General features: G+C 38.3%; 7 protein-coding genes across 9 annotated transcripts; 3 read left to right on the top strand and 4 right to left on the bottom strand.

Moving 5' to 3' along the window:
- Window positions 1–15244: 15244 nt before the first annotated feature.
- Window positions 15245–53214, bottom strand: galt (galactose-1-phosphate uridylyltransferase). Its single transcript, XM_026174224.2, has 11 exons — window positions 53025–53214; window positions 48734–48903; window positions 48359–48434; window positions 48122–48170; window positions 41670–41799; window positions 41048–41104; window positions 35312–35434; window positions 27171–27303; window positions 24451–24534; window positions 16015–16169; window positions 15245–15594 (listed from the first exon to the last, which is right to left on the bottom strand). The coding sequence occupies exons 1-11, from the start codon at window positions 53059–53061 to the stop codon at window positions 15544–15546; spliced, it is 1065 nt and encodes a 354-aa protein (XP_026030009.1). The 5' UTR covers window positions 53062–53214; the 3' UTR covers window positions 15245–15543.
- A 288-nt stretch (window positions 53215–53502) lies between these two features.
- Window positions 53503–58889, top strand: sigmar1 (sigma non-opioid intracellular receptor 1). Its single transcript, XM_026174226.2, has 5 exons — window positions 53503–53748; window positions 53877–53928; window positions 54331–54479; window positions 55910–56002; window positions 56829–58889. Exons 1-5 carry the CDS (start codon window positions 53604–53606, stop codon window positions 57056–57058), a joined length of 669 nt encoding a protein of 222 aa, XP_026030011.1. The 5' UTR covers window positions 53503–53603; the 3' UTR covers window positions 57059–58889.
- Window positions 58890–63075: 4186 nt separating this feature from the next.
- Window positions 63076–69876, top strand: LOC113025945 (katanin p60 subunit A-like 2). The gene is made up of 16 exons (XM_026174223.2): window positions 63076–63236; window positions 64735–64805; window positions 65142–65308; window positions 65429–65465; window positions 65909–65999; window positions 66089–66187; window positions 66493–66558; window positions 66751–66828; window positions 67178–67276; window positions 67711–67774; window positions 67851–67969; window positions 68076–68167; window positions 68247–68357; window positions 68694–68856; window positions 68997–69099; window positions 69182–69876. Exons 1-16 carry the CDS (start codon window positions 63186–63188, stop codon window positions 69319–69321), a joined length of 1551 nt encoding a protein of 516 aa, XP_026030008.1. The 5' UTR covers window positions 63076–63185; the 3' UTR covers window positions 69322–69876.
- Window positions 69877–79117: 9241 nt separating this feature from the next.
- LOC145430059 (katanin p60 ATPase-containing subunit A-like 2) lies at window positions 79118–82011 on the top strand. Its single transcript, XM_080304411.1, has 8 exons — window positions 79118–79411; window positions 79846–79909; window positions 79986–80104; window positions 80211–80302; window positions 80382–80492; window positions 80829–80991; window positions 81132–81234; window positions 81317–82011. Exons 1-8 carry the CDS (start codon window positions 79133–79135, stop codon window positions 81454–81456), a joined length of 1071 nt encoding a protein of 356 aa, XP_080160537.1. The 5' UTR covers window positions 79118–79132; the 3' UTR covers window positions 81457–82011.
- A 14768-nt stretch (window positions 82012–96779) lies between these two features.
- hdhd2 (haloacid dehalogenase-like hydrolase domain containing 2) lies at window positions 96780–101210 on the bottom strand. 2 transcript variants are annotated; one of them, XM_026174222.2, is made up of 9 exons: window positions 101074–101210; window positions 99416–99525; window positions 99060–99162; window positions 98669–98774; window positions 98295–98379; window positions 97868–98033; window positions 97629–97679; window positions 97263–97326; window positions 96780–97114 (listed from the first exon to the last, which is right to left on the bottom strand). In XM_026174222.2, exons 2-9 carry the CDS (start codon window positions 99514–99516, stop codon window positions 97011–97013), a joined length of 780 nt encoding a protein of 259 aa, XP_026030007.1. In that variant the 5' UTR covers window positions 99517–99525; window positions 101074–101210; the 3' UTR covers window positions 96780–97010. The 2 variants fall into 2 exon arrangements, with proteins under 2 accessions (XP_026030007.1, XP_026030006.1); XM_026174221.2 differs by having other exon boundaries at window positions 101107–101176.
- Window positions 101211–104718: 3508 nt separating this feature from the next.
- Window positions 104719–107194, bottom strand: ier3ip1 (immediate early response 3 interacting protein 1). The gene is made up of 3 exons (XM_026176964.2): window positions 107030–107194; window positions 106605–106706; window positions 104719–105457 (listed from the first exon to the last, which is right to left on the bottom strand). The coding sequence occupies exons 1-3, from the start codon at window positions 107118–107120 to the stop codon at window positions 105402–105404; spliced, it is 249 nt and encodes an 82-aa protein (XP_026032749.1). The 5' UTR covers window positions 107121–107194; the 3' UTR covers window positions 104719–105401.
- Window positions 107195–108865: 1671 nt separating this feature from the next.
- skor2 (SKI family transcriptional corepressor 2) lies at window positions 108866–119138 on the bottom strand. Of its 2 annotated transcripts, XM_026174218.2 has the most exons (9): window positions 118893–119138; window positions 115190–117198; window positions 114609–114672; window positions 113803–113880; window positions 111338–111403; window positions 111094–111192; window positions 110764–110831; window positions 109740–109803; window positions 108866–109425 (listed from the first exon to the last, which is right to left on the bottom strand). In XM_026174218.2, exons 2-8 carry the CDS (start codon window positions 117170–117172, stop codon window positions 109747–109749), a joined length of 2415 nt encoding a protein of 804 aa, XP_026030003.1. In that variant the 5' UTR covers window positions 117173–117198; window positions 118893–119138; the 3' UTR covers window positions 108866–109425; window positions 109740–109746. The 2 variants fall into 2 exon arrangements, with proteins under 2 accessions (XP_026030003.1, XP_080160538.1); XM_080304412.1 differs by lacking the exon at window positions 118893–119138 and having other exon boundaries at window positions 115190–117685.
- Between the last annotated feature and the right edge of the window lie 315 nt (window positions 119139–119453).

The following is a 119453-nucleotide window of genomic DNA, read 5'->3' as shown; positions in this document are numbered from 1 at the left end:
TGCTAATAAGAGGTATCTGTCAGCTGCCAGGAGCCCCACTTCAGATTTGATCATACACACCTGCAAACTTAGTACAACAGCTCCACAATACTGGTGGGCCATGAAGGAAAAGAATGACATCGGTGCTAGAATTTCAAAACAACAGCAGCTAGACTGCTAAAGCTTTTAGCCTAGTCTGTCCAAAGGACATTGTTCCAAAAGTCTTGTTGTTTGTTCAGATGCAACTTTGCATACCTAAGCCATGCTGTTTTTTCCTGGCAACCCTTCCAAACAAGCCACACTTGTTCAGTCGTTTTCTAATTGCACTGTCACGAACTTCAGCATTGAATATGCATTGAATGAGGACTGTAGGATCTGAGATGTTTTTTTGTCTGTTTGTTTTCCAGTTTTTGTAAGCAATGCATAGTCTGACCTTAGGATGGAAAGGTTAGCAACTGTTTTCCACTTGCGAATAGTCTTTCTCAATGTAGAATAATGAGCTTCAAGACCAGTGGTGATGTCTTTCCTCCTTGGCAGTGTTATTGACCAGCATGTTTTTATATAGGTGGTCACACTAGCAGGACTATGTATGCACATATCTGTAAAGTAACACGTTTTTTTTTTTAAGGTTTTTTAAAGATACTTAACATGGTCCTGTGCTGTGTACAGAAGATCAAACTGAGAAATGTTATTTCAACTAAAAGTTCCACTTATCAGTTTTTGGTAGGCTATATGAAGTTACTCTAAATAATATTTTGATATTTTTAATATTTTAAATATTATTGTAAATTTTACTGTAAATTTGTAAATTGGTATCAGCATCAGTAGCTACTGTAAATGAGTAATTCTTGAAAATACCAGGTAAAAACTGATTTGTATGATTTACATTGTTGTAAGACATGTACACTCATAGCACATTCTGTGAAGTGCCATTACTGTGAAGTTAAAGTAAATGGGGTAACTTGTGGGTACTATATTACAATGTGCATAGCTTTTAATTGTCCTTCTTTCTGAGCTATTATTATCACTATGTATTAGATTAATTCAGTCAAATAATAAATATTTTACAAAGCGTTGCTTATATCTTATATAGAGCACTTTAACAGTTTATAGTAATATTCTCTTACTTTGAGAATATTAATACAGATCTTACTGGGTTTCTGGTGTGCATTATTCCTCAGCTCTACCAAAGGCACCTTTAAAATTGCCTATGAAATCTATGGAAGATTGTGGTTACCAGCAGTTGGTGGTTGATTATCTTGGACATCAGGGTGGTAATATCCCGGCTTCAAAATCCCTTAACCGCTACTGTAAAGATTGAGCGTTTTAGGGCTGACAGCTCGATATTTGGAATTTATTCCAGAAAAAAGGTGGTGATAAACTCAAAAGTTGCTTCTGTCATCTGAAAGACAAAGAGCTTATCATAGATAGATGTAAGCAGATCTCAAAACTTTCCAGTTTTGAGTTGACATTAGTGTCTCCAGTCACATTGACATATAACTCTCACACTATATGTCATGGGCCATCCGCTATATCATGTAAATCCAGACATATCATATAAAAAAATAAAACACAGATGTATTTGTTGAGCTTTAAAAGCTTTAAAAAAAAAACTAATGCATAGATAGACAGATAGATAGATAGATAGATAGATAGAAGTGCAGCACAGCTGCACTTGAATAACTGAACTTACCGTACAAAATATTACAAAATGGGAAATGTGGCTTTTAAACACTCTCACTAACCATATTAGTTTTGCAGCAGGATACCTGTGTTTCCTCTGTGTTTTTCTTGTTCTTTAAATCCATGTGTAGCATGTGCAGTAAGTGGTTTGCAGTCATGCTTTCTTAGGTGAACAGTTTTATTAGATAAAACCCATTTTCCCACAGACTGAGAAATATAGTAACAAGCTCTCTAGAGGTCTATAAAAGTGGAACCGGGGCATCAGGTGACAGAGTATGGGCTGCTTTTATATACTGTAAGTGATTCTTCCTCAGTGTTTTAAACAAAAATCTAAAGGAATACTGCTGAAGACCAAATCAAAGAGGTCCACAGTGTGTTTACATGTGTTGTACCAGAAGGAATAACATTAACAGTTTCTCTGTGGGGGGGAAATCATTTTTATTGATGTTAATCAGTTTTATTAAGCTATTCTTTTATTTCTGTTGAAATGTTCAATCTTACTGCCAAGATTAAATTACATGTAAACTCAAGTGCTAATTTTTACAGCATTGTCAACAGATGGCTGGTCTATGATTGGATTATATTGTCAAAGAGAAAATTCAGACATGCACTGCATGGAGATTTAGAGTGCTGTGCCAGGCAATATTACTTAGTATTTCTGTGCTATGTGCCATGTACAGTATCACTACTACCAAGCATGCCTATTATCTGTGGACATTTTCCCTGGCACAGTCCACTATTGATATGAAAAAAGATATACAGGCTGCCATTTTTTTTTTCAGCTGTCTGGGATAAATGTTAGCTAGCGGTGTCATATACAGTCCACAAAGATACAATGTGAAGTCTGGTGTGAGACACTACTGAACAGACTAAAGGTCATGTTTGTCTGTTTTGGTTTTTCAACCACTTTTTACTGATATATAAAAACGTGTTTTTTACAAGGCATCTAAATTTTAATTTCTGTTTGGACTTTGCACAGCACTTAACCTCCAACAAAGGTGAAGTTGCAATGTGAAACCATAAAAATATGCAGTAAAATATCAGTAATGTAAAACTGTAGCCTGTTTATTTATTTATTTTTCTTTTAGCTCATTCAGCATTTAGGTGATATTTGTCATTTTACAGGCAATAACCTGTTAACTGTGCTGGATGCATTGGATGTGGGGGTTATGTCTGTGATTGTACCGTGAAACATGTACAAAATTGTATCTGTGCAATGAATATGATGTACTTAAGGATATGATTAATGCATGCATCAAAGTTGAGTCCAGTAACTTCTTTTGAAGTCAGATCAGTCTAACAAACTATTCACATTAAGGATTAATTCACTGGCCATTGCTTAGTTGTTTTTTGTTTTTCTTTTGTCATTTGTATGATTTTTTATTTTTTTTTGCTTCATTTTGGCCACTGAAAGGAACATATTTATGAACTTATTTTTGCTTCCATGAAATTGTATCTAGAACACCAAACTCCAGCCCTATATTACATAACACGCTTGCACATATGCAAATAGGGCTGTGCGATATGACCAAAATCTCATATCCCGATATAAGACATCTATTGTCCGATAACGTTATAAATCACAAAAATGTAACATTTTCTGTAAATTCTGTGAATCTCGGCCAGCTCGACTTGCATGAAGTGTTTCCAGCTGTGCGTCATGTAGCTGGAGTCGAGTGCTTTAACCGATGCATGAAACTATATATTTTTAGACATAAGTTGTAACGGCCTCCGTTTTCTTTTTGAGTATTTATTACATGGCGTGCTGCGGGGAAAAGCCTGTTCTAACATTTGAGTCTAAGATTTATTTTTTTAGCACCTGACGGCTCTTTTTTGCTTCTCATCCGTAAATACTGCATACTATTTCATGTGATTCAGTTTATTTTGAAAAGTCTCAACAGGTTCTTGAGTTTTATTGTGAAAGGTTTATGTGGAAAATAAACAAGCGAACAGCGATGGTTTTACCGTCGTTGTTGCTAACCACAATGCATAAAAACAGGCGCTTGTCTGTCCGAAGTATAACCACTACAGTGACCATCAAAACAATGAAAAAATATTACTGGAAACGTTTATTTTGCGACACCACGAAACAAACGATAGCGTAAAATGAAACGGTAGATGTTTTTATATCGTCATCCGATATATATCGTTATATCAAACAGCCGTATATGCAAACTTTCCCAAGTAACAATGATTTACAGTTTGAAATCTTAGCAAATTCTCTCTTTATGCATGTTGTTCTCAGCCTCTGGCTTTTTGGTGAGACCATAAATAGGCTCAAAGAATGAGCCAGATGAAGATCATGATCAGTTATGAACAACATACGGTGACTTAAACTACTTAGCTACTGTAATGCTTCAATTTTCCTCACCTCTGACTCAGTGAGGTTGTTTTTGTGAACCTTATCTTATGGCTTTTTCCAGTTGGCTTGTGATTGATTGGTAACAGCCTGATGGAGTTCAGTAGTTAGTTACAAGCTGCTGGCAGGCCAGATGGCTGCTAACTGGCTGTTGGCTGACTCTCTGTGCAGCCATCAGCTACTGTCTGACTATGTGGCTAGTTACCTGCTGTTGCCAGGCTGCTGTGGACGCAGACTTGCTCCTAGAACATTGATTGGCTTGTTCTTCTGTTGAGGGATTGTACTGGTTGTGCAAAAGTCAGAGTCAGACCCTGGAAAATAAGTTGTTTCATGGCCACCTCTGCACACTAACTTGTTGGGATTGTGTCAATACAAAATATAGAAACTATGTTCACTCAAGGCTCATTTTTAACAAAAAAAATAATTACATTCAGGTGTCATAGCATTAAGTTACATTTGATGAGAAGCAGAAAAATAATAGTAGAGATAAACTGCAGACATGAAGGCAACATTATCATAACTTTTACTACAAGATTGATGAGGACACTCTAAATTATCCTGTAGATGTTTACTAAATATCTCCATTAATTTCCCATGGTAACACACACAGTAAACATAGGAATTTTTATTATTAAATAATTCAGCAAATCATATTCTGAATGAGCTGCTGTGCATTTGTGGCAAAAAAGTAGCTGTTGCAGTGCTGATGTTAATGTTTGATAAGCCAGAAACATTAACATAAAGAAGTCCAATCCAGACTTCAGAGGTTGAAAATGTTAACATTAACTGTATCTATTGACCACAGTCTATCTGTTGTAATTACTGCAGAGTACAGGACATGGTTACCTCAGTTTTCAGTATATTTGTGATCATATCCATCCAATGGGCAATGACAATGACACCAGAAAACAAACAGAAGAGTGCTGGGGCAGAGAGATTGGACTTGAGCCAGCTAAAGTAGCAGCAGCATCCACGGCAACTAGAGCAGCACCTGGCTGAATCACTGGAAGCTGCAGCTTCACTCTGTCGGGCAACTTAGTTTCTCTTCTGTGAAGTGAAATCACAATTTGGCTAAGGATAACTTGCATACTCAGAGTAGTCTTTAGGTTTTAAGGCAAGTACACACTCAAAGTCTGCCAGTAGTCAGTGATATGAAGCGAGCAGATGAAGATGCTGTGGATCTGGATTCCAACAACAGTTTGCATATGAAATGTGCTTGAAAAAGAAGGGCCTGGTCAATGCTGAGGCAGATGATGCTAAAAATCATTTGGCAGTCATTTTTTCCTTGATGTGTCACAGAGCCATCGTCTGGTCAAAACGTCAGTTGATCTAAGGCTTTTTTGGGTTATGATCAAACAAACCTAATCACATTTTAATCAGACTCAGCTTTGCTTTATTTTCAGCAAATGGAAATGTTTTCAAATACTATTAAGATGTGAAAATGTTAACTATTATACATTATTAGTGTCAGAATTTAGCTTAAATAATTATCTGCTAGCATGCAGAAGGTTGGTGTAACAGAAAAGGATGCAAGACATGAGATGGAGGCAGATGATCCACTGTGGCGACCCCTAAATGGAGAAGCTGAAAGGAAGAAAAAAAAAGCTGAAAGCATGAAAAGAACTGGCAATTTACAACAATGGTAAAATGTTATTGTAAAAGTGTGTGTGCGTGCATCTTTGTGGCAGCATTGGATGTTTCTAATGCTGCAGCTGTGTTGATGCTTTGTTCGGAGGCGAATGCACAGGCATACACAGTCCCCAAGGTCTGCCACTCTGTCCTGTACTAATCACTGATGTCTATTCACCCTCTTTGTTGCTGTAGTTCCCTTTCTGTCCTTCTTCCTGCTCTTCCTTCTCTGTTCTCCTAATTTTCTTTTTAGTTTCCGTCCCTTTGTTCTTCTGTCTGTTCTCCTCCACATTCTCTGGCATATAAAGCTTCACCTTGTTGTAATTGCCTGCTCTGTTTTCTCTGTTTGGGGGGGGGGCTCACATATGGACCATCTTTCAAACAGCCTCTAAATAAAGTACACAAAGTTGTATCTGTTTCTTCTTCATACTATACTATAATAAGTATAATATTTACTATATATTAAGATATATAAATCTCTTACATTTTAAATAAATGTCCTTCATACCTGCAGGTAGATCAGTTATTGCATTACTTTCATTTTTTTTTTTTCTTAAATACACTCAAAAAACAATCAGAATTAGTCCTGTAAAGCTTTTAGATGAAATATACTTGCCTCTCCTCCAATTAGTGTCACCCTGTACTGGTGTTGGTCTGTCTAGACAGAAAACAACAATTATTTGATTTTAATGCAAGTCACACGAGAATTTGACATTTAATGCTGTTGTATAAAGCAGAAATAGGTAGTTCTATTAAAATCAGTAATTGGCGACATAATGTCCCACATTCTGAATTTGACTGGGATCACTGGAATATCAAAATACCGGCAATAAACAGGGGTGTTAAATTGTTTCAGGGTGAATCTTCTTCACTTTTTCACTTCACAAGACCATCATACTTCATCTCTCTATCTTGTACATCTCTGATAAGTTATGAAAAATAATAACATTAGGAAGGTATCAAGGTGAAGATCACCATGTGCACAGATGTGTTTTTCTCTCTAACACCATCTGTGGCTGTGTGAAAATACTGTGTTGACATTATTCAGCAGGTCAAATGTTTGCCTAATATCCCAGGCTAGATGTTAGGTGGAAACATGCTTCACTACACTTCAAAGATTAAAGTGTGAGCAACATAGAGACACAGGACAGCCCATCCTCCTACAATGTAAGAAGGTCAGATCTTTTCACAAACTTTCCAGAGCTGATAGTGAGAACTGATTTGTATTTAGGAAGTAAATCAGCCCCCTAGAGAGGCTTAAATTAGATTTCAGTAACTCGCTTTGGTAATAAAACAAACTCTACAAGACAATAAACGAGACAATAAACAACATGGAGTGGCCAGTGAGATAACATCCACAAACTGTAGCAGCAGTGGGCAACACAGGTCAACAAGTATTTGTTTAACAGTGCTTGAAACACCAGGATAAAATACTTAGTTTGTTTTGTTTTCTTGTAGCTCAGAGGCACAGAGGCGGATACAAGAAGTCATACAGCGTTCAATATTTCCTATCTTGATTTAACTAGAGCTCAGGTTATTACTTGCAGCCTCTCAGTGTGTTTGTGTTTCATTATCTATTAAAGTAACTTTTTTGTAGGATCTGATGTTGGAGGAGGCATATCTGCCTCCTCTTTAGATCTAACCAACCCTCCATTGCCCACCTCCTACCCCCCTAGTGGTATATGTTTTTGCCATATCTCACAGGTGTTTGTTTGTTTTTTTTGTTTTATCTATCGTTCCAGTTTTATTTATCACTTCGTCGATCAATTTGTTCTTAATAATGCCACATTGTTTTTTCTGCTTCATGTTTTGGGGTCCCTAGAGATGGTCAGAAAGTCTGTGTACATTAGTCCTTATTCTACCCACATATTTAAAGTGAGTGTAAAGATTTAGGAATATAGTAGTGGATTAATCCAGTTAATCTTGCAAACACACAAATGAACTTTATAATCCAACGCCCATCTCTATGGCTTTATGAAGTGGAGTTAAGGGAGACTGGGTCTGTGCTGAGCTGCAGCAGCTAATATTCAGTTTCTGAAATCCATCTGCTTGTTAATTCTCATGGCAGCTATGAAACTCCTCCAGAGCCAAGTGGGGCTATTGATCGTATCTGTTTCTCTTGTCAATGTTAAAATAAAAAAACCAACAATAACACAAACAGCTGCTTAGTCAGCTCTCATACAGATGAATTATCTATGTGTGTGGGAGGAAAGGACAAAGGCAAGTATAAAGAAAAGGAGGATAAAAGGATGAAGGTGATGATCAAGGAAAATGAAAGAAAGAAAGTGAAAAGTCTAAAGTTAGGGAAGAAAAAGCAAAACTAACTGGAAAGAGAACAAATGAGACTTGTGACTTTTATAACACCACCCACAATAACCTTTAATAATAAGGCTATAGTATATCGTTGACATCCATCCATCCATTTCGTTCCACTTATCAAATTCAGGGTCCAAGGGGGTACTAGAGCCTATCCCAGATGCCAGTGGGCGAAAGGCAGAGTACTCCTAGATCCTTGACGCAACTGTTGTTGTGATTATTTGGTGCTATATAAATTAAACTTAATTGAACTGAACAGGCCACCAGTCTATTACAAAGCTAACACTGTGGAAGGAAGCCGGAGCACCCAGAGAGAACCCATGCAGACGCGACGTGAACATGCAAACTCCAGCCAGAAGTGCTCAGGAGTGGACTCTGGACTTTCTTCCTATGAGGCAACAGTGCTAATGTTGCCCCGTATTGTGGTCATATATTAAAAAAAATCAATATATGAATAAGTAAAATAAAAATTAAAACGCTATGTAACACCTTTAGATTCAGCCTAAAAAGTAATTAATGGTGTTTTCCAGTAGTTTACTATTGTGAATGCAACCAAAGGCTGAATCATCATCAGTTTGTAAAATAAAATGCAAAGTAACTGGGTGCAGGTAGCTCACCAAATGCCAAAAAAGCTAATGCAGAGCCTGTAATTGGAATCTTCTCCAAGGCCTCTTGGTGTATCTTCTTCTTCCCTGTTTTCCTATCTTCTCTCCACTGTCCAATAAAGCTAAAAAATAAAGTGCAAGTGCACTCACTGGTTACTTTATTAGGTGCAACTGTTCAAGTGCTTGTTAATTCATATATATAATCAGCCAAATGGCCATATTTAGGCATATAGACAGGGGAAAGCTAAAGTTTAAACCAAACAAGAAAGGTGATGTAACCCACTAAACACTGGATGTCGGATAGACGTGCAGATCAGACCGTTGGGTCCGCTGGTCCACGACCAATTCTGTATATCTATACAATGTCTATACAATTTGGACTGCCCAAAATTACTTCGTGCAATGGAAAGTCCTTTTGAATGTGGCATGGTTGTTAAGGGGGTTTGTCTGAGTACTTCAGACACTTTTGATCATTTGGGATTTTCCTACACAGTCAGTCAGAGCCAGTTTTCTGGGGAAAATAACACCTTGTTGAGGTCAGAGGAGAATGGACAGATTGCTGATAGGAAGGCTACAGCAACTTAAATAACCTCTTGTTACAAGCAAGAATGTGGAAGAGCATCTCTGAATGCACAACATGTCAAACCTTTAAGCAGATGGGCTGCAGTCTGTGAAGGTTCTCAGTCATCCAGGTAGTCTAAGGCAGCGGTCTCCAACCCCCGGGCCACGGACCGGTACCGGGTGTGAAATGTATGGTTTTCAGGGTTTTTAGCGTTATTTTGTTATCGTTTTTATCGTTAATTCAGTTTTCCTCTGTCTTTTCACGTGTGTTATGAATAAATCGTATTTTTTTCTGTACCGGTACTAGTTTTATTTTGTTGTATTTATCCACGACACCTTAAAAGCCGGTCCGTGAAAATGTTGTCAGGCATCAACCGGTCCGTGGCGCAAAAAAAGTTGGGGACCGCTGGTCTAAGGAGTCAAAGGAGCTTGGATTGGAAAGAAAAACGTCTGGACTTCTTTAAGTTGCTTGAAGACGTTTCACCTCTCATCTGAGAAACTTCTTCAGTTCTAGGGTCAAATGGTGGAGTGCCCTCCCAAGAGGGCCATGGACCCCCTAATGATCCTCTACCTAATCAGACGAGCCAAGGTGTTAAAATGGGTGTAGGTCACAATCAGCCAAAGCCCCACCCTATCATGTGATTTCCTGAGGTTGGGCTACAGCAGCAGAAGACCACACTGGGTATCATCCAGAGTTATAACAACATTTTTCCATTCAAAAAGTCTCAGATCTAATCTGAGATAAGCAGCTGTGATCTCGCTACGTGCTTCCAAACCAGCATTTCATCTCGGAGAAAGCTATCCAAGAGAAGTAAAGCAAGTGTGTAAGTTCATCTCTGAATGTTCGTAAAGCATTTCCACATTAAGCTTAACAACCAATATATGGAGCGACTGCTTCTTCTCTCTCCCTCCCTCTCCTGTTGCTACTTCAATCATGAAACTGATCAACGATCAGCTGATTGACTTTTCTGTCACAACTCCCGTCTCTCTTGTTTGTTTGTTTTATTTATTTATGTACTTTTGTACACTGATTCTGCTGCATCTTTTCAAAGCAGTGTTTTCATTGTCACACTAAAAACTCCCTGCATGCTGTAGAAGCCATCACTTTTTGTTCATTTTCATTATGGCAGCTCTGCATGGCTCCGGGACCCAACTGTGAAAGTTTTCAGCTCTGTTCGAATTCTGTTGCTGGTCTGATCTATGTATTTATTTCATTTAGTTAATCGTTTATTTATTTATTCATTTCTGTATTTTTAAGACCTCTAAGGCAGAGATAAGTCACTGTATGTCTGAAAAACTTTGACAGAGCAGAATTAGCTAGAATTATTAATTCAGAATTATTAATTCAGAATTAATATTAAGAAACTTAAATGAGATGGACACACAACAGTCTTTCTGTTGTGATCTTTCCCATGTTTCTTTTCATCATATTTATTCAAATAGCATTTTTTTTAACACTGCAAATCTTAGGCAATAAATAAAGAAGAACTGCATGGGTTTAGGAACCGTGAGAGTTCTCAGCTTTGTTGTTGACCTGATTTAAAATTAAGCTTTAAGGAACAATAAATAAATAAATAAAGGTGAAAATACAATGAAAAATGTAATTATAAGAAATTCCTTTTCAGTTAACAGACATGTCCCTTATGTCTTGACTTTCCTTTATCTAAAACAAAAGCTTCTCGGTAGTGCAGTAAGGGCGACCTTTTAATACATCTGTAATACAGAAATATGCACAACAAAAGACTCAACAAAGTGATGAAAAGCATGAAAAAGAGGATCCATATTTATCCAAGGTGCCCAAGTTTGACCACTTTCCCAGCTTTGTCAAAACTGCTAAAACCAAAGTCCATTTTGTCTTTGAGAGATTTATCTTTTATTCTTGTAGTTTATGGGTGCAAAAGACTACCACGTTTTATCATTTGTCTCCTCTGGCACTGCAGGAGCTTTAAAAAAGGATAACTAACAAGTGTCACTGATGTTAATTCTCAAAATTAATTTGCACGGTCAGTCAGAAACGCCACAAGCTGCTGCTGCTGCCACAAGCCGCAAGAATAAAAAGCTGTGCAAAGGCATCAACAAATAATTTCCACATGACTTAAGTTCAACTCATACAACTACCAGTGAATCAAAAAACAGTGTAGACCCCCCCCCTCCCTCCCATCAGTGGTGATACATACTGTAGTACTATCATTTTGGTTTAATAACCTTTACATTGTACTCCTTGAGCTCCACAACCCAGCTGAGACCATGTTAGCAACAAGCATCCCACAGGAACGTAGAAACTGCTTGCAGAAACATCACTCCAAATGAATCCCAGTGTTTGCTGGTCATGCAGGAAACTGTTTGTTATAATGAAAGCACATTTATAAGGCAATAATATGTCAGAGCTGTGCTGAGCTAAGTGCAAAGGAAACACAGCTGATGTGGTCAGGCACAGATGAGTGGGAGGGTGACATGTCAGAGCCCCATAAAAGAAAAAAAGGGACTCAGACTATAAAATGGAACAAATTGCAGGAACATCCTGCAATATAACAAAATCAAATTCAATAGCCAATAAAAATGAACAACCTTATGTAACAATAAATTGAAATTGTGATATTTTTTTTAGGCTGCGGCCTGTGGGAAGTGAATTTTTAGTTTTATTTTTTCAAAATCTAATTAAGTGACTCTGCGGTGTCCTCAGAAACTGTTGCCACAACCTCCTCCTCATCCTTCATATGTTTTGTGTGTGTGTGCTCTCCTCCTTACCTTTCTATCCCCCTGCATCCCCTTCTTCTGTTTCATCTCAGGATCTACAGCACCCAGTGAGGTGACAGATTAGCAGGTGAGAGACCTGCTCACGCTGCCCTCTAATTGGAGTCTGCTGAGCTGTTAGCGATGTCTGGATTTATTTCACTCTCTCTGGTCAGCCAGCAGATGAGTGGGGAGTGGGTTCCAAATTCTTCAATAAAATCTTTTGAAATAAACTCTTTTGCCAACCTGAATTTGCATCCTAAATTGACTGGTGCTTTAGCCAAAGGAAAGCGGGATCACATTAGAATGCCAAATATGATAGCTGGATCTGTTCACGAGCTCTTTTTGTTGGACTATCAACCTGTGACCAGTTGCACACACATTTTTTATTTCCATGAGATGAATTTTGTTGAGTTGGTGACCCCTTTAGTGCTAACGGCTTGACATTTTTGTAATTTTCCTAAAAATCTGGTAAAGACATGCACCCGATTGACTGCAAGCATCACAAACTTGACATGCATGTGACGAATAAAGAACCTTGAACCTTAAACCAAATCAACACAGTTCTGTGTAAACTATGAATGCCGTTTCACTGTATTCTACTTGGAAGTCATGCACATCTTCCTGATATCACATCCAGTCTTTTAATCAATAATTATTTTGCCTACTGCTTAATTTTTTAAAAACACACAAAATTGTTGATACAACAGGGCCATGCAAATTACAGCCTACTAACCAGATTTCGTTTGGCATCAATAGCTAGCACTGGGAGAACAATTCTCTACCAGAACGACTGCAAAAGACAAGCGACAACAATTTGGCACAGAAGCCAACCTATCCTCTTTCCTCTGCCAGTAAGGAGATTCACAAGGGTAAGACACAAACACAGACTCCTCTTTGTGTGTGGAGATAGAAAATATATATTGTCAACAAACACACACACACACTCAGAGAGTCTCAAAGGAGTGATGAAAGAGATGAGAAGGGGATCCATGGTGAGCCTGGAGGACTGGATAAATATTGACCTGAATGAATGAGGCCTGTCACAGTACATAAAAAGGGTTATACACTCACACACAAGCTCACCAGCAACCATGACTCCAAAGAACCTCTCTGTTTATAAACTACACCTACATCTCTACTGCTCAACCATAAAATTTAAGAAAACCTGGAATCGACATTAATATTTATAGAAAAACTGAAGCTGAGGTTGAGTGGAAGCAGTACAAATAATGAAAGTGATGTGTGTCTGTAGCTGATATTGCTTATTTGACATTGCGTGTGCAAATATAGCCAATGTTTTTGTGCATGCCTGAAATCCACTTCTATGCTTGATTGAGGGGGAAGTAGCTGCTGTATGGATGGAAAGAAAAGCTGATGGAAAGATGATTTTATTTTATCTAATTGACACTGACATTGCTGGATTCATGTTTGATGTTTCCTCTTAAATGCAACAGCATATTCCGGCTGCCAGCCTACAGACAAAAATGCTGCACAGTGTGTGGAAAAGGAGATAAGTAACTCATTAACATAACATTAACAGGTTATGATGTCCTTAAAGGTACCACTCTGGTAATGTGTGATGATATTTGCTTTTGCTTCACTCAGCCATGATGAAAACAGTTGCACATCATCAGTTTTTCTTAGCAGCAAGTGACAGGAAGTCACTTGTTGACTGCTGACAAGTGGGGGAAGGAAGGAAAACTGTTTTGAAGCAAGTTTATTTACTCCTGTGTTGATGCTTTAAAGTGTATGTTTGTGTTTCTGTAGCCAAATTTGGATTCCAGCAGGCTTTGAGAACTCTTGGCTAATGTTCCCCTATGTGTTTAGTACAACGTGTGCTCACCTAGGTACATGGTACATTCTAATTAAAGTAAATGAGTTTGAGGAGCTTAAAAAACAAAGGAAAACAGCGATCCACCATGTGTTGCAGTTTGCTGTGCTTCTGCAGGTTTTAAATGTTTGTGCAACTTGTTAAGCAAGTATGACCCCTTTTGTCTTGCTTTGAAAGATTCATTCTGTCAAACCATATTTTTCTTGGATTTTCATGCTGTTACAGTTTCATGCTGTTGGATTTTCATAGTTGCTGTCGAGGAATACAACATGATTGCATGCTAAGTTTTAGTGAAACTGATACATTTGCTAAAGTGACTTTAAACAGATAAAGAATTGTTTTATCTATGATGCTAAATATCTTAATTAAAATATACTGATTTTCCACCACACTAGTTTAATATCTAATCAGTTCTAAGCACCAGATAACACCTAAAAAGATTTACATTTACTAGGGAAAAACAATTATTTAAACTCCTATGAGTACCGGCAATGCTTTCTGACACTGTTGGGTTCAACCTCTTGTGGATTTGCAGGCACAGACAAACTCCGCTTGCTTACTGCATAATGAAGGGGGAACGCGGCATGATCATGAAACAACACTTTCCCCAGAACACAGCATGTGGCAATTTGTGTGGTTTTCTGCTAATTATCAGCTATTTGGCTCTGTTTTAAGGCAACGCTGATTATCCCAATAAAAAGAAACGTGTTTAGGAAGTAAAGATGAGCAAGTCCCGTTGTGACACTGCAGTAATTTTTTAAGAAGCTGAATAATGAATGTCTGCAATGGGAATTATCGTGTGCAGCACTATGGTATGAATACAAATACCCTGCTCTAATGTTCTGTAGCTACACACTGTGCCATTCATTTTTCTCCACAACTGAAAAAGACCTACAGCCCCCATTTTCAATCAATCATTAATAATAAAACGGGATCAAAGAAGGACTTTAGCAAAGTCATACTCACTGTTGATAAATTCTCTAAGGAGAATGGCAATGTTCACTACTGTAAAGGTTTTGGCTACATCAAAACCAGAAAAAGAGACTGGGAAGGTAATGGTTTTTAACTAAAGCCTTGTCATAGTCTCAGCCTAAACCAAATCACCCCCCTTACTTTTTAAACAACAGTACCATCTACTGTTATCATAGTGAGAGCACACCTCATTTAACATGTGAAGAGTACAGTACTTACTGTTGTGTTTCATTCAGTAGCAGGTAGAACATTTTATTTCACGAGTCCTCTAATAGCTCAATGGAAATTTGTCCCACATCACCACTGACCATAGATTTAGTATCAGAAAAAAGGATAACTTTTCAGTGTTGAATGTTAAGACGTTATGATTTGAAAAAATAAAAATAATAATTATAATGAAAATAAGAGTAGCACAGTCTTAGACCTAGCCCAGTTTTTCAATACTACTAACAAAACACTGTGTTTGGTTATATTGGAAATGCCTTTGTGGCTGAACACTTTCCAAAATAACCAAACAAATGTTTGTAAGTATTTAACAGAAGGGATGTGAGGAAGGGGAGAATACTGTTTGGAGAGGTTTCACACACATTTTATTTAAAGTCCTTTATTACAGTCAGAAATCCAGTACCAAATTTTGTGCATATGTACTGAAAATAGAAAATATTCACATATTCCTTTGATCGGTGCATGTAGAAAAAGCTTTCGGCCCTGTGTCGGAAATGGTACTTAAACATGTAACTCTGAGACGGGGTTTTTGTCTCTTGCAAATGCCTTTTGTTTTTTTTAAATAACAAATCTTTTAAATACACCTCTTCCAACCTTCACACAGTTTGTTACAATTCAGTGCCTTTCTTGCTCTGGTTTTCATGGATCTATCTGGTTTTATAGTGCTCTTCTGGCAGGTTTCTTAGCTTCTCGGCAGCCTAGGGCAACAAACACAAAGTTATTATGCAGTTTGACATAGTTTTTATGCGATTTTATGGAGTTCTATGCATTTTCAAAGCAACAGCATGAATCAGTGGAATCCTGTACTCATGTTTTTTCTTCTTTTGATTTAAAGACATTAGCTTTTTATCTCCAAAATTAATATTTCTAAACATTTGTAAATCAAAAATTAAGGTGTCAGTCCCATATTAGCAGTCACAACTTTGACTTTTAATTGAATATCATTCAGTTTATGATGCTGAGCTTCTCCTTGCAGTAGTTACTCACTATAGGAAGCTTTGAGTAAAAAATAGTTACTATGACATTTGACTGTAGTCTGGATAAGCTCAATGGAGATGAGAAAAATCAAAAGTTCATGTTCTCTGCTCGGTATGAACGCATGTGCATAAATGTATCACCTGTTCAGGGGTGAGATCTCTTTGCTCCTGGGCAAGCATCTCATAACCCACCATAAACTTCTTAACTGTTGCTGAACGCAGCAGAGGTGGGTAGTAGTGAGCATGAAGCTGCCAATGGGAGTTATCTTCTTTTAAATATGGGCCAGTAGGCGCTCCTGGAAAAAAAGAAGACAGAAGAGAATCTTGAGTTGCATTGTGTGAAATGAATGGACCCCGCGCAGCCTCAGGTGGGAGCTCAGCTTTTCAGCTGCTTCTCCACTCCAGACTCAGCTCCCCTCTCGAGCCCCTGCATCACTGAAATAGGGAAAAACTGATTACAGAGTGGCAGCAGCTGCCCTGCCAACCACAGTGGCACTGACCCTCGAGCCCACTGCACCACCCCTCCACAGCAGCGGAGCCAGAGACCACACCCCTGCTACAGATTGAGACTACAGATTATTCAGAAAGATTAAGGTTGATAATGTTCAACTTTTTCCACAACCCTAGAGACCCGAGACTTTCTATATATGCATACTGATGCTTTCATATTGATAGGTCCACAGATCCTGAAGAACCTTGTGTAGGATCAATCTGAAGAATAAGAATAAAAGCTACAAATGGGAGCTGAGTTTTCAGTGACAATATAATGTTAAACTGTTGGTCTGTTGTGGTGAAATTGTTTATGCTCGTTTCTGTGAGAGCCAGTCTGGTCTAGCAGTGGCATGGAAAATCAAGAAGGCAAATCAAAGTACAAAAAGGATGCCTATGCTAAGCAGCCATGAAAAATATATCTGACATATCACATCAAGGGCTTGGTGGAAGAGTCATGAATGCCTGCTCCTTCATATTTTCATGTTAAGACACCATGTTTCAAGTCTAAGAACTGTAATTTTCAAAGGACAGTATGACACTGCATGTTAAAATACATTCACTGGCCTCTTTGTTATGTACAACTTGTTAGTAGGGGTTGGACCCCCTCCCTTCAGGACTGCCTCTGTGGCACTGATTCCACACGATCCTCAAGTATTTTGGTCCGTTATGTGAATGTCTGAGTCCAGGACGTACCAAAAGTACTGCATTGGTTTCAGATTTGGTGACTGTGGAGGCCATGTGAGTACACTGAACTCATTGTTGTTGTCATAAAAACCAGTAACGATGAGCTTTGTGACATGATGTGTTATTGAAAGCAGTCTATCAACACCAACAGCCTGAACAATTGATACAAGATGGGTGGATCTATGCTTTCATGTTGTTCATACCAAATTCCTAAGACCCTAATATACAAATGCTGCAGCAAAAATCGAGACTCATTTGACCAGTGACCATTTTTCCAATTTCCCACCATCTAATTTAATGAGCCTGTGCAAAATGTAGCATTAGTGTTCTGTTCTTAGCCGACCGGATGAGCAGCCAGTTTGGTCATTTCATTTGGCGTTTTTGTTTAGATATTTTCTCTATTTCATACCATTCTCTGTAACCTCTAGAGATGGTTGTGTGGAAAAATCCCAGGAGATCATGAGTTTCTGAAACAGACCACCAGTGGATCATGTGTACCGTATTATTTATTTCCTCAGTGTGCCTGTGAAACTACGAAACAAATAAATACACAAGCACACTCACAAATTGACAAGAGCACAATCAAGAACACTAAAAGGTAAAAATATGCACAGCCAGCTCACAACAAGCTTAACAATCAGTTAACTAACATGGTAAATTAAAGAATAACCCATGATGTAGTGTAACAGAAACAAAAACTTCCCTCCAACTTGGGCTTTTGTGAGGACATGCTTTCTGATTTAAAGAAAAAAGTGTGCAAATGTGCCTCCTGTTGCTGTTCAGCTGGCTTGAGATCTGGTGACTCACAAAAGCAATAGCCTGTAATTACCATAACTTTCATGATCATTCAATCATTTGCACTCATCATGTTTGTCTGCCATTTAATTCTGCCTTTTGCCTTTAATTTGCTACCATCCGCATATGTAAATTCATAAAACTTGCAGAAAATTCCAAAAACATTTGGGTTATTACATCGAGTCTCTAAATCCCCTAAGTGCCAAGACCAACAATACATACTCACTGATTTATGAGTGAAGCATTTAAATAATTTTTTGTATCTTACTGCAAGCTAATTAAGTGATCAGGGAAGAAAAAAATGCAGTGGCACATATCTTTGCAAAAGAAGTATGAAATATCCCTTGGGACATTGTATTCGCAAGGAAAGCTTCTCCTTTTGAGTGAGTTTCCTGACAACGGGGTCTGATCAGACACAGATACAGATGACAGGAGGGCGACATAAAGAAAACTAATGGATGGGGGAGAAAAAAAAGGAGGAACAAAGAAAAGCCTGAAGCAGTCAGATAAAGAATGAATAGAGACAGATGTTCCTATTAGAAGACAATTACCTAGTTTTAAATCGTCTTTGGGTGTGTTTGCTCTGCTGGCATGCGTTTCAGTATATTACTGGGTGCATTATTTCACAGTTAACAAAGTTACAGATATTCCTGGATATGGGGCCACAAATCAGAACAGTTAGCAGTGTAATTTTCAAAGACAAGCAATAACACTATATATCTGACAGATGTTTTACGACTACCATACATCACTGTTACCCTGCATACTGTGTCTGCCTCAATCTGTGTTCAAGTCCTTTACTCAGCCTGGTAATATTGTCTGTGATGCGCTGCACATCTCTCTGCAAGCCTCCTGAAGGAACAGAAAGGTAGTTTAATATAATGTATTATTTCCCAGGTGAATCAAACAGAATCCACCCAGTCCTCCATCTTTCTGTGTCACCACTCTGACACTAATAAGCCCAGCACTAAATAATAAGAGCTGGCTTCTGCCAAATTAACTAAAATAAAGAAACAGCTATAAACTGATATACTGTAAGCTATGTGCTGTATATATAGAGTGAGAGGTCAGTGTGTTTAAAGTAAACAAAGTTTAAAGTAAAGTTGTTGCCTACGGGACTAGAAAGCTTGGGGTCAGTGATTTAACTATATGTTTAAAATCATATAATGCTTAAAATAATCCACCAAAGAACTGCACAAACATGGGGGGGGGGGGGGGGGGAGTCCAGGTTTAAATTCAATTGAAATGTCATTGATCTGAAATGAGCTGTCTATTTTAAATATGTGTAAACTGAAGCAATTTTGCATAGAACAAAAGTTAAAAGTATGCTGATGTGAATGCCATGTGGAAAAAAGTACAATGCACCATGTTGATAAAGCATTCATAACTCTCTGAAATCTTTCAAGAGATACAAAACATAGCAGGAAACAGGCAGGCATTTAATCCCCTAATTGTCTGCAAGTACAGAATATGTAAATAAAAACCTGGCTATAGGTTTTTGGCTAAGTGCACACTACAAAACCGAACAAAATATGTATTAGCTTAATATTCTAATATTTAAAGGCCTAATTTTGAAATACTGTGTCTTAATTGTTAAACTGAGACAACTCTCCAATGTATCAAAGTCATTCTGTTTGCTAAAAAATAAAGGTGCAGCTACTGAGTCCCTGCTTACAACCTTCAACACATTGCTTTAACTTGACCTGAGTCTTTTAGACTCTAAGAAATGAAACAGACTAGAAGATTAAAGTCAAAACTTAACACAAGATCTGTGGGATCTTTCACCATAGGCAACTTTAGAGTGCTTCAAAGATTTGATATCAAATAAAATAAAAAGAAGAAAGTGATTCGATGACTGTGTCCTCTGGTGCCCTCTGTCCTTTTCACCACACTGCAGTTTGGGTGGGAGTGTTTCATCTCGCCTTTTAAAACTATCTTTCATGTGGGCTGCCTTGTTCCTAGTGACCTCCTTTAGAAAAAAATGATAGCATGACAACTCAGGTGGTAGGTCTTAAAAATACAGGATTTCATTTTCTGAAACTGATCTGTCAAGAGATATTTATGGACCAAAACCTTGTGTTTATTATTTCCAGTCAGATTGCTATCAAACCCTTCCCTGGTCTGAGGATGCTAATGGAAGAAGACACAAGTCACAACAAAAATTAAAAAAAATGGGGAATTACAACAGACCAAATAGCAGTAGAGTTGACCTTTAAGCTAAATGATAAATTTAGCATACTGATATGCTCACAAGGACAATGCTAACTTTATAATTTCATGTATTGAGAAAGGAAAACTGATGTCTGACAGGTACTGTGTCTCAGTATTAATTTAATGTGTTACTTGGTTACTTACTAAATGCAAAGACCAGATGAGACTGATGGGAATACAGTAGTTTTGGTCATCATTAATAAAATATTGATTTTGCCTTCTTACATACAGTCAGTGAGCAGTGAGATTTCCTTTCAGTAAAACAACTCACAGGGCACAGGTGCTGCAAGGATTGAACCAACAACCTTTAGCTTATACAAGGATCACTCTGTCCACTCAGCCATGATAGCACTACAGTCCTTTCTGCCATTCATCACCTCATCGCATCACTGCACTCTGCTAACCTCTGCCCCAGCTTGAACACAATGCAAGGACATTTCTGTGGCTTGACTCACAGTATGTAATGTATTTCCTTTACTTTCTAAAGCACAGGTTACTATCAGCCAGTACATTCACGAAGCACCTCTGTAAAAAGCAGAGAACTTTCTGGATAAAGTTTGAAATCTTGCTTTTGTGTACAAGTTGCTTCTTCACCTCAGAAAACTTATTTTGGGCTGATATTTGATATCCAATATAAATTGCAAAAGTGATATTTTTCTACAGTTCCCACAAGTTTATTTGCTTTTTCACTTTGCTGTTCTTTCATTTCCCTTATGAGTTATAAATTACGGGGAGGTACAAGAAAAATGGGCGCAGCATTGAAATACATGACGGCAAATAAACATTTGTTAAACTGAAAATACAAAAGAGCAGCAAAACATTTAGAAGAGGCACCTGCAGCATTTTATAAATATGTAAATTTATTTCATCACAAAGGCAAAACGTGTCTTCAGTTCCATGCCAAACCACTGTTATATATTCAATTCGCAATGACTTGTAACTCAACAACAAATTCAGCTTTCCTCAGAGGATATGACTTGATCGGTTCAACCTGAAATGTAAATTCAAATACCTTTTCTGACTTCACGCATTTTTTTCTTTTCTTTTTTTTAGCAAAAAATGCTATAAAGACATTACATGGATGAAAAAATAAATAAATAAGTAATGGGCCTCCTACACCTAAAGGGGCTTTTATGATATCTCATTCTAAGTCTATTGATTTGACTGCTTCCACTCTTTTGGGAAGGAATTACACAATATTTTAGAGTATGTTTATGGGAATCTTTGCCCATTCATCCAGGAAAACAACTGATGAGGTCAGTCACTGCAAGCGAGATCCTACCGTCCAACAACAATCTCTGTTCCAATTTATCCCAAAGGTGTTCTGTGTGGTTAAGGTCAGGGCTCTTTGTAAGCCAGCAAAGTTCTTTCTCACCAAAGACATTCAACCATGTTTCATCCAAATTTGGAAGCACAGAATTGTCTAAAATTGTAAACTAAAGTTTAGAGATTTACCTTCACTGGAATTTAGGAGCACAGCCCAACCCAGAACATAAAAAAAAACAAAAAACCCAAACAAAATAGCATCCCTCCTCTGCCAAACGTTATAGCTGACACAAGGGTTGCTTAGTCAAGGATTGTCGTGATTATTTTTGATCAATATTGAGATCATGATTATTTGTCATGACTATTCATTGATTTTACTGACAGAATTTGTTCATTGCATCTGTAAACAGAACACTATTTTCACATCTTCAGTGGATCTTTTTGATTTGGATGGATTGTTAATGCTGGACAATTTATATTAGCAGCAGCTGCTTTGCTTTTCTTGGCCTTCAAGCATTAGTTATACTGTAGTTTTGTCATTTGTGTTTCCAGGCAGTTGTGTAACTTTGCAGTGAACTCTTTGCATATGATTCGCTCTTGGTTAACATCACTTTTGCTCAATCCAAAGCACTTATAAATAATGGATGTTGATCCACTTCAAGGGAAAGTTCTTAAACTTCTGCTGTGGCAGACATTTGAACTTTGTTGTACATCTTTTTCTTTTTAATGTATTGTTACTTTTCTAGACTGGTGCAGGAAACTTCAAGCTGCATGGCACAGAAAAAAACTGGCTGGTATACTCAGGGAAATATTCAGGCAGTGAATATTTAGAGGACACTTTATTTGCTTTTGCTTCATGTTCTGTTGGTGGAGTGGGCAATTTAAACATCACTCGATCATCGTCATTTAATTGTAAGAAGCCAAAATCATGATTAAGATTAAAACTGCAGCCCTAGATGCACAATTAATCCAAAGAGAACACTTCGACCCATATCCAATTATGGTATGACAGTGTGAACAGCACAAATCCGACATTTTCAAGTCCGATCTGGGTCACTTTCATATGTGGTACTGAATCCGATACATATCTGATGTTTTAGAAAGTGTCTGCTGTTTGAACGGTCATGTCGCATTAAATCCGTCTTTTACGTCACTGACACAAAACAGACACCAATTATCAGCGCCGGAGAAGCGCCCGAGAAGACATCGTTAACGCTTCCTGGCCATCCGGTGTAGAGGAACATTTTATTTGTACTGTATAATCTGCAGATTCTGACAGAAATCTGCATCCTTTGAAGCATGGCTCCTCTCTAAAACAGCAATAAGGATCATTATTACTCCATATGTAAATAACAAAATAACTTTATAACTTAAGGCAAAATTGGGAAACGTAAAGTCTGAAACAGTCAAATAATACTGTTTGGTCTGGGTCTAAACAGAGCGCGTTGTGTGTGATGTCTTCTTTTGCGCATGCGGGCCGCTTTGAGGGTTCACACTAGAGCGCGTTTGCTGTCACAATTTATTTGTAGTGTGAATGAGCAGACAAAAAAAATGGATTTGATCAAAAAATCGGAATTAAGCATTAAGACCTGCAGTGTGAACGTAGCCTAAGATCTCCTGTTTTACATAAGAGACAAAAAGGTTGTATCTTTTGTAGAAGTTTTAAAAATGTAAATATTTCAATGTGTCTGAGTGCACACTAAAGTGGTAACACAGTAAGTGGCTGATGTCAAAGCTGAGACTTTATCAACCAATTTATTACGGCAGAGATGATGCAATTGCAGCAAGAGCTATCTAAACATCAGAAAACGTGTGTTGCACCTTAACGAACATATATCTTTCCAGTGACATTGGACGAGCTGATCAATATTCATATGTTCATTTTGTGTTGTGTATGATGAAGTGCCTTTGCAAAATTATGCTGGGGAGAAAAGACCGATCAAGGAGATAGGTGGAAGACTGGGGATGAGAAGTCCTCTGCATGTTAATTATGCCGATCTGCCATTATTAAAAAGCATGTCACAGGGTGAACGTTGACTTAATGGAGAAAGGGTGGCACAAATAATTAAATATAACAAGAGGTGGAGAAAAGCAATTGAAAGCTCAAAGAAAAACCAGAGGATGTAAGGAAAAAGGCAAGAAGTGGCATCTTTAATCTTGTGTTGCAGAAAATATAATGCATATGAGGTCAAAGTGGGGTGGATTTTCAGTATTAAAAATCTGCGGGGCTGTCAAAAACATAAGGTGTGACAGAATTTTAATCACCCTCCTTCCATATGACTTCTCATTGGTGCCAATTTGGTGTGGTATGAGAAATCATTTAAATACTGACTATGAAAACACTTGAAAACACACATTTTTATAGATTATTCTATAATAACTGCACTAGCTGATCACTCAGATTCAGTCAAATCATGCAAAATTGATTAGATGGAACTTTACAGTATAAACTGATAATGACCCAAAGCACAGTGCAAAAGCGAACAAAGAGGTTCTCAAGGAAAAGGAATTGGACATCCTTCAACGGCCAAGTCACTCACCTGATCTCAACCAATAGAGCATGCACTTCAGTTGCTAAAGACAAAACCAAAGAACTAGAGATGGACAAAGCAAAAGCCAAGTGATTGCAGTAAAGGCCTAGCAAAGCATCTCAAAGGAGAAAATGCATCATTTGGGGTTCTAGATGTCAGGCAGTAACTGAATGCAAAGTAGTGAAAACCTCCTAATATTTAAAATTGTTAGTTTGTTCAGTTAATTTTGAAAATGAGGCATTGCATAAAAATGGCTATAATTGCTGAACAGTTAAGGCAATACGTTTAGTAAACCTCTTGATTTAAAACTGAGAGTCTGCACTTCAATCACACCTTGATTGACTGATTTAAAATCCACTGTGACAGTTCACAGAAGAAAAGATATACAATCTGTGTCATTTTATATTATTATATGGATATATTACAATATTTTGTAGTAGTCTACATGTGATACATCCATCTATTTATTTAAACTAAAAGTATCTTGAAAGTTTTCTGCCACCTGTCTCTCATATTTCTTTCACTCTCTTAAAATATCATAAAAATATGACTGTTTCTTTTTAATTCCCCCCCCCGACCATGCCACTTTTTGTCTTACCATGCCAGCCCATGGAGTATGGAAAAGAGACTTCGAACAGATTGTCATATTTGGTCAGTAGTCGCTTCATAATGGCAGCCAGACCTGACAAACAGTAACACAGACATAGATATAATGACTAAAGGCAAATAGTGTGGGAAATAGGGAGCATGAACACATTTACATATACTTATATACCTGTGCGCATAGTTAAAAATTAACTACATGAGGAAGGGAAGCTGAAGCAAGGGTGTAAGAGTGAAAAAAAAAACTTTAAATGTGAAATGAGAAACAAATGCAAGCAAAAAAACTTTGAACTGAAAAATTTAAAAATAAAAAAATCAGTATTTTGGAGGGAAACTGGAATATAAAAGAAAAAAGTCCAGAATTATTAGTATACAAACAATTACACACACACACACACACACACACACACACACAAACACACACACGACAGATAAATAAAAAAATATTCAAAGTAATCTGTCACAATTAATCAGTAGTTTCACTTCTAATATCTAAAATATGATCTCTTCTTTAATTTTATCTTTATCTATCTTTATCTTTGAGAGCTAAAATATTTGTAACACACAGTTCAAAAACATTCTGTCATTGGCTTACAGTGGGGCAAAAAAGTATTTAGTCAGCCACCGATTGTGCAAGTTCCCCCACTTAAAATGATGACAGAGGTCAGTAATTTGCACCAGAGGTACACTTCAACTGTGAGAGACAGAATGTGAAAAAAAAAAAATCCATGAATCCACATGGTAGGATTTGTAAAGAATTTATTCGTAAATCAGGGTGGAAAATAAGTATTTGGTCAATAACAAAAATACAACTCAATAATTTGTAACATAACCTTTGTTGGCAATAACAGAGGTCAAACGTTTACTATAGGTCTTTACCAGGTTTGCACACACAGTAGCTGGTATTTTGGCCCATTCCTCCATGCAGATCTTCTCGAGAGCAGTGATGTTTTGGGGCTGTCGCCGAGCAACACGGACTTTCAACTCCCGCCACAGATTTTCTATGGGGTCGAGGTCTGGAGATTGGCTAGGCCACTCCAGGACTTTCAAATGCTTCTTACGGAGCCACTCCTTTGTTGCCCGGGCGGTGTGTTTTGGATCATTGTCATGTTGGGAGACCCAGCCTCGTTTCATCTTCAAAGTTCTCACTGATGGAAGGAGGTTTTGGCTCAAAATCTCACGATACATGGCCCCATTCATTCTGTCCTTAACACGGATCAGTCGTCCTGTCCCCTTGGCAGAAAAACAGCCCCATAGCATGATGTTTCCACCCCCATGCTTCACAGTAGGTATGGTGTTCTTGGGATGCAACTCAGTATTCTTCTTCCTCCAAACACGACGAGTTGAGTTTATACCAAAAAGTTCTACTTTGGTTCCATCTGACCACATGACATTCTCCCAATCCTCTGCTGTATCATCCATGTGCTCTCTGGCAAACTTCAGACGGGCCTGGACATGCACTGGCTTCAGCAGCGGAACACGTCTGGCACTGCGGGATTTGATTCCCTGCCGTTGTAGTGTGTTACTGATGGTGACCTTTGTTACTTTGGTCCCAGCTCTCTGCAGGTCATTCACCAGGTCCCCCCGTGTGGTTCTGGGATCTTTGCTCACCGTTCTCATGATCGTTTTGACCCCACGGGATGAGATCTTGCATGGAGCCCCAGATCGAGGGAGATTATCAGTGGTCTTGTATGTCTTCCATTTTCTGATGATTGCTCCCACAGTTGATTTTTTCACACCAAGCTGCTTGCCTATTGTAGATTCACTCTTCCCAGTCTGGTGCAGGTCTACAATACTTTTCCTGGTGTACTTCGAAACCTCTTTGGTCTTGGCCATGGCGGAGTTTGGAGTCTGACTGTTTGAGGCTGTGGACAGGTGTCTTTTATACAGATGATGAGTTCAAACAGGTGCCATTCATACAGGTAACGAGTGGGGGACAGAAAAGCTTCTTACAGAAGACGTTACAGGTCTGTGAGGGCCAGAGATTTTCCTTGTTTGAGGTGACCAAATACTTATTTTCCACCCTGATTTATGAATAAATTCTTTACAAATCCTACCATGTGAATTCATGGATTTTTTTTTCACATTCTGTCTCTCACAGTTGAAGTGTACCTCTGGTGCAAATTACTGACCTCTGTCATCATTTTAAGTGGGGGAACTTGCACAATCGGTGGCTGACTAAATACTTTTTTGCCCCACTGTATATGTTGGAGAAAAGGTGATGTATTTGCAATTTTAATCAAGTATATAATGTCTATAATGTCTTTAACCTTAAATGCATGTAAACCACTAAACCATACTTTAACAGTGATTAATTATTTGGAATAGTGTTAACACGAAAACCGAAAGATAAAGTTAATCATTATTTTACAAAAAGAAATTGCAAAAACAAAACAATAACAAAAAATTAAGTAATCAGTTACAACAATTTCACATAGTGGAGGATTTGACAAATGTATTAAAAGGTAATACTCTTCTGTAGTTACATAGTACTTAAACAGCTTAGAAAACACTTTTTGAACTTAAAGTGTGTAAAAGGGTCTAAAATTATATACTTTTTCTACTTTGAAGATGATACATATCAGAAATCAAAGCTGCATGTTCTTCACTCAATCACAGTTTCACCTCAGAGAACTCTAAATTGCCGTATCACTCTCTCAGTCACTAACTCTGTAAGTATCCTTACACACAGACAGTCTTAAAACACACACTTACCCTCTCTTTCCTCTGTTGTCAAGTCACTGATTCGGAGGACATGTCGTCTTGGTAACAACAATGTCTGATAGGGCCAAGTTGCCCAATATGGAACCACTGCCAGCCAATCAGAACTCTCCACCACAACACGTTCCTAAGAGGATACACATTAACATGTTTTAAAGTGTGCAAAGAAGCAGAATTATGTATTACATATCAATAATATAAAGCCTAAATTGCTGATACAAAGCTAAAGTGGCTTCCCAGATACTTCATGAGGTCATCACATTACCATTTTTACAAACCAAAATTACTTCTGCTGTGCAAAAGTCTTTAGCCTCCAAGGTTTTATTTAAATCTCAGTTCTAATAAGCCAGACTTTTTTTTATATTTTTAAAGTTGCCTTAGCAATAGTTTCTTCAGCCTTTCTGAATAACTTCCAAAGCTTTTCTTTGTACATTGGCTGATTTACATTCATTTTCACTCCAGTCCTTGTACCCGACCATTTTCATAGGAATGTGTGTTTATTTATTGAGACACCTAACACTAACCTATGAATCATTCAAGCATAAAAAAGACACCTGACTCAAGGGATGACTCAACAGTGTCCCGTGTACACCTAACAGAGAACAAAGCAAAGAAGCAACATTTAATTGTATCTTTAGGTATTTTTGGTCACGTGCTTTCCTTGAATTTATGAAAAAGCCAAAGATAACACTTTGACAGGCATAATATAGTATTTTCATATCAACAAGGTGATTCCCAAAGAGCTGTTATCAAAAAGCTTGGGATATCTCACCAGGATGTTAAGTGTGTCCTTAAGAATTTTGAGGAAATCAAACAAATAGACGACAAAAAAAGGAACAGGGCTACAAAATTGACCTACAACAGATAAACAGTATCTGAAAGTCATTTCCTTAAGAAATAGGAAAACGTGCAGCAAAGACCTGACACAGGACCTGAGAGGTGCATCTGACCCATCTACTGATACCTCATCGAAATGGTCTCATTGGAAGATTGGTTGTCAAGAAGCTATTTGTAAGCAAGAAAAACAAGGAGACAAAAATTGAGGTTTGCCAAATTACACAAGAACTGACAAGAAAGATCAGTGGCAACAGGTCTTATGGAGTGATAAATCCAAATTTGAGAAAGGTAAACAGTAAAAGTCTGCAGCTGACTGTAAAATACAATAGAGGCTCTGTCATGGTTTGGGGCTGCATTTCAGGCAATAGTCCTTCAAGAAGCTATGAAGACAGTTCATGCTATGTTGAATAATAAAAGGAGATCATACCAAATGTTGATTTTTCAAGCCCATTAAATTGTACAAACTTAGTTTTTGCCTTGTATTGTGCATCTCCATTTGTTTCATGTTTTGCGCCGCACCCATTTCCCATTTTCCTAACAAAAAAAAACTTTCCACATTATTGTATACTGTAATTATACCTTTTATGGTATGTGTCATACAGATACTGTATACCTGTATAGGGTTTTGCTGTCTTATATTATGCAAACAGAAAAAAAAGAGAAAAGAAAATTTCCATGATACATAAAGATATACCCGATGCTACACAGGAACATTCACACTTATGTTTGCTAAACTAAAATTACCCTACACATGTTGAAAGTAGTAATTTGATCCCTTTAGCTTATTACACTAGAAAAAGGAGCCATAAAGTTAAAAAAAAAAAAAGAAAAGAGCATGCTGTAACAAAGTGGGTTCAAAATGGTAATATAATGAGTCAGTCAGGTTTGGCTGTTCGCAGCAAGTAGCCTAATTATCATAAATTGTTTATATGCAAAATGTGTCTGAAGCCAAGAATTAACAAGCTGATGAATGGGCACAAACAAGCCCTGACCTTGCTATTACAATCCATCAAAAATAGATAAGTGTGTGCACATGCTTGTGTGTGTGTTAAATCACTAGCATGAATCTGATGCAACTTGGCTAGTAATCCCAACAGAATACATGCAATCGTTTTTTCCTCTTTGCATTTTACTTCCAGGTTCTGTTTGTTTGCATGTATTTCCTAACAGAACTCACTGCTTATTGTTATCAAAGCACAGACCTGATAAATTAACACCTCAAAGGGTTCTTTAACCAAAGATATGAAGCCAAGATGCCTGTCTGTTGCTTAGTACTGCCAGGTGAAGAGTGAATTTATAAAAGCTGGAAATCTGAAATCTGATCTGTGAGTGTATTGAGACTGAAAAGAACTGTGGCAGAAAGCCAAAATCATCAGCTATACAACTGCACTTCTTGGTTTCCATCATCCATAGCACCTAATTGACACACTGCACACAGGCTTGTATGATGTGTGATTTCGCTTGCCTAAAAAGAACAAGTTGAATTCAAGTCAACGAGCAGAAACAATCCAAGGATCACTGATAGAAGAAAGGATTTACCAGAGCCTAACTGCAAAAGTAAAGTTTGTGTTAAATTGATAATGCTGAATGGAGCACTCAGTGAATCACATCTCTCAAAATGGTACTAAAATGATTTTATAGTGTGCTGTGTATAATCATAAGGTTTGTAAGAGACAAGAATAAAATAATACACAGATCAACAACTCAACACAATGCATTGTCAAAGGAAATAAATACACATACCTTCTCTATACTGGCTTCTTGTAATTTTGAGATTGTTTTTAAATTTTACTTATCACTTTTAAAGCATGTTTTGATCTGGCTCCAGGCTACATAGCAGATGTGTTACCCCGATATCAGCCATCTTACAGCCTTAGATCCTCAAGTGCTGCCCTCCTGGTGTTTCCAAAGTCAAGGCTTAGAATATCCTTTTGAATAACCCACCTGAGTATATAAGTCTTGGAAAATCTGTGACTTGTCTCAAATTAATTCCAAAAAACACATTTTCATAAACTTGCTTTTATGTGATGTTTGCGCTCTCTTTCTTGTTCTTTATTTTGTTGTTATTTGTGTATCTTTTTTGACTGTCTTGTGTATTTTGTATGCAGTGTTTTTCTGTCTCTTAACCTCAGTTTAATTTTACAGTTTTATTTCTGGCCATAACCTCTGGCTTTCTTTTCAAATTTCTACTTGTACTTGCCTCTGAAAGCACTGTGCAAATTCTGTTTTTGAAAGGTGCTTTAATTATTCAGTGTACACCTAGTTTGCCTGATTTTTGATTTCCTTCACTCTTTTTATTTGCAACCATTTGCACATCAGAAATCATAACTTATCAGAGTCTAGCAACATACCTACAATCCAACCTGAGCAAAGGGAGTTAGACTAACAGAAAACAATTAACAATAGTTCAAAGGTTTAAATACTGAACATGTTTCTACCAGCATGTTGTTCACCCTTGTTGCACCTTCTGTGCGGTGATTGCCGAATTTTGGACCCTGGATTTCCTCCAGGTATTCAAGACATCCCCCACACCAGCAGAAAATAATGTATTGTGACTCATTCTGTCATTTCCCATCACTGTGTTTCTAACCCCAGAACTAGAGTTGTTGTGCAATACTACTATAAACCTAATTATCAGTAATCACACTTCCAGCCAGATAAGAGTCGGAGCTATAATTCTTCCACAGGTTTGAACAAGCTTGCCCAGAAAGGCATTAGTGCATAATTAATGGATCTACAGGGAATAATGTGCTGTTAAATAACTGTGGGGGGAAAACACAAAGTAATCTAACAGAATCACAAAATGTTCAGTTCTCCTAATCAAGTGAATTTGCTGTATAGAATTCTACTTAGTGCCTGGAGTAATACCACAGAGACCATGGCTTCTGTTTCACCACATACGCTTTATTTATTTATCTTTTAAAAGGGATGATGTAGCGCAACACTGTAAAGAAAACTGTATAATATTTTAATGCAAATTATTTAATCAAATCACCATGACTCACATTTTATGCTTTTAACCATAAAATTTTTTTTAACCTAAAAGCACTTACGCTACATATATCTACATAGTTTCTTCTATTTTTGTTCTATTAACTCTCAGTTTTTTTATTCTTTATCCTCAAGCCTACTCAAGTTCTTTTGTCTTCAGTACTTTCAACAGAATTACAGAGAAACACAATGAAGATGGAAAACTGAGAGCCAGAATGGTGAGGAAAGATTGAAGAGGAGGTGCTATTAAATGACAGAGAGGAAGCGAAGGGTGGCGTAAAACAGACACTTCACGGACAGCAAATCCCAAGGAGTTTTATTCAATTAGCTTAGAAAGTTTTTGTTTCAAAGTCAAGAGTGTCACCTGGGAGCCGAAGACCAATTCAGAGTCCTCTAAACACGGCAGTGTGCCAATTTAAGGTCCTAACCACGAGGTCAGAGAGACAGGAGCAAGGAGCCAGCGAGAGGGAGAGAAGGAGAGAGACGTTAGAAGACGACAAGGCTTTTTTGCACACACACACTTCTACTTTCACACTGATTTTATAAAGGTCAGTCCCCATGAGTACCTGTCTAGGAGATTCAAGTGTCTACTCTGCTCTTCTCAAAGCCTTAATGCTATCCTCTCTGTCTCCCTCACACACAGACACACACTCCCAGTAGAACAGGTCAGCTCATTCCCTGAATGAATCAGAGGCTGTCTGATTTTTTCTTTTTTCCTCTCACCTGCATGTCTTTCTCTCTTTGTGACTTTGCATCTCTGTTTGTGCCTTCACTCCTCTCTCTCTATCTCCACTCGACTCCTGCAAGCTTCTTTTGTTCTTTCTGTCTCTCGTTCCATCTACTTGCTTCTCTGCCTTCGTCTTACTTTACTCCTTGCAGTTAATCTGAAACGCTCTTCACCCATTCTTAAACTTGAAATACTTTTTTGGCATAAAAAAAAAACAACTACAAAAAAAACAAAAACGCTTTCAATTCAAGAGTAGGCTACAAGTAGAAAAATATCACTGTCTAGTTGTATGTGACTTTCAGCTGCATTTTTAATATCTAATCAAAATAATAATGACCACAATTTACGGTAAATGAGCAGGAAAATGAACAGTTTACAAACCAAAAGTGAAACTTTAGCAACTAACAGAAAAGAAGTTAAGGGTCTTTTTATATTTAAAAGGCTTATTTGAGTCTATGCGTGCATGTGCACGTGTGTATGTGTGTGTTCATAAATGTTAACTGATGAATCATCCTAACTAAAAAGTAAAATAAAAAAGTTCAACATTATGGATAAAAAATGATTTCCTTTCTTGCAAATATTTATATAAAATGATTGGTATCAGTCTTTCAAGGCCTTTACATTAAGTATGCAGGTGGTGCTCATCAGTCTGACTTTGCCCAAACATTGCTTTTTAAAAGGAAGAGCTACTCTGGCTACTCTCTGGTAAAAAAAAAACAAAAAAAACAAAAACAAAAACTAACTACCATGATCATCACTATTTAATAATGTTGTATATTTATTGTTGTGCGCTTCCCCTCTTTAATATATAGAAAAAAGTGAAGTCAAGGCAATTAACTGTCATGGTGTGTAGGTTATACATAGTGTGAGAAATGTGATGAAGAGGGCCCAAGATCCTTACACAGGATGCAGGCAGGAATTAACCAAAGAAAGACATTTATTTAGAAAGTCCTGATTTTCTGTCTTCTTTCTCAGAATTATGAAAAAAGTCAGAATTCTGACTTTATTGTCTGTAGGTTTTAATATCAGGTTTAATGTAGACATGAAAATGTAGTCATTCTTGTCATCTTGGTAGAAAATATAGTTTGTGATATTAGTAATGTGATATCATTACTTTAATTGGGAATAGTTGCCCCAGTAAATTTACATCAAACTACAAGAACATCTTACAGGTGGAAGTCTAAAACTGAAGGCACAGCTAGGTAATATCATTACAACAAGATCAACTGGTAGCATACTGTATTTTCCGCACTATAAGGCGCACTTAAAATCCCTTAATTTTGTCAAAAATCAACAGTGCGCCTTATAATCCGGTGTGCCTTATGTATGAATTCTGGTTGTGCTTACTGACCTCGAACCGATTTTATGTGGTACACGGCGCTCAAAAATCTGTCAAGAAATGTTTTAGTATGACTTTGGTAAGCTACGAAGCTGCACCGCTTAATGGATTGTCAGAGCATTACGGCTACCGTAGTCAGGAGCCTCGTGGAGTAATCTGGGTCCAAAACTCCGTCAACTTCAGGTCCCAAAGTCAAACGAACACTGCGGCATCACTCAGAGTTAAACACTGTCTAAATTCTTTCATCTTTAATAAAATGATCAGCGTTGCTGCTTTACCAGGTGTAACAACTAAATTTAACATCCAGGCATCCATGAAAACAGAATTTATTAAATTTAACGGAATTAAGTTAGCAGGAAGTTAGCTCACTAGTTTCTACCTAAACATTATATAGCATGTTCTGACTGAGAGATTTCTGAAAAAATTAAAACGTACAGCTCAGCTATCACTTCCAACATAAATGTAGAAAGGAAAGTAAACAGCAGTGACATTTGTAGGGTTACTGAAGCTCGGCTAGCTGGTATATAATGATGTGCTACGTGATTGCTAGCGACACAGCTATGTTAGCATAACATAAACAGTGAAGCTGGAGGACGAACGCTAACTTTTTTCCACTCGATAAAAGTTCCCAATGCTGTAAACAGACCAAACTTCAGTCAGGAGAATTGAGATAATTAATCCACAATACAAGGTTAGTCATTAATATACTGCAACAACACAGGAATGGAGGAGCTGCGAGAGAATTCAACATTGATTAATCAATGGTACGGAAGTGGAGGAAGCAAGAAGAATGAGTTGAGTAAAATTTGATCTGATTTTTTTTTTTTTCGTTTAATGCGCCTTATAATCCGGTGTGCCTTATGGTCCAAAAAATACGGTATTTGGGTAGCTTATGGGTGGATAAACAAAAGTGAAGCAGGTTTACAAAAAAAGGGTTTTAGCTGTGAATATAACCTGAGGTTAAGTATATTAAAAGTGGCATAAGTAAGCCAGTTCTCCATGGTTTCAGATAGAGATGTAAAAATTCACTCCCAATTCGTTCTGGGTTTCTGCTAAGTGTATGCTCACTAATAAGACATTTGCCAACCTGCTAAATGTACTCAGTGCTGTCTTCAGTGGTTACTGCTGCTGATGCTGTACACATGACTGAAAGATCACTCAAATACACCCACACTGAGTTTTCCTGTTCTTCTGGCAGGTTGAAGATTGATGCTGCAGCATTATGTTAATGAGCATCTCTGCTGTCCAATCACACGCTTCACTGACCAAGAGACAGGCAGATGATGTGGATGGGAAATCAAAAGAGAATGGTGAGGTATAAGTAAGAGAGAGGAAAAGAGCAGCATGGCAGAAAAGTGTAGTAAAGTAGACAGATAAAGAGAGCAGTCATGGTGAGAAAAACACTACGGCAGAGGAATTTCCATCAACATTATATCAAAAAAATAACTGAAGTAATATATTAAGAAAATCATTTGATTAAACAGGCCTTCGGAATCATGTATTATGGTTTGAGTTGCATATTTGACCTGGGAGACCACATCTCTTGTACGTCTCCTTGTGGAGCACACATTAGACATCAATTTCTGGATAATACACTGGATACACTTTCCATAATTCATGACTTTAGAAATTTTGAATCTGATAATAACCTGACCTCACAGGAAGAGTAAAATACAAGCTTTGGGAACACTTTATAATAGCTACTGTTATTAAATAGGAACTTGACAGGTAATTAAACTTCTCTTAAAAGATAATTACAAAATTACACAATGGAATGAGTTCGGTTTATGCACCAAAACTACAGTGTAGGATTTAACAAACCATGCTTAAAATCTACTCATCCACAACCTTAAAACTGGACAATGGAAAATTTTGCTTAAAGGGTGCATACTGTATTAAAATGGGGTCCTGCCATGGCACAGATACCACAGTACACCTTCATCCATCTCTGTGTCCAACAGTTTTAGACACACGGCAAAAGAAAGTCTTGCTGTTATAATTCCATATACAATAAATAATATAATTATTTTAAATTACCCAAATGTAATTATTGAATAAACAACTGATGGCGTAACTAATCATTCAGAAACATTATTAATTATCATTAATTAATTATTATATATTTTGTTTGTTTATTTTGTGAATTAAAATGTATTAAATTACAGATTACAAATTACTATTTCAAAAATGTTCACGTGTTTTAAAGGTTACCAAAACAATGTGTTTATGTGTGAGCCGTACCTTTTTCTCAGCCTCCCGTTTGGCATATTGCAGCAGCATTGGCTCTCCGTGTTTCTCATAGTATGCTCTCTGACAGCGGTCTGACAGGGCCGGCTCATTAGGAAGAAAGTTGCTGGCCCACACCTATATGAAAGCAGAACGCTGATTATGATCATGATGATGATGATGACAGATGGAAAAACATAGAATATAGAATAACTTAATATATGTGTGTGTGTGTGTGTGTGTGTGTGTGTGTGTGTGTGTGTGTGTGTGTGTGTGTGTGTGTGTGTGTGTGCGCGCGCGCGCGCATGCGGTTACACTACAGTGTGTTTAGATAATCAAAGGGTTATTAAGTGAATCTACCCACTTTTTCCCCACTGCCCTGATTCCAAATGACCACATTACATTTGCTATTTAATAGGGTGATTTATCAATATCACTCAATCAATAAATGTTTTACAGATGCAGAATTCAAGCTTTCAAAACACTTTCTTTTCTTTCAGGCTTCTCATATTGATAAATGGGTTTTCCCCTGCAGCCACAGGCTTTCATTTATTTCAATACAAAGTAAAAATCAGTTCCCATACACTAAAACTTAATTAAGACAGGTACTTTATCAATGTGAAAAGCACTGACTGGCCCTGAAGTGGTATTTTCTCGATGTGCTCCCCAGTCAGAACCTTTTGTGAACCCGGTTTGGTTCACAAAAATAGATTTGGACTATTGTGACACCCTTCTCTCTGCCTCCAATAAAGTTCTTGTCTATTCTTAATGAAATCTGGCCGACACCTGGGTCTTCATCTGAGGCACTCAGTGGGTCTAGAAAGTTTCTGTTGGAAAAGAATTACTTGCAAGTCATAAGATCCTATTGCACATGGGCTCAAAATTATCTACTGCAGTTGAAACAGTTGTTACACATTAGAAATCTGCTGTTCTGCTACTGTCTAAGCTCATCACACGCAACTAATCAAATGGACCAAGGCTGTGTTTCAAATATGGTGCCAAATGCTTATAATTATAATCTATTGACATTTGTTGGGCTTTTTGCTTAATTTGTCGACAACTACCAATCAAGAATTGGAGCTCTAAGGTTTAAGACGTATGTGAATAAACTCTCTAGTGAGTAAGGAAGTAAATAAGAAAGTGAATTATAAGGAAACACATAGTGAAAATACTCCAGGAAAATAATTTAAAGTTAGCAAAAATGACAAATCTCTGTCATTGCGACACCTGCATTTTTTTTTTGTCTACTCTACTGTGCTTGGGATCACTGCCCTGTTACATTACCCAGTTTTGGGCAAGCCTTAGCTCTCAGACAGCCTCACATTTGACTCATGAATATTTTGGAATACAGAAGAGTTTGTGGTCAACTCAATGACTGAAAAATCTAAAGTTTTGTGGTTTGTACAAATGCAACTTTGCAAATCTAAGATGTGCTGTCATGTTATTTTAAGAACAAGCATGGCTTGTTTGTCTTCCAAACAAGCCATGCTTGCTTGGTACTTTTCTATTTGTGCCCTTGGGAATTTTAATATTTAACATGCTAACTGAAGCCTGTAGATGAGTTTGAAATGTAGCTTTTAATTTTTCACTGGGCACTGCACAGTCTGACATCTGACATCCATTCCTGGGAAAATTGAGGCATTGTTTTAATGTTCCAGACCAGCCAAACCCAATACTGGTTCTCCCAGAGGTGTCTTCCTATTCAAAGGGAGTTTTCCTTTCCAATGTTTCCAAGTGCTTGCTCATAGTCCTGTGAAACCTTTTTTTTTTGCTTTGTACACACAAAATTAAATTCTTGTGATAATTGCACCTGGCAAGAAAAATAAAATAAAACAACTGTCTTGATCGTTAACAGAGACAAACAAATTGTTCAAACTTTGCTCTCATCAACCACCAACTGGCATTCCCCACCAGGCTATGTTTACTCTAAATGAAACAATGGTATTATCTCTGATTGAGAAAGTGAGCATCCCTGGAGAAAATGATGCTGCAACATATTCATGCAAATTTATGAAACAAAAGTATTTTTTTGGTTTCACACTATAGTTCAGCTGCATTCTGGGAAGCTTTATATGGATAATAGTGAGCATCAGACCATACATTTGCATTACCCATGCAAAATATAGGATTTTAATGGCTGTAAAAGCAGTGCCAAATAACTCAACTTGACAGTGCACGTTAAATGATTGCCTAAGACAACTGTTACTGAGGTTTTGAATGAGGCACTGTATTTAATTTGGGGTTTGTTAAGAACATCACTGCCTCCCTACATATACTTGTGCTCATTAGTGTGGATGCAGAGTAGACAATGCATTGTATATTCATCCTCTAAAGACTGAAAACTTCACCAGAATATTGATTAGGTATGTGGCTGCTTTGTGTGCATACGTCTGTTCTTTTAAGGTATTTCTTTCTACTACGGTGATCTTGCTTTCTAGTGGGATGTCTTTTTTAATATTTGTCAATTTTATTGGAATCTTTTAGGTCTTCCATAGTGTTCTGAAATCGAAAATAGCATATTTGTGTCAGGCATCAGGAGTAGATTTTCCAGTTAAATCATTCCACTATATGATGAACAGAGTAATAACCGGAGGCATCCTCTGATACTTTAAATCAAAATCAATTCAAATTCAAATTTTATTTGTCACGTACACAGTCATACACAGTACGATATGTAGTGAAATGCTTGGACAACTGCTCGTGACCTAAAGAAAACAAAAAAGGAAAAGGCTATGAATAAGATAGGAAATAAATATGAAAAATTAAAAAGGGTAAATTTAACTAGGAAGGAATAAAATATAAATTAAGGTTAAAAATGAAATAACTGTACAACACAAATTAGAATGAAGGGTAAATTTAACTGGGAGAATAAGATAAAATATATAAATTAAAGTTGAAAATAAAATAACTGTACAACAAAATACACAATATAGAACTATATAAGAATGTATGAAGAAATATAAATAAATATATACAAAATAACAGCAGCGTGATTTAAACACCACCGCTTTACACTGTGTTGGAGATTCCTTTCTGATTTCAGACTTTTTTTCTTTTTTTACCCATAATGTAGTGCAGGGATAACACAGTGACAGATTTGAACCTGTCAACCTTTCCTGCTTTGAATACAGAAATTTTAGGTGGAAATGCAAAATGGTTCCTACTGAGTGCAGGCTGGAGCTTTCATGTTCTCACGGTGCCTACGTGGCTTCTCTCTGAGTATTCCAGCTTCCTCCCACAGTTCAAAGACATGCATGTTAGGTTAACTGGTGATTTAAATTAACTGTAGGGATGAATGTGAGCACAAATGCTTGTCTGTCTCTCTGTGTTAGACCTGCAACAGACTGGATAGGATCCTGGGATAGGCTCCATAGCCCTCACAACTCTGAATTGGGTATGTGGAAGGAAATAGATGGATGATAATCAAGATTTTCTTCTTCCCTTTCAGTCAGTTCTGCTGACCTTGCCCAATAGTTGTCATATTAACATGGGTTTGGATTTATGAATAATACTTAGCATGTAATAAAACAAATGCAATAAAGTAATACTTTTAAGCAGCTGGAAGTTATTAATGTTTCCTGGCATGTTGCCTCAAGCTGCGATAAGACCCTTTCCACAATCACTGCTGTAGAAACTAGATTTATGTTCATATTAATGGCTTTTGGCTAAAGGCTGCACCATGCTTTTTCAAGCATGACCCTGGGAAGGCAGAAAGAAACAGACTTTGTTGTGTTTTTATTAAATGTGCACATGCTGTTTATCTTCATACTTCCCGGTACGTGTAGATACATACATGCCTGCCAACATCTGCAGTTTTGGGTCTATTTGTACACCTGTGTTTTGTGTACATTAATTAATGGCCAACAGGAGACTGCTAATTCTCAAAGAGAGAAAATTAAAGAGAACACAGACAAGAAAAACAAAGAATGTAATTACTCTGGCAAGATAAAACTTCTGAAAAAAAAGGTATTATCTTTTACTGCAAATAACAACATCATCATGGCTTTTACTTCAGCTTCCAAGTATAACATCTGAAATAAAATATATACTCTGGAAATAAATATTAACTCAATGAATATCTGGTCCTCACGGTCAATTCGTAGCACTTTGCAAAATTAATTTTCTATATTCTTTGGACTGCTTACATAAAAAAAATTATATCACTATTCCAGAGGCATATGTTTTCCTTCCTCCACTTACATAAAAATACATAAAGCTCTTTTCCTTTGAGACCAAAGTTATCAGAAGCAATGCTGCCTCCAGAACATGATTAACATTTTCTGTTGATTATTCTTCAAAGTCTTAGATCTACCCTTCGTATGTGTTGGCCTGGAGGGGTTGCCTGGCTGTACACATAGACGAACACACGTTTAAACCACTCTTTTCTTGGACTTTGATGTCTAAAGCAAGGGAAATCTAGTCTGCAGGAAAATCCTAAATAAATAAATAATAAACATTTTCAAAAAGCCCCACCAAAGACTGGATCCAGGTTTGATTCTTGATCTTTATAACAGACATGAAAAACTAAATACATATGTGTCCTTTTTATCTATTTACAGTAATGGAAGTGTATTATAGAAATTTGGTGTATAGAAAGTATACGTATCTTCAACAAACTTGGATTATTTCTATTACAACCCTGTTATTTTGAGGTTGCGTACTGCCATCTGTTGGTCATTTCTATATTTCAGAAAATAGCAGCTGATTCAGATTCTAATATGGTTTTGCTTCTGTGTAGTGATGAGCATATTATTGATTTTATTTATTATTTTTCATTGATTGCCAAAAGGGAAGAAACTAATCAACTAAGCCAATAGAAATCCTTTTAATAAAGCTTAAGAGTTAAGAGGGTGACATCAGCTTTGTTTTCAACACATTATTTTAACTATGCTTTTAAAAAAACATAGGAAAATCAACCCAGCGGTGTTTATCAGAGCTAAAACATCTCTATGATTTTGTCTCTGTTGTTTGCTCAACATCACACAGTAAGGTGACAGTTTGACAGGAAATGCCTCCCTATTTCAAGTTTTAGTTCTGCCTTATTAAAAGGCAGGAAAATATGAGCACAAGAAAATAGCAAAGCTGTAAGGTGTGATTTGTCTTTAGAAAAAGTAATAAAGGAAGAAATGACCGACACACAAATACAGAATTGTTGATAATTTCTGGATGAAAAGTCAATTAACAGCTTCTGTGCTGAGGCTTGTCTGGCTCAAAAACTTTTATATGAAAGCTTTGCTGTTGGGGTTTTTTTTTTTAAAATCACTTCTCATCTTCATTGTCATAAACTGGTCGCTCAGATGTGCAAATTGGACCAACGAGACAGATTTGTATTGCAAATGTGTGATAAGAGAATTTAAGGTTTTGATGCTGCAACATGAAAGTAGCTGGAATGAGTGTATGTATATATTCTTGCACTTATTCTCACTGTGAGGACATTTCATTTATCAATGAAGATGAAAAGTTTGTGGGAAATTAGATCCAGCATTGTTTTAATTGCCCTTTCTCACATGTCGCACACAAGAGGAGATTACTACTGAAATGTGAGGTCGCTGCCAACGCAGAGCATGCAGAAGGAAGGATAGACTATTCTCACATGGCCACAATCAGACATCACACAGACTTTCTGCTAGGAAGCTGGCAGGTTAAAGACAGTTTAATGGTCGATTCAACTCATTATGACATTTGCATTCTAACAAGCATCACCATGACTGCAGTGCATATGCCAAATCAGGTAATGTGTGCATCGCTTACCTGGCAGTGAGGATGTGGATTTGAACAACCCATCATAGCACCCTTATTCTCGAAGATCTAAAAACAACAGCAGCAACAACAACAACAAAGCAGCAGAAGTTAACACAGGATTTAGATAGCTGTTCTTATCTAAACAGCATGCATTTTCTGGGCTGGATTGGTTGACACCAAGTATGAGTATCTGAGTATTAGGTGTTATATGAATTTCCATATCTAAGGAATTATGACAAAATGCTGAACTGAAACAAAAGGTGTATTTTTTAGTTGGGTCCAAATAAGTGTACATCCTACAAATGAACAAAAAAAAGCTTCCAAAAATATTATTTAATATTTGGCATGTGGCACATTTGAAGTTAGACATCTTGCCCATGTCCTGCTTTATTTGAAACAGCTGTTTGAATTTGTGAATTTGACCGGAGGCGTCATTAAAATTTTATGTGATCCAATAAAATACATATTAACGTGAAAAACTAGAGACGGCAGAAAATTGAAGGATTTGTGACAGGGTAAAAAGGTTAGCAGTTACAATTTTAGATGTATCCAGCCCTGGGAAAAATAAAATCAATAATGTGACTGTGTTTGTGTGTGTGTGCGTGTCAGAGAAAGTGAGAATATTGCATACCTGAACCCATGGGTAAATAGTGCCTAGTTCCTCAACAAGCTCCGCCCACTTGTCTATCACGTTTACAACCTCTTCTTTTTTCATGAGAGGGAGCGTGACGTCTGACCAGGGATGGAAACACATGACCTTACTGAGGAAGGCATTTAAAAATGAAAAAAAAGAGAAAAAGAGGAAGGAAAGGTGGTTATTGGTGTTAAAAGACTGAAACAGAATCTAACACTTGCTGAATTAATTAACCAGGATCAGCTTCTCAAAATTAATTAACATTAATAACTTAACACTGCACTACCAAAAACAAAAACAAAACAAAAACAAAAACAAGAAAACCTATTACGATGCCTATAATAACAGCAAATTTGAGTCTTCAGAAATTTTAGCCTGCACACCAGAAGGTAATGTCATAGTGGCTTAATCGATCTTCTATCCAGGCAACAGTCTACGCACTTACAGTAGCATTAAATGCAGATAAGACGGTGGAAATGTCACTAGTTTTTTATAGGGATTTGGGGTGATGTGTTCCTTTTGTTGTTAGAGATTCATTTAAGACACATTACATTGTTGCTGTTGCTCTTCTTGTGAATAATAAGAATTGAATGATGTCATTGTTTTAGTATAAAACAGACCCTTGCTCTGTTTTTGAATTTCCTGGTTAATTAAAGCAAAGTGATAATCTGGGGGAAGGTAAAAGTCATTGCTATGCACTTCCCATAAACTGCCTGTCAAATACAGCTACATAGCCTTTACTTTTGATTTTCTGTTGACTCTCACATTGGCAGGGCCCTGGGGTTCAGTTGAAAAATTACTGCACATAAAAGCAAAGCTGACATTTTGCTCCTTTTAGATTTAGATGAATGTCACAAACAGACATGGATTACAACTACTGGTTGAGTTCAATCTTGTTTTTAAGAGGTAATATTATAAAAAGTGAAGTCAAATAGTCAGTGGAAACAGAATGGAATTGGTCTATGAAAAACAGAGCCAAATAACTGAACACAGAGTAATAACCCTAAAAAATGTCTGCAGGAAAAAAGAGAATGGAAATAAATGCTGATGGATATGTGAGAAAGTGAAGGTGCCATTAATGAATTGTGTATTCTTCATGTTCACTATATAAGTTAAACTACCTCACCTGGCAATAAAGTCTAAAGTCTAGATTTAAACTACGGTTCAAAATAACTAACTAACTAACTAACTAACTAACTAAATATATATATATATATATATATATATATATATAAAAATGTGAATTCTATGACAGCTGTGAACAACTATTTGCGTTATTTTTAGAGAGTCTTCCTTTGTGCAACCAAACAAAACAACCTTTTTAAGCAACCAAAATAGTTGTCACAACTAGGGGTGGGTTTTTATAATCGATTCATCGATTAAAATCGATTCTGGCTTGGATAACGTAAAATCGATTCATTAAAATCCTGAATCGATTTTTTAATATAAATTTATTTTGTCCGAAATGCCAGAATCTCTGGTGACATCTCACAAAATTTCAAGAACATTTACCAAACAGTAAATGAGAGCAGGTACAGGGATTCTGCACATAGACTTAAACACACAGCGCGACCCGCGGATCAGAATCAGTTAGATGTCGCCTTTCTCACAGTCGGGGCTGAAAGCCGACAGCTCGCTGATCCGGGTCCGCGCTTTGTGTTCACGCCCTTTATGCGCTGATTCTAAAGTTGTTAGTTTGATCTCTCTCCAAACAATATTGACCGAATCAGCAGCAAAAGAAGATCCAAACGCTTCACATAAACATCGTCATGAATTCACTCTTTTACTGTTTTGCTTCCATTGCGATGCGCAGCTCTCTCTCTCTCCCTCTCTCCCTCCCCCTCTCCCCCCCTCTCTCGAACAGTTTCGCTTTCTTCATTATTCGCTTGCTTGTTATGCACAAGTCTACTGTTGCTTACAGCGCTGTCGGCCGCTGTTTTTTCCCCTTTTACATTCTTCCGAAAAGAAAACCTCATTTCTGCTGTTCAATACTGAACAAATTGAAACTTTTTAAAATTATTCAAAATGCAAAATGCTTAGCCATGTCTCTAATAAAACCGCTGTAACGTCAGAGGTAATGTTGATTAATTAATGGTTTTCTTTCGTTTTTGATGTACTGCAGAATATTTTTATAAAATCCCAGGCCAGGAAAATCACCTACATGTTTTTCTGTGTTTTATCTTCAGCTACTTTGACACAAAGGCATCTGCTGTGATGCTCACACCTTGGATAAAGTCTTGAGAGTGTCAGCTTCCTTTTTATAGATACAAAAATATGTAAATGTTCTGATCTGAATTATATCTCTGACTGTCAAAATTTCCCAGATTTAAATCGAATCGAATCGAATTAAATCGAATCGTGGATCGAATCGATTCGGGACCTTGTGAATCGGAATTGAATCGATTCTAGAAATCAGTGACGATACCCAGCCCTAGTCACAACTATAACATCGTATGTTACATTTAATGAGCCAGACTCCTAACGATAATAAAGGTTTATTCAGCTAAGAAAAAAAAAGAAAAAACAAAAAAAACAAAAAGCATGAGCTTGGTTAACAATGGTTTATCAACTTTGCACAGATGTTAAGTGTGTGTGTGTGTGTGTGTGTGTGTGTGTGTGTGTGTGTGTGTGTGTGTGTGTGTGTGTGTGTGTGTCCGCACATGTAGTAGTGGTGACTTCAAGAGGACATGTCTCCATGTGTTTGCTTTCAGGCTTATCTATAGTAGCAAGGAAAATCAACTTGACTGTCAGAGTGAGAATAATGAAATTTCTATCAACAGGCAGGCTCTTCTTGGGCCCAAGCAGCTAGTGTGTGATCAATAATTGAACACGACTTTGGTGTTTACGCTCTGAGCAAAACTGAATGTTGGTTTATACATTGTTCATGAGAAGGCTAATAGAGCAGATGGGAGCTGGGTGTTTCCAACATGAGTCACATTTACACAGATATATGAGGGCAGTTAACCATAAAACTGAATGATTCAAGTTTGAGGTCAAAACATCTTTAAAGTGTATAGTTAAGTTTAAGAAAATAGTAGTTGGGGTTAAGACTAGTTTAATTTTCCATTAATGTGGTATGGCATGTGGTTGCTTTCAGATCACCATACAAAACCATCCATCCATCCTCTTCCGCTTATCCTTTTCAGGGTCATGGGTGGGGGGTTGTTTAGGCATTTTAACCAACTTTTGTAAACAAACAGCACAAATTAAACATCTGACACAATGAAGCTGATAGAAAGCAAAAAGTCAGAGGATCACTGAAGATATCAGCACTTGCTATGAGAAGAGCAGAAATTTTATTTATATTTCCAACAGCAGTTTTTACTGTGCACCAGTTTGACCAGCTCATCAAACCATGTAGCGCAGCTAACACAACATCAAGCAACTGTGAGCTTTCTCTTTTAAAACAGTTTACTTTGGGCTCTGTTGTAAAATGTCAAAAATACTTTTTTTAATGCATGAGGTCCTGTGAAAAATTAAATACATCCGTATTGCTTCTATAGGAATTAAGGGGGTGAGTAACAGCCAGGTGCTGCTAATAAAACACGCTTGATTAATTGATCTTCCGCAAATGTAATCACCTCTGTAAAAGCAGATGTTTGGGCAGATTGCTGGCCTGAAGCATTCAGGTGTTTGTTAACACAATGCAATAATGTTCCCAGCAGTGGATGTTCCAGCAAGTTCACCCTAAGGTCAGACCGTGCAATGTTGAGACAAATTGCAAAAAAAAAAACCTAAGGGGTACTTATCAGACTACTCTACATGTTAAATGTTCATTACAGCAGAATTACAAAAAGACTGAACAAGTCTGGCTTTTTAGAAAGGGTTGCTATGAGAAAGCCTCTTCTCTTTAAAAAAATATAGCAGTATAGCAGGAATATATAGAAGTGTAAAAACCAACAATCAACACAACAACTGTCAAGCACGGTTTGCTTTCCAGCCACAGGACCCGGGTACATGGCAGTCACTGAGCTAACCTTGAACTCCTCTGTATATCAGAGCAATCTAGAGTCCAATCTGAGGGCATGTGTCGGACATCTAAAGTTTGGGTGAAAAGGGGTCACATAACAGGACATTAGCAAATGAAAGACAAGACTCAAGGTGGTTGTAATGGTCCAGTCAAAGTAAAAACCCAAATGAAATGCTGTAGCATGACCTTAACAGAGCTGTGCTTAAACAAAATTGAGGGGTTTTTTGTTTTTGTTTTATTACTGTATACACAAGCTTTAAAGTAAATGAGTAATTAGATGGAAATTGTTGATTTCCAGAGACATTTTTTTCAAGAAATATAATCTTAAGTTACCTTAAATCTGACACAACAACAAAACCAGAACACCTAATTATCTCTTGAATCTTCCTTTTGCTTGAAGTTAAATTTAAGACAAAAAGACACCTGTACTGACAGCAAATTACACCATTAAATAACTATAATTATTGTAAGGTGTCAACTGACATTGCTTTTACTAAAAGTTTTAGCAAATTTCAAAGTCCTTCTTAGAAATATTCCTGGGCAGCTATACTTAGTTTTCCTAGAAAGGAAAACAAGACACTGTCAGATCTGTAAAATAAAGTGAGACCAATTTTTTGTCACCACAGTGCTGAGAGGGGTACTATGATAAAGTGTTAAAAACGTTCTTATTTCTTTTGTTGCACTACAGCTTTCTATTGCCTTCCGTGACCCAGATCCCCTAAATTACATTTCCAATTCTGCACTCCCCTCTAATTGGCACTGAACTTTGCTGCAGGGTACAAAGATCTACTTTATTTTTCACATTTATTATTCTGTTAATATGGCCACAAAAGCATATACTGATCACAGATACACTAAAAGGAAAGCAGCAGCATGCTGGATGTGTGAACAAATATGAATACAACCTCACACTGCGAGCAAAATCACACACTCTCACCTAAAGTGAGACAGGGGAAGAAAAGTACCCTAAAATGTACTATATTTTTTAAGTCAGTCACTGCTGTTTCTGTGCTTCATCACATTGCGAGTGTGGTAAGCAACACCTGACGGCCTCTACATCTGCCAGCACATGGGATTTAGAAAAGAAAAAAAAAGAAGAGTCTTCAGTTTTCAACCAGCACAATATTTTTTGATTAAATCTATTATTCAGTAGTTATGCAACTCTGCTGTCAGACAGAATCAAGCAAGAATTCCCAGAGCACAGGATTGTTTGGGAATGTTACCTTCAGACTGAATATTATTTATGCAAAAATATCAAAAAACTCCAAAGCACTCTCTATTCATATAAAATTTAAATCCCTTTATTCTTGTTCGATTTAACCTTCGAAGGCAAATAAAGTTTATAACAAAGTAGTAAAATGCATTTTTTAAGAAAAATTTTACTTTGTTCTTATAGACTTAATTTGCCTTTGAAGATGTATTTATATTATCTGTGTGGTCTTTTTTGTCTGATTTGAATTGACTTTGGTGAATTTTTGGTGATTTTGTTGATTTCTGGGCTCTTACATCTGTCCACTCTTATTGGTTGAGTTTTACTTGTGGAATTTTCCACTTTCACCTTGAAGTTTGCTACTAGTAAAACACCACTTAAAAAATTTCAACCACTCATTTTGTCTCTTATAAAGGCCTATATGCCACAACCTGTTGGAGTTTTAGGTTCATCTTTTAATATTTTACCCTGAAAGCACTCCTTAAACCAATTTGACAATTATATATCTTTGATTCATAGCATAGCAAGAATCATGTGTGGCCAAGTACCCAGAGAGGGGAAAATGTAATCTGTGAATTTTTGAAATAGAAAATGCTGTGTATTGTATTATAGAAGTGTGCACTAACAAAGGATTTAGGTCTTTTTTAAGCTTCTCTGGAGATGTATAAATCCAGCAGCCAGTGTTTATTGAGCTGACTCCTGTTGTAAAACATTCTTCAGTTGAACTTTGTAGAATACAAGATACACCCAGGAATAGGCATTTTGAGCTACCGAAGGACATGTTATTTATCAGTGTGGATGGATTTAGGAAAATATCACTCATGCACCAAGGAGCTACAAACTAGAGTACTGATAAAACATCTCCATCTGCTGGTTGCACAAAATAACATCACTTTCTAATGTATGTACGGTGGCTTGGTGATTTTGTTTTGCTCAAGTTCAAGATGTCCTGAAAACAGGAAGCATGCAGTGCGTTGATGAACAAAATTAGCGTCATCTAATAGCTGATTATGATGAAGATGATGACAACAACGAATTAAGAGTTGCCTCAGCATGACTGCTCTGATTGCAGTCATCAGCTTAGATTTAATTAGTCATACATTTGAATGCATCATAATTTTGAAAAGGAACACTGATTAAGATGCATCGTGTCCTAGATTAAATTATAACTTACCAACTGCATATTAATTTATACTATGTATTATACATTTCATTATGAGCACTGCATTTCATACACATATAGATTGAGATATTAAGATTTGTTCTTACCAGACACCTCTTGCAGCTTTAGACTGAAATAATGGATCTTGGTCTGAACCTGAAGAACAAAACAACAATATATACTTTATCATATTTAAGTATTATAACCAAATAGCTAAAGAGCTACACGAAAGTCGAGTTTGCAAGAAAGAAAGAATTGCAGTTACTTGCTTAAATATTTTATTAAAAAGGTACTGCAGTTACTTCTCCTTTTCCTTACAGTATTTAGACTGCACTAGAACTCACCAGGGTCTGGAGCGTCAGGCTGAAGAGCGGGGAAGTCATTCTCAAACACAAAGGTACTGTCATAATCTGGATTCCCCTGGAGAAAAGCAGACAGTTGGAGAGATATTAGAAAACAGCAGACAAAAAACATTTTCTTTCAAAACCCAAGCAGAATGAGGAGTGAAGAAACCTCTTATTTGGAACTGCTGGCAATGTTACAGCGCAATTTAGCATTATGTATGATTGTTAATGTCTACAACATCAATAATAAATGGAGAGAAGAATAGATGAACTATCCACGACATTATCAATATGTTTTCCAATGGATGCCTTGTTTGTGGATTTACTACTTGTTGTGATCAGAACCAAAGAATGCTGTTCAATGCCTCTTCTCACCTTTCCATTTGCCCTTTTGTTCCCAGGACAAAGTGGGTTATTTGGGTCATATCTTGGTATGTGCTCCTCAGGTGGTCTTTCAACTTGACCTGCCCAAGGTCTCTTCATGCGGTGGGCGGACACAAGAACCCAGCTGTCCCTAAGAGGGTTGTAACGCAAGTGCTGGTGCTCTAAAGTTACACAAGACAAGTGATAAAATGTAACAAGACAATGTAATAACACACATACATTATTGAAACCACAGGCTTCAAACATAGGGCCCGGGGGCAAAAATTGGCCTGGCAAAGACTCCAATCTGGCCCCACTGGACAGTGGGGCTGATCAATTAATCGGATTTTAATCACGATTACGATCTGGGCTTTCAACGATCATTAAAAATGACTGAGCCGATTATTAGCCCCTCCCTCGTGCTTTACTCTCGCGCTGCTCCGTGTGGCAAATTGAGCGCACCTCTCTGCATTTCGAACACGTGTCACAACAATTAAGAGCAGCAGTCTCTATGGGCTCAAAATGTGGTCATAAACATTTTGTACTTGTAAATCGGTTTTGTACTTGTAAAAAAGATTTGTATGTGTAAAAAAGATTTGTGCGTGCGTAAAAAAGATTTGTATGTGTAAAAAAGATTTGTGTGTGGACTTAGCCCAAAAAAAACCCTGCAAGTTACAAGTACGAATTTTGACCCTATTTTTCTTCCTTTAAGCTGATTGGTCAATGTCATGTCAATCACAAATTAAACAATCCAATCAGAGAACAGATGGGTTTGGCTGTCGGAGGGGCACTTTTTTGAACTGCAGGTCCTTGAAGGGTAATCTCTATATAAATATCCGATAGCAGTTAGGTCCCCTTACTTTCAGCAGCTGTTGAAAGGATAATGTTGTGGTATATCAGTGGTTAGAAATAACATTATTACTTTAGGATTAGTTTAACACAACGTCAGGGCTGACCCGGGACCATTGCTGTGAGTCACAGTGCGCAGCATAAAAGTCCTTTCACATCGGACGCAGGATGTGCTGCTAATGCTAATTGCTAACTAAAAGCAAAGGATCCAGAATTTGTTGCTGGCTGCTGAGCTCTGTGGGTTTTTGCAGCAGCTCTACCTGTACTAGATGCACCTGCTCCTTGTCGTTTTTACCTCTGACTTTATGTGAACTTTATGTGGGGTTTTTTTGCTAGTTCTTCAAATGTTCAAAAAAAACATGTATGCTAATTCATAACGAAGAAAGCTTTGTAATGAAGACTGTCATTTCCAAAGCACTGCCCCCCCCCCCGCGTCTGCAGCGCTGTTGAAAAGGCTGTGGAAGTCCCTGTATTAAACACGTAGTCCTGTTACACAAAAATCACCAAACTCGGACGACCACAGACTGTTTTCCTTCGTGGTGATGAAGGAAAACGCTGGGTTGGCATGTAAAAGGGCATTTATTCCCTTCAAAGACCTGCAGTTCAAAAAAAGCGCCCCTCCGACAGCCAAACCCATCTGTTCTCTGATTGGATTGTTACATTTGTGATTGACCACCAATTCACCAATCAGATGAAAGGAAGAAAAATAGGGTCAAAATTCATACTTGTAACTTGCAGGGTTTTTTTGGCTAAGTCCACACACAAATCTTTTTTACGCATACAAATCTTTTTTACACACACAAATCTTTTTTACGCACGCACAAATCTTTTTTTACACACACAAATCCTGATTTACAAGTACAAAACTGATTTACAAGTACAAAATATTTATGACCACATTTTGAGCCCATAGGTCTCCAACCTTTTTGCGCCACGGACCAGTTTATGCCCGACACTATTGTCATGGACCGGCCTTAAAGGTGTCGCGGATAAATACAACAGAATAAAACTAAAGAAAAAAAAAATTTATTCATAACACACATGAAAAGACCCAGGAAAACAGAGTAAACGATAAAAACGATAACAAAATAACGCTGAAAACCGATAAAAACCCTGAAAACTATACATTTCACACCTGAGCCTCAACTCTCGCGGACCGGTACCGGTCCGAGGCCCGGGGGTTGGAGACCACTGATTAAGAGGACCCGAGGGAAGCTCGGAAAGCTAAGCAGAAGTTATTTGGAGAGGAGAGTGACTGCCGCTGGTTGAAAAGAGAGGTATAAAAACTTCAGTGGTGTGGAAACATTATGGGTTCGCGGAGTCAGACGTGGATCAAGTAGACATAGTGTGTAAACTTTGCTACAATGTTGTAGCGGCACCACAAAGCAACACTGCAAAGTTCACTAAACATAGATGTTTACATTTTTCATTTATTTTTTATATTGCAAACATTTGCACTGTTATCAGTATTTGCACACTATTTTATTATTTTTTGACAATCTTTAAAGTCATTATTCAATACATTGCTGTTGTTAAATAAATATCGTCAAATAATCGAGATCTCAATTTCAGTGAAAATAATCGTGATTATCATTTTTGCCATAATCGAGCAGACCTACTGGACAGTTTTGGAAAGTGTGAAGGAAGGCATAAATCTTGGACTTTTAACTTTATTTTCATACGTTTCACAGCTTTAATAACAAAAAACCTCCCCTATGGGCCATGCTACACCAAAGGAATTAGGTAACAGATAGAAAATTAAATTAAACAACAGGAAGTTCCTTTTTGTTCAATAGAAATGTCTGGGTATTTTTTACAGTGGGTACACAAAAAAGGACATTTTCCATAAAAAAACAAAACAAAACAAAAATCTTTGTGTTTTATACTTTTTCAGTAATTTTACACATTTATTTCTTACAATTTCTTTAAATCACTACAGAAAAGGTTATTTACCATGTAGAAAAACAGTGATTTCCTTTGCCAGGAGAATAACCTCCTCCTAAACGTCAGCAAGACTAAGGAGCTGATCGTGGACTTCACTACAAAGCAGGCGAGGAATTACAAACCCCTCATCATCAGTGGCACGCCAGTAGAGAGAGTAGACAGTTTCCGATACCTGGGTGTCCACATCACTCAGGACCTGTCATGGTCCTGTCACATCAACACCCTGGTTAAGAAAGCCCGTCAGCGTCTCTTCTTCCTCAGAAGACTTAGAGACTTCCATCTGCCACTGAAGGTGCTCAAGAACTTCTACTCCTGCACCATCGAGAGCATCCTGACGGGAAACATCTGCACCTGGTTTGGGAACAGCACCAAGCAGGACAGACGAGATCTGCAAAGAGTGGTGCGCTCAGCCGAACGCATCATTCAACCAGAGCTCCCTGACCTGCTGTCCATCTACACCAAGCGGTGCAAGACCAAAGCTAGGAAGATTATGATGGACCTCTCCTATCCCAACAATGGACTCTTCTCACTGTTGAGGTCTGGGAAGCGCTTCCGCTCCCTTAAGGCCAAAACAGAGAGAATGAAGAGGAGCTTCTTCCCCCAGGCTATTCGGGCCCTGAACCAGGTATAGGACTGGACTCTCCCACACACATCACATCACTATAAGACTGGACTCTCACACACATCACATCACCACACGCACTCTGGTTTTTCTTCATGCACACTTCCTATAATTTATAATCTCTTTCTGCTACTTGCACATTTTTTTACTGTAAATTTCTAAGTTAAATCTGTAAATTTTGTAATAACCTGTAAATTGTAAATACTGTAAAACCACTGTCATTTAATGGTCGGGCATTGCATTGCACAGCTACAAGCATTTCACCTCATGTCATACTGTGTATGGTTGTGTGTGTGACAAATAAAATTTGAATTTGAAACTGCACTTTTTTCTTATATTAAAATATCTCAAGGTTTAATTTGTGTATCAAACTTTTTTACAGTGACAGATCAAAGTTGGGTGCATCTTACCCACGATGTACAATGCGTTTGACATTCCCGATTTAAACATTTACTAGTACTTATAAGAAACACCTCAAAAAGCATTCAGGAGCAGGTTTTGTAGCTACAACATGAACTACAGGAACTACAGTCACAAGACAGCTGGCAGAGTCAGCATGTCTGTCAGGCCGACAGGGGAAAAAGTGCAGGGTACAACATAACTAAAGACTTTGTGTAAACTCCTATAACCTACCAGTGAATTCGAGTAGTGAACAAGCCCCGAAGCATGACTGAATGCATTTTAGCTTTAACTGTTTCCAGTGCAGTACCTTTTTGGTAAACAATAATGAAGAACTCGGGAAATTATAGAAGTCATTTTGACGCTTAAACATTAAGGCAAACTGACAAATTTAAGAAGTCCTACTCATTATCCAGTGTCTGTCATTGGATATAGTGAGTGATTGAAATTAGCTTTTTAACGTTTGTAAATTCACAAAAAAATGCGTACCTTTTGGGTCAAAACTGACGTCTTGCTTCCCGCTCATGTCGGTAACTCACTGTTTCACAGCTGTCTCCTCCCCGGTGTTCTTTTTTTGAACCATGAGCTTTCTCTGGACTTTAGCGTATGACGCTAAATCAACACTGTCCACAACAAACCTTGGCCTACTTCCTGTTTTGTTGACAAGCGAAAGGTTGCTACTGTGCTCAAGCCGGTATGCAATGGCACACTTCTAAAAATCTAAACAAATAAGTAAGTAAATAAGACTGAAAACGTCAAACTAAGGATAATTGGTCATTAGACTGTTACCACCCAATACAGCAGCCTGAAATGTTTAGCTTTGGTCAACTGGGTTTTTTTTTAAATATGATATTTTAATGTCTTTAGAAAAAGACGGTTTTGCATTGTGCTGGCAACCCTGGAGTCGCGCGCTGCCTACGCTACTGACTCGGCCCATGATTGGCTAAGCGTAAAGTTCCCTCCCTCACCTGACCAGGAAGAGGCTGTGAGCGGAGCACCACGCCAGTCCGCCTCCCTATATGCATGTAGCCAAACCTGTCTGTGTGTGTCTGTGCGTTTTGTTCAGCCATGTCCCTGCTCAAAATCATTTTAAGACTTCTGGTGTTCGCCGGAGTCACCGTCCTGACCGTGCTGTTGTTGCGGTATTGGTTGGCCAGCAAGCAGTATGTGTTCAACAAAGAAGACGTCGCCAAATTGGCCAAACAGTATGCAGGTGAGTTTGGGTTTGCATGTGAAAAAAGTTGCCACTTCATTTCGTTTATATTTAAAGCGAAGCTAATTTTGGTTGCCTGAACTGCCATATCTGCATGTCCTGTGCATTTTAAATGTGTCTGTTCTCAGGACAGGACCATGAGCAAGCTTTCTCCAAAGTGGTGGTGGAGCTGAGAAAAAGGTAACGATACCGTTACACGCAGGCTTGCATGTATCAGGCAGCTTGTGGTTGCTTCTGTACAATTTCCATCACTATTAGGTTGTTTAAGCTACTTATTAGCTGCAACATGATGCAACTTATCTCTTCAGCATGTGCTCATTTCACTTCATTCTTTCTTGGTATAGTATGGATGTCTTATTCACTTTCATTTTTTAATACTGTATGAAAAATTGGTGTAGTCTAAAATAAAGCCAAAGTGAAAGTTGTCCATAATGATTTCTTTGACCTTGAGGTACTTTCCTCCGATTTTCCTACTAAAACTCAAAACTGGTAAATTTGCACAGAAAACTCTCACTTGGTATTCAGATTATTAATCAGTTTTTTAACGTTAAATAAATGGCTAACAAAGTATATTTGAACTAGGTATCCTGGACACATCCTCCCTGATGAGGACTTGCAGTGGGTGTTTGTGAATGCTGGAGGCTGGATGGGCTCCATGTGTGTCCTCCATGCCTCTCTCACAGAGTACTTGATACTGTTTGGCACTGCGGTGGACACTGGAGGACACTCAGGTGAGGAAGGAGAGCAGTTAAAGAGAGATACCGTATTTCCCGGACTACAAAGCGCACCTAAATATTAGCCGCACAAGCTAAAATCAGGGGAAAATCCTGTTTTGTACATACATTAGCCGCACCTGACCAAAAGCCGCAGGTGTTTCAATGTTGACTTATCATATGTAAGAGAATATGCACAAAGGGAATTGTCAGGAAAGAGATGGCTGTTTGGAGACATCACTTTTATTAATATTTTGAAAAACAAGTTATGGGTACATATTTGCACATGTAGTACATAACAGTAGCCTACAGCACACCAGAAAAATAGATTCGGACTACCTTTTAGGCTGAGGTGCAGTGACACAGCTTTAACAAGAAGAAAAGTCAGTCATTCACCACCATCTTTCTCTTCTTCCTGCGCACTAAAACCACCAAAGTCCTCTTCTCCAGTGTCGGATACAAACAGGCTCAGGGTGGCTTCGTCATCCACTCTTCTTCTCTCCTTCGTTGTCACTTTCAAAACCAAAGAAATCCTCATTGTCAGTTTCAGAGTCGAACACCCTCAGAAGGGCCGTGGCGGTGTCCTCCTCTCCATCATGCAGCAGTCCAGCCCTTCAAAATCCGTTGGTGATCGTGGATGTTTTCACACTTTTCCACGCTGTCAGAATCCACCGGTGGAGTTGGGCATAACTTGCTTTTTGGGCATAACTTGCAAGTTTATCGCCGCTCATCATCCACGACTCCCGCTGAACGCGTAGCGCTACTTTGAAGTTTGTTTTTCGCGCTACTTCGTACGGCACTACGTTGCCTGGCGGACGGACATGTGACTAACATACCACTCTTGAACCCCGATCCTTCCGCCAGGCAACGTAGTGCCGTACAACAGCGGAACAAACAAAACAAATCGTCTTACGATATGACAAAAATCACGGACAATCCATAGAAAAGCCGCACCTGACTAAAAGCCGCAGGGTTCAAAGCTTGTGCAAAAAGTAGCGGCTTATAGCCCGACATTTACGGTACATAGATGGATCAGCTCCAAAAAAAGTTTTTTTTGTGTAAGTTGACGTAAACATCTGCAGACATAATGGTTTTGGGGAACAAGTTACTCTAGAGCAGGATACTCTGATCTCAAAGTTGAAATCTGCTGGAGTTATTTACAGTATGGTGTCAGATATGAAGGGATGAATTGCCCTTCTTATGCTCTAAAGTGAAGTCAGTCTGAAGCACCCCCATTCCAGTCCAAGTCCTTACAATGTTGCACAGTGGGCTACAACTTGATCCTTGCAATCTAGGAGATGCTGATATATAGTCCCATTCTTAGTCCCAACAATAATATTTGATTTGTGACATGATTTACAGAAGACTATTGGAATTGTATGTTTAGAAAACTATAAATACTCTGAATTGTATCATTTTGACTCTTTGCATCTTGCTGTTTCTCTCAGGTCGTTATTGGGCTGAGATTTCTGATACCATCATTTCTGGAACCTTCAGACAGTGGAAAGAGGGGACAACCAAGAGTGAAATATACTATCCTGGTAATGCATTAACTCATTACAATATTCAATTTTGCATTTATACACAATGGAAACTTTAATGTATCTCAATAACTATAATATTTTTTTTCGTTTGTTTGTTTTTTGTTTTGTTTTTGCACAAATTGGCTGGACATTTTCTTTCAAGATTTTTTGATAGAGAGCAGGAATGATGATTTTAAATATGGCAAGTTGTTCAGTTCCTAAAGCAGCCCCAGACCATCACAGTACCACCACCATGTTTGACTGTTAGGATGATGTTCTTTTTATGAAATAGTATGTTATTTTATTTTTTTAAACAGATGTAATGGGACGTAAACCCTCCAAAATGTTAAACTTCTTCAATACTTCACTAAAATATTTTCCCAAAAGGCTTGAGGATCAAGATGTTTTTGCCAAATGTTGTTCTGGGTTCTTTTGTGACCTCCGGGAATAGTCATTGAGGCACGAGTCATCTTGCAGTAATTTTGGTAACCTGCCTACTCTTGGAAAATTCCGATTTCAAGTTTTCTCCATTCATGGATAATGGCTCGTTCTTTGGAGTTCCAAAGTCTTAAAAACGGCTTTGTACCCTTTCCACACTAATAGATGTCAATGACTTTGTTTCTCATCTGTTCTTGAATTTCTTTAGATTGTGGCATGATATGTTGTCTAATGTTAAAATTTGATTACCTGAAACATGTAGGTGTAACAATATGCAAAAGAGAAAAAAATCAGGCTGTTGGTAAATAAGTTTTCACAGCACAGTATGTTATTAGCTAAACTCCTGTAGTATTATTGGGTAGTAGTAATTTTTTTTTTCCTGTTCTTTCATATTCTTTACCCACAGGTGACACTATTGTGCATGCTGTAGGAGAGGCTACGTCAGTCCAGTGGAGTGCCGGGACTTGGATGGTGGAGTATGGCAGAGGATTCATCCCTTCCACGCTGGGCTTTGCTTTAGCAGACACCTTTTTCAGCACCCAGGACTTCCTCACAATGTACTACACTTTTAATGCCTACATGAAGGGTTTGCTACTTGAGGCTGGTACACTACTTACAGAAGCTGGAGTTTTCTAAGGCAAAATAGAGTCCTAGATGATTGCACATGGACATTACCATCAAATCTTGTGCTGTGACATTTTCTTCCCAACCACTAAAATCTGGTAGAGGAGAGACTTGCTGATAATTCAGAGTGCTGACATTTAATATTTTTATATGAAATTGTAGACAATCCAAATTTACATTGGTACAGTTGATCATCTTCATTGACTCTCTTGACCCTCATAAAGGCTATGCAAAAGAAAATGTCTTACTCCATTTCACCGTAACATCAGATTTCAAACTGAGCCAAATCACCCAAACAAACATTGCATTCTGAATGGCAGCCTTCCTTACTTTACCTCGATTTTAACAGTGAAACTAAGCATCAGGTCATTAAACATTCCACTGAGAGCTCAGACTGCCTCCAGAGTCAGAATGACTAATAAAAGGAAAGAAAATCCATATTATTAGGATCCAATTTAAAGATGAAAGCCTTAAAGATTATTTTGCCAAATTTATAATTCTTTTGATAAAAATAAGGCAATATATGCAACCAGGTTTGGTTGTGTTTACTTCTTCATAACCAATGATTTTTACAAATAAATACTGATATTCAAAGTGGTTTTTTTGCAGGCCAAGGAAAATCTTTCAAAACAAATATGCAATGTTTAATCTGGATTGTAAAACCTACAGTAATGTATATAATGCACAGCTAAAGTCACTATTTTCTTATTAGATGCCAATTTCCACTTTGTGCAGATTCTCTGCAGATGAGATCTATTGTAAATGTAGCTGCATTAGGATTCGGGCTCTCTAAGCTACTCTCGGTGAGAAGATGCAAAAAAGAGAAATTCTGTTCTTTGCTTTTAAAGCTTCTCTTGGCATTGGCCACCATTTACCAATTCAAAGCTCACCTTTTGTGTACCGTGTGTCTTTTGAAGGTGTTTAAAAACCTGGGAGGATATGCTAATGAAAGCTCTCGTCTTGTCAGCTGTGCGACCCTTGGTGGTTTTATTTTTATTTTAACCTGTCTCTGCTCGAGCTCATCTTCAGAGCTACATCATTGTGGCAACCACCAAATTTTCTGACTAGATGTGTGTGGTTTTGACATTTTTTTTTTTTTTTTTTTTTTTTTTTAAATCTCAGAACTGTGGAGGTTAAGGTGGAAAACTGAAATCCTTTCAAACAATAAAGCAAAACATTTACATCACATACTGTACATACTGTGGTAGGACACCAATGATGTTATTTGGAGAAACTCTTTAAAATGTTTGTGCAAGTCATTTAAGGTAAGAAAATGGGAAAACACGGTTGTATCATACTACAGACTTCTGCTAGGTTTACCTGTAATTCTGTCATTTTCTAATTTTACAGAATGGTTTAATTATGTAAACTTGATTACTTTTTTTTTTTTTGTCAAAAATGTTCTGAGCTCAAATAGCCTATAAATTAACTTGAATAATACTGGACTCTGACCAAGCTACTTGGCTTCAGTATCTGCAACTTCCGTTCCTGGTCTTGAATTTTGAACTGGCCCACTGGGAGGGCTAAATATCTACATCCTATTGTAGCACTGTGGATAAATGTAATTGTGGTGTTTTACACTGCTGCTGATTGTGTTCTCAGTTTGTATCTTTTCATGTAAAACAGCCTTATTTTCAGGCTAATGGCTGAACTTACTAAGAGCTATGTAGGGTTTGTAGTCTAGTGAAAATGTGCTGTTACTACTCTAACTGATGTTAATTAGAAGCAGCATCAGTAGCAGTGCATTCTCAGATGAATTATAATACTGTACCAGATGTGCAATTTACTCGGGGTTAAGAATGAAACTGACGGTGCCAAAAGAAATAAATGTCTTTGAACTTAATAGAAGTGTGTTTTGCTTATTTCTCTCTATACTGTGTATTTAATCAAGGCAATGAGAGGACGACTGGCATATAAACAGTAGCTGTCAATATTTGATCTTGGCTGCCTTATTCATAATAGAATTGTGAAATGACATTTAATATTTCATTGCAATGGTATTGAATCCATAAAAAGTGCCTTTGCCATGATGCTCCAATGCTAAACACAAGATGAGTGAAATCTCAAGCTTGACACTCCAAATCCTTGATTGTAAATACTCAATGGTCAGATGGTATTTAATAAATCTGGTCATCAGATGAGAAGACAAATATATCAGTCCTCATCTCTGTCTGTAAATGTCTCAGGCAACCTGGTTGTGTTTCATATACACAGAGGTGTGTGGTAGATTTTTGTGTGATATGTATAACTAGGTAACTATATACACTATATATCTATGTGCACTGAACATACATATTTTAACTTTCATGTAGAGTCTTAAGCACAAGACATTTTGCTTCACCGAGGTTTATTAAGGTTTTACAGTAACAGGGCAGTTAATACTGTTGAGAGTTCGCCTAAATAACTCACTCTCCAGCTCCGGTAACTAACCTTCCCTAATACACACTCAATGTCTTTCATGAAGTACAACCAAAAGAATAAGTAAAAGTAAGTAAGTAAAACTTTATTTATATAGCACCTTTCAAGATAAAAATCACAAAGTCCTTCACAGAAGCTAAAACCTAAAAATATTGTAACAGAGATCCTGAACACATCACAACTAAAATATCATACGATATAATCACACACACACACACACACACACTATGAACCTACACTGAAGTGTTTTTTCCAAGATTTAATAATTAGGATTAATGTGTGATGTTTGACCGTGTCATGACCTATTGTGATAAGCCAAAGCCAAAGGGTAGCTGGAGTTCTGACTGGCCTCTGGCCAAGACCTTGGCCGCTACCTGAACCCTGCAGCTGTGTTTGGACGGGTGGGAAAGTTACCCAGCAGCAGGGGGCGGGGATACTGGTCCCTATATATCAGGGGACCAGAGGACACCTCTGCTGTTTCTCTCTGTCTGCCTCTGTGTTGCTCTGCTGTCTGTGCTTAAGGCTGTACACCCTGGGGTTTTGCTTTGCTTGTTTTCTGCTTTGTAATTCTCTTGCTAAATGTCTGTATGTATTTTTCCTGCTGTTCATATGATTCAGTGTATTAAACTCTGTTCCAAGAATTCTACTCTTTTCCAGAGCATCTTTTTGAGTGTCTTGATTTTAATTGGATCTAAAAGAGGTTGGATCTCCACATCATTGGTGGGAGAAGGTTATCAGGTTGGCTTCAAAATTTGCGACCACATGTGATAGGCATTTGTGTTGTACATTTGCTTAAAGCTGTAGAATATCCTTGCTGTTGCTTGTTCACCTATTTATATATACTGTATATATTATACACTCATTAGACAATTAGGTACTTCTTGCTAGTACTGTGTTGAACTCCCATTTGCCTTCTGAAGTATTCCTCAGTGATTTTGGTCAATATTGGCATTAGAGCATCACACAGTTGCTTCAAATGTATTACGTGCACATCTGTGACACAAACCTCCCATCACAGCATATCCCAAAAGGTGCTCTACTGGATTGAGACCTGTGACTGTAGAGTCCATTTTAGTAAAGTGAACTGATTGTTATGTTCAAGAATTTTTTTTATCTGAGCTGCTTTGTGACATGGTGTGCTATCCTGTTGGAAGCAGCCATTAGAAGATGGGTACACTGTACTCACAAAGGCATGGGCATCAGCAACGCTCAGTTGGTACTAAAGTGTCCAAATTGTGCCAAGAAAATATCCCACACACACTCAAAAAAATGAAATTGGGTGGTTGTTACATGCATAAGATCCAAACTTGTAATTTGAACTAAATAATTCCATGTTTTTAAGGTGAACGTAATTAAATCATGTAGCATCTGCATGAAATTCAGCAACTTAATTTGTTCTTGTTGAGATGACATCATACAATCTAGTAAGAGTGGCTGGATCCAGGCAACTAACCGCTCTTACTAGATTGTATGATGTCATCTCAACAAGAACAAATTAAGTTGCTGAATGATTTAATTACGTTCACCATAAAAACATGGAATTATTTAGTTCAAATTACAAGTTTGGATCTTATGCATGTAACAACCACCCAATTTGATTTTGGGGGTCGACTCACGAAATTCACAAGATCACATTAGATGTCAAACCACAGGAAAATCAGTGGGGTTACAAGAGGAAGACAACCACACCACGTGTATGCTGTTACTATTTCTTGTGGTTTAACTTGTCAAGAACAACAACATAAAGCATCATCAAGCATAGCTTTCCTACTTTTGTTAAGTCTGTATTGACAGATTAATGCCATGGTGGTTCGTGCTGTTGCCTCAGAGGAAGAAGATCCTGTGTTCAAATCCACAATGTGGCGAAGTTTGCAGTGGGTTCTCTCTGTGTACTGTGGTTTCCTCCACAGTTAAAAGTCATGCAGTTGTAAGGGTAACTGGTTATTCTAAATTGCCCAAAGGTGTTAAAGTGCAAATGATTGTTTGTCTCTGTATGATTGACTGGCGACCTGTCCAGGATGTACCCTGTCCCTCTTGCCCTATCACTTCCGCAGCCCAGATAAAGCTAAGAAGATGGGTGGATTGGAAGTTGCTGTAAATCCATTGATTTCTTTTTTTGGTTGAACATTACTTAATATGAATACATGTACTACAGACATAAGTTACATTTCATTCATTCAACAAGATTATCATTGGTGTAACAAACAAATATTTTACTAGTTCATGTAACAAGACTGATTTTTGATGTGCCAAAGTGTTTAAACAATATAAGATGGATTTAAATAAATTTAATTAGACTAACGTGGTGCAAACATGTTGATTGAACAAAAGTCAAATTAATTGAATGTTAATGTTAATATTATGTTAAACCTACACACATATATCGTGTTGAGACAACACAATCAAGATGGATTAATATAACATGATTTGTTTAGATGGAATATAAGTGGCAAGATAAAATTACGTTCATCCAATGAATTATTTTTTTGAGTGCAACTTTATACCACCGGCACCCTTTCAGGTTGTTTATTGCAAATTCTGGCTACCATCTGCTCGTGACCTTGACATGTCATCTTGATGGCATCTACATGCCTAGATGCCATGAGCTGCTGACATGTCATTGTCTGATTAGATAATTGCACTACCAATCACTGAACAGGTGTACCTATTAAAGTTTTCAACAAATGCATATACTTTAATATTCCCTTATTCCTGCTAGTCTATTGTGTGTGTGTTACCATGTTATCTTAAATATAGGTTTAATGTCAGCCTAACAGACTGGCTTGACCTCATTACCGTTTTGCTCTTTAAGCTCTTTGGGGGAGATTTATTCAGAATCGAAGCTGGACAACCAGTGTTGAAATACCGGCGTGATTGAGCAGGAGCTGCACCTAATGGGATAGACAACACTCTCTTTAACTAATTGTTTGGCTTATTCCAGGGTGTTTATGTCCTCCCACTGGTTGCTGGAGTTGTGCAAATAGATGTCTCTGTGTGTATGTCTGCCCCTGGAGACACACATGCACACAAAGAGTTAGAGCACAATAGTTACTAAGGATGGACACAAGCATGCCCTCAAAAACCAGACAGCCAAAACGGATCTATTCATCACCCATATTCACATTTACAAAACACTCACACACATTCTGATAAATTAAAGTAGCTTAAAATGGTGTCCTTTGATAGTACCGCTGTGACTTGCATGTTATATAGATCTCTTCTGCTCTCTAGTGGAGATAATCAGGATGACATACATCAACTGATCAGTTTCAACCTGAAAAGAAATCAAATGTGAGCTCTACAGGAGGCTTTCAAAAGATAATAACATCAGAGTAAAAGGTAGTAGGCTACATGTCAAATTGGAAAACATTTGTGATTGAGTACAAAAGTGCAATATAGGCAGTTAAGATATTGCGGTTTAATGAAACCTAACAATAAAAAAAACCCAAAACTTTAGCATTCTAGCTTTTAAAGAGCTTTTAACATCTCATTTTTGCAAAACTTTAAGTCAATGAAACATTTTGTCATTGAGATTTTTCTAAATTCTCAAAGTAAGCATAGGTGATGCTTTTCTTTACCACCGTTGCTGCTTCACAAAAGAGGCATACTCTTAAGTACGGTAGCCCCGAGGGGAACGTAAGACCCGACAGAACTACGCGGTGGACCAACTTCACCATCACCTAACGAATAATACCGACCTTACGAAATTTTTACAGCAGTAATGGAGCTCAATTATCAGTCAATGAAAGTCGCCCACCAGGCCCGAGAGGCGGTGAGTGAACACGGGCTTTTGTTTCTTGTTGTTTTACGCAAATTTGACGCACAACTGTTTTCAGATATCAGCTTGTGACTAACTAGCAGTGGCAGTGAACAGATGGGCACTGAACTGTCTGGTACTGTAAGCAGTGTTAAGCTAAAGGCATATGTATCCAGGTGTTGGTCGATTTGTTTTACACATGTGATGGGATTTCTATATTGTCGCTTTCACGAGCGTGGTAGTTAGCCGTCGAGCTAATCGTTAAGTTCTGCATGCACTCACTGGTTGCCTAGAGACAGCGTCAACTGGTTGTTGTTTGTGGTTGGCTGGCCCCCTCTGCTGGCAACTGTGTTTTCCCTGTATTTCCAGCCCAATATAAAATATTCCTCCTCCACATGTTTGAACCAGGGAAGAGAAGAGAACTGAAGCATTAACGAGCACAGGCTAACTCGTTAGTTGATAATTAGTGGCTACTTTTAGTTAGACCACAGACATAAATAAATACTTTAGGGAGTGTCATTTCCATCTTTATTGTCTGTGCAGGTTCTTAGTCGTCCAGGTCATGGCAGTCTTTAAGAACTTGTAAAAAAAAAAAAAAAAAGCAGTTGGACTTCTTTAAGTTTGATGATGTTTTTCATCTTTCACCCGAGAGGTTTCTTAAGTTCTAAAAACAGCAGGTGGAAGGTGCGAGGTATTTAACCAATAGTGGGAATTTTCACAAGCTTAAAGAAGTACAGTTCTTGAGACTTCCATCTTTACTGAAATTAGGCATAAAGTTAAAGCCCGTGGGTAGCACAGTGGTAAAGAGTTTTGCCTCCCAAAGAGGTCTATCCACAGGCCAGCTGGCATGTCTCTGTGTGGAGTTTGGATGTTCTCCTCGTGTCTGTGTGGGTTCTCTTCAGCTACTCTGGCTTCCTCCCACAATTCAAACACATGGACATTAGTTTAATCAATGACTCTTAACTTGATCATAAGATAGGAATGTGTTAGCCCTGCGTTAGGTTGGCAGCATGTCCACGGTGTACCATGCCTCTCGCTATATGACAGCTGGTACAGACTCCAGCCTAATGGTGACCCTGATTGGATAAGGCGAAGTAAAAGGATGAATGAATGGAGTTCCAACCAGTATTTGTTGAGTGCTGTGGCTCACTTGTGTAATGCTTTTGCTATTATGCATAGCATCATGGCCTAAAATAATACTGTTAAATGTTATATCTTGCTATAACCTGTATATGGAGTGGCTAATTTCTTTGCATTTCAGTGATTCACTTTAAAGTTTTGTTTATCCATAAGTTGTGACACTTCATATCCTTCTGTTAAAAAAATCCTAATATTCTTCTAAAATATTTTGCTTTTGGGGGGACTGTATTGGTCTTTATTAGACCATATCTGTTCTTCATGACACCTGTGACAAATTGAACAATATTATTTGGTAGTTCTTTCTCATATAACAGCTCCATTTGAATTCCCCTTTTGTCCTCTTGTTGTTGCTGTTCTTGTTGCTGTCCAACAGGATGAGCAGAGGACTGAGATGAGGAAGAAAAGTCTCCTCATCCTCATCTATCACCACCTGCTGGGGCAAGGGTCAGTATAAAATTGTGTGTGTGTGGATGCATCAAGTGGTGATCAAAAAGATGAACTTTTCTTTTAAGTACATTTTTAGCATCAGGTTTAGATACGGACTTTTAAAACAGGTGGCTGAGTTTCTTTGATCAGAGCAAGTAGAATACATAAATTCACTCTTTGTTACTTCAAAACAGAATGGCATTATGCAAAATGGCATTGCTGGTTTATTATTGAATAAGTGGTAACAAACCAACCAAAAGGTCATATTTGTATGTCTGTATAGAAAAAGTGAAGTGCAATTCATCAAGACAAGCACATCAAAAATCTGTTCCTTGCAATGTGTCTGTCCACCAGCTATGTAGCTGCAGCAGTGGCCTTGGATCAAGAGACAAATGGAGGTGTGAGGAGGTTCGAGGTTAGCGATAACATTGATCTGGAGATGGTGTTGATGGAGTATGAGAGCTACCACTACGTCAAATTCCAGAAGTATCCCAAACTTATCAGAAGAATAGCAGAAGCAGGTGCAAGAACTCTGCTGAAACACTGAGAAGCAATGAAAATTATATCTCATGCTCTGTAAAATTATTAAAAACTAACTTATAGTCTTAGCATGTTTTTTTCTGATATTTTTTTCTGTCCAGGTGAAAGAAAATATCCAACACGTAGTGCAACTAAGAGGTGAGTCAGTCACGGGCCAAGTATGCTGTGCATACATGCTCACAGTAGAGGTGGGGAAAAATCGATACAACATCGAATCTCAGTATTTTCGGTGGCAATATTGTATCGATAAAGCAACACAGACACTGTCTTATGGCGACATTTAGGGCAGAAAAAACAAAAACTTATTGCATAAAACAGATATTGACAAGTTGAACTTTGAGGAGATAATTTGTAGTTGAAATGGGTGATAAATTGCAAATATGTTATTGCAAAACTCAGCATGTCACAAAATATTAAAAATCACAATAATAATTATGAGTGAAGTATTGTGATAATATTGTATCATGGGTGTGTCTGGTGATTCCCACCTGAATATATAACAATAAGTGAGTCTGCCATGCTGCTAGTCCATGCATGACAGTTAAAAAAATACATGTGTTTTGTTTTTTATTTGTCCCCAGGAGTCCCCGTTCAGCTGTGAAACCCCTCCCAGAAATCAACCCTTCCCGGAACACAAACACAGGAACTGGAGCAAAGAAGCCAGCCACTAGTGTACGGGCAAATGTGGAAAAATGAAGTCAAATCAAAACAACTCTGTACTCTAGCTAGCAATTATTCTGACATTTATGTTAATTTCCTAGGAGAATGGCACCTATCTTGCTCCACAGTCATCGGACTTTGGTCTCAGCGTATCCTCCATCAAAAATGCACCAGCTGGAGAGTGTGCCACAAACAGGAAGGTACTGGAGAAGTGAATACTCTGAGAACAGAAGCAAACCTCATCGTCCCAATTGAAGTTAATCACATTTTTTTCTTGTATGACATTTATGAGACGGTTTTCATTTTACGATGATGCTGCAGCAGGATGCTAACAAAATTGTTTATGTTTAATTCATTACAACATAAACCAGCACCTTTATGATCTGGGGTTGATTTGGCCGTGCCAAATGCAAAAACATAAAATAGAAGTCCTCACCCTTTTTAAAACAAAATTACCGCTGTCACTTTTGTTCCTATTATGTTCTCTTATGTATCTTGGGGGCAGATGACTGATGCCAAAGGTGCAATCCAGGATGCTGTCAGAGGAGCTGGGATTGATTCAGACCATATGGTAATTATGCTGGAGCCTTTGAACTAAACTGACTTATAAAAAAGGTCATAATATTCAGACAAGCTTCAAACAACTGTGAAATGTGTAAAAATATATTTTGGTAACAGTCTGAATTGTCCAAAATAAAAACTATTTGAAGGCAACAAAAAGTACAAAATGTCTACTGATAATAATAAAAAGTCTATGTTGCAGGAACGCCTACTGAAGCCACTGAGTGGCTTTTCTGGAATGAGTGGTGAGATGAGGGCACTAGCTACGATCGTCAGCAGGGTACACACACACACACACACACACACACACACACACACACACACACACACAAACCTTAATAAGCCTGAGGAGAATTTGATTTTATCTTAATTTGTTCCTTGGAATATGATGTAAAAATATGAAAATCCTCCATATGACTACAGAGCAGCAGAGGGCTTTGTTTTGAATGAATTGATCTTTTGTATTAATGAAGGCCCAGGCTCTATCCACTTCCCTTACCTGATGTTTCATTCTAAAAGACACCTATTTACGCAACCAGGATGTGTGTGGGGGCCAATTTCTGGCTTATGTCTTCCACATGCATCACTCACTCTCTGTTGTGTGTGTGTGTGTGTATGCTTTTCCAAAGGACATCTATTTGCACAGCCCCAATGTGCGATGGGAGGACATCATCGGTCTGGAGGATGCCAAGCGATTAGTCAAAGAGGCCGTCGTTTATCCCATTAAGGTGCGGCCGCTACCCGAGCATGCTGGTATTTCAGCTCCGGTCGCCCATCTTCGATTCTGAATACATCTCTTTTAAAGGGCTTAAAGAGAAGGAGGGCAGTGGGGTCAGGCCAGTCTATTAGACTAATATTAAATCTTTACCTGGGATATTATGGTAACACAGATACAGAAATGGATAGGAAGACACATGTGGCATGCCATGTAGAATTTATTGTACTGCTACAGTCACACAAGTTGTGCTTCTGCAAATAGATAAAAACTGCATCATCAGACTTATCAGGTTTCTTTGCACAGAGCTCAGTTTGCTATTGGTGTGCTGAAAATGGAAATACAATGTGTTCTCATACTGAGCTAGGATGTGATTTACTCAAGTTGTATCTATACTGTTTTGTTCATATTTCCCCCTCATTCTTTGACTCAGTCTCTCCTCCTCAGTATCCCCAACTCTTTACAGGCATCCTGTCTCCATGGAAGGGTTTACTGCTCTATGGTCCCCCGGGTAAGGACTCAAGTGCAGGATATTAAAAAATGTCAGGGTCTCACTATGAAAACTTCACATTCCCTTACCCACGCAGGTACAGGTAAGACGTTGCTGGCCAAGGCCGTAGCTACAGAGTGTAAGACAACCTTCTTCAACATCTCAGCTTCCAGCATTGTCAGCAAGTGGAGGGGAGACTCTGAGAAACTGGTCAGGGTAGGCTGTCAGCTATGGGAAGAATTTTACAAAAACATGTTTGAATACTATTCTCTGGGGGGGGGATGTCTAATTAGTGTAAATGATTTAATACATGTGTCTGCAGGTTCTATTTGAGCTGGCCAGGTACCACGCTCCATCCACCATCTTCCTGGATGAGCTTGAGTCAGTGATGGGCCAGAGAGGAAGCAGCATGGGGTGAGCTCAACCACGAAGTGCAGTAAAATGTAGCTGTGCCACTGCTGCTGTCCACAAAACCTCTGTTTACTGCTTTCAGGGGCGAGCACGAGGGGAGTCGCAGGATGAAGACTGAGTTACTGGTTCAGATGGATGGACTAGCCAGATCAGATGACCTGGTTTTTGTACTTGCTGCCTCCAACCTACCTTGGTAGATTAATCACATGCACATTTGGACTTATTGGCCTTCTGTTGCATATACAAATAAATAGGAAGACAGAAAAATGCAACTCACTATTTTTGCTGTTTCAACCCTCCTCGTAAATTTATTGCCAGCATCATCTCAGCCTGATTTTAACATTCATTCATTTTTCTTGCATTGAATGCATTTGAAAAAAGACCCTTCATTTTCTTGACAAACACAAGATTATGATGTTATGATTTCAAAGTCACAGCTGTATAAATACAAAAAGATGACTACTAATACAGCTATAAAATTATGACAGTTAAATCTGCCTTTGTTTGTTTCTAATAAATCTTCTCTCAGGGAACTGGACCACGCAATGCTGAGGAGGTTAGAGAAGCGGATTCTAGTGAGTCTTCCCTCTTCACCAGCTCGCCAAGCCATGATTTCTCATTGGCTGCCTCCTCTCAGCTGCACAGGAGGGGTGGAGCTACGCACTGTGCTAGACTACGAAGCACTGGCAAAAGTGCGTATGGAGTTTGTCAAGTGTTTAATCGTTATGCTTAACAATTTTTCTGTAATTAATATTTCATAAATCATATATGTTATCTGGAAGGAAATGTGTTCACTCATGTACATCTGTACATTTGTGTGTTTTATTTCCAGGAGATGGAGGGCTACTCTGGCTCAGATATAAGATTGGCATGTAAGGAAGCTGCCATGAGACCAGTTCGAAAGATCTTTGATGCTCTGGAGTCACATCAGGATGGTAGGACAACACACACACACAATGTCAAGATTGACCCCTACAACAGCCATCTTCTCTGTCTTACTGTGATTCTCTTTTACAGATGACACAGACATGCCCGCCATCCAACTGGAAACTGTAACAACAGCTGATTTCCTGAATGTGATTGAACACACCAAACCCTCAGCACGAAACCTGATGGACAGATACACAGCCTGGGAGAGAGAGTACCAATCTGTCTGACACTAGTACACATAACATGAATGTAAAGACTTTCATACTAACGCCACTAAAAGTGATGATAACTCGTTTTTACTGTTACAAATTTATATCCTGCACTATACTAAAAATTTACACTAATGACTATATATTAGCGTAAAATGTTTCCTATACTTTGGATATTTGTGACAAGCTACTGCAGGTTGGAACGGTGTACATTTTAATAACTGTGGAGCTTTGAAAAACTCTTTTTGACATGGAGAAAATATTTGTTCAGTGATCATTTGTTTTCTTTTTTATTATTTGAAAACAAAAAGTATACAACCTAATACAAATACGCGAAGCCATACCAAATGACTATTAGAGCTGGCCTACTGGTATTATACAGCTAATATATATATTGTTTAGTATTAAACTTTGCTTGTTCCATATTCAGTTTTTCAGCAAAACGTGTTTGAGTCCATAAGAAAAGATTCATTCTCATATCTGGAGGAAGATTTTTTTTTTCAATAAATATTAATGTTAGCCCGCGACTTTGTTCCAGATTTGAATTTTGGCCCACTGTGTATTTGAGTTTGACACCCCTGCTCTAAACCAAGGCACAATGTACATTCCAAATTCCTTTAATTTTAAATATGTTTATATTGTCTATTCTGTAAAATAGTCAGATGTCTATTCACCTGCTTGCTGCTACTACTGCACATTCACCCAATGTATATACTATATATATATATATATATATATATATATATATATATATATATATATATATATATATATATATATATATATATATATATATATATATATATATATATATATATATATATAATGTTCTTCCTCTACCCCCCCCCCCCATTTTTTGCACATGTCGAGGAGCGTGTCAGGCTACATTTCACTGTGTGTTATACTTGTATAACTATGCATGTGAGAAATAAAGAACCTTGAACCTTGAATTGTCTCTCTATTATGTTTTAACTGCATCTTCCTTTGTTTGAACCTGTTCTCCCAAAAAACTGCATTAGCAGTGTGTATGCAATGAAATTAAATGCTTGCAGTGTAGGAGGCTCTCATTGTTCCTTCGGGTAACTCTGTGTCATTTATTCTATTCTCTCCTCCTTTTGTTTTCATTCTCTCACCTTATTTTCATTGGCATGCATGTCTTTCGACTCTTTTCTCACCTTCTTTTTTCCTTCTATGCAGCGTTTTTGTCTTTGTGCACATTGCCTTTCCTCTAAACTTTACTTTGAGACTGAGGAAGCAGAGTACTCGGAAATGTACTATTTTGTGTACTAAGTAGAGTTGGATGTCTCGAGACCGGTCTCGAGACCACTTTTACGTGGTCTTGGTCTCGACGTACTTTTGTCTCGGTCTTGCTGTCTGAGGTCAACATAGTGGTCGGGAGATTTGGAGTCAACAGTATCCATGACACACAGCGTAACGTTCGATAATGTATCATGCGCAAAAGCTTTAGCTCTGAGAGCCGTGCTTAGAGAGTGCTTTGTAGTGAATCAGAATAGTCGACTCCCATTGAGCGAGAGCCGGCTCCTCAATTAATTTCCTTTCGCTGCTCAGCTGTCACACAGCGACACACAGTGGCTCAGCCATGCTCAAATCCCTCCACATTGTGGCATTTTATTATTTCGCCTTTCGCGCCCTTCAAACACAACTAAATGCAACCCGTTAGATTGAGCAGTATGCCCGGTCAGTAAGTTACAGAAATGTCAGCGACTTCGTCTGTCATAAAGTTTGCGTTCATAGAACACAAAGAGTTTTTGGTAAATGCAAAAAAGAAGCATTCGGCAAAGTGCAGGTTTTGCAAAGTCTCCTTGACCGAGACAGCTGGGACTACCTCAACCTCACCAGGCACCTGGAGCGCAAACACCCTCAAAGGTAAGCTAGCCAGTAGCCATCTATCCATCTTCAAACTCTTCTAACTACCTTTCCAACCTCAGATGACCAGGTCATGTTTATGTAATATTGTTATTTATAATGTGTTCTTCAAACCCCTACGGTGGCCCATAGAGACAAAGCATGTACAAACTCCAAGACGCTTACAAATTCCAAATAGCACGCACAAACTCCAAAACACATACAAAATACAAAACACATGCAAACTCCAAAACACGTACAAACTCCAAAACACATACAAAATACAAAACACATGCAAGCTCCAAAACACATGCAAAATCAAAAACACATGCAAACTCCAAAACACATACAAAATCCAAAACACGTACAAAATCCAAAACACATGCAAACTCCAAAACACGTACAAAATCCAAAACACATGCAAACTCCAAAACACGTACAAAATCCAAAACACATGCAAAATCGAAAACACGTACAAAATCCAAAACACATGCAAACTCCAAATCACAACGGAAGTGCTCCAGGACGCTAGGGGCAGTGTTGAGCTCGATTTACAAAATAAACAGCAAGTATGTTGCAAACACATGGGCTCTAGTCTCCGTCGCGCTTCCCAGGTTGCCTAGCAACCATGATACTAACAGCTGGAAACGTGTCATACAACTTTGTTTGACAGAAATGAAGGAGAACATATTTTTTTCATTTGTTTGTTTGTTTCTACAAGAGCTTTGTGTGATTTGATAAGTATCTGAGGCTGAGACCACAGGACAGTAAAACATGATTGTTGGTCTTCATTTCTGTACTGAACAGTCATTTAAGATTAGCTAGTAAATAACAATTAGCTAATGTTGTTCATGAGACTAAAGTCATATCACTTTGGTAATGTAAATATAATATGGCCAATATTATGGTTATTATATTAGTCATTATTAGCTATTACAGCAGTGAACATGAACTCTGTGTCAAATACTGAGCTTCAGTACAGATTCAAGTTGCAGTTATTTACAGTACATGTCTTACCACCTTAAATCTTCACTCAAAGACAAGTATATAGGAATGACTGCCAAATTTATTTGCCACTGAAGCAGAAGGATGGCATCTGAATAAAACCTCTCTTGGCATGCCTAGATGACATTAAAGCTTGGTTGGCTCTAAACTTTTTAAATTTGAATGAAAAGAAAACAGATTTGTTGGTGTTTGGACCCAGTGGCTCCTGTGAGTCCTCTTCTTTTCATTTGGAACCCCTGGAAGTTTATTTTAAACCTGTTGTTACTGCCCTTGGTTTTAAGTTGAACCAGTCCATTTTTATCATTTAAGGCGACTGGCAAGAGTGAAATCTTTTCTTCCTAGGCAGCACTTTGAAACCGTGATCCATGCTTTTATTTCTTCCCCTGTGGACTACTGTAACGCACTTTATGTGGGGGTCAGTCAGTTGTTACTCTGACATCTGCAGCTGGTTCAAAATGTATATTGACAGTGCATATATAGGTGTATCATATATAAGAGACAAATGTTGTTCCTTCAGTATGTTGGCATTACTAAATTTGGCTCAATGCTTACATACATGTGTAAAAAGAACATGTACAAGCTGTGATAACTGTTTCTGATAGAATGAAGGGTAGACTGATATATTAAACATTCCTTTATTGGGTTAGAAAATCAGACCATGTCATAACTGCTTTAAGTCATACAGAATAGATATCAGAGCCTTAAACAGGCTGGCTTCTGCTAAATGGGTCAAACTGGGCAGAAAGTATACAAACACGTAACATCCTTATAGAATATGATGTAACACTATAGATCAACTTACCTCAGAATATATAAAGCATATAAACAATTACAGCAATATGATGCAACAAACACAGCAGTACTACTAATCCAAAATACTCAAAGCTTCATAGAACTGAAACAAACATTTATTTTTAGTTCCATTCTGCTGCTGATACATACTTTATTTTTCTGAACATTATTTTCTGAACATTAAACTTGTTGCTTCCTTTCATAGTGTGTAACCTGAATGCCCTGGGTACTTTCTCCCACACTGAAAACACTGGAATGATCAAATTATTTGAACATTACCTAATAAGACTGATTCAGGACAGACAATTAGTTATGTTAAACTTTCTTAGCAGTCCTTCACAAACAGGGAACAGTCTGTCTATTCTCTCCATCTGTCAGCTGCTGCTGGCTCTTCCTCCTCCTCTTCCTCACATACTGCTGAGTTTGTCCTGGTGGATCATCAGGGGTGCAAAGCCTCACAGATGATGTGTAGCAGTGGGTCCCTCAGTCTGTCCTCACTCTGGACACTTGCAGTTGTCACACATAGAAATCAAATGTGTGATAAGCTGCAGGATTCAAACACAAGTGTAACTTATAAACACATGTTCATACTTTTATTCCACAATCAGAGAGAAAGAAAAAAAGAGAGAGTGCAGGACAGACAGACAGGTGACAGTCTCAGGTGTATACACTGCTACAAAACAGCACACGAGAAGGAGGATTTAGTGTTTGTGTTATTACGAGTGCTAAACAAGAAGAATTCCCAGATGGTACAGTGGACACGTGTGACTCCTGTGATTAAAGCATCTTTCTTTCAGCTTAACGAGTGAACCGTCAGCTGACTGACATGACTGACTTTAATTATGCATAAATCATCACATTCTCTGTAAGATTAAGCTCAGCTATTGAACGGCAAATATTTTGAAGTAAAGGCTTTAAAACCAAGTTAGTACAAACGTCGCTAATGTCACATAACTTTCCCGACATGTTGCCAACAGTAATGTTTTAATGTTCTTCATTATAAAAACATTTGCACATAAATAAGTGACATAATATTCAGTACTTACTTCTGAAAGTTTACTCTTCGTCCGCTCCGCTTCCGCCGTTTTTTAAATTATCCACACCACCGCCGAGCTATGAAGTCTGGGATATGTTGGGCCATGAAGGCTACACCGACCCATCCTTAAAATTCAGGGAAATTAAGGACGCATTTGAGGGCCGCATGTAGAGCAGCCTTTGAATTGGGACAGTCTTCGTCGTGTCACTGTGACGTAATCGGCCTTAAAATGCGGCCTTTAAGGCTGCAGACCCCAAATCCGGTCATTGGTACTTCCTGGCTTGTGTAGTTACTAGGTAACAAAAGCTCAACACTGCCCCTAGCGTCCTGGAGCACTTCCGTTGTGTTTTGTATTTTGCATGTGTTTTGTATTTTGTAAGTGTTTTGGATTTTGTAAGTGTTTTGTATTTTGTACGTGTTTTGGATTTTGCATGTGTTTTGTATTTTGTAAGTGTTTTGGAGCTTGCATGTGTTTTGGAGTTTGTAAGTGTTTTGGATTTTGCATGTGTTTTGTAGTTTGTAAGTGTTTTGGAGCTTGCACGTGTTTTGGATTTTGCATGTGTTTTGTATCTTGCATGTGTTTTGTATTTTGTATTTTGTAAGTGTTTTGTATTTTGCACGTGTTTTGTATTTTGTAAGTGTTTTGTATTTTGCACGTGTTTTGTATTTTGTAAGTGTTTTGTATTTTGCACGTGTTTTGTATTTTGTAAGTGTTTTGGATTTTGCATGTGTTTTGTAGTTTGTAAGTGTTTTGGAGCTTGCACGTGTTTTGTATTTTGCATGTGTTTTGTATCTTGCATGTGTTTTGTATTTTGTAAGTGTTTTGTATTTTGTACATGTTTTGGAGTTTGTAAGTGTTTTGGATTTTGCATGTGTTTTGGATTTTGTACGTGTTTTGTATTTTGCATGTGTTTTGTATTTTGTACGTGTTTTGTATTTTGCATGTGTTTTGTATTTTGTAAGTGTTTTGGAGCTTGCATGTGTTTTGGAGTTTGTAAGTGTTTTGGATTTTGCATGTGTTTTGTAGTTTGTAAGTGTTTTGGAGCTTGCACGTGTTTTGTATTTTGCATGTGTTTTGTATCTTGCATGTGTTTTGTATTTTGTAAGTGTTTTGGATTTTGCATGTGTTTTGTATTTTGGACGTGTTTTGGATTTTGCATGTGTTTTGTATTTTGTAAGTGTTTTGGAGCTTGAATGTGTTTTGTATTTTGTACGTGTTTTGTATTTTGCATGTGTTTTGTATTTTTTAAGTGTTTTGGAGCTTGCATGTGTTTTGGAGTTTGTAAGTGTTTTGTATTTTGCATGTGTTTTGTATTTTGTAAGTGTTTTGGAGCTTGCATGTGTTTTGTTTTTTGTACGTGTTTTGTATTTTGCATGTGTTTTGTATTTTTTAAGTGTTTTGTAGCTTGCATGTGTTTTGGAGTTTGTAAGTGTTTTGGATTTTGCATGTGTTTTGGATTTTGTACGTGTTTTGGAGTTTGTACGTGTTTTGTATTTTGCATGTGTTTTGGATTTTGTACGTGTTTTGGAGTTTGTACGTGCTTTGTCTCTAGGGGCCACCGTAGGGGGGTTTCAAGAGTGTCCCTATAACATTGCTCGGCTAACAGCGGCGTTCTCGACAGTGAAGTCCAGATCAGAGCGGTCTATGGCTCTGGTCCAGATAGCACGGATCGCAAAACTGAGTCCTAAGGTTCTTAAATCGAACTTAAGGACCTTTGACTATGACTTTCTTAGGTGTTTTCTACTATGTTGCCCTACTAAACCAGTCCAGTGTGTAGGGGCTATTTTAGCATTATTAGACACAGTTATTTTGTATTGGTGTAACTTCAGACTTTATTGAGTAGTTCATTTCTTGTCAATACAGCTGTGTCTGATAGCTGACTGACAGGAGGAGGCTTAATGCAACCTGCAAAGTTAATGCACAGACATTTTGTCTTTTGTAGATTCCATTCAACTGTTTTTGTGTTCTTGTTATTTAAGGTCTTGCAACCCTGAACACTCCAGTATTTTCATTATTACTAGTTGTGCCTAATGATCTATATGTGTCACACTGGATTAGATTAGGTTCTTTTGTATGCAAAGGTCTGCCCTCATTGATAGGTTTAAAATTACTGTGCTTGTAAGATACAATAGTTTTTGTGGTTGAATAGAAACCGATGTTTTACAGATTCCTATTTCCCTGTTTTGTAGGTACTTGGAGTACAAAGCAGGATCTGCAACATCAGTGATAGCGGTCAATCCCACACAGCCTCAATTATCATTGTTTGCTCCAAGCATCCACTTATTTTCCCCAAATTCACCCAGGCAACAGGCCATCACCCAGTCCATCCTCCAGGACCCTATAGTTGGATGCTCTCTCCCCCTGTCTATCGTTGAGAATCCACATTTTAGACACTTCCTGAATGTCTTGGATAGCAAATACACTCCTGTGTCTAGAACCACCTTGACAGAGAAGCTGATACCTCACCTTGTCACTAAATTGAAGGGTGACATAATCAAAGCCCTGGAAGTCCAGCCAAATGTAGCAATAACAACAGACCTCTGGTCTGACCGGAGGCTTCGTACTTTCCTGGGAGTTACTGCTCATGCTGCCTGCAAGAACAAGGACTCTTACAGTTTACAATCATTTTTGCTTGACAGTAGGCGTTTCACAGGGAAGCACTGCGGCGAACGAATCGCCTCAGCATTTGACAGAATAGTTGAGGAGTATGGCATTGGCCATAAAATAAGCTACATTCTGACAGATAATGCATCCAATATGAAGCGGGCCTTTAAAGTCAGGATGCCAGAAGTAGAGCACCCTGAAGGTGACAGCAGTGGTGACCTCGATGATGAAACAATGTGGGAGGATGCAAAAGGTTCTGATCCATGGTCAACGGGTGAACGTCTTTCTTGCTTCGCCCACTCGCTGCAACTTGTAATCAGTGATGGGATGAAAGAGGTAAAGGCAATAGCTAGAGCCATTGCCAAAGCCAGCAAGTTTACAAACCTGCTGCACAGCAGTAGTAACCACAAAGACTTGTTTGAGGCACACGTTGGCTCCAATAAGTCCATCCCAGCAGGAAACAACACCCGCTGGAATAGCACCTACAGACAGTTAAAGGCTCTGATCACACTTGACCACGGGGCCATCACTGAAATGTGCAGCAATACAGAGAATTTAGTGTTTTCAACCCGAGAGTGGGCTCAGCTGAAAGATCTTTGTGCTTTGCTTGAGCCTTTTTCTGATGCAACAGACCTTACAGAAGGTGATCATCAGGTGACTATTAGCATGGTGGTCCCCACTGTTCTGGACTTGAAGAATCATCTTATAAAGATGGAAGTACAAATGCCCCAGGCCGTAACTATAGTCAGGGCACTGAAAAGATCCTTAGAGAAACAGTTCTCTGGAATTTTCAGGCAGATTTGCATGGACGAAAAGGATCCAGAAGAGCCGTTTAGCCATCGGATCTACTTCCTTGCCACCATGCTCGACCCCCAGTTTGGACTGACCTGGGTAGATTTAGATGTCCAAAATGGTGAAACCGGACCAGCACTGAAGAGGTTCAGAGATTACCTTAAAAAGTCATTAATAGGTGACTGTATAATAATAATAATTTATTGTTATTGTTGTTTTTGTTGTTCCACTTATTATCACTGTCTTTGGTTTTATAGCATCATTAGAAGCATCCTGTCTAATCCTGTCTTTGTGTGTGTGTGTGTGTGTGTGTGTGTGTGTGTGTGTGTGTGTGTGTGCACCCTTTTCCAGACCTTTTGATCACAGAGGTAGACAGAGACGGACCTGCAGCACCAACAGAAGAAGACACAGAATTATCAGATAGTGACTCAGCGCCACCCCCAAAACAACGTCTTCTTTCACGCTACAAGGCATTTAGGTTGCAACGCAGCACAAGCCAGGACTCGAGCACTGATGCACAAATAAGCAAGTACCTAGACAGCATAAATGACTCTGTGATGCACTCACCTTTTGGTCAAAAAACAAAGAGCGTTTCCCCAGTCTACACAGTGAGGTGTGCACATGTCTTTATATTGTTTGATTACAGAATTTTACTTAAAATGGTGTTGTTTGACTAAATAAATGTGACCATTGACTTTTAAATAACATCTTAAATAACATGCTTTTTCTATGAGTCTGTGGTGGCCAGTGCGATCCTCTATGCTGTTGCATGCTGGGGGAGCAGGCTGAGGGTCGCAGATGCCAACAGACTTAATAAACTGATCCGTAAGGCCAGCAATGTTGTGGGGATGGAGCTGGACTCCCTCAAGGTGGTGTCGGAGAGGCGGATGCTGTCCAAGATAAAGACAATGTTGGATAACACCTCCCACCCACTCCATGACATGTTGGTCAGTCACAGGAGCTCGTTCAGTGAGAGACTGAGATTACCGAAAAGCACCACTGAACGACACAGGAAATCATTCCTGCCTGTGGCCATCTCCCTGTACAACGCATCCACTTAACACACTGTTTGCTGCTACAACTACACATGTTTCTTTTCCAAATATTTATTTATAAGTGACTTATGTATGTATGTATGTATATATATGTATATATTGTACTATTCTTAGTTAGCGTATTGTCTGTCTTGTCTTAATGTTGGTTTAAAATGGAGCACTGTAACAAAAAATAATTTCCCCCAGGGATCAATAAAGTATTCTGATTCTGATTCTGATTCTGATCTGCATATCACTTTGTGTTGACAGGCCTTATCCATTTTAGGGAAGTTGATATCATACAGTGTAATTTGACTAGTACTACTACAATAGGACATGATGCAATTTCAAGTTTATAATCTTCAGTTTGATGTTACAATTTTATCTATATATAAAGTATAACTGAAACCAGTTACATATTTCATATTTTACAGTTGTTGGAGGTGATCGCTGTTTTGTCAGATGACTTTGGGGCCAGTCAGTACCATCATGTCAGCCCTTAAAAGCACACAAAAGTTAGTCTTTTTTGTCCCGGTCTTGGTCTCGTCTCAACTTGCCTGGGGAGAAGCTGATTTTATCTTAATTTGTTCCTTGGAATATAATGTAAAAATATGAAAATCCTTTATATGACTCTTGCTGAATGTGTCCACTACAGAGCAGCAGAGGGCTTTGTTTTGAATGAATTGATCTTTTGTATTAATGAAGGCCCAGGCTCTATCCATTTCCCTTACCCGATGTTTCATTCTAAAAGACACCTATTTACGCAACCGGGATGTGTGCGGGGGCCAATTTCTGGCTTATGTCTTCCACATGCATCACTCACTCTCTGTTGTGTGTGTGTGTGTGTGTGTGTGTGTGTGTGTGTATGCTTTTCCAAAGGACATCTATTTGCACAGCCCCAATGTGCGATGGGAGGACATCATCGGTCTGGAGGATGCCAAGCGATTAGTCAAAGAGGCCGTCGTTTATCCCATTAAGGTGCGGCCGCTACCCGAGCATGCTGGTATTTCAGCTCCGGTCGCCCATCTTCGATTCTGAATACATCTCTTTTAAAGGGCTTAAAGAGAAGGAGGGCAGTGGGGTCAGGCCAGTCTATTAGACTAATATTAAATCTTTACCTGGGATATTATGGTAACACAGATACAGAAATGGATAGGAAGACACATGTGGCATGCCATGTAGAATTTATTGTACTGCTACAGTCACACAAGTTGTGCTTCTGCAAATAGATAAAAACTGCATCATCAGACTTATCAGGTTTCTTTGCACAGAGCTCAGTTTGCTATTGGTGTGCTGAAAATGGAAATACAATGTGTTCTCATACTGAGCTAGGATGTGATTTACTCAAGTTGTATCTATACTGTTTTGTTCATATTTCCCCCTCATTCTTTGACTCAGTCTCTCCTCCTCAGTATCCCCAACTCTTTACAGGCATCCTGTCTCCATGGAAGGGTTTACTGCTCTATGGTCCCCCGGGTAAGGACTCAAGTGCAGGATATTAAAAAATGTCAGGGTCTCACTATGAAAACTTCACATTCCCTTACCCACGCAGGTACAGGTAAGACGTTGCTGGCCAAGGCCGTAGCTACAGAGTGTAAGACAACCTTCTTCAACATCTCAGCTTCCAGCATTGTCAGCAAGTGGAGGGGAGACTCTGAGAAACTGGTCAGGGTAGGCTGTCAGCTATGGGAAGAATTTTACAAAAACATGTTTGAATACTATTCTCTGGGGGGGGGATGTCTAATTAGTGTAAATGATTTAATACATGTGTCTGCAGGTTCTATTTGAGCTGGCCAGGTACCACGCTCCATCCACCATCTTCCTGGATGAGCTTGAGTCAGTGATGGGCCAGAGAGGAAGCAGCATGGGGTGAGCTCAACCACGAAGTGCAGTAAAATGTAGCTGTGCCACTGCTGCTGTCCACAAAACCTCTGTTTACTGCTTTCAGGGGCGAGCACGAGGGGAGTCGCAGGATGAAGACTGAGTTACTGGTTCAGATGGATGGACTAGCCAGATCAGATGACCTGGTTTTTGTACTTGCTGCCTCCAACCTACCTTGGTAGATTAATCACATGCACATTTGGACTTATTGGCCTTCTGTTGCATATACAAATAAATAGGAAGACAGAAAAATGCAACTCACTATTTTTGCTGTTTCAACCCTCCTCGTAAATTTATTGCCAGCATCATCTCAGCCTGATTTTAACATTCATTCATTTTTCTTGCATTGAATGCATTTGAAAAAAGACCCTTCATTTTCTTGACAAACACAAGATTATGATGTTATGATTTCAAAGTCACAGCTGTATAAATACAAAAAGATGACTACTAATACAGCTATAAAATTATGACAGTTAAATCTGCCTTTGTTTGTTTCTAATAAATCTTCTCTCAGGGAACTGGACCACGCAATGCTGAGGAGGTTAGAGAAGCGGATTCTAGTGAGTCTTCCCTCTTCACCAGCTCGCCAAGCCATGATTTCTCATTGGCTGCCTCCTCTCAGCTGCACAGGAGGGGTGGAGCTACGCACTGTGCTAGACTACGAAGCACTGGCAAAAGTGCGTATGGAGTTTGTCAAGTGTTTAATCGTTATGCTTAACAATTTTTCTGTAATTAATATTTCATAAATCATATATGTTATCTGGAAGGAAATGTGTTCACTCATGTACATCTGTACATTTGTGTGTTTTATTTCCAGGAGATGGAGGGCTACTCTGGCTCAGATATAAGATTGGCATGTAAGGAAGCTGCCATGAGACCAGTTCGAAAGATCTTTGATGCTCTGGAGTCACATCAGGATGGTAGGACAACACACACACACAATGTCAAGATTGACCCCTACAACAGCCATCTTCTCTGTCTTACTGTGATTCTCTTTTACAGATGACACAGACATGCCCGCCATCCAACTGGAAACTGTAACAACAGCTGATTTCCTGAATGTGATTGAACACACCAAACCCTCAGCACGAAACCTGATGGACAGATACACAGCCTGGGAGAGAGAGTACCAATCTGTCTGACACTAGTACACATAACATGAATGTAAAGACTTTCATACTAACGCCACTAAAAGTGATGATAACTCGTTTTTACTGTTACAAATTTATATCCTGCACTATACTAAAAATTTACACTAATGACTATATATTAGCGTAAAATGTTTCCTATACTTTGGATATTTGTGACAAGCTACTGCAGGTTGGAACGGTGTACATTTTAATAACTGTGGAGCTTTGAAAAACTCTTTTTGACATGGAGAAAATATTTGTTCAGTGATCATTTGTTTTCTTTTTTATTATTTGAAAACAAAAAGTATACAACCTAATACAAATACGCGAAGCCATACCAAATGACTATTAGAGCTGGCCTACTGGTATTATACAGCTAATATATATATTGTTTAGTATTAAACTTTGCTTGTTCCATATTCAGTTTTTCAGCAAAACGTGTTTGAGTCCATAAGAAAAGATTCATTCTCATATCTGGAGGAAGATTTTTTTTTTCAATAAATATTAATGTTAGCCCGCGACTTTGTTCCAGATTTGAATTTTGGCCCACTGTGTATTTGAGTTTGACACCCCTGCTCTAAACCAAGGCACAATGTACATTCCAAATTCCTTTAATTTTAAATATGTTTATATTGTCTATTCTGTAAAATAGTCAGATGTCTATTCACCTGCTTGCTGCTACTACTGCACATTCACCCAATGTATATACTATATATATATATATATATATATATATATATATATATATATATATATATATATAATGTTCTTCCTCTACCCCCCCCCCCCATTTTTTGCACATGTCGAGGAGCGTGTCAGGCTACATTTCACTGTGTGTTATACTTGTATAACTATGCATGTGAGAAATAAAGAACCTTGAACCTTGAATTGTCTCTCTATTATGTTTTAACTGCATCTTCCTTTGTTTGAACCTGTTCTCCCAAAAAACTGCATTAGCAGTGTGTATGCAATGAAATTAAATGCTTGCAGTGTAGGAGGCTCTCATTGTTCCTTCGGGTAACTCTGTGTCATTTATTCTATTCTCTCCTCCTTTTGTTTTCATTCTCTCACCTTATTTTCATTGGCATGCATGTCTTTCGACTCTTTTCTCACCTTCTTTTTTCCTTCTATGCAGCGTTTTTGTCTTTGTGCACATTGCCTTTCCTCTAAACTTTACTTTGAGACTGAGGAAGCAGAGTACTCGGAAATGTACTATTTTGTGTACTAAGTAGAGTTGGATGTCTCGAGACCGGTCTCGAGACCACTTTTACGTGGTCTTGGTCTCGACGTACTTTTGTCTCGGTCTTGCTGTCTGAGGTCAACATAGTGGTCGGGAGATTTGGAGTCAACAGTATCCATGACACACAGCGTAACGTTCGATAATGTATCATGCGCAAAAGCTTTAGCTCTGAGAGCCGTGCTTAGAGAGTGCTTTGTAGTGAATCAGAATAGTCGACTCCCATTGAGCGAGAGCCGGCTCCTCAATTAATTTCCTTTCGCTGCTCAGCTGTCACACAGCGACACACAGTGGCTCAGCCATGCTCAAATCCCTCCACATTGTGGCATTTTATTATTTCGCCTTTCGCGCCCTTCAAACACAACTAAATGCAACCCGTTAGATTGAGCAGTATGCCCGGTCAGTAAGTTACAGAAATGTCAGCGACTTCGTCTGTCATAAAGTTTGCGTTCATAGAACACAAAGAGTTTTTGGTAAATGCAAAAAAGAAGCATTCGGCAAAGTGCAGGTTTTGCAAAGTCTCCTTGACCGAGACAGCTGGGACTACCTCAACCTCACCAGGCACCTGGAGCGCAAACACCCTCAAAGGTAAGCTAGCCAGTAGCCATCTATCCATCTTCAAACTCTTCTAACTACCTTTCCAACCTCAGATGACCAGGTCATGTTTATGTAATATTGTTATTTATAATGTGTTCTTCAAACCCCTACGGTGGCCCATAGAGACAAAGCATGTACAAACTCCAAGACGCTTACAAATTCCAAATAGCACGCACAAACTCCAAAACACATACAAAATACAAAACACATGCAAACTCCAAAACACGTACAAACTCCAAAACACATACAAAATACAAAACACATGCAAGCTCCAAAACACATGCAAAATCAAAAACACATGCAAACTCCAAAACACATACAAAATCCAAAACACGTACAAAATCCAAAACACATGCAAACTCCAAAACACGTACAAAATCCAAAACACATGCAAACTCCAAAACACGTACAAAATCCAAAACACATGCAAAATCGAAAACACGTACAAAATCCAAAACACATGCAAACTCCAAATCACAACGGAAGTGCTCCAGGACGCTAGGGGCAGTGTTGAGCTCGATTTACAAAATAAACAGCAAGTATGTTGCAAACACATGGGCTCTAGTCTCCGTCGCGCTTCCCAGGTTGCCTAGCAACCATGATACTAACAGCTGGAAACGTGTCATACAACTTTGTTTGACAGAAATGAAGGAGAACATATTTTTTTCATTTGTTTGTTTGTTTCTACAAGAGCTTTGTGTGATTTGATAAGTATCTGAGGCTGAGACCACAGGACAGTAAAACATGATTGTTGGTCTTCATTTCTGTACTGAACAGTCATTTAAGATTAGCTAGTAAATAACAATTAGCTAATGTTGTTCATGAGACTAAAGTCATATCACTTTGGTAATGTAAATATAATATGGCCAATATTATGGTTATTATATTAGTCATTATTAGCTATTACAGCAGTGAACATGAACTCTGTGTCAAATACTGAGCTTCAGTACAGATTCAAGTTGCAGTTATTTACAGTACATGTCTTACCACCTTAAATCTTCACTCAAAGACAAGTATATAGGAATGACTGCCAAATTTATTTGCCACTGAAGCAGAAGGATGGCATCTGAATAAAACCTCTCTTGGCATGCCTAGATGACATTAAAGCTTGGTTGGCTCTAAACTTTTTAAATTTGAATGAAAAGAAAACAGATTTGTTGGTGTTTGGACCCAGTGGCTCCTGTGAGTCCTCTTCTTTTCATTTGGAACCCCTGGAAGTTTATTTTAAACCTGTTGTTACTGCCCTTGGTTTTAAGTTGAACCAGTCCATTTTTATCATTTAAGGCGACTGGCAAGAGTGAAATCTTTTCTTCCTAGGCAGCACTTTGAAACCGTGATCCATGCTTTTATTTCTTCCCCTGTGGACTACTGTAACGCACTTTATGTGGGGGTCAGTCAGTTGTTACTCTGACATCTGCAGCTGGTTCAAAATGTATATTGACAGTGCATATATAGGTGTATCATATATAAGAGACAAATGTTGTTCCTTCAGTATGTTGGCATTACTAAATTTGGCTCAATGCTTACATACATGTGTAAAAAGAACATGTACAAGCTGTGATAACTGTTTCTGATAGAATGAAGGGTAGACTGATATATTAAACATTCCTTTATTGGGTTAGAAAATCAGACCATGTCATAACTGCTTTAAGTCATACAGAATAGATATCAGAGCCTTAAACAGGCTGGCTTCTGCTAAATGGGTCAAACTGGGCAGAAAGTATACAAACACGTAACATCCTTATAGAATATGATGTAACACTATAGATCAACTTACCTCAGAATATATAAAGCATATAAACAATTACAGCAATATGATGCAACAAACACAGCAGTACTACTAATCCAAAATACTCAAAGCTTCATAGAACTGAAACAAACATTTATTTTTAGTTCCATTCTGCTGCTGATACATACTTTATTTTTCTGAACATTATTTTCTGAACATTAAACTTGTTGCTTCCTTTCATAGTGTGTAACCTGAATGCCCTGGGTACTTTCTCCCACACTGAAAACACTGGAATGATCAAATTATTTGAACATTACCTAATAAGACTGATTCAGGACAGACAATTAGTTATGTTAAACTTTCTTAGCAGTCCTTCACAAACAGGGAACAGTCTGTCTATTCTCTCCATCTGTCAGCTGCTGCTGGCTCTTCCTCCTCCTCTTCCTCACATACTGCTGAGTTTGTCCTGGTGGATCATCAGGGGTGCAAAGCCTCACAGATGATGTGTAGCAGTGGGTCCCTCAGTCTGTCCTCACTCTGGACACTTGCAGTTGTCACACATAGAAATCAAATGTGTGATAAGCTGCAGGATTCAAACACAAGTGTAACTTATAAACACATGTTCATACTTTTATTCCACAATCAGAGAGAAAGAAAAAAAGAGAGAGTGCAGGACAGACAGACAGGTGACAGTCTCAGGTGTATACACTGCTACAAAACAGCACACGAGAAGGAGGATTTAGTGTTTGTGTTATTACGAGTGCTAAACAAGAAGAATTCCCAGATGGTACAGTGGACACGTGTGACTCCTGTGATTAAAGCATCTTTCTTTCAGCTTAACGAGTGAACCGTCAGCTGACTGACATGACTGACTTTAATTATGCATAAATCATCACATTCTCTGTAAGATTAAGCTCAGCTATTGAACGGCAAATATTTTGAAGTAAAGGCTTTAAAACCAAGTTAGTACAAACGTCGCTAATGTCACATAACTTTCCCGACATGTTGCCAACAGTAATGTTTTAATGTTCTTCATTATAAAAACATTTGCACATAAATAAGTGACATAATATTCAGTACTTACTTCTGAAAGTTTACTCTTCGTCCGCTCCGCTTCCGCCGTTTTTTAAATTATCCACACCACCGCCGAGCTATGAAGTCTGGGATATGTTGGGCCATGAAGGCTACACCGACCCATCCTTAAAATTCAGGGAAATTAAGGACGCATTTGAGGGCCGCATGTAGAGCAGCCTTTGAATTGGGACAGTCTTCGTCGTGTCACTGTGACGTAATCGGCCTTAAAATGCGGCCTTTAAGGCTGCAGACCCCAAATCCGGTCATTGGTACTTCCTGGCTTGTGTAGTTACTAGGTAACAAAAGCTCAACACTGCCCCTAGCGTCCTGGAGCACTTCCGTTGTGTTTTGTATTTTGCATGTGTTTTGTATTTTGTAAGTGTTTTGGATTTTGTAAGTGTTTTGTATTTTGTACGTGTTTTGGATTTTGCATGTGTTTTGTATTTTGTAAGTGTTTTGGAGCTTGCATGTGTTTTGGAGTTTGTAAGTGTTTTGGATTTTGCATGTGTTTTGTAGTTTGTAAGTGTTTTGGAGCTTGCACGTGTTTTGGATTTTGCATGTGTTTTGTATCTTGCATGTGTTTTGTATTTTGTATTTTGTAAGTGTTTTGTATTTTGCACGTGTTTTGTATTTTGTAAGTGTTTTGTATTTTGCACGTGTTTTGTATTTTGTAAGTGTTTTGTATTTTGCACGTGTTTTGTATTTTGTAAGTGTTTTGGATTTTGCATGTGTTTTGTAGTTTGTAAGTGTTTTGGAGCTTGCACGTGTTTTGTATTTTGCATGTGTTTTGTATCTTGCATGTGTTTTGTATTTTGTAAGTGTTTTGTATTTTGTACATGTTTTGGAGTTTGTAAGTGTTTTGGATTTTGCATGTGTTTTGGATTTTGTACGTGTTTTGTATTTTGCATGTGTTTTGTATTTTGTACGTGTTTTGTATTTTGCATGTGTTTTGTATTTTGTAAGTGTTTTGGAGCTTGCATGTGTTTTGGAGTTTGTAAGTGTTTTGGATTTTGCATGTGTTTTGTAGTTTGTAAGTGTTTTGGAGCTTGCACGTGTTTTGTATTTTGCATGTGTTTTGTATCTTGCATGTGTTTTGTATTTTGTAAGTGTTTTGGATTTTGCATGTGTTTTGTATTTTGGACGTGTTTTGGATTTTGCATGTGTTTTGTATTTTGTAAGTGTTTTGGAGCTTGAATGTGTTTTGTATTTTGTACGTGTTTTGTATTTTGCATGTGTTTTGTATTTTTTAAGTGTTTTGGAGCTTGCATGTGTTTTGGAGTTTGTAAGTGTTTTGTATTTTGCATGTGTTTTGTATTTTGTAAGTGTTTTGGAGCTTGCATGTGTTTTGTTTTTTGTACGTGTTTTGTATTTTGCATGTGTTTTGTATTTTTTAAGTGTTTTGTAGCTTGCATGTGTTTTGGAGTTTGTAAGTGTTTTGGATTTTGCATGTGTTTTGGATTTTGTACGTGTTTTGGAGTTTGTACGTGTTTTGTATTTTGCATGTGTTTTGGATTTTGTACGTGTTTTGGAGTTTGTACGTGCTTTGTCTCTAGGGGCCACCGTAGGGGGGTTTCAAGAGTGTCCCTATAACATTGCTCGGCTAACAGCGGCGTTCTCGACAGTGAAGTCCAGATCAGAGCGGTCTATGGCTCTGGTCCAGATAGCACGGATCGCAAAACTGAGTCCTAAGGTTCTTAAATCGAACTTAAGGACCTTTGACTATGACTTTCTTAGGTGTTTTCTACTATGTTGCCCTACTAAACCAGTCCAGTGTGTAGGGGCTATTTTAGCATTATTAGACACAGTTATTTTGTATTGGTGTAACTTCAGACTTTATTGAGTAGTTCATTTCTTGTCAATACAGCTGTGTCTGATAGCTGACTGACAGGAGGAGGCTTAATGCAACCTGCAAAGTTAATGCACAGACATTTTGTCTTTTGTAGATTCCATTCAACTGTTTTTGTGTTCTTGTTATTTAAGGTCTTGCAACCCTGAACACTCCAGTATTTTCATTATTACTAGTTGTGCCTAATGATCTATATGTGTCACACTGGATTAGATTAGGTTCTTTTGTATGCAAAGGTCTGCCCTCATTGATAGGTTTAAAATTACTGTGCTTGTAAGATACAATAGTTTTTGTGGTTGAATAGAAACCGATGTTTTACAGATTCCTATTTCCCTGTTTTGTAGGTACTTGGAGTACAAAGCAGGATCTGCAACATCAGTGATAGCGGTCAATCCCACACAGCCTCAATTATCATTGTTTGCTCCAAGCATCCACTTATTTTCCCCAAATTCACCCAGGCAACAGGCCATCACCCAGTCCATCCTCCAGGACCCTATAGTTGGATGCTCTCTCCCCCTGTCTATCGTTGAGAATCCACATTTTAGACACTTCCTGAATGTCTTGGATAGCAAATACACTCCTGTGTCTAGAACCACCTTGACAGAGAAGCTGATACCTCACCTTGTCACTAAATTGAAGGGTGACATAATCAAAGCCCTGGAAGTCCAGCCAAATGTAGCAATAACAACAGACCTCTGGTCTGACCGGAGGCTTCGTACTTTCCTGGGAGTTACTGCTCATGCTGCCTGCAAGAACAAGGACTCTTACAGTTTACAATCATTTTTGCTTGACAGTAGGCGTTTCACAGGGAAGCACTGTGGCGAACGAATCGCCTCAGCATTTGACAGAATAGTTGAGGAGTATGGCATTGGCCATAAAATAAGCTACATTCTGACAGATAATGCATCCAATATGAAGCGGGCCTTTAAAGTCAGGATGCCAGAAGTAGAGCACCCTGAAGGTGACAGCAGTGGTGACCTCGATGATGAAACAATGTGGGAGGATGCAAAAGGTTCTGATCCATGGTCAACGGGTGAACGTCTTTCTTGCTTCGCCCACTCGCTGCAACTTGTAATCAGTGATGGGATGAAAGAGGTAAAGGCAATAGCTAGAGCCATTGCCAAAGCCAGCAAGTTTACAAACCTGCTGCACAGCAGTAGTAACCACAAAGACTTGTTTGAGGCACACGTTGGCTCCAATAAGTCCATCCCAGCAGGAAACAACACCCGCTGGAATAGCACCTACAGACAGTTAAAGGCTCTGATCACACTTGACCACGGGGCCATCACTGAAATGTGCAGCAATACAGAGAATTTAGTGTTTTCAACCCGAGAGTGGGCTCAGCTGAAAGATCTTTGTGCTTTGCTTGAGCCTTTTTCTGATGCAACAGACCTTACAGAAGGTGATCATCAGGTGACTATTAGCATGGTGGTCCCCACTGTTCTGGACTTGAAGAATCATCTTATAAAGATGGAAGTACAAATGCCCCAGGCCGTAACTATAGTCAGGGCACTGAAAAGATCCTTAGAGAAACAGTTCTCTGGAATTTTCAGGCAGATTTGCATGGACGAAAAGGATCCAGAAGAGCCGTTTAGCCATCGGATCTACTTCCTTGCCACCATGCTCGACCCCCAGTTTGGACTGACCTGGGTAGATTTAGATGTCCAAAATGGTGAAACCGGACCAGCACTGAAGAGGTTCAGAGATTACCTTAAAAAGTCATTAATAGGTGACTGTATAATAATAATAATTTATTGTTATTGTTGTTTTTGTTGTTCCACTTATTATCACTGTCTTTGGTTTTATAGCATCATTAGAAGCATCCTGTCTAATCCTGTCTTTGTGTGTGTGTGTGTGTGTGTGTGTGTGTGTGTGTGTGTGTGTGTGTGTGCACCCTTTTCCAGACCTTTTGATCACAGAGGTAGACAGAGACGGACCTGCAGCACCAACAGAAGAAGACACAGAATTATCAGATAGTGACTCAGCGCCACCCCCAAAACAACGTCTTCTTTCACGCTACAAGGCATTTAGGTTGCAACGCAGCACAAGCCAGGACTCGAGCACTGATGCACAAATAAGCAAGTACCTAGACAGCATAAATGACTCTGTGATGCACTCACCTTTTGGTCAAAAAACAAAGAGCGTTTCCCCAGTCTACACAGTGAGGTGTGCACATGTCTTTATATTGTTTGATTACAGAATTTTACTTAAAATGGTGTTGTTTGACTAAATAAATGTGACCATTGACTTTTAAATAACATCTTAAATAACATGCTTTTTCTATGAGTCTGTGGTGGCCAGTGCGATCCTCTATGCTGTTGCATGCTGGGGGAGCAGGCTGAGGGTCGCAGATGCCAACAGACTTAATAAACTGATCCGTAAGGCCAGCAATGTTGTGGGGATGGAGCTGGACTCCCTCAAGGTGGTGTCGGAGAGGCGGATGCTGTCCAAGATAAAGACAATGTTGGATAACACCTCCCACCCACTCCATGACATGTTGGTCAGTCACAGGAGCTCGTTCAGTGAGAGACTGAGATTACCGAAAAGCACCACTGAACGACACAGGAAATCATTCCTGCCTGTGGCCATCTCCCTGTACAACGCATCCACTTAACACACTGTTTGCTGCTACAACTACACATGTTTCTTTTCCAAATATTTATTTATAAGTGACTTATGTATGTATGTATGTATATATATGTATATATTGTACTATTCTTAGTTAGCGTATTGTCTGTCTTGTCTTAATGTTGGTTTAAAATGGAGCACTGTAACAAAAAATAATTTCCCCCAGGGATCAATAAAGTATTCTGATTCTGATTCTGATTCTGATCTGCATATCACTTTGTGTTGACAGGCCTTATCCATTTTAGGGAAGTTGATATCATACAGTGTAATTTGACTAGTACTACTACAATAGGACATGATGCAATTTCAAGTTTATAATCTTCAGTTTGATGTTACAATTTTATCTATATATAAAGTATAACTGAAACCAGTTACATATTTCATATTTTACAGTTGTTGGAGGTGATCGCTGTTTTGTCAGATGACTTTGGGGCCAGTCAGTACCATCATGTCAGCCCTTAAAAGCACACAAAAGTTAGTCTTTTTTGTCCCGGTCTTGGTCTCGTCTCAACTTGCCTGGGGAGAAGCTGATTTTATCTTAATTTGTTCCTTGGAATATAATGTAAAAATATGAAAATCCTTTATATGACTCTTGCTGAATGTGTCCACTACAGAGCAGCAGAGGGCTTTGTTTTGAATGAATTGATCTTTTGTATTAATGAAGGCCCAGGCTCTATCCATTTCCCTTACCCGATGTTTCATTCTAAAAGACACCTATTTACGCAACCGGGATGTGTGCGGGGGCCAATTTCTGGCTTATGTCTTCCACATGCATCACTCACTCTCTGTTGTGTGTGTGTGTGTGTGTGTGTGTGTGTGTGTGTATGCTTTTCCAAAGGACATCTATTTGCACAGCCCCAATGTGCGATGGGAGGACATCATCGGTCTGGAGGATGCCAAGCGATTAGTCAAAGAGGCCGTCGTTTATCCCATTAAGGTGCGGCCGCTACCCGAGCATGCTGGTATTTCAGCTCCGGTCGCCCATCTTCGATTCTGAATACATCTCTTTTAAAGGGCTTAAAGAGAAGGAGGGCAGTGGGGTCAGGCCAGTCTATTAGAGTGACATTAAATCTATACCTGGGATATTATGGTAACACAGATACAGAGATGGATAGGAAGACACATGTGGCATGCCATGTAGAATTTATTATACACAGCCACAATCACACAATTTGTGCTTCTGCAAATAGATAAAAACACGCACACACACAGAAATAGATGCACACACTTTTGTCATCATCGCCCAGACCTTTCTCATGGATATGATGACAACAAATCAGGTTGTCTGCATCCTCTTGACATTTACAGACGAAGATGAGGACTGATGTGTCCATCTCCTTGTATATATTCTGCTGGCCTGTTTTATTGAACATCGTCTCTCTGCCTTCCCACAATCCTAAACTTTTGCTTCCATTATTATTCATTCTCTGAGCTATAGGTCAGTTTGGTCATTTCAGCCAGCCTGTGTTTGCCACCTAAAATTTAAACTAATTTGTTGTGTGTGGTATTTGCAGCACTGATCAGCTATAAATCAGACTTATCAGGTTTCTTTGCACAGAGCTCAGTTTGCTATTGGTGTGCTGAAAATGGAAATACAATGTGTTCTCATACTGAGCTAGGATGTGATTTACTCAAGTTGTATATATACTGTTTTATTCATGTTTCCCCCTTATTCTTTGACTCAGTCTCTCCTCCTCAGTAAGGCAAGGCAAGGCAAGGCAAGTTTATTTGTATAGCACAATTCAACAACAAGGTGATTCAAAGTGCTTTACAGAGACATTAGAAACAAGAACAAATAAAAAGCATGATTTAAAATTGATTAAAACAAGCAAATAAACTAACTAACTAATTAACAAACAAACAAACAAACAACAGTATATAAAATCAAAACAGATAAAATCAGAACAGTAGATAAAATCAGTAGTTAAATGTAAGTTTTGAAATTTAAGCTTAAAGTGTGGATTTGGTGCTTTATTCAAATGCAGCTGAGAACAGGTGAGTCTTCAACCTGGATTTAAATAAACTGAGTGTTTCAGCTGATCTGAGGCTTTCTGGGAGTTTGTTCCAGATATAAGGAGCATAAAAGCTGAATGCAGCTTCTCCGTGTCTGGTTCTGACTCTGGGAACTGATAAAAGACCGGATCCAGATGACCTGAGGGATCTGGATGGTTCATACTGGGTCAGGAGGTCACTGATGTATTTTGGTCCTAAACCATTCAGAGCTTTATAGACCAGCATCAGAACTTTAAAGTCTATCCTCTGACGGACAGGCAGCCAGTGTAAGGACCTCAGAGCTGGACTGATGTGGTCCACTTTTTTGGTCTTAGTGAGGACTCGAGCAGCAGAGTTCTGAATGAGCTGTAGTTGTCTGACTGATTTTTTAGGTAGACCTGTAAAGATGCTGTTACAGTAATCAAGCCTACTAAAGATGAATGCATGGACTAGTTTTTCCAGGTCCTGTTGAGACATCAGATCTTTTATCCTTGATATATTCTTGAGGTGATAGTAAGCTGACTTTGTTATTGTCTTAATGTGTTTTTCTAAGTTTAGGTCTGCATCCATCACTACACCCAAATTTCTCGCCTGGTTTGTGGTTTTTAGATGTATAGATTGAAGTTCTCTGGTGACCTGTAATCGTTTTTCTTTGGCGCCAAAGACTATTACCTCAGTTTTGTTTTTGTTTAGCTGGAGAAAATTGTGGCACAACCAGTCATTGATTTCCTCAATGCATTTACCAAGAGCCTGTACAGGGCCTCGGTCTCCTGGTGACATTGTGATATATATTTGTGTGTCATCTGCATAGCTGTGATAGTTTATTTTGTTGTTCTTTATAATCTGTGCCAGTGGGAGCATGTAGATGTTAAACAGAAGGGGTCCCAAGATGGAACCTTGGGGAACTCCACATGTGATACTTGTCTGCTCAGATGTGAAGTTACCTATTGATACAAAGTATTTCCTGTTTTCTACGTATGTTTTGAACCAGTTTAGTACAGTTCCTGAAAGACCTGTCCAGTTCTCCAGTCGTTTGAGTAATATGTTGTGGTCAACTGTATCAAATGCTGCACTGAGATCCAGTAAAACTAGGACTGACATTTTTCCACTGTCTGTATTCAGACATATGTCATTAAACACTTTGGTCAGAGCGGTTTCAGTGCTGTGGTTCTGTCTAAAACCTGACTGGAAGGCATCGTAGCAATTATTCTGTTTTAAGAAGTAACTGAGCTGTTGGGAAACTGCTTTTTCAATGATCTTACTTAAAAACGGGAGATTTGAGATCGGCCTGTAGTTGTTCATTTGTGTCTTGTCAAGATTGTCCTTTTTCAGTATAGGTTTGATTACAGCAGTTTTTAGTGATTCTGGAAACACACCTGATAATAAAGAAAAGTTGACGATCTGTAACAGGTCTGACTCTAAAGTCTTTGAGACCTTTTTGAAAAAACTCTTTACAGGCATCCTGTCTCCATGGAAGGGTTTACTGCTCTATGGTCCCCCGGGTAAGGACTCAAGTGCAGGATATTAAAAAATGTCAGGGTCTCACTATGAAAACTTCACATTCCCTTACCCACGCAGGTACAGGTAAGACGTTGCTGGCCAAGGCCGTAGCTACAGAGTGTAAGACAACCTTCTTCAACATCTCAGCTTCCAGCATTGTCAGCAAGTGGAGGGGAGACTCTGAGAAACTGGTCAGGGTAGGCTGTCAGCTATAGGAAGAATTTTACAAAAACATGTTTGAATACTATACTTTGTGTTTTGTGTTTCATTTTTTGAGGTCTGATTACACTGGTCAACACTGAAATTGTTACTGACCTAAAAAGGTCCTAATCTGTAGTGTCTTGGTGTGTTGAACACAAATATGAGCATGAAAATATTGTGTTTGCTCTCGTTTGGAAGATATTTCATAGTTTTTTTTTCTATGTTTCACTGTGTACATTTATCCAGCAGGACTGTAACAACATCCTAAATAAGCATAGAATGATGTAATATTGCATCACATTGGATAATACCATCATGTACACATCATCCAGAGTTTATTCCATTATTTCCTGAAGGAATGCAGTACTACTGCCAGGCAGCTGCTGAAGTAAGCTGACATCAGCAGTGTACTATACAAAGCCTAGTTGGAAAATTTGAGAAATCTTTCAGACTTCATGGGATACAGCTTAAGCTACTGTTACATAAAACTGTCATTATTCTATCCATTTAGTTACAATACAGAACACTAATGCCTCAAAAGTGTGTTAATACTGTGGACAATTTTTGCTATATTTGTGGGGAAATGACATTTGCCAACCAGAAGAAAGTATCACTTCTCAAGTGAAGAAGTCATATCGTCTTTACTTTGGATGCAAGATTGGCGATCAAGACAAGCCTTGGGCCCCGCATATATGCTATGCTACATGTACAACACAGCTTTCGTAGTGGTTACATGGCATACATTCCGTGATAAACTAGAGCCAATTTTGCATTTTGACTGTCATATTCGTTTTGAGTACATAAAAACTGATAAGAAATGACTCATTTTATTTCAGTAACATGACTTTTGTACAATATGTTGACCGTGTATGTAGTGTAAATGATTTAATACATGTGTCTGCAGGTTCTATTTGAGCTGGCCAGGTACCACGCTCCATCCACCATCTTCCTGGATGAGCTTGAGTCAGTGATGGGCCAGAGAGCAGCATGGGGTGACCTTAACCACTAAGCGCAGTAAAATGTAGATGTGCCACTGCTGCTGTCCACAAAAACTCTGTTCATTGCTTTCAGAGGCGAGCGCGAGGGGAGTCGCAGGATAAAGACCGAGTTACTGGTTCAGATGGATGAGTCTTACCTCTTCACCAGCTTGCCAAGCCATGATGTCTCACTGGCTGCCTCCTCTCAGCTGCACAGGAGGCGTTGAGCTATGCACTGTACTGGAGTACGAAGCATTGACAAAGGCGTTTAATCATTATGCTTCACATTTTTCAATTACCATTTGATTTCATGAAATTATATATGTTATCTAGAAGGAAATGTGTTCATTCACATGCTTCTGTGTTTTATTTCCAGGAGATGGAGGGCTACTCTGGCTCAGATATAAGATGGCATGTAAGGAAGCTGCCATGAGACCAGTTGGAAAAATCTTTGATGCTCTGGAGTCACATCAGGATGGTAGGACAACACACACACACACACACACACAACCTGCAGCTGAATGTAGCTATAACAAATGAGCTGGTGGTAGAAACAGATCTGCATTGGTGGGACTGATGTCGAAATAGTCACATCCTATAAGTATCTGGGAGTTCAACTGGATCACAAGCTGGAGTGGTCTGCCAGCAAGGATGCTTCCTACAAAAGGGGTCTGAGCTGGCTTCACTTTCTACGAAGACTCAGATGTATGCAGCAGGCTGCTCTATATGTTTTATCAGTCTTTTGCTGCGAGCACCATCTTTTTTGCTGTAGCATGCTGGGGTGCAGGCATCAAAGCAAAGGATGCAAACAGACTGAAGAAATTCATCAGGAAGGCCGAGTCTGCTGCTGGCATGAAGCTTGCCACCCTGGAGGAGGTGATCAGTGACAGAATGCTGGCAAGACTGCTGGCAATCATGGAGAATGACTCCCACCCCCTTCATAACACACTGGACAAGCTGAAGAGCAGTTTCAGCAACAGGTTCCTTCAGCCTTGCTGTCTGAGGGAAAGTTACAGGAGGTCGTTCCTTCCCGCTGCAATCAGACTCTTTAATTCATCCACTTGGGTCAGGTCCACAAATGTGGAACAGAATTAATCACACCTCAGTGCACCCTGTCACTTTTGTACACATGACACATATTTGCAAACATACTTGTCCTTTTATATTTATACTTATATCTCTATATTTATCTTAATATTTATCTACCAGTATCTCTGTTTCTACACTCATTTTATATGAGTGCTTGTTGTTTGTTGTATATTTGCTGCTATGACAACTCAATTTCTCTCTGGGATTAATAAAGTTTCTCTGATTCTGAAAGTCAAGACTGACCCCTACAACAGCCATCTTCTCTGTCTTACTTTGATTCTCTTTTACAGATGACACAGACATGCCCGCCATCCAACTGGAAACTGTAACAACGGCTGATTTCCTGAATGTGATTGAACACACCAAACACTCAGCACGAAACCTGATAGACAGATACACAGACTGGGAGAGAGAGTACCAATCTGTCTGACACTAGAACAGCACAATTTAAAAAAAAAATGCTGGTTTAATCATTTGTTTTCTTTTTTTATTTTCTGAAAAAAAATATACAACCTAATACAACGAAACTTTTGTTATGGTGACTGGTACTTTGAGTCAAACTACTATAGCATGACTGTTTTCAATTTATCAGGATGTTCTGAGGAAAATAATTTCATATCTTAAGTCTCTCCACTGTTGAAACATTAGCAGTGTTACTTGTGCAAATGAAACCAGAAGGTTATTTTTACTTGGCGCTCAAAGCAGATTCTGCAGGATGTGTTCAACAGCATCTGGGAAACTGTCACATATCAGGTGGGGAGCTGGGCTTATTTTATTCTCATCGTCTTCTCTGTATTTACCTAAAACATAACAGGAGAGAAGATGGTTAGCAACAAGAAAAAAAAATTATGATAGATGAAGTAGCTAGAAATGTAGCTTCTAATAAAGACACCACAGTGGAAGAGAAAGCTGAAGATGAAATGAGAAGCTGACTGTTTCTCAGCTCACCAGTTCTGACAAGAATACCCAACATTCCTGAATTTTGAGCCCCGCCTACATCATCTCTGGCGTCCTGTTGGAGAAAACAAACAAACAAAAAAAAAAAAAGCACAGACCTACTTTTAGTAAATTGTGAGGGTGTTAATCAGTCACAGGCTGGTGAAGAAATATATATCACAGGGCCACTCAGTGTAAAGACCACCATTTTATTTTAATGTTACCACTAGGAAGAAAAAAAAGATTTTTTAACATTAGTATATCTTGTAAGAGGTACTAAAACTGTCAACAGCAACAATAACATTACAATAAATGGTTATACTGTATACAAGAGAAAGCCAAAAACTCACTTTCTGTCAAAAATGATAATATACTTACATCGCCTATCATGACAGCTTCACTGGGGCTACATCCTAAATCAGACAGAGCCTATTTGAAGAAATGAGAAGAGGCTTCAATGGTTGTTAGTACCAAAAAGCATAAAAAAAATATCAAATACTAAACACAAAAAGATTGTATAGATGCTATAATGTCAAGTAAGTATCTGACATGTCTGTTATAAAATCAACAATTGTCTTATTATATGAGGAAAAATAAAATCAAAATAAATTCCACACCTGTGTAAAAAATGTCTTTTCAGGCTTTCCAACTACAGTAGCTTTACAGTCGGTGGCATACTCCAGTCCCGTCACAAAAGGCCCGGGTCCGAGGGCCAAACCATCCTTACGTTTGTAGTAGCGAGCCTTATGGATGGCGATGAGAGGAGCTCCATCCAGAATCATTCTTGAAAGGAATACACATTTAAAACAATGACATTTTAGAAAACAAAATCACAAACACCAAGTTTATTATATGGTCTCATTTTTCAAGAAATAAGACATAACTGCACAAATATGCCCAAATAAAACGCTTGCTTTGCTACTACTGTATATCAAAAATAAATAAATAATACAAAGTATCTGATATTTTTGAGTAAAAATATCAGACACACTGAAGATTTTGCTGATATATATGTCAGCTGATAAACTTGACCAAGTTTAACACCTGAAAGCCTTGTTGAGTGTGGAGTAGTTGAAGTGATCAGGAGCAAGTCCAATGACGACAGCATTCGGCTCTGACGTCTCAATCCCTGCAAAAGGAAGAAAAAATATATAACTGGAGGTTTTTTAAATAAATTATTATTCATCTATATAATTTTATAGTAACTGCTAAAGAGATATCGATTTATGAATTCTTTGTGCTTCATTTTTAACAAAATGCTTGTAGACAATTAGAATTTTTTATAAAGCTATAATGTCTTAAACATAAATAGTTTATCTTATTTGGTTACTGAAACAAATGATAATTAAAACAACATAAATTCAGGTCTACCTCTCCGTCACTCACACACACACACCACCACACACTCAACTTCGTACCAGTGAAATCTTCCAGGGCGCTGTCTTCCACCAGCAGCAGGGGTCTGTGTTGTTTCTGCTCTAACAAACTCCTTGCTGCACTCAGAGAAGTGAAGATCTCATTTTCCTGTACAGTAAAGGTCATTTTTCAAGATCACATAAGGCAGCACTCTCGAGGTCAAAATGGCATCACAGTCCTTTCAGTTTGTTGATTTATTAAGTAAATCACCAGTTTTGCTTTTCTTCGCCTAATTTTGACTTCTGCACTAACATTCTTTTCATCACTTTACTTTTGGGAAAAAACAGACATTACAAAACAAGATCACAGCGGTTCCCCTTCTAAAGGTCATTTTGATTTCTTTTGGCACTGCAGTAAAAGTTTCTGCTATAAGAAAGGGTGTGGCTATTTCACCTGGAGGTTAAAATTGAGGCGTTGCAGCCTTTCAAATAAGATCCTCTTACTCTCCTTGGTTGTGTTGGTCACAAACTTGACAGCTACAGACGCCTGCCGTAACCTGATAATGCACAAAAACACAAAAGAAAACACCTAGCAATTCAAACCATGTTTACAATTCACAGCACTCTATCACAGGAAAAGAACTGATCTAAGATAAAGATATGCAGCAAGCACAAGACAGAAAAAGGTTTTTGAGTAGTGTTCAAGTAATTTAAAAAAATAATTTTCAGTCTTTCTTTTCATTCATAGAGTAACATCCTGACTCTCAATGCGCCATTTTAGGTCAGATTTTTTTCCCTCCTGCCATTTACCTGTTAAGGGCATCCTGCGCCCCGGGCACTGCTGTGTCTTCTATATGCAGAGTTCCACTCAGGTCAATGAGCACAGCCTTCAGCGCTCGCCTGCCTGCCATCCTGGAGGCCTGCACAGGTAAGAAAGGCAATGATGTCACGAGAAGTCATTTTCTTAATAAATTAATCTGTTATTTTCATAAGGAAACACTAAAAATTGTAATATAAGGTGAATGATATTCTGTAATCTAAATTTATCTGCATTTATTCAGATTTACAGACAAAAATCGTAGTATTTACAAAGTCAGAACTGGGGAATTTGGGACATTTCCTTTTTGTTGTTGCTTAAACTAATGATCAAAATCCTCTTTACAGTGTTTTCACTTGTTGTGAACTAATCTGAAAGAGCACAAATACAGGATGTTCTTAACATTTTAGATAACACATTAGATAAGACCTGTTTGGAACGCAGTATCTGATTACGATTTCTAAACCGCTACATATGACCATCGTCCACTGTAAATGGAGCTTTAGTTGGGTTTTTTTTTTTTTTTTTAAAAAGCTTATTCTTTGATAACAATTTATTATTTTGGAGATTATATGTTTATAATCATAATTCACAGTGGTGGTGGCAGAATCTGTCAGATTACCGGCCAAACTGAGAGGATTACTCACCAGTTTCTGTTATGGGTTTCTGCCGAGAATGCAGATTTATGGATCTGTAGGTATTTGATTTCAGGCTATGAGTCCCTATTATTTAGACATACTTGGATTTGCGTCGTGTAGTTATCAGTGCAAGGGTACAATTAATGCTCTTAATACCCACCTAAAACCACACACACACACACACACAGAGCGTGTAAGGCTACCTATCTAAACATCTGCAGTCATCTCTACAGACAACAGAAAAAATACTGAACTGTCAAGAAAGTGCTAGGATAAAAATAATAAACCTGGTTTATGTGTGTGGTAAAGGTACTAAATCATAACCTAAAGATGTAGCTTAACAGGCTGTCAGTCTCTTACATTCAGGCCTGATGTATTGTACAACATTACTCCACTTTGTATGTTTATTTAATATCTGGCACACTTGTAGCTCGTACACATTTGTCGTTCCATATTTAAAGCTTTCAGCACTTACTAATTGTACTAAACATTGTAATGGCTGGTTTTTGAGAAAAGGTGTATAAACTGATGTGTTGTCTGTTTGACAACTTTAATGTGTACTATCCGTATGATAATTGAATCGAATAAAAGCATACATACAACTGTTAATACATCTTTGAATAGAATTCGCATTAAAACATCTCATGACAAAACTCTGAAGCAAAAACAGGTTTGGTCCTTGGGAGATAGACAAAAACACAAGGGGGGAAGGGTTTTTTTCGAAAGCTATTTAGTATTTTAAATAATATTTCTGAACCACTCTTTCAAAAACTGGGTTTACATGCTGTATCAGGAGAGATGTAATGTACACAATAACAATAAATAAGCTTTAGTATTTTGTGCATGAATTATTTTCAAACTCATTGTGATAACACAGAAAATGGTTCGAATGTTTTCGGAATTATATACATGACACAATAATTTAAAAAACCTTTATTATTCATTCCCAAATGAGAGAATTAATGATAAAAGTTTCCATTTATATAAAAGGTACAAAAGCGCTACAAACTGACCTACTGAGAGCGTAAAGAGCCAGTACAGCTAACCTTCAACAGCATCAGCAGCAACCCTCCTACTTCCTGTTGACGTTTTCTTCTTCGTAGATTTAAAACGGGTTTGTTATGTGGTCACTGCTGACCCCTGCAGCTCAAATGCAGTACAGGATTATGTTTTCAAAACAGAAAAAAAAACTTGTGTTCTACATTTTTGTAGAGAAAAAAATTTATCTTAGTACCATATGTTTAATATCACTCTCTCTTGTCAATATCAATCTCTTTTTGTCGTGTTATTATAACTTATATTTTTTCAATTTCTATATTTGTAATCAGTTAAGAGGGTTATCCTTAACCACTTAATCACTCATTAGAGTAATAAAAAACATATGTGTCCCATCACACTAACAAGTAACAGATGTATTGCATTAGTGGGTCGCTCAGTGCATTCGGATAGATTTAATATGGTGGGAGGTATTAACGCAGCGATAAAGACCTTCTCTCTACAGGATGCCAGAGGCCGCTATTCAAATCCTCTTTGCATGTTACCTCCACATAGTGAATAACAACTGTTGTTTTTTTAGCTTTCTGGGTTTATTTTTTGCATAAATAGTTTGAAGCGCACATGATAGATGTGGAAAAAATGAAAACATAAGCTAATCCCACATGTCTTAAGGTCCTTCCAACAAAAACACAACTTTAACGTGTTGATCTGTTTCTGATTTTAATTCTGGTTTATTTTCAGTAGCTCTTTCTTTTTACACTTCCTCTGGCTCTTGCTATTGCTCTGTTGTTATTAAATTATAATTTCACCTGTAACACCTGCAGCCTTCTCTCTTGCCTGCACTTTTTTCCATCTAATATGTATTTTAAAAACTGTAATCAGTGATTTGATCTGTGTTGTATTTTGTTTTTCTTTAAACTCTGTTGTATATATTTTGTATTGTTTCACAGAATGGGTATTTTTCCATTATAGCTACAGTAAATTATATTCAATGTGAATACTTTTCAAATTAAACTCTAAAGTAAGCACGACTCACCACAATTCTTTCAAAAAATATTTTTGTGATTTATTATTAACGGCCCACAGATCAAAACACCACACATCCTGACCTGTGTTTTGCAGACACATATTCAGATATAATTGCGTGCTTGCTTATAGTTTTTTTCCTGACCTCCAAGCTAAACGAATCACATGTCAAAGTGGCTTTACAGCACAAATCTCTCTGATAAACATATGCTTGTAATTCCAGCAGATCCCCTTTTGCCCTCGCACCCTCCTCCATCTAATGTTAATAAAAGTGGAGCTTAGCTGGATAGAGAATGGTGATAATTCACTGCATATGGAGATTATTAATGATGTGGAGCTGGTCAGACAGAGAAAAAGGAAGTTGAGAGAAATAGTGTATGTCAATATTTACACAGTGATATCCTTTATCCAGGTACAAGTGCTCGCTTTTGGTCAAGTGAGAGTAAAATTTTAAAAAAGGAAAATTTGTTAAAAATACTTTTAATAAAGAGTGATGCATGTGACCTTTGTTCCCCAGTAAATCCAAACACAAAGTTGCTATTTATTAAGTGTATCCAGCTAAGATATATACAAATACTCAAAATTTTAAATTCCTTATTATGTGTATGTAATACTGTAGCTTTCTTTTAATCTTTCTATAGTCTTCAGGAATAGTTCTCCAGGTATCATGAAGGACATTCAAAGCTCTTCTTTGGATGTTGGCTGCTTCAATAATACAGATTCCTGGGCTCTGGGAAGGGCAATCCATGACTGAGTGATTTATTTATTTATTTTAATTCTAGGTATGCTTTTACTGCACTGGCAGTGCATAGAATCATTGAAAAAACTGAAAAATACATCTGTTTCTGTTCAGCTTTCCAGATGGTATTACAAGGAGAGTCAAAATCCTATGGTACTTTTCAAGATTCAAGACGTTTATTGTCATATACACTGCAAAACACAAATAGTTATGCTGCAATGAAATTCTTACTTTATTTATTTATTTAGGACAGTGCATGTTAATGAACATAAATGTAAAAAAAAAAAAAAATTACATGAATGTAAACATGCCAGATTATAGCCAGGGGCTAATTTCCATCTGTTGTCCTTAAACATAAAAAAATAGACATAATAATTCATAAAAATTCATCATTCATCCATAATAAAAACTCCATCATCAAACTCACACATACACACCATTCTGTTCCCAAATAAAACATTAAAACTATACAACTCATGCATGATCACACACTTGATTTGTCCATAACCAGTTTTTAACCTTTGCCTTAAACAAATTGAATGTCGAGCATTCTCTAATGGGTTGAGAAAGACTGTTCCACAGATGGCCACCCTTAACAGAGAGGACGTTCTGCCCAAATGCTGTCCGTCTGTAGAGTATAAACAAGTTTCCTCGGATTGTAGCTCGAGTGGTCCTGTCTGAGCTTTCTTTATGCCTAATGAACTGCTTTAGTGGTGGTGGAGCAAGGGAGTGTAAGACTTTATATATTAAACACACTCTTTTAAGTTTCACTAAGTTATTGAAGTTCAGTAATTTATGTTTTTTTAACACATGACAGTGGTGGTGGGAAGTCGGGAACTTTGTGAGTTCCCTTCACACAACTAAGTAAACAACTAACTAACAAATCTCCACTGTGAGCACAGAAAATAATAAATAGAGTTAAGTTTATTTAGTTGTGTGAAGGGAACTCGTAAAATAAGATTTTCTGCATTCATAATTCCATTTTGATGAGATCCCCAAAACCAGTGACTGAAATGAAGCCCCCAACCTCCATTTGTTCTACAGATGACTGTAAACACTCACCATTTCACCTCTTTCCTGACCTCCTCCTAACATACTGAGGACTATCACTCCACGAGTGATAGTTTGCTGCTGTTTTTTGGTTCAGTTCTTGTGCAATTTGGTATATCTCAGTCCTTTCTCACCGTTTTCCTTGCTTAACACTGCTTCTTGACAGCCACCCTTCCACTGGGACAATTTCTGATGTTTTTCCTGTTCCTTAAGGACATGACTTTCAGATACGGTTTATCTGTCTTAGGTCCTCCACCTTGTCCAGTTTCCTCAGTACTTTTAAGGACACATTGCATGCTGTGCCAGAATATTCTTTGCCAAGGTTTTGGCTAATTGCTCTTTGGGAATCACCTTGTTGGTACAAGTACTATTTTATAACATTTAGAGCTTGAGTTAGGCACATTTCTTATGATGGGCTTAACAAACACAACTATTTTTCTGAAAATAAACAAATAAAGTGTAGCCAATAGGCTCCAGGCTACTTAAAGACCTTCAGAATTCCCAAAGAACTATTGTTCAAGATCACTTTAGAAACAAAAACAAACAGCAAAAAAAAAAAAAACCCCAAAACAAAACAAGAAGTGTCTCAAGACTTCTGCACAGTACTGTATGTGAATGTGTAAAGCCACCAGGTAACATACACTACCGTATTTTTAAATTCAGTTTCACATTGGTCACCAATGTAAATCGGCACCAACCTGACAGAGTGGACAGGCAACATTTATCTTCGTTACTTGCTACACATCTAATATTTCATTCATCAACAAAACAGCTGGAAGTTTTATCGAAATGTCATTTGTTTAAGTTTGTCTGCTGTCACACACAGAAAGCAACATAACATAAGGAATTCCACAACACTGAGTGATACATTTATTTCAAGACAGTATCTCAATTTTTGTGGCACTGAAGTGTAAACAGTTCAAAATACATTGGTCGGAGCTGCGTTTGGCAGCATTGCTTAAAATTTACATCTATACCATTTAGCCTTTTCAGTTCTCAGAGATGGGCCAATTACAAATCAATTCAACACATATATATGAAGAGATTTGTGAATTGTGTTCCTTTTTGAACCTGCTGTTAGTTGCCCCATAAATGTTTGAAAAAAAAAAAAAAAAAACTTTGCAGGCCCCTTTTACAGTATGAAGTGTCAACAAATCTGTCTGTACTAACAGGTTATTTAAATACCGATTTAAAAAAAAACATTTGCAAATGATATGATATCGGGGATCAAGATGAAACCATCATCCTGTGTGGTCATGACCTCGACAAAATTACATCAATTTTGTCCTTTTAGTGGTGATGAAACACAACAGGAAGTCTGCACCAGCTAATTTTCAGTTCTTCTTCTCTTTGCATTTAAAAATCTGCAGTTGATCTTCTATTTCAGCGCCGGCCAGTTGAAAAACATTTCCGCCCTCCCAATAACTGACAGTGGCAGAAGTCTCTAAATGGCAAAGAGTTCAGGATTTTGTGCGAGTGGCTTTTCATTGGCATGTTTGTGGTCCTCCACCTAAGTTTGGTAGGCGAAGATCAACCAAACAGCAGCAACAGGACGATGCAGGCAGAATTCACTATTATCAAAGGCACTGTAAAAACAAAAGAGTACAAAACACAAAGTAATCAAACTGATTCCATCAGCAACCTCAGAAATATTACAGCTGCTAATTCTTGACTCAAATACATCTGTTGCAGAGTGAATTAAAAATTGAAGAGCACACCAGCAATTTAGCTCACTTAATACTGGGTTATTTAGGAAAAAGTTATTTGATTTTGTTAACATCAGAAAAAAAAAAGTTTGTTGACAGTCATGATAAACTTAAAGTCCACCCTCTTTCATTTTTAAGATTTTGTGTATTAAACAAAAATCCTTAGCAGATCTTAAAAATAGGCAAATGCAACTGCAAATGAATAATTACATATGACATATTACAGTGTGTCATTAGTTATTTAATGAAAGCTAAGCCAAAATGCAGAAGCAGTGTGTCAAAAACTAATTGCATCCGATTCACTAACTTGTAAAATCACCTTTCATCAGTCTCTAACGTGATTGTGGATCGGCCCACTCTTCTTTTCAGGGTTGCTTCAGTTCATTGATATTTGTGGTCATTCATGTGCACACAGTTCTCTTAAGGTCCTGCCACAGCATTTCATTGGAGTTGAGTTTTGGACTTCGACTGGGCCACTGAAGCATTTGAATTCTTATCCTTTTTCAGCCATTCTGTAGTAGATTTGCTGCTGGGATTGGGATCATTGTCATCCTGATTGACCCAATTTTGGCTGTGACCAAAACAACCCCAAATCTCCACTTTGGTCTTGTGTCTGTCCAAAGTAAGTCATGCACCCTATCCGTGACATCCTCCTCTGACACACCAACCCTCTGAATGTCCTCTTTCACTACATGAAACTCATAAATCCTGGCTACTCTGGTCACTCCCAATGAAAATCTCAGCTTAAACTGTGCCACCTCTGTTTCCAAACCATATAAAACAGCAGGTCTCACTGCTGTCTTTTAAACATTCCCCTTCACTCTTCCTGCCATAAATCACTCTTAACACTTATCTCCACCCCATCTCTCCTCTCTTCTTCACCTCTCTTGTGCACTGCCCCAGGTTTTTAACCTCAAGCCTTCACTACCTCTACTCTGTTGTATCTTCACAGTTACAGTTAATATGAGAGTACATTTACTTATTTTTAAGATCTGCTAAGGATTTATGAACAATACAGCCTACCGACCTCTCATGACAGTCCGGACTGAGCGGATGAGATTGAGAATCTGGGCTTTGATTCCTGGATCATCTCCAAAACCTCCAACTCCCTGGTCAACACCCCAACCAACTGCAGACACACGGAGAAATAAAGGAGAAGAGAAAGTACAGGAGACAGATGGGAAGAAAGATGAGAAACACCAGTAAATGAGATAGCAGATGCATGTATACGTGTTTATTTTCCAGTTTAAAAAAAAAGACCACCCGCTTTAATGTTATTCAAAACATTGCATTTTTTTTCTCTGTAATGCTCAACCCTTAATTCTTCCTTATAAATCCCAAACAAGAGCCTCTCCATTAACCAAGAGGCAGCCTGCTAAATGTATACGCGTAGCTAGCTGCTTTTAACCAGTTATTTCACCATATGATGTACGTGACATAAAAAACACTTACTCTTGCTGAGAAATCTCTCCTCATGCAACACAGCGATTGCATTGGTACACAGAATAGCGGTCTGGATGAGAGAGTAAAGAGTAAACGCCATGCTGGCAACTTCTTCTTCTCCTCCTCCTTCTACCGCCACTCCCAGAGATGCTGCTGCCGTAAACAGGCATGCCGACGTCGTGCAACAGACGTAGCCAGATTCACACACACGCGCAATGAATATTAAGTGACCACATCACTCAATTACTCTTTTCTTATACTGTTTTATTGGTGTTTTTCCATCCTATTTCCATTTGATTTACCTGCCCTGTTGTTTTATGCCATTTTAGCTGTTCGGCTGTTGTTTTGAATTGGTCTTATAAATCAGTTTGACTTCACTCTTACCTTTTTTTTTTCTTTTTTTTTTAATTTCTACAGCATCTTTAAGAGGCAACACAAGCATGCATGCAGATCCCCAAGTGCTTGCTTATTGCAAACTTGATCCACTCATTCACACATACATTTACACAAGCACCTTTTTCTATGGCTAAGCAAGTTTAACTTAACAGTCCCACACTCACACTCTGATGGATGCACTTAGCATTCAATATTTTGCTGAAGGACAGTTTGACATATAGAAAAACACTTACTTCTGACTAGTCAACAGCCCACTCCATCTTCTGAACCACACTTCCCATAAAACATAAGTTTGCATTTAGATATAATAACCGGGATCTTCTTAACAGCCTGCTTTTAGTTTCAGAAAGAACTTCATGTTCTGGGTAAAGGGACTCCATCCACACAAACATGAACTAGTCCTCCACATTCAGTTTTTCATATAGACTTTTAATTTACACATAAATAGTAGAGAAACTACAAGAACATTCTGAAATACATCTGCAATAACAGCTTCTAATGATAACATTTTCTCAGTAAATGACAACTTTGTCCATTTATTTTATAAACAAGATGAGTGAGTTGTCACTTTTGCTCTTTTTGATTTTGCTCAAACATCACCATCATCGCCACCACCCCTGTGTCTCTTTCTTTTTCATTTCACATTATAATAAATAGTATTATCACAATTGGGGTCTCAGGAGTTGATACTCAAATAAATAAACAAAAAAAAGCAAAAAAACAAAACAAAACGCACACACACACACAGAGAGATAGGTAGAATGACTGTGAAGATCAGTATTCACATGTATGACATTTTATACAATAAGGTGAAATAATTTACATATAAATATACAACACTGACAAACTTCAGGCCTTTACTCTCGGATGCTCTTTCTGGAGAGAAAGCACGTGTACAGAGTTTTTCATTTCCAAAACAACGAGGCAGATTCTGCAGCTGATGGCAGCAATATTTATTTAGTGATAATCATAAGACGTTACGACAGGAAAACGTCTTGTGGGAGAATGAACCTTCACTGTGTCTTACAGCTGCTCAGTTCCATATGGTACACAGTCTGCTAATGTTAATGTGACACAGGACATCATTTCAGGTAACTCTGACTTTATAAATAAAGTATTAAATATAATCAGATGTGACATTAATTAAGGACAAGGTAAAAACGGTGGTTTTGAAATGCTGTTAATAGAGTTGTAAACTGCAAAATTTATATATATATATATATATATATATATATATATATATATATATATATATATATATATATATATATATGTGGACGTTTTTTGTGGTACCGTGTTGTGGTACCATTGTAAATATCAGTGCTTTATTTATTTATTTATTTTAATTCATCTGACATACTAAACCAAGGTTGTGTGTGTCCAGCCACTGACAAACTGGTGGTGGTGGCTCGTGTTTACAGGGAATGATTAGAGTTGAACATGATGAAGTCCCTTTGGGATCAAATGTTGATAATAGATAAATGTTGTCGTGCTTGTTTCTCTTCAGGGCCATCACTTGGTGATACAAATACAACCTATCTTAGTCCTTTTTCATCCAGAGTTTGGCCAATGTACAGTTGAGCCCACGGGCAGATAAAAACATCCAATCTTTATTTACTTTTTTTTTTATGCCTGGAAATTAGTTTTCTGACATCTACAACTGCCTTCCTGGTGGTCCTCAAAGGGCGAGGTTGCTTTGGTCCCGGTTGGCTAATGCTTTGAACGTGACTGCCAACACACTCGCAGTGTCACAGGTTTCAGTCAATTAAGTTCAGTTAGGGAACTTGAACCAGGGAAAAAGAGGAAAAACTTTAGAAATCTTTTACCAGTATGATGTCCCACAGCCTCACATGAGTTCTTAGCAGGCAGTGTGTAGAGAGCAACTAACAGAGGTGATATCGAAGAAGCAGCAGAATAATTGCTGTCCCGCGAAAAGTAATATAATGTATGATATAGTTTCACATCCTCTCTGTCGGTGATGGTCTCTGTCAGTTTTCTGTGTGCTAATCCTAAAAAAAAGGGAAATTACATTAGTTTTACATTCAGGGTAAGAGTTTTTCCATACTGATTTAACTGATTGTTTAGAATCACCCCAGAAAATTATAATAAAATGTAGCCAGTAATGCCAAATGTGTTAATGCTATAAGACAGTTTATTATCAATCAAATGAAAATTAAGTATATTTCACTGTCTTGCCATTATCTCTATTATGATGTAAATATGAGGCTTAATAATGTGCAGCTTGTCAAAAGCTTTTTATGTGATAACTATTTATTTTTACATTTCTTTAAGCTTCATTTTAAATTTACTGAAAAATATTCACCTCTTTGCTACTTGTTGAGATGGGAGCTGATCTTTTCTTTTCTGATGATGTTTGCGTAGGGAATCTGAAAGGCAAAAACGCGACATAAAACGTTACATTCTTCCTAAAGAAATACCTTTAACACTGAAAAAGGTTCTCTAAAGTAAACTTTACTATTATGATTTTATCATTGGTGGAAATATGAAAATCCAAAACTCTAGCCAAGCTGGTGAAAGTAAAAGTCTGTCAACACAAATTAAACATTTTTTGGAGTTCATTTGCATGTCTGTGTGAAATTAATGTGTCATTACTCTCAGACAGATCCATCTGCTGGTTCTAGACACATTTGTCAATTATTTACGTGAGTATGTGCATTTGGTGTGCACATACAGGCTTATAAATTAGCTTGAACCCATATTCATAATCGCCTGCCTTTGTGATTACATGAATGCATGTTCTTGTGTGCGTTTTGGCGCACGCCTTGCCACTGTGTGCACACAAGCGTGTACAGTGGTGGCATGTGTCAGAAAACAAAGACAAACAGCGTCTGTCAGCCTGTCTGCCAGCTGCTCCAGTGATTGATGTCGACGGAAACACTCAGATGGCTGCAAAGGAACTTCTCACCCGTGAAAGACAAACTAGATGATTGGCTCTGTCATTTGATGGACAAATAAGCAAACGCATGTGTCCGGTCAAGTCCTAGTGATGGCTTCATTTATTCAGCCTTTAATTTTTGTTTTTGTTTTAACCCATGGCAAGGATTTCCCAAGTATGCATACAATCTCTAGCAGTAGTCAGAGAATTGACTGGCACATTTCCTCATCGGTTTTTGATTTTTTTTTGTTTCGGTTGATGTGATGTCACTGTATTTTAGTAAGTACTGCATAATTAGTCTTAATTATATTTTTTCTCAAAATCCTTGCAGACAATTTTTAAGGCAATCATGAAGATTTTCTTTTAATTTGTGTATCTAAAAAAGGGTGTTTAATTTGTCATTTAAAAGCATATTTCCATCAGTGTTAAGCACTAACATTAGTAGTCTTACCATCTGTAACTGTTGGACCATCTCCTCTCTGTAGGCGAGCTCTCGTTTCATCTGATCTTGAAAATTGTCTGAAATTAGCGTACAATAAAAACAAACCTTGATTAGGTGGCGCGTGTATTGTCATTTTGGAAAATTGGAGTGATAAAGACAGCCGATGACAGAAAAGGGTTGAGCAAAAAAAAAATCGGCGAAAATAAAAAACTGAAAGGTAAAAATGGGGATAAAGGTAAAGGTGTAAGAGACTGTAAGAAAGACAGAAAAGGAGAAGTTGCCCTTCAGAGTATGGAAACTAAAAGGAAATCAGGGTAAGGGGGAAAAAAACTGACTTACGGAAGACAGGAAATGGTGAGGTGCCCTTCAAAGCGTGAAACTCTTGCTCCAGTCTCCTCCTGAAGTCGATCTGTTCCAGCAGAACCTTCTGGAGCTCTTCTACAGAAGGACAGAAGAAAGCAGAAGGAAAATATGAGAGTGGTTGCATTAAAATATTCTCTCACAATCTCACAAATGTCCATCTAGTATAGATTACTAGTTTTCTATGGTCAGTGCAGCTGAGATGTGCTCAAACAGCCCTTACCTTTCTCCATGCTCTCAACATCCTTTTTCAGCTGCACAGGAGAAGCAGCACCCTGGCTTTGATCGCCTGAAAACATGAAGAGACTTAATTTCAAACTTTGAAATTAATTGTTAACTAAACTGGGATTTGATCCACGAACAGGAAATGAGTACAAAACAAACAAATAAAAATAATGAATTTAAGGCCATGCTCATAAACTATAAATGATCTTGAAATCAGTTATTCAAAAGCAACCAGAAAAGCTACAAATGTAAGTGAAGTTAAGTGAAAGCATCAGGCATCATTTGATCGCCTAAAGGAGGTTATGTCTGTTTGTTAGATCAGGATAAGGATGAGAACAGAATGTGCACGGTGAGACTCAACAAGAAAAACAACAGACTGGATGGCAAAAGTGTGAGGAAAAATTAGGAGAAACAATGTCCATAAACATTTAATAAATTAGTATGAATAACAAAGAAAAAATAGAAAAATACAATAAAATTTGCTGATCAAAAGACTGATCAAAAAGAGAGTGATAACCCTTCAGAAACTAAAAGAAGTCAGCTGACTTTGTGTGCAGAAAGCCAAAGTTAAGTGTAAGTGTAAAGTGAAGTATTGCAAAAACAACTTAACTGCAGTCTCCATTATTTGGACAGAACTACTTGGTTTTTATTTTGTCATGGACTAATTTAGTTTCCTCCTCTCTTCAGCTGTAAGTGAAGCATTGCAATTCATGTTCTGGCCTCTAGGTGTCAGTACAAGTTCATGGAAACTACTTATGATGACCGGAGACTATGACGAGCTTTACTGTTCTCGCCTCTTATTGTAATATCATGCTTCGTCCAATCTAGTCAGAGAGATTTGAGTCAATCATCTGGTGGCTGTTAAAGCTGAAGAAGGGCGGAGATGTGGAAAGTTTTGATTTTACTACAAAAGTTAAGATTTTTTGACCAATACAAGTAGTTCCTGCAAACTAAAGCAGGATTTAAAAGCCATAAATATGGTTAAAAAAAACATCCTCACAGTTAATAGTGCGAATGTTTTATAAAATATATGTTCTGTCTGTTTTGTCTTTTTTTTTAACTCCTGGAGGATAAATCTACTTGTTGCTTTAAAAGTCTGCCATCCTCAGAACAAATATCTCCATTACATGCTGTGTTTTTCCTTCAGATTTCCAGTGTCTGCCATGGTAAGCATGCATGTGTGTGTTTGAGCTAATGTCTGAATTGTGACAATGAGGCATTGAACGCCTTAATGAAGCAAGTGAGCACCCTCGATATGTGTATCCTCCTCCAGTCATTTCATGTCCTGGCTCCTTAAGCCTCCCTATGCTTCTCTCTCTCTCATTTAGAACAGAGAGAGCTCTCCTCTCTCCTCCTCTCCTCTCTCCTTTCCTCTCCTCTCTCTGTCTCATTTGACAAGCAAATTTGCAGACAGTGCCCGAGGATAACAACCTCGTTTGACAGTCAATTAACCGTGAATAGTCAAAGCCAAGGCGGTTTGCATTACATAAATGGAAAATTAGATTATTTTTTCTCCCTAGAAACAGAGGGAGAGTTTAAAGACAGTGGAGGGGGGTGGAGGGACTCGGAGGAATCAGGCCTTCTAATCACGTAGAGCTTCCCACCGCCCAGGGAGACGTTTGGCAATCAGGGGAAAGGTGGTCTCATTTAATTTGTTTCGTGTAATTTTTCGAAATACATTATACATTATGCACAGGGATCATTACGATGTGTGTGCGTGTAGGGGTTGAGGGAATGGGGGGTAGATATAAATGTTGGCACAGATGTCATAAAGCACTTTTAATGTCTTCCTGACAGATATAAAAAGGTAATAAGCTGTGATCTTTTTCAAACGGGAAAGGTTTTTTTGCGCTGAGAAAGGGGAAAAAAGGCAATTATGTCGGGGGCGATATGGGTCTGGGATGGAGATTGCCAGCGCGGCTGCTTATCTCTGAGCTGATGTTTTCTTGTTGAACTATAACGGCCCCCCTAAGAGTAACAGCCCTAGCGACAACGCCACTAAAGAGAGGAGCCGTGGCAGAGCGGCGAAAGAGGCAGCTTTGCACTGCTGTTTCATCTCTGTGTGTATTTATATGAATCCCTTAACTTGCCATCTGAGAGGACATGTAGATGGAGATGGATAAAGCTTAAGAGTCAAAGGCTTTCCCTCACTGACTGAACTGTTCTGAATGTCATTTGTGTAAGAAATCAGTGTCGTTTTGCAAATAAAGTCATAAAGTGTCAGTTTTTAATCAGCATTTTAATCACAAGTAGGTTTACTTTCTAATATAAATAATAATCAGTGTCATCAAACACCAAATATAAGCAGACGGTATCCATTCCATCCCAATAATTATACTTTCAGTGCCTGATTTGCCAGTTTCAACTTTTGCCTTTAGTTTATTTTCTGTGTTCTATCTGAATGTAGCTGTTTTGCAACCACTTATAAAAAAAGAATAAATACAAAAACGTGAGTTTTTATACCTGAGTTCTCCCTCCAGTAGTCCGGGGCCGACGTCTCAGTCTCTGGTACAAAGAAACTATTCTGTTCTTTTGTTTCATCTGAGAAAAGATGAGAGCGAAAGACAGGAAGACAGACAGGAAGAGAGATTCAGTAAGGGCCATTGGCTGAGCTGGTTATCCGGACACATGGAGATAACTAAGTGTACGCATGAAGTGTGCGTCTCCTTTGTGTGTATGCATTTGGGAGCTATGGTCGAGCGTACGCATGTGTGTTTGTCAACGCACTGCGAGAAAACACGGGGAAGACATTTTCTCCGGGAAAAGGGTCAGAGTGGGAGATGAGAGGAGCAAATGAAACGTCACAGGAATATGAGCCTCACAGGAACACAGGGACACTATAAAACCACTCACTCAGACAATAAATGAAACAAAGATGCTATAATACAACAGACTCGGACATCTGATGAAGCAAATAGTAACAGTTTGCTGAAATAGATTGTGTAATGCTATTTGATGAAACAGTGTAAAAAACATTTGATGAAACTGAGACATCGTAAAACAACTGCAGGGTGGAAGATGTAGCGTCCAACAAACCATGCAACCAATATAGTGATTTCTGGAGATTATATATGAAAGATTATTTGCTGTTGCAAATTTGATGGAGAAAAAAAGGATGATGCTTAATGTGCTTTTTAACTTTTGTGTCAACAACTATTTTTCAGTTTCAAAACGAATGCATTTAATTAGATTTCTGCAATGCCGCGTTCTGTGTTGTGGAGACTTTAAAATGAAAAACTGTTCCAAAAGATTAAAACGTTTGCGCTTACCGGAAATGCTGGAATTGTCTTTGGTTGCATATGCAGGAAGTCCTTCGTCTCTGTTTTTGTGAACCTGGAAATCAAATATAGTTGATAAATATTTAATTTAAGACAATAAATTTAAAAAACTGGAACATGCACTGAGGCAGGGCAGTCTGATTCTGATAATACTAATACTACTAATAATTTAATCTGCAATATACTGGAGACTATGCTTTTATTCCTCAAAATGAATACTGAGATAAATCTGCAGTGTGTTGCTAGATGATAGTTTAACCCCCCCAAAGAAAACCATCGTCAAAATTGAACCTCTACTTCCTCCTCCTCTTGGAGGTCTGGTTAACATGGGAGTCGACAGGTTAAAGATTAGAGTTGCCCTAACAAGCTGGGGTGACAGAGGGAGAACGAACACAAAGTGGCCATTAAACAAGCCACACCTGGGCCTATTAGCTAGTATCAGAGTGAGGTGACTGTTTTCATGTCTACGGGGAGAAACCAGCCTATCAATCTGCTTATGCAGATCACACCACTGCCTGACTGCGGCACCATTTAAATAATAATTAGCTAAAGTGGCCTGTGGGGATATTTACGTTTTTGTAAGCTGTGTCCTCCCGGTGAGGTGGGGTGGAGCTTGAGAGAGGTAAGCTGGCAGGAGGGGAGGTGGGCAGGCTGGGAGACTCCTGCTGGATCGGATCTGAGGAGGATCGAGGGGACGTACCGGGATACATTGCGCCACTCCCTCTGTCTTTCCCTCTATCCTCTCCAGCATTGTCACTCAGCGCAGAGAGGTACAGGTTGGTTTGAGTCTGTGGTGGTCTGTTTGTAAAGCTTCCCTCCTCTTCATCATCTTGCTTTGATGACTCCACATCCACTTCCCCCTCCTCCTCGCTTTCTGCTCCCTCCGGTTCCCCATCACCTCCACTTTCACTTCCATAGCTGCAACTGCTAGTTGGTGATAGCCGCGGGTGTTGGTCTGATCTGGTGACTACAAAGTCTTCATCCGTTGCTCCAGTGACCCCTCCGCCATTGCTGTGGAGCTTGGCAATGCTTTCTGCATCTTTGATGACAGGTCGGAACGCAGAGCCATAGCTTGACTTCCTTGACTGGAGAGTTGGGTTCTCCAGTAGTTTGAGCCAGCCCTCTGAGGTGACAGGGCGAGGGTCGGTGGTAACTGTTGTACACTCTGTGTCAAACAGCCCAGATTTGGGTGTGGTGGACCCGCCACTGGGAGTCATAGTTGCATTGATCCCACTTCCATTTCCACTCACAGCTCCAGATTCACTGGGGTCTGAGAGATCCAGGAAGGCCTGCCTCAGTGAGGGGTTGTCTGTCAGGGAGGAGAGGGTGCTGGGCTGAGGATGGATGTAAGTGGGGACAGGGATTCCTCCTGCTGCTCTTGGTGGCCAAAACATGCAGAAAGGAGGATAAAAAGAGTCTTTTCGACCGGGCCATAAAAGACCAGACAACCCTGCCCCTTTCTGTCCAGCTGGCACATCACTGTCCTCTTTTTTCTGCTGGCAGAGGCCAAATGCTGGAAAGGGATAAGGGGAGGGGAAGAGTGATGTAGGAGGGAACTTCTGCAGCATGCCGAAACCTTTGCTTGGGACAGGAATGACAGGGTAACTACGTGGTGTCTTACGAGGAGAAAGACTCCCTCCATCCAGATCATCCTCATCTTCAAAGCGGGTTCTTTTCTGAGCACCCAGCTCAGGTCCCATTACGTGAGGCACCACTGAACCTGACAGACTCTTCATGGGACCCATAGCAGAACAATGGGAAGACGAGGGCAAGGCTCTCTTTCGGCTGCCTCCATTGAACATAGCTTTGACATCTTCCCACGCATAAATTAACTCCTCTGGTGGATGTTTGTCGGTTAGTTTGAGGTGTCGTCGCCAGGAATTAAAGTTGGCAGCATCAGGCTGGGTATATTTGGTTTCTGGTGTTGAGCGGTGGGAATGGAAAATAAACTTATTTGGGGAGAAGTACATGTTGCAGAAGGAACACTTGATGCATTTGGCCCTTGAACTATTGTAGCGTGCAGGAATGAAGTTACCACGGCAACCCCAGGCGCACTCATGTGTTACATCGAAAGCAAAGTTGTCGGGGAGTTTCGGTGGCGAGTTCTCTCCGAGAAAGGACTTGCACAGACGCTCAGCTTCACGCTTGGTGATCATGCCACAGCGTCGTGACGAGATGGGCATGGCGCCGGCCCTTCGGAGTATCTCCAGCTGAACCGGCGTGCACTGAACACAGGTGATGCCCAGTGCCACCCGACGATTGTGAATCTCATTATAACTGTAATTCTTGAGGAGTGTGTTGGAAATCTGCGCCAAGCAAAGTCTCTCTGTATTATCTATGACCAGTGATACAATGGGAACGCCATAAAGGAAGACCTGGCCAACCTGGTTGGGTTTGAGTGGTGAGGAGGAAGAAGAAGGAGAGGGTGACGATAAGGAAGAGGATGAAGAGTGGTGATGGGTGGGCCTGGGTGGAGTCAGGGGTTCCTGTTGGTAGGGGCCTGTTGAGCTTGTCATTATGATATCAGTAGGGCTTGAAAGATGAGTCTTGTCCATGCTCGGATAAAAAGTAAAAAAAAAACCTGGAAAGAAAGAAAGAAAGAAAGAAAGTTCAACATTTATTAATTCATAAATAACCTTTTAAAACAGTTTACGAGCGCTTCTCTACCTGTATTATCAGCAATATGAAATGAGTTTCTTATTACCTAATATGCACTTCGACCAAATAAATATTCCTCAAAATAATAAATAACAGAGAAGTGGATAAGGGAGAGCAAAGAGAATAAATAAAAAAATCCAGTGAAATGTAACATTTTAATTAAATGTATCTGATTACCCTTTCAAAATCTGTTTTTTAAGAAAGTTAACAATTAATTTAGAAATATTTTGACATCACAGCTAAATGCTTATTTTAATATTTTTAATGTATTTTAATTTCTGACTATTCTTGCAATTTCATAAGGGGCACAGAAATCGAAGCTGAATTGTGCAGATGGAATATTATTGCTGTTACTTGTTTTGATGACAGCAAATATATTTTTTAAATGCTCAGGAGGTATATCTTGATGTGGCTCCTGCGAATTTTTGAATTATCAAATGGGAAAAATGATTCAGGAGGATGAGGAAACACTCTTTCATAAGCACTGCTGTGAAGTGTACTTTAAAAAAAAGAATCATTTAAAAAAATTAAAAATAAAATAATGCAAATACCACCAATGGCACATACGGTATTTTAATAAGGTTGCATATAGTTATTATTATTATTTCTGTACCATTCACAAGGCTTTGCTTATATGATGCCAATCTTATTGCCTTTAATAGAACTGTGGCACTTCAGATGTCCCATTCGTGCGTTACTTCATATACTTTTTATTGTGTTTATTTATTGTGCTTATTTTAATATACCTTATATTTTTGCATATATTTTAAGTATGATAATGATAATTACTGAATATAACGAATAGTGTAAATAAGAGATTTATATGAGCTTCTTGAGAATAAAAGTTATTTTTTGTAAATGTATTATGAATATATTGTTTTCACTTTTTTTAGAAACAGCAAATTTGCATGCCAGAAATTTCCATAAATCCCTTACAGCGCATCTTATGTTGGTTCTGCATTCACACACAGTTGTGATATATTTTAAAAACCGGTATAATATTTTACAAACATTTCACAAAATTTTAAATTAAAGAGATCGTTGCTAAGAAATTACAATACATTTATACATTCTAAGAAATTTAATAATTACATTGCGTATTACAGAAAAAGGACACTGGGTCTAAGAATGTAAAACAACTGCGGTGTTTTTTCTTCTTCTTCTGTTTGATTTAACTACTCATAGGTACAGCATAAAGACGACACGCAGGACTCCGCATACCAGAACTTTAACTCAAGAATTCAGCCCGTCTTTAATTTTTACTATATTAAATTTTTTCTTTACATATTTCTTTTCTTTTTTTATGCTGTTTGTTTTTCTTTTTTTTTCGCAGAAAACACATATGCTTCCATTAAAGTTTTCACAAGTGGGTTTCACGTTCAACTTCGGTAGAACAAAATTAAAACAATAACAACAACAACAAAATAATAACAATAATAATAACAACAACAACAAAAGCAATAATAATAACAATGTATTCCAAGGAAATAGAGGACTGTGAGTTATACATGCATCGCATTTTCTGTCCCCACTGTTCATGTAACACAAATCGATAACAGTCTACACTTTTACAACACTTTAACCAGAGTAAGCTCGGGAATGATCAGCAGTCCTTACCTTCGGCTTCTGGGGAAAATCCCAAAACGCGTCAAAAATATCCCGGTCACGAGAGAAATCGATTTATCCTGCGCAGCTTTAAAAGACTCATTTTATCACGTAAAAAACAAACAAACGAGAAACCTTGTATCCGGGAAACACGTGGAAGCTATTTTTTATTTATTTACTTTTTAACTGTAGAGAGAGCCTGCTCATGATGTGAGTAAACTGCGGCGCTCGCGCCGGCTTTATTCCCTTTTCTGAGACACCTCGCGCAGTCCTAATCCCCCCTCCTCTCTCTCCCTCTCTCTCTCTCCCTCACGCGCTCTCTCTCTCACCCGGCAGCACACCTGCCTCGAGTTTGATTGGCGTGTGGCGCGAGCTCAGCCCACCATCCGGGACAGACACCCGCACACCTTCACGCGCGCACACAAACCTCCCACCTCCCGCCTTCCCTCACTGCGCCGCTCTGTCCAAGTGAACAGCTAAAATGACGTCTCCCTAACTGTCAGCGAAACGCTGGAAAACTCAAATTAACGCCACAGAGGTCCAGGGTAACATACGCACGACACCGGAATGAGT

Source organism: Astatotilapia calliptera, chromosome 7, assembly GCF_964374335.1.
Source record: "Astatotilapia calliptera chromosome 7, fAstCal68.1, whole genome shotgun sequence".
Taxonomy (NCBI): Eukaryota; Metazoa; Chordata; class Actinopteri; order Cichliformes; family Cichlidae; genus Astatotilapia; species Astatotilapia calliptera.
This window is presented reverse-complemented; position numbering and strand designations above follow the sequence as displayed.

Bases quoted from the DNA above. Each gene is read 5' to 3' on its own strand.
- galt (XM_026174224.2), bottom strand. From the start codon at position 53,061: ATGAGCGGGAAGCAAGACGTCAGTTTTGACCCAAAAG. The intron at 48,171-48,358 runs GTGAGTTCTAGT...TTTGTTCTTCAG, and splicing joins GCCTGACGCTCCAGACCCTG to GTTCAGACCAAGATCCATTA. The intron at 41,800-48,121 runs GTAAGAACAAAT...TGCCTTCCTCAG, and splicing joins AAAGCTGCAAGAGGTGTCTG to TAAGGTCATGTGTTTCCATC.
- sigmar1 (XM_026174226.2), top strand. From the start codon at position 53,604: ATGTCCCTGCTCAAAATCATTTTAAGACTTCTGGTGTTCGCCGGAGTC. The intron at 53,749-53,876 runs GTGAGTTTGGGT...GTCTGTTCTCAG, and splicing joins ATTGGCCAAACAGTATGCAG to GACAGGACCATGAGCAAGCT. The intron at 54,480-55,909 runs GTGAGGAAGGAG...TGTTTCTCTCAG, and splicing joins GGACACTGGAGGACACTCAG to GTCGTTATTGGGCTGAGATT.
- LOC113025945 (XM_026174223.2), top strand. From the start codon at position 63,186: ATGGAGCTCAATTATCAGTCAATGAAAGTCGCCCACCAGGCCCGAGAG. The intron at 64,806-65,141 runs GTCAGTATAAAA...TCTGTCCACCAG, and splicing joins CACCACCTGCTGGGGCAAGG to CTATGTAGCTGCAGCAGTGG. The intron at 67,775-67,850 runs GTAAGGACTCAA...TTACCCACGCAG, and splicing joins ACTGCTCTATGGTCCCCCGG to GTACAGGTAAGACGTTGCTG.
- LOC145430059 (XM_080304411.1), top strand. From the start codon at position 79,133: ATGAAGGCCCAGGCTCTATCCATTTCCCTTACCCGATGTTTCATTCTA. The intron at 79,412-79,845 runs GTGCGGCCGCTA...TCTCCTCCTCAG, and splicing joins CCGTCGTTTATCCCATTAAG to TATCCCCAACTCTTTACAGG. The intron at 80,992-81,131 runs GTGCGTATGGAG...TTTTATTTCCAG, and splicing joins ACTACGAAGCACTGGCAAAA to GAGATGGAGGGCTACTCTGG.
- hdhd2 (XM_026174221.2), bottom strand. The intron at 98,775-99,059 runs GTGAAATAGCCA...TTTACTGTACAG, and splicing joins GCCTCAATTTTAACCTCCAG to GAAAATGAGATCTTCACTTC. The intron at 98,380-98,668 runs GTACGAAGTTGA...TTCCTTTTGCAG, and splicing joins CGCCCTGGAAGATTTCACTG to GGATTGAGACGTCAGAGCCG.
- ier3ip1 (XM_026176964.2), bottom strand. From the start codon at position 107,120: ATGGCGTTTACTCTTTACTCTCTCATCCAGACCGCTATTCTGTGTACC. The intron at 106,707-107,029 runs GTAAGTGTTTTT...GTGTGTCTGCAG, and splicing joins GGAGAGATTTCTCAGCAAGA to TTGGTTGGGGTGTTGACCAG. The intron at 105,458-106,604 runs GTCGGTAGGCTG...TTGTTTTTACAG, and splicing joins AGTCCGGACTGTCATGAGAG to TGCCTTTGATAATAGTGAAT.
- skor2 (XM_026174218.2), bottom strand. From the start codon at position 117,172: ATGGACAAGACTCATCTTTCAAGCCCTACTGATATCATAATGACAAGC. The intron at 111,193-111,337 runs GTAAGGGCTGTT...GTCCTTCTGTAG, and splicing joins TGTTGAGAGCATGGAGAAAG to AAGAGCTCCAGAAGGTTCTG. The intron at 110,832-111,093 runs GTAAGTCAGTTT...CGCTAATTTCAG, and splicing joins CTCACCATTTCCTGTCTTCC to ACAATTTTCAAGATCAGATG.